This window comes from Emys orbicularis, chromosome 17 (genome assembly GCF_028017835.1).
Source record: "Emys orbicularis isolate rEmyOrb1 chromosome 17, rEmyOrb1.hap1, whole genome shotgun sequence".
Lineage (NCBI taxonomy): Eukaryota > Metazoa > Chordata > Testudines > Emydidae > Emys > Emys orbicularis.
This window is the reverse complement of record NC_088699.1, coordinates 23,770,283-23,914,461: the sequence shown is the minus strand read 5'-3', so window position 1 is coordinate 23,914,461 and position 144,179 is coordinate 23,770,283. Positions and strand designations below refer to the sequence as shown.

Genomic DNA, 144,179 nt, shown 5'->3' with positions numbered 1-144,179 from the left:
TGAGAGACTGGGGGGCTGCCGTGCTTCCAGCAGGGAGCACAGAGCTGGGGGGGGGGGCAGTCAGGCTCCCAGTGGGGAGCAGGGAGAAGAGAGTGAGCAGGCAGCCTGCAGGAAGTGGGGAGCCCAGGAGGCAGCCAGGCTCCCAGCAGGGAGGTACGTGGAGCTGGGAGCCTGGGCTTTCAGCCCCCCACTCTGCCTTTCTTAGGTCAGTGGAAGCACTCCTGGTGAGGATGCTCACCATGGACGGAAGGGCAGTGTGGACATGAACCACCTCAGTAATTACTGCCACGGCTGTAAGTCAACCTAACATAGGTCAACTTAAGTTTCTAGTATAGACACACCCTGACCTTTGCAGAGGAACTACTGCTGAGACCCAGACCGAGCACTTCCCTAGAGATCCCCTTAACCTGCAAGCAGCACCAGGAAAAGAATGTGACGTGATAGCTTGTCATTTTAACCCAATGGTTTAATACACGCCGCCATAGGTTGTAGCTTCCCATTGAGACCCATGGCACAAAGGTCAGAGACTTCACTCAAGAGTGAGCTCCTGCTCTGTGGAGGGTGCAGACCATCACCACAGGTAAGAAGGACGTACAGGAGAGCTTAAGAGGCCAGACTCTGTCAGTGCCCAGACTGAAATTCCAACAGGTCTAGGAGGATTCACAGGAGGGTGAGATCTGACACTGGGAGACCCAGGACTTCTGTTGTTTTCAAAGAGCTGTAACTCTCAAGTGATTTACGAGCAAAGCCACCATGATTAAGAAATTCCTGTGCTCAGCTAGTGTTCCTTGCCTTTCTGCCATGTCATCTCTGATGGGGTTAAACTAGAAGCCAGGTGTGCCCACACAGCTGAGAGGAACGCGTGAAAGCGACTAATGGGAGAGACTGTGCAGGAGGTCTGAGGTTTCAGGGTCCAGGGTGGCTGGGTAATTTCCCCCCACATTTCCCAAGGAAGGCTCAGACCTCTTGGCTGATTCCCTAGGAGCGTGCCCTAGATCCTACAGTCAGAATCAGTGACCAGACTCTGCGCCAGTAGCGTAGCTAGGTCCGGAGCACAGGGGGAGCGGCGCTATAAAAAGGCGCCTCCCCGCTCCCCCTGGGGAGCAGCGCCGTCTCCTGGGGTCTGGTATGGTGTACCGGCAAGAGCCAGCGCCGTGCCGGACCGTACCAGCGATGTTTTTAAAGGCCCGTGGATCCCCGCAGTGGCAGGAGCCCCGCTGCCGGTGCCAGGCTCGGGCGGGGATTTAAAAGGCCCGCGGCTCCTGCAGCCGCGGGGAGCAGCGGGCCTTTTAAATCCCCGCCCGAGCCCGGCTCCGGCAGCGGGGCTTGGGCGGCGCCGCTTCGCTCACAGGGGGAGCAGCCACTCCTCCTATTCCCCCCCTGGCTATGCTACTGCTCTGCGCAGACCCAGATTGCATGGAGCAAATGGGATGCTGTGATTGGGTCCACTCGTAACAGACTGGTGACCATAGAGTGGGGTACTGGGACTGACTGTAACAAAGCTTATCTTTAAAAGCATCTCTACCTTTTCAGTTGGTCTCTTCAGCTTCTTATGGTCCGTGTCTCGTGCCCTCTCTGGAAGGTGCTTCCCCTCCTTGCCCTCCAGCAGGTGCAGTTTCTCATTGGCAGACTGAAGTTGGTCCGTGAGTTCTGCTATTTTTTCCTATAGTAACAAATGTTTTTTTACAATTCTTATGAGAAGGGATCACTCTTTGTAATTCTTATTTCTGTTCTGAAGCGGAGAATATTACAAATGTGTCACCCTGGAACCTTTGCCATGGATTTTAATAGGAGCAAAATCAGGCCCTGTAATAACCCTACTGTGATGGGGTGGACTAGGCCCTGAACCCCCTGCTGGAGGCCTTGTGGCCCTGCCACATCCTGCCCCAGAAAAGGGTCATATAGAGGTCCCCCAAGCTGCCTAGAGTGGTTGTGTGGGACCCAGCCAATCAGGGCCCAGCAGGTCAGTATAAGAAGAGCTTCAGGGCAAGCACACGTTTAGTTCCTTGCAAGAGCTGGAGGAGCATGGATGCGGTGTGGCTGGCTGAGGTAGTGGCAGAGCCCCCGACAGGGCAATGCTGCTAGAAGGAGCCCTGAGCTGGTTGCAAGGACTCCATCAGGACAAGGCATGGTGACAGAGCTGTGGGGAAGTGGCCCAGGGAATTAGAGCAGCTGTGCAACTTAGATAAAGGGACACAGCAGACAGCTGCTATCTAAAGGGTCCCTGGGTTGGGACCTGGAGAAGTGGGTGGGCCTGGATCTTCCCCCCGCCCTAGCCACTGGGGGAAAGTGGCCTGGACATTGAGGCACCCCCAGAGGGGGTAACTGAACTGCAGCCAGCTGCCCAGCTAGAGAGTTGTGGCTGGAAAGGCCCTAAGAGGGTGAAGACTGTTAGCAGGGAGGGAGCCCTGGGGCACTGCTCTATCCCAGAGCAGGGACAACTGGTGGGAGACATTACAGGGGTCACTGGTGGAGGCCCCTGTTGTACGTGAACCCTAGAAGGGGATTTGCTTTGCTTTTATCCCACAGACAGTGTATGACTCGGTCGGGTGGAGGAGTCACCAAAGACACACCACAGAGAGTGCAGGCCCATGCACTCAGCCAAGGGGGGTGCTCGCAAGAGGTAAGTGCGCCCCGTTACACCTACAAATAAAAACTTCCTTAAAGGCCAGTTAAGGTTGATGAACACTGAATCCGGAAAAGCAAGGAATTGCCAAGAAGGGGAATATTCTTAACCACACACCTTGTGCAACATCCCTGATATGCTATGACCTCCACTCCTCCTCCAATGCGAAAAGAACCATGACCCTCTCTACCCTTATGCGGCAATGCAAAATCTTAACTTCTGATACACCTTTGTGCTGTTCCATGTGTAACATTTAACAAACTGTCTGATGAACAAATGCGCATCTTTACCTAACTCTTGCATGTGACCGTAAATTTCAGCGTATGGTTAACACACCCTGCCTTGAACAGCGACAGGGCTTTATTGTGGAGCTGCATGAAGGCTGGCAGCTGTTCCCCTTGGGGACACTTACCAGGCCGTTGTGTGTGGGTCCCTCACACTGGACCCATCTGCTTTTAAGGTCCCAGAGGCGGAGCAGAGTCCAGGCACTGCCTCTGGGTTTCTAGGCACTGCCTCTGGGTTTCTAGGCACAGTTTCAGGGTGCAAATTCTCTTTCTAGCACCCTGCTTGAAGAGATGAAACTCCACAGTCCAACTACCAAAGCCCTGAGTTTAGTGCTGGCTTCCCCAGGCTCCCAGTAGCTTAAGCACACTCCCAGAGCTCCAACCCTCTGGGCATTCTGGCATACAGTTCACCTCTTCAGGGACACGTGAGAGTTGACGCAAACAGCCATAGGCCTTGCAAAGATGTTTAAACCAATTACTCTCTACTTCACACAGTGCAGGAGATATAATGACCTAGGAAAAAACAATAAAATATCTGTACACCATTCCCTGTCAGTTACCTCACCTCTCTGAGATATGGTCCTCTGAGACAAGTCTCTATTACCAGATCTGCCACTGGCCCTTCTGGGTGATTCTGGGCAAGTCACTTTCCCTCCCTATGTCCCAGTGGTCTCCATCTGTAAAATGGGGATAATGATATTGACCTCCTTTGTAAAGTGCTTTGAGTGAACAGCTGGCAGCTAACAACAGAGTTTCTGTGGGAGTTTGACATACCAGGGTACAATCCAGACTAATGAGCAGCTGTGTGCAGTGTTCCCTGTAAACTGTGCACTTGCTCAGGAGAGATTCAAATGCTGCCCAGCGGATTAGCAGAGTGCCCACAGCTAGGTTTTTTGTTCCTACTGATGGTACACATTCGCACATGCCTCGGTGCACATAAAAAAACTTATTCCACACATGGATGGAAAAGATTAGAGAGAACATTGGTGTGTGACACCTGCCCTGCAGCCTTGGGTGCTTACTATGCTTTGCTGAAGTAGCTCCACCTGGGTTGCTCACACACAGCCTTCCAGCATGCAAGCCACACCCTGAGTGTGTGTGTGTAACTGCAGCCTGACAGCCACACTTGGGTTACTCTTTGCCTCTCACCAGCCTGGGTTATACTGCAGCGTGACCCCAACACACCTCCAGTCCCAGGTTTCCCCCCAGAAATGTACGTCTGTAACGGGGTGCACCAGGCCCTTTGAGCCCACCTGCTGGAGGCCTTATGGTCCTACCACACCTTAACCCAGAAAAAGAGCAGTGAAGGTGGGTCCTCCTGGCCTGCCTAGAAAGACTGCAGGAAAGCAGCCAATCAGAGCACAGCAGTCTCAGCTAAATGGAGCTGCAGGGCCTGGGAGAGATCCTGCTTAAATGGGGAACAGACAAAGAACCCAAGAAGGTGGCGGGACCGAGTGGGAAGTCACCCAGGGAAGGCAGCAGCAACTATCAAAGGGTAGCAGTATGTGGTTGCTGTTTGTAGGGTCCCTGAGTTGGGACCCAGAGTAGTGGGTGGGCCCGGTTCCCCCCACCAGCTGCTGGGGAAGTGACCTAAGCCCCAAGAAGGGGATAAGATTCAGTACCAGAAAGGGGCTAAAATTTAAACAGTCCCAAAGACAAGGCTAAAGACCACAGAGAGGGCTGACCATTTGTTTGACTTTGTTACCCCAGAAGAGGTTCTTTAGTGTGTTTTTACTGTGTGTGACTTGGCCAGAGGGCTGAGCCACTGAAGACCCGCCTGATATGGGCAACAGCCAACAGGGGGCACCAGGAAAAGTTAAAGAGTGCAGAATTGTACCCAGCCAACAGGAGGTGCTCACAAGAGATAAGTGTACCCTGTCACAACGTCCTGTGCTGCCCATCCCTCTCCCGAACAGTATAAGTTATATTAAGTCTGTTATTCATAGAATCATAGAATATCAGGGTTGGAAGGGACCTCAGGAGGTCATCTAGTCCAATCCCCTGCTCAAAGCAGGACCAATTCCCAACTAAATCATCCCAGGCAGGGCTTTGTCAAGCCAGGCCTTAAAAACCTCCAAGGAAGGAGACTCCACCACCTCCCTAGGTAACACATTCCAGTGCTTCACCACCCTCCTAGTGAAATAGTGTTTCCTAATATCCAACCTAGACCTCCCCCACTGCAACTTGAGACCATTGCTCCTTGTTCTGTCATCTGCCACCTTTGAGAACAGCCGAGTTCCATCCTCTTTGGAACCCCCCTTCAGGTAGTTGAAGGCTGCTATCAAATCCCCCCTCATTCTTCTCTTCTGCAGACTAAACAATCCCAGTTCCCTCAGCTTCTCCTCATAAGTCATGTGCTCCAGACCCCTAATCATTTTTGTTGCCCTCCGCTGGACTCTTTCCAATTTTTCCACATCCTTCTTGTAGTGTGGGGCCCAAAACTGGACACAGTACTCCAGATGAGGCCTCACCAATGTCGAATAAAGGGGAATGATCATGTCCCTCGATCTGCTGGCAAAGCCCCTACTTATACAGCCCAAAATGCCGTTAGCCTTCTTGGCAACAAGAGCACACTGTTGACTCATATCCAGCTTCTCGTCCACTGTGACCCCTAGGTCCTTTTCTGCAGAACTGCTACCTACCCATTCGGTCCCTAGTCTGTAACTGTACATGGGATTCTTCCGTCCTAAGTGCAGGACTCTGCACTTGTCCTTGTTGAACCTCATCAGGTTTCTTTTGGCCCAATCCTCTAATTTGTCTAGGTCCCTCTGTATCCGATCCCTACCCTCCAGCGTATCTACCACTCCTCCCAGTTTAGTGTCATCGGCAAACTTGCTGAGAGTGCAGTCCACACCATCCTCCAGATCATTAATAAAGATATTAAACAAAACCGGCCCCAGGACCGACCCTTGGGGCACTCCGCTTGAAACCGGCTGCCAACTAGACATGGAGCCATTGATCACTACCCATTGAGCCCGACGATCTAGCCAGCTTTCTATCCACCTTACAGTCCATTCATCCAGCCCATACTTCTTTAACTTGGCAGCAAGAATACTGTGGGAGACCGTATCAAAAGCTTTGCTATTCCTTTGCACACAACTTGTTACCCCAAAGGGAGTTTCCCAGACACTTCAATTTAAACACACTGGATTAGCTAAAACAATAGAACAAGTTTATTAACTACAAAGAGAGAGATTTTTAAGTGAGCACAAGCAATGAGGCAAAAAATCAGAAATAACTACAAGAAAAATAAAGATGAAATGGTTACTAACGCTTAACATGCTTCCTTTGCCTCTTCAGGTGCAGTGAATGTGATGGGCCAGGAGAGAGAGATGGGTGCCTTAGGGTATTTGTACCTCTTTTTATAATTTCAGTCCCCCTCTTGAAAAACATTTCCAGCGGGGCCCTAGGAACCAAAGAGTTGATGTGAAACTATGTTCCCTGCTGGCTGGTTCTCAGCTGTTTGACCTTTCCTTTGTTTCTCTCCCTGCTTGATGATTCTGTTTACTGTTTAAACGCAAATTCAGTAGAGCACACATTCCTTTGTTTAGGACAGACCTGTTTCAACCTCAGTTTGGGCAGGGCTGTGGGGTTTGGAACATGTGTTAATATTGTGACGGTGTACCCCATAAAGCTTTATGGGGAGAGGCTTATAAATGTATACATGATGTAACTGGAATATGTTTTATGCTACATGTGCCATGTAACATATCTCTGTGAAAGTTATGACCTACTGAATCTATTCCTCCTGTTTGTATGCATGTATCATTGTTGTAGTTGGAGTTATGAATATTGGTTTTATATTTGCTGGTTTTGTACATAGCCTTTGTAAGAGCCTGGAATCATGTCTTGAGAAAGGTATGTGCATGTAAAGAGACCAATCAAGAAACCCTTACACAGACAATAGGAGGTGCAGACCCCAATCCACATCTGGGCCTGGTCAGGAATGCAACTGGCTGGACTGGTTAGGGTGCATGGACAGGTGACTTGCTCATGTGATCCCAAAACTCCAGGGCAACATGATGCTACACAGGGAGTGGGGAAAAGCTATAAAAGCCCTTGGAAGACCCCTCCATTTTGTCTTCAGCTGGCTAAAGAGAGAGGCTCTCCACCCCCCAAGGACATACCTGAGAGAAACTGAACAGAGGACAAAGGGCTGGTCTACACTAACCCCCCCACTTCGGACTAAGGTACGCAAATTCAGCTACGTTAATAACGTAGCTGAATTCGAAGTACCTTAGTCCGAAGTTACCGCGGTCCAGACGCGGCAGGAAGGCTCCCCCGTCGATGCTGCGTACTCCGCTCGCCGAGCTGGAGTACCAGCGTCGAAGGCGAGCACTTCCGGGATCGATCCGGGGCACTTCCGGGATCGATCCGGGATCGATTTATCGCGTCTTAACCAGACGCGATAAATCGAACTCAGAAAATCGATTGCTTACATCCGGACCCGGATGTAAGTGAAGACGTACCCAAAGACACTAGGGGGTGTGAGCGATTGCTGGACCCAGGCTAGTTCTACAGCCCGTGAAAAGGAAAAGATTTAAATCTGGTGAGGCTTTTATCTGTGTTAAGTTTGAGTAGACATAGACATGCGGGTTTTGTTTTATTTTACTTAGTAATTCACTTTGTTCTGTATGTCACTACTTGGAATCACTTAAATCCTATTTTCTGTACTTATTAAAATCACTTTTTACTTGTTAAGTTACCTGGAGTGCGAGTTGGTACCTGGGGGGGCAAACAGCTGTGCATATCTTTCTATCTCTGACATAGAAGGCGAACTATTTATGAGTTTACCCTGTATAAGCTTTATACAGGGTAGAACGGATTTATTAAGGGTTTGAACCTCCTTGGGGGTTGGGCACCTGGGTGTCAAAGGCAAGAGCGCTTCCAGGAGCCTTACAGTTGTTAGGGGACTTGGTTCAGACCTGGGTCTGTGTTTGCAGCAGATCAGTGGATCTGGCTCAAAGCATACAGGATTCGGGAGTCCCAAGCAGGAAAAGGCTGGGAAGCAGGGGCAGAAGTAGCCTTGGCACACCAGGTGGCAGCACCAAGCTGGTTTCTGTGATCCCAACCCGTCACAAATATCATACAGGGAAATCTTATAACATCACATACAATGTTGCCACACATATTTTATCAGGACAATATTGACAAGCAACTTATGAGTTTTCCAATGATACCTTACAAGACATGCCTTGTACAAAAATGATTACAATCATGTGTGAACACAGGGGTATGTCCTGTTACAGAGGGTTGGGGGAGAGTTTTGTCCTTTCTTTTTTGCTCTGGGAGTAGGGGCTTGGAAAAGAAGACAATGATAACTACTGAGGCAGCAATACAAGTGAACTGCGGAGGAGAGGAAACACAAGATGTTCAGTTGTGGATGCTGCAGGATGTACATTCACCTTGAGTGGGTATTTGGTGGAAGCTACTTATGCATGAAATGTCACCCGATAGAGCTCATGGAAGAGAAGATTCACCTGGAGGACAGACTGTCAGAGGAGGAGGGTGATCCATGGAAAAGCATGATCACAAGGACAAGGCAGAGGAAGAGACTGGCTAGTGGTGATGAAATCAAGTTGAGTAACAGGTTTGCTGGAGGAGAAACAGCCAAAAAAAAAAAAAGGAAGAAAAGAAGGGAAGCCAGTCCCTGCAGAAGGAAGAGATGATGGAGATAGCCAGGGACTGGAGCCCAAGCAAAAATGGGGATGCTGTATAAGGGACAGTGAGAGAGCGCCTAAGACAGATTCATACCAGCAGGTCTCTGTGATCGGGGACTCCATACAGACAAGAATCGACAGGCCCGTCACCAGACTGGATCCAGAGAACAGAAGAGCGTGCTGTCTGCCAGGAGCAAGGATATGAGATGTGGATGTGAGGTTGACAAGGATCCTGATGGGAGTGGTAAAAATCCACTGATTGTGCTGCACATTGGGACGAATGACACTGCTAGATACCCACTGGATTGGATCAAGGATTACTGTGCTTGGCTGGGTAAGAGTCCTAATTGATCTTCAGCAGAATATTTCTGGTCCCTGGAGGTGGGAGAACCTGTTACAAGATAATGAAGATCGACAGATGGCTCAAGGATTGGTCCTATGAGGAAGTTTTTGGGGTGATCAACTATTGGGAGGCATTTGCAGAAAGGTTCTTTTGAACTGATGGACTCCATTTGACTACCTGGGGTATCTTCTGGGATCACAGCCAGCACAATTGATAAAAAGGGGTTTAAACTATGAGATGAGGAGAGAAGATTGGAAGAGTCTCATGAAATCTTCATGCCTGGCTTCCATACATAGGAGGAGGAAAATCAGCTAATTGAAGATACAGTAAGTGATAATGGCACGCCACAAGGTAAGAGCAAGGACAGCCAGGAGAAAGAAGAAACAAACATTGATTGGAGTAGCAGTCAGGTAAGTGCTGAGTGAGTTCAGTGGGAAAGAGCGGAGATGCTTGTACACGAATGCAAGGAGTCTGGGCAATAAAATGGAGGGACTGAAACGATAAGCGATGACTGACAGAGTAAGTGTGCATACATGTGTGGTGATTTAACTGCACGGTGACGTGCTGAGTCAAGTGAGCGGCTCTAAACAGCCAAGTGGCTCAGGAATTAACTGTGGACATTTTGGGTTGGTAGGTTTGGGGTTTTTTTGTGGGGGTGGGGTTGTGTCTCCCCTTAAAGGGCTCATGGCCAAGGCAAAGATTACCAGGCTGGGAGCCAGAAGATTCCTGTTAAACCCTGGCACTGATTCCCTAACAAGACTTCACACTTACAATGCGCGTTACAAACATTACGTAGATAAACCACACAACACACATGACAGGTGTGTGTAAATCTCACTGCCTCCAGTGTATAGATGGGGAAAGAGAAGTGCAGTGCAAGTGCTCCATGATCAAACAAGCAAGTCACTAGCAGATCCAGGACAGGACAGAGGAGTCCTCAATCTTACCCTCATTCTGAATCCAGTAGCTCACAGGGCCATGCTGGTAAATCACGTAACTTTTCTGTGTGCACACAAGTTATATATGTGCCCAGCTAAATCACCATTTGTGCATGTGAATCTTGGTAATTGTAGAGGGAAATGAAGGCATGCACTAGAACAGGGGCCCTCAAACGGCATTGCACTGCAACCCCTTCTGTCAACAAAAATACAACACGACCCCAGGATGGGGGACCAAAGCCTGAGCCCGCCCAAGCCCCATTGCCCTGGGGCGGGGGGGGGGGGGGAGGGATGCAAAGCCTGACCCCCCTCCCCACACTGGGCAGGGAACAAAGCAGCAGCCCAAGCGCTTTAGCCCCAGGCAGGGGGCCTGTAATCTGAGGCCTGCCACCCCACACTGACGTTTTTGGCCTTGGGCTTCAGCCCTGGGCCCCAGCAAGTTTAAGCCAGCCCAAGTGACCCCATTAAAATGGAGTTGCAACCCACTTTGGGATCCCGGCCCACAGCTTGAGAACCATTGCATTAGCACATGCATTTGTGCACACGGACCTCAGGCCTCCCGTTTTGAAAAAGAAAATCAGAGCGGCCGGACTGGGTCAGATCAAGGGTCCATCCAGCCCAGTCTCCTGTCTTCCGACAGTGGCCAATGTCCAGTGCCCCAGAGGGAATGAACAGAACAAGGAATCATCAAGTGATCCATCCCCTGTCGCCCATTCCCAGCTTCTGACAAACAGAGGCTAGGGACGCCATCCCTACCCATCCTGGCTAATAGCCATTGATGGACCTATCCTCCAGGAATTTATCTAGTTCTTTTTTGAGAGTTCTTAAAGAGTCCCTTTATATTAGCAGGAAAGACATGTTTTCCCCGGCAGTTTAATTAATAAAGATAAATAATGTTACCTACCCTGTACTCCTGGGCAGCCTCCTCCCTGGGCACCACAGTGTGGCCTCGATGAACCAGAGATTTTTCACACACCACGCAGAGGAGAATTTCATCCTCTTTACAGTAGAGTTTCAAACGATCTCCATGTTTCTCACACTGGATTCCTCTGCCAGGTTTTTCTTTCATTTTTAATAATTGGGGTACGGATTCCACAGTATTCCTAAGTTCCCTGTTTGACCTTCAATGTTTCCCTTGGAACCTCGTTTTGCACTGAGGGCAGGCGATGTTGCTCTCTCCCTCGCAGTGCTGAGCGATACAGTCTTGGCAGAAGCTGTGTCCACGGTCACTAGGCACAGGGTCTTGAAACAAATCCAAACAGATGGGACAAGTAGTGTCACCTTTAATGGATTGTCCAGGATCTGCAGCTGCTTGCTGTGCTTCTTTTTGAGAGAGTAAGAGCCAGTTCCCCGTCACCAAAACATCCCTCTCAATGTGTTTGTCTCACAGCAGAAAGGTGCCTTGGTCCTCAGAAATCTTTTCAGTCCAAAAGTCCATGGAGCTCCTCCGCAGAGATTATAAAACATCTACCTTTGCTCTCTTAGGAACCTTGATAAGCTTTTCCCCAGGTCATTGACAGCGCCTCCTATCAGGACAATGGGAGGGACGTGGTAGCCCATATCGGTGCAAAGAAAATGACCCAATCTTGATAATAGTTCTCAACAAGAAATCAGAAAAGGGCTTGGTTGGCTATGTAGAGGTGGTTCATTTTCCAGATTTCAGAGAGCGTGAGGGATACACCTGCAGTAGGCAAGGGCACTGTTACAAAATCAAACAGGGCTGCTAAGCATCACCAGAACTGTTCTCTTCTACAGCCAGCCAGGCTAGTGGAAAAGCTCCACAGTGTGTGGTGCTGTATCCAGGCCCATAGCTAGCTCGACCGGAGTGGGGAAACTGTGGGGAGGCAAAAAACTCAAACACTACAAAGCTTAATGCCCCATCAGATGTACAGTTCACAGATTTCATGGACTCCAAAGCTAGAAGAGACCATTGTGATCACCTTGTCTGACCTCCTGTGTAACATAGGTGCTGACTGTGTGGATGCTCCAGGGCTTTGGCTTCCAGTCATTGGATCTTTTTATAACTTGCTCTGCTAGAGCATTAAATATTTGTTCCCTATGTAGATGTTTATAGACTGTGATCAAGTCACTCCTTAACCTTCTCTTTGTCAAGCTAAATTGATTGAGCTCCTGGAGTCTACCACACAATCCTTTCATCATTCTCATGGCTCTTCTTGGAACCCTCTCCAATTTATCAACATGCTTCTTGAATTGTGGGCCCCAGAACTGGACACAGGACTCCAGTAACAGTTGCACCAGTGCCAAATACAGAGGTAGAATAACCTCTCTGCTCCTACTCACAATCCACCTGTTTTTGCATTGCAGGATCTCATTAGCCCTTTTGGCCACAGGGTCGCACTGGGAGCTCATGTTCAGCTGAATATCCACCCCCCAACCCCCAGAAATCTTTTTCAGAGTCACTGCTTCCTAGGATAGCGGCATGGACATTCTTTCTTCCATTGATCAATTAGCGATATTAAAACACATTATCTGCTGAAGCCCAGATTACCAAGTGATTCAGGTTTGTTCTCTTCATTATTTACCACTCCTCCAGTTTTTGTATCATCTGGAAACTTTAGCAGTTATTTTATGTTTTCTAATAAGTCATTAATACAAATGTTAAATAGTGTAGGGCCAAGAACCAATCCCTGTAGAAACACACAGGACACTCACCTACAAAAAACTTTCTTAGGGTTGTCAGTGCACAGCAGGGGCTTCTGCTTCTCATAGCTTTGCAGAATGTGGGCATTCCAACCCTCAAACACAACTGCTAGAAAGCAAGGAAACGCACAGTTAAGGTCTCTCCATGTCTGACCAAAATGAATGTCAGTGTGATGAGCAAAAACAAACCACAGACTTCTGAACACCAGGAAATGCACAGTTACAGGTGCTGTTTCACACACAGCGCAACCCACACAAACACAGCTCTCGACAGCCCCTTTGCCTCTGGACACACTCTGTGCTCCTGCACCTGCTCCCTGGGAGAGCTGGGGTGGGGAGGATGCTTGTGGTGATTCTACACTCCCTCATTTTTATCCTGCCTCTCTTCCCATTCTCTTCAGCTCCTGCTCCACTCTTAACTGGTGTCATCCCTCCTCTTCCGTCACCACTCCCAGGTAGGCCCTATCTTCATGGTGTCCTTCTTACCTGGAGTCTCTCAAGCTGCTCTGGTGTCTCTACTAAACTGGAGGGACCTTTTCTTTCTTCCTTTGCTTTTTTCCCTGTCTTGGCCTCCTCATTAGAGCTGGTCAAAAATATTGGGGTTTTTCCCCCTCTATTGAAAGTTTCAATGAAAACATATCTAAATTATGTTTTTTGTCAACATTTTCAGTGGAAAATTGACTTTTAATGAAAAATTTGAACCCTCCCCCACCAAAGTTTTGACCGTTGACTATAGAAATTTTTGGCCTGGTCTCCTCACTTTCTTCCTGTGGTTTCTGTCCACCAGCTGAGAATTTCCCATCATTCCCTAGAACAGTGGTTCTCAACTGTGGTCCACCAGTTTTTCAGGGAAAGCCCCTGGCGTGCTGGACCGGTTTGTTTACCTGCCCGCGGCTCCCACTGGGGGCTGCGGGCCGCGGCGCAGGCCGGGGGATGTGCTGTCCACCGCGTCCTGCAGCCCCCATTGGCCTGGAGTGGCGAACTGTGGCCAGTGGGAGCCGCAACCGGCCGGACCTGCCGCCCTGGCAGGTAAACAAACCAACCCAGCGCGCCGGGGGCTTTCCCTGAAGAATTGGTGGACCACAGTTGAGAACCACTGGGCTAGAGTCTGTCTGTCCCTCACTGCTCTCCTCCTTGTGATCTTAGCCTTTTCCTTCCTGCCCCCTGCAGCCTCCTCATGACTCTGCTTCCAGCCCAATGACAACCCTCAGAACTCCATCCCAGCCCATCAGCTCTCGACAGCCCCTTTGCCTCTGGACACACTCTGTGCTCCTGCACCTGCTCCCTGGGAGAGCTGGGGTGGGGAGGATGCTTGTGGTGATTCTACACTCCCTCATTTTTATCCTGCCTCTCTTCCCATTCTCTTCAGCTCCTGCTCCATGGGGTTCTTCAAAGCGCTAATCACTCTAGGCCCCTTTATTATGTTTTTCTCTTCACATTTGTGTTTGCGGCTCCTTCCAATGTCGTTATCAGCTGTGAACTTCATTGGTGTGCAGTTTAGTCCCTCAGCTAGATCATTCCATTCATAATGAAGTCACAAAATAAGGACAGTCCCTAAAATGGAACCACATCGGGGTGAGGGGGGTGCCGAGGGCCATGTGCTACCACACGTGGCCATGCTTCCCGGCCTGCCGCCAGAGCTCGGGGTTCGGACCAGAGACAGCTCCCCCGCCCCAGGTAAGATGTAGTTAAACCGACCTAATAATCCCCGGTAGACAGTGGTAGGTTGACAGAAAAATTCTTCTGTCCCCCTTGGTAATGCCTTTTGGGGAGGTGGATTAACTACACCGATTGGTAATAAGTGTCTATCCTAAAGCACTACAACGGTGCATGGGCAGCTGTGTCCCCATAATGGTTTAAGTGTAGACATAGCGGTAAATAGAGATCCCTGGAGTAAAGCGAGTTCTGTGAGGGGCTTGTTACCCCATCTCTCTGGGGTGTGGATTTTAACATCCCTCAGAGACACAGCTGTGTCGATGTGACTCTTCAAGGTAGACCAGCCTTTTACTCTGCCTTTTGGGGCAATGAGGACCAGCTACAGTCCTGGTTAAGAGAGCACAGTCCTGGCTTTTACAGTTTATGATGCCCATAAAGTTTCATCCACATCTAAAGTACAAGGTTTAATGATAAAACTATATCGAATGCCCATTTGTTTGAAACTTTGCACTGAGCAAATGATCTACATCCAGAACGAAATGAAACTGGGCTCGTCTCAATGACCCAGCCCCACAGAGTCACCGATAAACAATGGGATGACAAAGCAATCATGGCACTAGAACACCGGCAGCCTAACTGACAGGGCTGTGATACCGAATTATTTCATGGACGTATGTTGTATTCATGTATTCGGCTTTATATAAAACAATGGAACAGAACACCTGTCCTCCCCATTTACTAGCGATGCAATATAAAAACAATCACACAACACAGCAGCATATCTTTTCATCCCCACACATATATTACAAATCAAAATCTCCCCATTTCCCCCCAAAACCCATCCCACTAGGCACTAGTCTTCACATGCCTGCTCAAACAGATGGGCTTTGCAGTGTGCCCAGAAGGTCAACAGATTCAGGCAATTTCAGACCAATGAACACCCTGCCAGTAGCCCTTTTATGCCAAGGGGGAAGGGAGCTCTAACTCAAGTGTCTCCACTCACCTCTAGCAGAGCAGTGTTATGCCTTGGGAAGTGAAATCTCTCTCAAGCAGGAAGGTCTCAGGGCATTTAGGGCTCTCAGTGACAAAACCAGCACCTAAAATTCCTCATGGAAGGCCGTGGGTGGCCAGTGCAGATCCCAAAGCACTGGTGTCAAAGGACCCAGGACTTCCGCACTGGTCTTTAGCAGCCAGACACGACGTGGAGCCAAATGAAAGCTTGTGGCAAGAAGTTCCCCCAACACACCCAGAACCTCCATAAGTAACACACTGAAACTGAAGTAGAGGAGTCTTAGGCCACGTCTACAGTTCAGGCCCTACAGCACCATAGCGATGGCTCTGTAGCACCATCATGTAGATATTTCCTGCAATGGCCGAAGGGTTTTTCTGTTGCAGCTAGGTGACAGCTAGGCCAGCATCCCCGCCTCTACACTAGGGTTAGGTCATCATAGCAACGTCATGCAGGCGTGTGAATTTTGCACACCCCTCAGCTCCACCGTGATGTCGACCTAGCTTGTAAGCATACGCCAGGCCCTGGAGTTGTTCACATCAGACACTGCCCTGCCTGAAAGCTCACAGACAAGCTGCTTGAACCTGACTGGTTTTGTCCCCAATGAAAGCAGCAGTTTCACGCACATCAGCAGCAAGGCAGCTGCGACCGACCAGGCCGTTCACCAGCTGGAACGAAGCTTTGCAGATGCTCTGGAGGAGCCACAAAAACGCTGCTTTGCCTCGGGCTCAGCTGCGGCATAAGATTTCAAAGCCTGGTTATGACAAAACCAGCCCGCTTCAGCCTGAGACGTGGGGCACTGGCACAGCCTGTTCGTGTTTCCTCGTGTTTTGTCTGTTGCAGGGCAGCTGTGAACTAAGTGGGGGGTGCGGGGGGGGGGGCGGCTGGAGGAGAGAGTCACAACCGGTGAGGGCAGCCGGCTTCAGCAGTGTTACTGAGCATGCTCAGTCCGTGTGAGCATGCTCAGTACAAGCCAAGCAGCAAATCTGGGGGAGGTGGGAGGCACATGACCCTGCATGCCCCCCCTCCCCCCCCGTCCCCTGGCTATCAACAGAGGGGTCCGTCAACAACAGCGTGTTCTCCCTCAGAGGCCTCCAGAAACCATCAGGTTCCACTAGCCCCCAAAGGGGGACTGACCAGCGATCTGCTCTTCTGTCTCCCAGCACCAGTCTCTGAGCACCTCCCAGGCATAGCGTGTTTATCCTCCCACATCCCAGTGAAGCAGGGCCCTGCTCTTCCCCGCATTGTACGGAGGGGAACTGGGACCCACAGAGACTCAGGGCCAGATTCGCAAAGGTACCGAGGCACCAAAAAGTGCACATATGCGCCTAGTGAAATCTGCCAAAGCCCCGAAACAGGCTAAAGTCCTAACTCCCATTAAACTGACAGTTAAGCACCTAAACCACTTGGACTGTTTTGAAAATTCCTTTGAGGCCCAGACCCACAAACATACCTCGTCACCGAATCCCCAGATTTAGGTACCTAAGTCCTGTCTTTAGACTCCACCGTGATCCACAGAACTCCCCCTCCGCTGCGGCCTGGCCCTGGGGGTGCCTGGATTGACTCAGCACCTCAGTTTTTACAGTACCAGTTCCCCAGGTGCCTGCCCCTGGGCACAGACGCTGCTGTCTCACTTTATTTCCCCAGACCCTTGTCTTCTGCCTAAGCCCCTGAACAAGCCACAGACTTGGGAGGCAGGAGCTGCTTCGCTGAAGTCGTGTGCAGGGCCTGATCTCGTAAGTGTGTGCAGAGGCCGCCTAACTCCACACAAAACATCTGGGGGTAGGGCAGGCCCACTGCCTTTAGCCCAGTGGTTAGCGTGCTCACCCAGGGTGTAGACAGGCCCCAGCTCACATCCTCCCTTTGCATGAAGGAGACGAAAGGATTTAAACAGGGATCTGCTACTGTCAGCTGAGTGCCCAGGCCACACAGTGATTCTCACTGTTACTCTGGCCTCACATCACAATATCCCACAGTCCAATGTTGTTTTTGTGGATACAGACTAACACGGCTACCCGCTGATACTTACCACAGTCCAATGTTATTCAATGCCTCTACCAACGAACTGCAAGCAAATATAACATCATGGCTGGTACAGATTGCAGATGGCATCAAATTGGCGGAGTGGTAAATAACGATTGGGGCAGGTTGCTACACGGGGGAATCTGGGTCCCTTGGTAACAGGGGCTCATTTGAACAACATGCATTTTAATACAGCCAAATGTAAGGTCACACACCTAGGCACACACAATGCAGGTTACACTTACACAATGCGGGACTGTACCCTGGAAAGCAGTGGGGTATGATCCTGAAGGGTAGAACAGCCCTTTTGGAGCTCTTAGCCACCTGCACAATTTAGCGTAGCCCAGAGCCTGTTGTAATTGGCAACCCCAGGACCAAGGAGATGAAAAGCCCACACATCTCACAGAGGATCCACTCCCAGCACCTGCCTTCCTCTCCTCTGTCACTTCTCCAGGCTGGGAATCGTTCTATCAGCTCCACTCACCCCCAGACATAACACACTCCCCTCCCCTGGGATCACAGCGCTGCACAGAGCCAGACAGAGGGAGCTGAGGGAGCAGGTGACACTCACACCTGCAGTCTGCTGCAGACCTCTCGGCCTGCCCAGCCCCAGTGCTGCATGCAACGGGTGCGAGTCACAAGGGGGATTTAGGCAGCTAATTGCCACCTTAGGTGCCTAAGTCCAACATTTAGACACCAGGCACAGCCACGAGACCCCTGCTCAGCTGCCCCCTAATCCTGGAGTCCCTTAGGTGGCTAAGTTACTGCCATTACGGTCACTAAGGCACCCAAATTTCAGCAACTGAGCATGGACTCACCCACTTCCATCCTGACAGCACCCAGCAGCTTGGTGTGTAACGAATGCCTAAGGCCCAGAGAGATTCACAGACTAGGTGTTCTCCTGCCTGTGTTCTCTGTGGAGCCCGATCCAGGAGATGTGCTCAGAGCACATTTAAACCCAACAACACACACACACACACACGCACGCACACACACACACACCCTCCACCAACCTGACTCCTGCATGTGAAACCCCTTGGGCCACATGATTCAGCTTCTACTCACGTTTTCCTGTGTGCCTGTGGCTTGGGTGCTACTGCTAGTGCTGAGGCCCCTTCTAAGCATTTACCCTGGATGTCAGGTGGCAGCTGTGCCCACCTCACAATAACAAGGTTTAACCCAGCCCCCAACAGTGTGTTACATCTCCATGGATACAGACTGGGGTGGGTATCAGGGTTTTGCATTATTGTGTGAAGTGAGCCTGGTGGATACACAGGTTTTGTACTGCTTAACTCTATTGGTTTAGATTTCCCATATTTACCAAAATACATTATGCAATATAAACACCTTTATATCAGTGTAACAACATCCACACTAAGGGGTTTGCACGGAGTTAACAATATTGGTTTCTAAGCCAGTGTATTTGAATCACTACAAAACCTGTCTGTTGACCAGTCCTTAGGGTACTTCACGCATACAGTTCGGTTTCTTTCCAGTGCAATGGGTTTCCTTGTGAAGGTGCGGTGTCTGTCAGCATGGTAGGTTAATGTGACGTGTGCTAGTTCAGGTATGTTAAAGACACCTCCCTTATGATTACACTCCTGCTTTGAGCAGGGGATTGGACTAGATCATAGAATCATAGAATATCAGGGTTGGAAGGGACCCAAGGAGGTCATCTAGTCCAACCCCCTGCTCAAAGCAGGACCAACCCCAACTAAATCATCCCAGCCAGGGCTTTGTCAAGCTGGGCCTTAAAAACCTCTAAGGAAGGAGATTCCACTGTCACACCCCAATGGTCCCCTCCCTCAAGTTCCCTGGGAAGGCAGATCAGCACTGTATACTGCTAATGCTGTTGCAAGCCTCACAAAGCATTTTGGGGAGGGTCAAAGATGTGCGAGTGGAGAGTGGAAGTTTCCTTTACAGGGTACGAGAGGCCAAGAGGGGGGGAAGAAGAAGAGAGCAGAGAGCAAGTTAATTCAACATTTCAGCTAGCTCAATTCGAAGATAAGATGCTGACTCCAGCCAGCTCAAGGCCGCAGCTCACAGCCAATGTTTGGCTGTGAGCCAAGAAAGATGGGGGCTTGAAAGTTGCCTGAGCAGCCATGAGAACAAAAATCCAATGGTATAGACCTGCACCTGCAAGACAGCAAGGCCAGCAAAGAAGAAAACAAAGCCCATTATTGCAAAGTCTGAAAACATAGACGAGACGACCATTGGGGGAGCTGAGCCAGGCGTCCCTGAAGCCGGGGTGTTTTGGGAAAGGGAAAGAGACCACAGAAAAGCGGTTTGGACTGGCACAAAGAGCACCAGAAGCAGGAGTACCTGAGTGAAACCCTCTCCCTCCCCCCCAAGGAGCCCACCCTCCTGAGAACTGGAGCAACTCGGAGATCACCGTGGAGCCTCGGACGACCTGGGCCCAGGACAGCACTCCCGTCCACTCTCCCCCCCCCCTTCTGACGATACACCTAAGATCTGGCCAGCCTGGGGTAGCTTGGGTGTGAGTATGAAGGTGGGTTAGGGTTTGTTGGGGCATTAATGCTTTCTTCCTTCCTTTGAGTGACGTGGAAGCATTTTCCAGCACTCTCCGCTGTGACTTAATCATTTCATCAATAAAGCTTTAAAATTCAGTCACATGGTGTGTGTTCCTGCATCTCCCCCCCTACGGTCCTGCGATCTCAGACTGTTCACCTGCATAGGCGCCAACTTTACCTGGTGCCCCCCCACCCCCGGCCTCGCCCCCACCACAACTCTGCCCCTTCCCCACCCCCATTCCAACCCCTTCCCCAAATCCCCGGCCCCGCCTCCTCCCCCGGGCGTGCCGCATTTCCCCTTCTCCTCCCCCCTTCCATGCTTGCTGCACGCAAGCCTGGGAGGGAAGGGGGAGAAGCGGAGCAGCGGCGTGCTCAGGGGAGGAGGCGGAGTAGGGTGACCAGACAGTAAGTGTGAAAAATCGGGACAGGGTGGGGGGTAATAGGAGCCTATATAAGAAAAAGACCCCAAAATCGGACTGTCCCTATAAAATCAGGACATCTGGTCACCCTAAGGCGGAGCAAAGGTGAGCTGGGGCGGAGGGGGGCATGGGGAGGACCGCAGCATGTAACCCTCAGAGGGGGGCAGAGGAACTGCTCCCCGCCCCAGCTCACCTCCGCTCCGCCTCCTCCTCTCCTGAGCACGCCGCCGCCACCTCTCCGCTTCTACCCCCTCCCTCCCAGGCTTGCCGTGGGAATCAGCTGTTTGACAGCAAGCCTGGGAGGGAGGGGAGAGAAGCAGGAGGTGGTGGCGCGCTCAGGGGAGGAGGAGGCGGAGCGGAGGTGAGCTGGGGCAGGGGGGACCAGCGGGGAGCTGCCGGTGGGTGCTCTGCACCCACCAATTTTCCCCCGTGGGTGCTCCAGCCCCGGAGCACCCATGGAGTTGGCGCCTATGATCACCTGATCACCAGGAGGGCGTTAAAAACTTTTAAGGATGGAGATTCCACCACCTCCCTAGGTAACCCATTCCAGTGCTTCACCACCCTCCTAGTGAAATAGTGTTTCCTAATATCCAACCTAAACCTCCCCCACTGCAACTTGAGACCATTACTCCTTGTTCTGTCATCTGCCACCACTGAGAACAGTCTAGATCCATCCTGTGACATTGCACTCTATATGATTTTATGAAAATATGCTAATGAGCGTGAATATAATGTAACTGGAATATGCTTCGTGCCAAAGTTCTCTTGTAAGGTATCATTTCAAAGCTTATAATCTACTGAAAGTGGTCATCCTATTTGTATAAATGTATCACTCTTGTATCTGAAACTAGAAATATGAAATATAACTCTGAGGGATTATTGTAGTTATGCAAAGTGTGGGCCATTAATTGTGGCTTGGAATTTTGATGCTTCCATTAACCAGGACAATTGACTGTAGATGGCTCTGTTTACTTGTAAGTCTTCCTGTATACTGTGTGCCCTTCGGACTTAGGTCTTCTGTTATTTGTCTGCATGACAAGAACTAGGGGAGAAGGTGAAGGGAAAGCCTTCTAACATACAAACTCTGTAAACGGGAGGGTCCATTTAAGGGAGGTGTTTTCAGCATGACAAAACACCCACACACCATATTAACCTAGCTCATTGACAGACTCCACACCTTCACCCACAGCTTCCTTGGACTCTCAATGTACCAATAATCACAGTGAACACATCAAATTCTTCTCACCCATCCTCTGACAGAAGTTGTAATTCTGACCTGAGCAACATTCCCAGGAATCTAATGCAGACACCCATGAGCTGGTGTGAAGTATATTGTTACCCCTTTTGACCAAAGCCCCTAGCCAAAAACTTGAGGTCTTGTGTAGGTTGCTACAGTTAGGTGGAGAAATTGGGGATTGTCAGGTATGTTTTTATGCAAGTTTATTTATTATTGTCCTGCTTCCCTGAACACAGGAGGAACCAAACAACAGGAGGTAGTGTCCTTCCTCTCAGCCCCAAGCTTCTGTCAGTCCACACCTCAGCCCAAAACCTCTCTCTAATCTCCTCCCAGCACCATACACTGTGCTTCCAGTCTGTCTCTGCTTGGCTTTCTGCTTCTTCCTCTCTTTGTCAAACATACACACAGCTCCACTAATCCAAGTCCTGACCTGCACTGCATGTGAAACCCTCTTGGGCCACACAATTCAGCTTCTACTCATGCTTTCCCACATGCCTGTGGCTTGGGTGCTACTGCTGTAGTTTAGGCCACTTCTACACATTTACCTGGGATGTCAGGTGGCAGCTGTGCCCACCTCACAACAACAAGGTTCAACCCAGCCCACAACAGTGTGTTACTCTCCATGGATAGAGTCTGGGATGGGCACCAGGGTTTGTATTATTGTGTGGTCTACAGAGGTTTTGAACTGATTTAACGCTATTTGTTTAGATTTCCCATATTTACCAAAATATGCTGTACAGTATAAACACCTTTATATCAGTGTAACAACATCCACGCTAAGGTGTATGCACTAAGTTAACAGTATTGGTTTCTAAGCCAGTGTAGTTGAATCAGTACAAAACCTCTGTCAACCATTTTTGTGCATAAATTGTGTTTCTTTGGTAGGTTAATGTGATGTGAAAGCTCAGGTATGTTAAAGACCTCTCCCTTAAACGGACATTCCCAGGCATTTCCGGAGTTGTATCAGAGACTGTTCCACCTAAGCAAACTTTATTGTAATCAACAAAACATTTTTTTAAAATATATTTTTAATCCTGGTTTCTTCTGACAAATGGAATCTCTGATCCCATGGAACCTGATGTCTCATACGCTAGGGCAATAAACATTTTACAGCTAAGCAGCCGCTCCCCTTCTACTGAACAAAGTCCCTTTGGAATCACAGCTGATTTCAGAGCGTCCAGCACGAGGCCGACAGAAACATGCATTTCCTCCCCCTGTGTACACACAAATCTGGTAGCAACTCAATTGTGTGTTGCTGGGGGAGGGGCTGATAATTTGTGTCTACGGGTGCCACCTTTGCACCATCATCTGCCTCTGAAGATTGGGCTGCAGTCATGGGAAAGCCCTATTAGGTCCCATCCCACCCATCGCCCAGCGGCTAGTGTGTGATTGTTCTCTCTACACTCCATTCTCCAGTGTTTTATACAGTTTAGACGTGCTCCGATCACAGCTACTGGATCGGGCTCTACAGGCAGGATAGGCCAGGGAACACCTACTCTGTGAATTCCGCTGGGCTTTAGGCATTAGTTAGGCAACAAGCAGACGGATGATGTCAGGAAGGAGGTGGCTGACATTTAGGTGCCCTAGGGACCTTTATGACAGTAACTTAGCCACATAGAGGACTTCAGGAACTGCAGTGTTGAGTGGCAGCTGAGCAGGCGTCTTGTGGATCCATACGATGCCTAAATGTTGGACTTAGGCCCCTAAAGTGGCAATTAGCTGCCTAAATCCCCCTTGTGACTCGCACCCATTGCATGCCGCACTGGGGCTGGGCAGGCCGAGAGGTCTGCAGCAGACTGCAGGTGTGAGTGTCACCTGCTCCCTCAGCTCCCTCTGTCTGGCTCTGTGCAGCGCTGTGATCCCAGGGGAGAGGAGCGTGTTATGTCTGGGGGGGTGAGTGGAGTTGATAGAACAATTCCCAGCCTCCTCCTTTCTCAGAGGAGAGGAAGGCAGGTGCTGGGAGTGGATCCTCTGTGAGATGTGGGCTTTTCATCTCCTTAATCCTGGGGCCAAACCAGCCCCACGTGCAGATTACAGCAGCCTTTGAGTTACTTTAACTTGGGTATGTGGTTAAGAGTGCCTAATGGGCTGTGCACCATTCAGGGTGACTTCACTGCTTTTTATTTCACCATTTTCTAAGTTATGGCCTGAGTTCTGTGGTCCTAGGTGTACGACCTTACTCTGCCCACATATCTATTCAAGTGACATCATCATAGGACCTAACCACATCAGCCACACCATCAGGGGCTCGTTCACCTGCACATCTACCAACGTGATATATGCCATCATGTGCCAGCAATGCCCCTCTGCCATGTACATTGGCCAAACTGGACAGTCTCGACGCAAAAGAATAAATGGACCCAAATCTGACATCAGGAATCATCACATTCAAAAGCCAGTAGGTGAACACTTCAACCTCTCTAATCACTCAGTGACAGACTTAAAGGTGGCAATTTTGCAACAGAAAAGCTTCAAAAACAGACTCCAACGAGAAGCTGCCAAACTTGAATTAATATGCAAACTAGACACCATTACCTTAGGGTTGAATATAGACTGGGAATGGCTCGGTCATTATGTTAATTGAATCTATTTCCCCCAGTTAAATACCCTTAACACCTTTGTGTCAACTGTCCGTAATGGGCCTTGTTGATTATCACTTCAAACGTTTCTTTCCCCTACTGATAACAGTTCCTTTCAATTAATTAGCCTTTTACAGTTGGTATGGTTACTTCCACCTTTTCATGTTTCTCTGAATGTATAAATATCGTCCCACTGTATGTTCCATTCTATGCATCCGACGAAGCGGACTGTAGTCCACGAAAGCTTATGCTGAAATAATTTGTTAGTCTCTAAGGTGCCTGTGACAATGCGGTTCTGGCAGAACCCAACTGAGAGTGCCAACTCAGGACAAATTGCTCAAATAGGGCAGTTACAGCCCAAGGCTGGGGGTTTTTCCACCTCTAAGGCAAACCAAACCAGCCAGACTAGGAGGACTTCAGTCTCACCCCACTGGCTAACCACAAGTCTCACAAGCAATCTCCTTAGACGCTCCAGTTTCCCAGTATTACCACCAGTGCCACTCGTTATGGGGACAAATGGTTATGAAAACCAATACCCCAGTAAAAGAAAAAGGTTCTCCTGATCCCAAAGGACCAAGCCCCAGACCCAGGTCAATATACAAATCAGATCTTACCCACAAATCACGCTGTTGCCAATTCTTTAGAACCTAAAATCTAAAGGTTTATTCATAAAAGGAAAAAGATAGAGATGAGAGTTAGAATTGGTTAAATGGAATCAATTACATACAGTAATGGCAAAGTTCTTGGTTCAGGCTTGCAGCAGCGATAGAATAAACTGCAGGTTCAAATCAAGTCTCTGGAATACATCCCCCGCTGGGATGGGTCCTCAGTCCTTTGTTCAAAGCTTCAGCTTGTAGCAAAGTTCCTCCAGAGGTATGAAGCAGGATTGAAGACCCAATGGAGATGAGGCATCAGCCTTATATAGTCTTTTCCAGGTGTAAGAACACCTCTTTGTTCTCACTGTGGAAAATTACAGCAAAATGGAGCCTGGAGTCACATGGGCCAGTCCCTGCATACTTTGCTGAGTCTGAAGGCATATTGGCCTTCTCTCAATGGGTCCATTGTATAGCTGATGGTCCTTAATGGGCCATCAAGCAGGCTAGGCAGAGGTAATCCCAGCTTGTCTGGGATGTCACCCAGAAGCATAGCATAAATTTGCCATACAGACAGTATAGAGCCAATATTCATAACTTCAACTACAAAACTGATACACACATATAGACAGCATAATCATAACCAGTAAACCATAACCTTGTCTTAGACACCCCATTTGACCCCCTTTATACAAGATTTGGGTGCCACTACAGGACCTTGGTTGCAACAATGATCTATATGGTCCCAGTTTATGTCAATAACGTCACAGTGCCACAAGTATTTCTTTCTTATTTTCTTTTTGTTGACCTTACATTTGGCTGTCTTAAAATGCACATTGTTCAAATGAGCTCATATTACCAAGAGACCCATCCCCATTGTTATTTACCACTATAAACGTGTGAACTCACCCCGGCGGCGCCTCCTGCTGGTCTTCTCATGGAATTAGCTCACCAGTTCTCTGGAGCACCCTCTGTCCGCTGATGAACCACTACCGCTGGCCCCTAAGTCCTTCCCAGACCCCAGTGCCCCTTTCCACTGGGGTGCTACCCCCCCCGGCAGTAACCCCTCAGTTTCAGGGTCTCCCCTCCCCAGGGAACCCCCACCCACTATCCCCACCTCAGTATAGGCTACTGCCAGTCACCACTTAGCTCCATGCACTGGGGCAGACTGCAGTGTATTAGCCACTCTTTACAGGCAAGGGGGGTTGGACCTGCTGCCTCTGAATCCCAGTACCTCTCTGGGCCCTATGCCAGGCCCTGCAGCCTGGGGCTTGCCAGCCTGGAGCCTCCCTACTCCCCTGGCCTTTCCCCAGCCCTGCTCCCAACTAGGTCATTGGTTTCCCCCTTGCAGCCAGGCCCTTCTCCCTCTGAAGGCAGAGAGAGTCTGCTTGAGTGTCTGGCTAGCAGCCCTTTTATAAGGGCCTGCTGCGGCCTGATTGGGGCATGGCCCAGCTGCGGCTACTTCCCCAATCAGCCTGCTCTCAGCCTCAGCCCTCTCCCAGGGCTGTTTCAAGCCCTTCAGGGCAGGAGTGGGGTAGCCACCCCTCTACAGTCAAAGCAGGGTCCTCCCTCTCTCGTGCAGGCGACCCGTGCTCGCCTTACTGCCAAAGAAGGGGGACCTCCATGACTTACGGAATTGACGTCCCATCTCGCTCCTCAGCACGGACTATAAGGTCGTAGCGAAGGCCATCTCGCTGCGGCTGGGGTCCATGCTGGCGGACGTGGTCCATTCCGACCAGACCTACACTGTCCTGGGCCGGAACATATTTGACAACTTGTATTTGGTCCGGGACCTCTTGGAGCTGGGGCATAGGGATGGTCTGTCATTTGCCCTCCTGTCCCTGGACCAGGAGAAGGCATTTGACAGGGTGGACCACGGGTATCTCCTGGGCACTCTGTGGGCGTTTGGCTTTGGGCCCCAGTTTGTGGGTTTTCTCCAGGTGCTGTACGCTGCCGCAGAGTGTCTGGTCAGGCTCAACTGGACCCTGAACGAGCCGGTCAGCTTCAGGCGGGGAGTACGGCAGGGGTGCCCCCTCTCGGGCCAGCTGTACACTCTGGCGATCGAGCCCTTCCTCCGTCTCCTCCGCCGGAGGTTGATGGGGTTGGTGCTTCGGGAGCCGGAGCTGTGGCTGGTCCTGTCAGCGTACGCCGACGATGTGCTCCTCGTGGTCCAGGACCCTGGCGACCTGGTGCGGGTGGAGGCTTGCCAGACCGTGTACTCGGCGGCCTCCTCCACTCGGGTCAACTGGGTCAAGAGTTCTGGCCTGGTTGTCGGGGATGGGTGGCAGGCGAGCTCCCTTCCACCCGCGCTTCAAGCCATTCGGTGGAGGGCGGGTCCACTGGTCTATCTTGGCATTTATCTATCTGCCACGCATCCTTCTCCCGCTGGAGAACTGGCAGGATTTGGAGGCCAGGGTGGGTGAGCGGCTGCGGAGATGGACAGGACTGTTCCGGTGTCTCTCCCTGCGAGGGAGGGCGCTGGTGCTGAACCAGCTAGTCCTGTCCATGCTCTGGCACCGGCTCAACACCCTGAGCCTGGCCCCGAGGATCCTGGCCAGACTCCAGAGGATAGCCCTGGAGTTTTTCTGGCCAGGGCTGCACTGGGTCTCTGCAGGGGTCCTGAGTCTTCCCCTGGAGGAGGGAGGACATGGCCTGGTTTGCCTGCACAGCCAGGTCCATGTCTTCCGCCTTCAGGCCCTGCAGAGACTCCTTTATGGTGCAGGTAGTCCGGCGTGGAGCACGTTGGCGCACGCCTTTCTCCGCCATGTCCGAGGGCTCCGATACGACCGGCAGCTCTTTTTTCTCCACCCGAGAAGTCTTCTGCGAGACCTCCCCGAGCTGCCAGTCTTCTACCAGGACCTCCTCTGAACCTGGGAGCTTTTTTCGGCAACCAGGTCCTTTGTGGCCACCGAGGGAGTGGACCGCCTCGCGGAGCCCTGCTACACAACCCCGATCTACATGTGCAGGTAGCGGAGTCTCCCTCGGTGCGCCGCAGGTTGGTCCTGGCAGAAACCACCAGAGTCGGAGACCTCCTGGACTACAGCATGGGGGACTGGGTGGATCCCCGTGTGCTCGGTCGGCGCATGGGGCTCTCCACCTTTCTGACCCCTTGGCGCATACTCTGGGAGGTGGAGGCCGCTTTGTAACCCGATTGTCTTGTCTTCCTGCGGCGAGCCCTGCGAGAGGGTGCTCCCCACCCACCCCTCACCCCGGACCCTCTGGACATTTTTCTACGGCCCCGTTCCGCGAGCCCCCCCGGCCTCCCCGCTCCCACACTCCGAGCCGGCTGCACACCCTGCAGCCTGTCCGGTTTTGAACCACGCCCAGGGACCACCTGTACACACTCATGCTCCACACATTGCATTTCCTCACCCTCGTGTCCTGCCTCGACACCAAATGGCGGGACTATCTTCCACCTAAGGAGGGTGAGGAGCCCCGGTGGGCCAGCCTGTATTCCACCCTGGATCCACGGCCCGCCGGGGACATTGGTTGGAGGCTCCTTCACGGAGCCGTGAGCACGGGCGTGTACCTGGCGCGGTTCACCCCCATTCCCAAGCCTGCCCCTTTTGCAGCGTGAGGGAGAACCTGGCGCACGCCTACCCTGAGTGTGCCAGGTTGCAGCCCCTATTCCAGCTCCTCCAGAACCTCTTGCTGAGGTTCTGGCTGCACTCTTCCCCACACTTGTTCCTTTTTGCACATCCCGTCCGTGGCCCCACGAAGTCGCGAGACCTCCTCGTCAACCTCCTCCTGGCTCTAGCCAAAGTGTCCATCTATAATACCAGGAGGAGGATGTTGGATGAGGGGGTGCTCTGTGACTGTGGGACCTATTTCCGCTCCTCCCTAGTGTCACGCATCCGGGCAGAGTTCCACTGGGCAGCGTCCGCTGGCTCCCTCGACAGCTTTGAGGAGCAGTGGGCGCTGTCCGGGGTTCTCTGCTCGGTGTCCCCATCCGGTATCCTCGTTTTGAACCTTTGACCTTCACTCCGATCCCTGTTTTTCATTAGTTGTCCCCCGTATTCACTTGGTCCCTGGGTCCAGTGGTCCCTCCCGCTAGGCTGTGGGAGGGGCCTTTAGAAGTGGGTGGGTGCGGGTTTCCAATACGCACCCCGCTACAACAACTCATCTAATTTTGATTTTATCTGCAATCTTTATCAGTCATGATTTAATATTTTCTTGAAGCTCACTGATAAAGATATTGAATCACATTGGACTGTGGGATAGTTTGATGTGGGTCTCCCTCACTCTGTTCTATTGAAGTTTTTATTTTTTCTTTAAATAATTGAATATTAATTGGGCCAGAGTAAGAATCACGCTGTACGCAGTGATAGATCACACAGCTGAGAGGTAGCAGATCCCTGTTCACAATACCTTCTCACCTTCAGATAGGGAGGGATGTGAAAACTGGGGTTGCCTACATCCTTGGTGAGTACCCTAAAGGCAAAGGTCCTGCCCTCCCTCCCGTCAACTGTCAGATTAATGGGAGTTAGGAATTTAACCTCTTTCGGGGCTTTTGCAAATTCCACTAGGCACCTATCTCCACTTTTGGTGCCTACATATCTTTGCATATCTGGGCCTAAGTCCCAGTTCCCCCTCTGTACAATGAAGAGAATAGCACTGCCCTGCTTCACAGGGATGTGGAAGGATACAATAATGATTGTGAGGTGCTTAGAAACTCTGGAGATGGGAGCCATAAAAGTAGATAGCTAGATAGATAGTCAGCTCAGTCTCTTTTTGGAGGCTAGTGGAATCTGAGGGTTTCCAGAGGACTGATGGAGAACACTGTTGCTGACCGACCCCTCTGTTGATGGTCTGGTAGGATTTTATGATGGTCTTGTCATCAGCCATCAGTACAGTGACTTCTAACAACCCTTTACTTTCCTGGCTCTTTCCTCCAGCCCCCCCCCCCCCCCCCCCCATGGTTCTCAGCTGCCTTGCAACAGATGAAGCAAGAACAAAGATGGAAGGGGTACTAGTGCCCCACGGCTCATGCTGAACCCGACTGACTTTGTCTTAGGCAGTTTTTGAAATCTTACACCACAGCTGTGCCGGAGGCAAAGAAGCATTTCTGTGGCTCCACCAGAGCATCTGCAAAGCCCCAGTCAGTGGCTTCATTCCAGGCAGCTAACTGCCTGATCCAGGGCCGGTGCAAGGAAGTTTCGCGCCTGTTGTCCTAGCTATCAGTGCTTGGGGAGATGGATTACGTACAGTGACAGGAAAAAACCCTCTGTCATCATAGGAGGCATCTACACTATGGCACTACACAGGCACAGCTGGAGTGCCCAAAGTGTAAACATTGCTTAGGTCTTTTCTATCTCAGTTTCAACATCTTGCTCATGAAGATTGCAGATGTGCTGGAGGAACATCATGCCACAAGCTTTCATTTGGATCCATGTCTTCTCCGGCTGGTGAAGGCCTGCATGGTGAAGGCCAGTACTGGGTTCTTTGACACCAGTGCCCTGGGTTCTGCACTGTCTGCTTGTTGGCTTCCAGGTGCAATTTAAGGTGTTGGTTTTAACATAGCCCTAAATGGCCTGAGATCTTCCTACTTGAGAGACACCTCACTTTGTATGCCATAATACTCCTGCACGAGAGGGGAGTGCTCCTTGGCATAAAAGAGGGGCTATTGGCAGGGTGTTTCTTAGTCTGAAATTGCCTGAAACTTCTGGGCACTTTGCAAAGCTCTTCTGTTTGAGCAGTTTGCTGTCTGTAGCCCTGTCAGAGTTCAAACAGCCAAAAAGATGAAAAATCTTCACATCAACTCTTTTTATTTCCCTTATCCAGTATTCTAAATGATGTGACAAGGCCTTTTGCATGTACTCTTCTGTAAGTGTGATAGGGTGTGACAAAGTGGGAATTTTTCACAGTATTTTAAATGAATATTGTGTGTGCCTCAGTTTCTCCTATGCGCTGCATAGTTAACTACATGAGGGGAAAAGGTCGCTTACTCTTTGTAGAGATCCAGGTATGACTGTTGCCTGGCTATCTGGGGCCTGGGCCCCATGCCAGTGCAAGGTCTCAGAAGGCAATGGCTGCTCCAATTGCCTGGACATCTGGCACCTAATAGCTAATGACCAGGGACTGCCGACCCCCCTCTGCAGGAAGCCAGCCAGTTTTGACCATCTGGAGAACAAAGAGATAAGGTGGATAGCCAGGTGATGAGAGGTTTGCCTGGGAAGAAGAACAAAGGACAGAGGAGGGGCAAATGGGACTGTATAGTGTGGGCTGCTGGAAGAAGAGACACTTCTAGACTGGGCCTAGGAGAGAATTCTTGGCTCTGGATGAGCCCATATGGGCTTTGCTGTAACTTTTCTATTCTCTGTACTAACCAAGGACTTTCTACACTGTGTTTCAGACATCTAACAAACCCTTCTGTTTGTACAGCGCTGGCTGACAGTTACTGCAGATTAAGGAAGTCAGGGAGAGCTGCGTGCATTGCTCCCTTTGGGTGTGCAAGTCTTCCTCGGGTGTCCAATTCAGGTGGACTCACTGCAGGAAGGAATGAAGTAGGGGAGATGAAGGCCCCAGAGTTCAGTCCCAGGAGGCAGTGAAGCCAAGGGGCTTACCTCAGAGAGTGAGTGTAACCCTAAGTGGGTTGACACACTAAAAGTCACTGGAGGACCCCATTTCTAAAAGAGTTGGGCAGTGTCAATGCTGTAAAGCAGTTGGGCACTAAATGTCGGGCAGGGTAAATTATGTTTGTCAGCACTTTTGACGACAAAATACTTCCACCCCCTATGAGCGGGTTTCCCGTTGTCAACGGGAGAGAGCTCCTGCCGACAACCCGCTGTTTATACTGCCACTTCCCAGGGCAAAACTTTTGTCTTTTGGGGGTGGGGTTTAAGCACCCCTGTGAACGACGAAAGTTCCCCTCTTGGTGCTTCAGTTTTCTCATGTGTAAAACTGGGATAATTTAGTATCATCTGTGAGGAGCAGCAAACAATAGTGAGAACAGAAAACAAACAAATAAATAAATAAAGAGGCCAAGAGAGACTAGAGACATGGGCAAAAAAGTACAACATGAGAGTCAACCTGAGAAAATGCGGCTAATGTAACTGGAGAAAAATAACTCAAAGCCCACAGGTGCAATGGGAAGGAGAGACATGGGAAGCCAGAAAGGCTCAGGCTAGGTCTACACTACGGGGCGCGGGGGGGAGGGGTCGACCTAAGATACGCAACTTCAGCTACGCTATTCACGTAGCTGAAGTTGCGTATTTTAGGTCGACTTACCTGGCTGTGAGGACGGCGGCGAGTCGACCGCGGCTGCGCCGCCGTCGACTCCACTTCCACCTCTTGCCGCGGTGGAGTTCCGGAGTCGACAGCAGAGCCATCGGGGATCGATTTTATTGCATCTTCACTAGACGCGATAAGTCGATCCCCAATAGATCGATTGCTACCCGCCGATCCGGCGGGTAGTGAAGCCGTGCCCTCAGAGAGATGTAGGGGCAGGGTTGGAGCAAGTTAGATGTGAGTTCACAGTATGATATGGCTGCAAAAAAGGATGCCATTATATGGGTTGTACACAGAGGCACCTAAGTCACAATGAAGGGACAGAACAGTCCCTTGCTTGGGAGACTCCACCTTAAACACTCAGTTCCATAGGCACCGTGGGTGCTCTGGGGCTCAGGCACTCATGGAAAAAAATAGGGGCTGCTCATCACCCACTGGCTCCGTGGCCCCCGGGCTGGCTATGGACCAGCTGTTTGGCAGCCCCATCCATCAGCAGTTCTGCAGCCCTGAGGCTTGCCGCAGTTGCTGCTCCTGTGGCAGGGGCCGCTCCTCCAGCAGCGTCTTCTGCGCCTCTCCCCGCCCTGCTCTGCCTCTTCCCCCGAGAGCCCCGCCACTCACTCCTCTCCACCCCTTCCCCTGTCACTCACCCATAAGACAGGAGGGGCAGAAAGGAGTGAGTGGTGAGAGGGAATGGAGAGGAGCGAGCGGCAGGCGGGGAGGCCTCAGGAGAGCGGGTGCACAGGAGTGGGCAGGGGGAGCCTGGGGGAAGGGGGCAGAGTGGGGGTGGGGGCTCAGGGGAGGGGTGGCCACCAGCAAAAACAAAAGTCAATGCCTGTTCTCAGTTCAGCCCAAGGCACATGACAAACAGTTATGAGTTCAGAGAGAAGTCCCCAAAATACTCAGAGAACGAGGGATGGGGTGTACGTGAGGAATGACTGAAAGAGCAAAATCAGTCTGATGTCTCAGTGGTGTCTTGCTCCCCCAGGGTTTATTTTGAGCAGCTGAGTACACATCAAAGGTAATGGGCCAGATTTTCAAAGGTATAGGAAGAGATCAAAGTATTTAGAGGAGACATCAGAGTATTTGGGAGATCGCAGATAATAAAGACATTATGGAGGTGGGGCACACTTGGGGGTGGTGAGGAGAGAGAAAGGATGCTCTTAGATACCAGCTAAATGTATGTGGTTATGCTGGGTGTGAAGCAACACGTGTAATTGAGTATTTCTTGGTGTTCTGGTGAGTCTGTGGTTTGTATTTTCTTGTTACACTAACACTAACATTCATTGGGGTGAGTTGTGGAGTGACCGCTATCTGAGCATTTCCTGCTTTCTAAGGGTATGTCTACACTACCTGCCGGATCAGCGGATTGCGATTGACCTATCAGGGGTCAATTTATCGTGTCTAAATCTATCCCCGAGCGCTGTCCCGTCGACTCCTGTACTCCACCGCTGCGAGAGGCGCAGGTGGAGTCGACAGGGGAGCGGCAGCAATCGACTCACCGCCGTGAAGGCGCCGCGGTAAGTCGATCTAAGATACGCCGACTTCAGCTACGCTATTCCCGTAGTTGAAGTTGCGTATTTTAGATTGACCCCCCCCCCATTGTAGACCAAGGCATAGGGTTGTGTCTGAGATACTGAATCCCACATGCCACACACATACAGGGAGCAGAAGCCCCCGCTGTGCAGCAGCTACCTTAGCTCCAGCTTGACAGAGATTTTTGCAGATGAACATTCTGTGTTTCTATGAGCATCTATTGGAGCATTTAGGACACTGGGTTTGACTTGTGCAAGCTTTTTGCCTTTGCCCAGCTTCACAGACCTTCTCTCCGCCAGCTTAGTTAGCTGGGGGCCTGGGTAGAGCCCTGCATGCACTGCAGATGCTCACACTGACCAGCCCCCTCAGTGTGGACCTGCTGAAGCATTGTAGAGAAAACCACTTCTGGTGAAACTTGGCAGCCCTGTTTGACCTTGAAGCAGAGCCCTTGTCTAGTGTGGACTTTCTGGAGTGTTACTGAAAAGGGTTTGAACCATGTCTACCTGGGCAGCCAGGCCATTTTCAACCCTAGTCTAAGGACGAAATGGATCTTTCATTGACAACTATTATCAAAAATGCGTGATTTTCCTAGCACAGACGGGACCACTGTGTCCCTCCCATTTTCCCTGCAGGGAGGTTCTCTCAGTGATATGAAGATAAGCTTATCAATGTTCCTCAGAGCACAAAGGTGTTTGTTCAGTCTCCAGGGAGTAGCTCCATGGAACTGGACCAATAAAAACGCAGTGAGGACCTTTGGATTGACCTGATTTCCGGGGAGTAAGGCACCTTTCTGCTGTGAGATGAACAAACCTCAGGGTAAGTGGTGGTGACAAGGAACTTGTTCGTTCTCTCATATAAAGGACCATGGCAGCTGCAGATCCTTTAAAAGCCATTAAAGATGAAGTTACTTGTTCCATCTGTTCGGATTTATTTAAAGACCCGGTGATTATTAAGTGTGGACACAGCTTCTGCAGAGAATGTATCGCTCAGCTCTGCGAGGAAAAGGAGATTGACATTGTCTGTCCGCAGTGCAGGCAGACGTTCCAAAAGAGAAACTTAAGGCCAAACAGGGAGCTGAAGAATGTTGTGGACTCAATATCCCAGTTATTAAGTTTACAAAGAGTGGAAAAACCTGTAGGAGGAAATATGTGTGAGACACACCAAGAGCCTTTGAAGCTCTACTGCAAAGAGGATCAGATCCCCATCTGCGTGGTGTGTGAGAGATCCCAGGCTCACCGAGCTCACACGGTGGTTCCCATGGAGGAGGCAGTACAGGGTAAGGAACCTTATTTATCTTTGTTCATTAAAATTCAGAGGAATATAGTATGGTGTGGTAAAGCTTGTTCAGGAAGGAAGGCAGGGTAAACCTGTGGAACTCATTGCCAGGGGATGTGGTAAAGGCCAGAAGTAAAGCTGGATTAAAAAAAGTTCATGGAAGATAGACCCATCAATGGCTATTAGCCAGATGGTTAAGCCTCAGACTACCAGAAGCTGGGACTGGACAACAAGGGATGGATCACTTGATAGTTGCCCTATTCTGTTCATTCTCTTGGAAACATCTGGCATTGGTCACTGTCAGAAGACAGGATAGTGGGCTCGATGGACCATTGGGCTGACCCGGTATGGCCATTCTTATGTTCTTATTTCAGGTAGACATCACTACCACAACATTAACTCTGTCCTTTGCAGGGCAATAGACACTGGAAATGGTACAGTTAAGATGATGCCACAATAAGCAGACATGAAGAAAGAGTAAGAGAATGTGCCATTGGTTGTCTGTATTCCTTGGATTTGAATTCCAGCACGTGCCTGCATGCACAGTGCCTGAATGAGTTTTAGGTGCAGCTGTACTGAGCAGTGGAGGGATTAGCTGGAGCAGCTTGGCAGAGCTGTCACTGTTATATGAAAAAAGGGGCCGGTGTAATTTGAGGGATCAATTATGCCACATTTCAGCCTGATCTCTGTAGGATGTCTCTCCAGAGGTGCACTAGGTTTTTTCTTGCCTTGGGATTGTCTGCAGTCTGGTGTCAGACATGCCAGTGGTCTCCAGGGATTACTGAGGGGTTCATGAAGGCAATGGCTCAGAAGGAGTGCTCAGGGCCAGGGTGGTAACTTTTTCAGGTCTGGGGTGGTTTGTGTGTAGCACACTCCGTGTTTGAGTGTAGGACAGATGCAGGTTTCTTCTGTTTGCTACACTGGACCTAAACCCAAGTTTTCCTCCCCCTCCTGGCTGTTCTTCCTACTGGATGGAACCAGGAAAAGGGTGGCAGAGAGGAGCAGATGGTGGGAGCAGCAGTAAGAGCAATCAGATGCAGCAGCAGGGTCAGAATGTGAGGGGCTCTGCCCCACAATGCAGCATGTACCATCTAACCCAGCCAGAGCTACCAAGTCTTCTGTGACTCCTTGTCCTACCTCAGCAACGGCGCGGAGCAAGGTGTTAACCACAAAGAGAAGTGTATGGAAATATGCAAACTGTATGCAGATATGCAAATTAGCACATTACATAATTTACATAAATATCACACATGGAGCAGCACAAAACTTGGCCACCGTGGTCAAAGTTAAGATTCTGCATTGCCATGTGAGGGAGATTGTGTGTTGTGTGTTGCTTTCTCCATTTGAAGAAGGAAGGGACACTGGCCAATGTGATAAGAGTGCATGAAGGTGTATGGTGGAGAGTATTCCCTTCCTTGGCAATTCCTTGCTTTTATGGGCTTAGATCAGTGGGTTTAGGCCTTAGGCCACTTTTACTGGTCTTTAACATCACTTATATTTGTAGGATATTATTATAGGGCCTAGAGGAAGGTTCCCTAGTGACACAGATGTAATATTTCCTGCTTCAGAATCTAAATAGGAAATATAAAGTGTGACTCCATCTGATAACATTGTTGCAGTTAGCTGGTATTTGGGGCTCACTGGGTTGCTTCCATTCAGAGGAGAAATGGATGATACAAATCAGGAGTTTCTTTGGGGCAGTCCTGTTTATTTAACGGACACAAAGTCCTGTTTCCCTGAACACAATGGGAAGAAGCAACATCCCGCTGTTCCCTTGCTCACTGTGCCCCAATGAGCTCTGTCTGGCCAGGGGGCCTCTGTCCTTCCGACGCTGTGTCCCCCTCCCCCGCATGTTTCTGGCTCACTCGGCCCCTCTCCCCAGCAACTGGGCCTGGGTGGAGAGCAGAGGGAGCGGCATGGATCAACTGTTGTCCTGACGGCTCAGGGTAGCTGCTCTAGGTCACTACCTCTGCAGCTGGACACCTCCTCCTGGGTCCTAGTGTCCACCTGTTCCTGTAGAATGATGAGTGCCTGTGGGGGAACAGGGCAATGGGGTTAGGGGAAAGAGACTGTGGAGAAGGGGGGGTGGGATAGGGCAGGGGGAAGAGAAGGGGAGGAGGGAGTGGGGAGGAGGAAGAGAAGGGGCTACAGAAATGGGCGGTGGGAAGCAGGAGCCAGGCATGTGGTGTCCCCTTGGCAGGAGCAGGGAGGTGGCCACAGCAGTACCAGGAGCATCATTGCAGCAGCCTCAGCTCCCGCGCTCAGGTCACCACAGCAAACCACAGCAGCTGAGGCTCCCCCATTAAGCCAGCGCATCCCTTTCCACACTGGCAGCCCAGGTACTAATCCAGGTGTGGGGAGAGAGCCAGTGAGCCAAAGGAACTGGCTTCAACGTGCGTGTGTGTGTACATGCATCCACGTGCATGCTTTAAACCCCCGCCCCCCCCACCAAATATAGCAGTCAAACTACACCTATGCTTGCACATTGCAGGCTACAGAAGCTCACCCACTCCTTCAATAGTCCCATAACCTCTAGATCGGTTACTGAAGTCCTCAAATCTTGATTTAAAGACTTCAAGTGACAAAGTATCCATCATTTACACTTGTTCAAACCAGTCTGGAACCTGTGCCCCATACTGCAGAGGAAGGCGAACCCCCCCCCCTCCCCAGATTTGCTGCCTCTCTCATGCACAGAGCTCATTGAATAATCCCGTTGCCCCAGCCTTTGCATTCAGAGAACCCCTTGGCCCACATGGCTTAGCTTCTGATTAGGCCTTGACATGAAGGCCATTGCCTTGGATGGTGGCCTCTTTCTTTTCAGCTATCACACTCCATGAAGGGGCTTTATTGTTCCTTTTGTTTAACCTGAAAGGAGCACATCAATCATCTTTAATCAGGCTGTGAATGTTTATCGATTCAAGACCCACTTGATGGCAGCTATTAACCCCTTCCAGCATAACTATGTATTTTTTTCTCTTGTAACTTTTGTTACTAAAGGAAACAATAACGAAGCATCTGGAGGTAATTGAGTCTACCTATGAGAAACTGCTCCTGCTCCCTGTGAAGAAGGACTGGAAGTACTTTCCTCAGAATGCACAACAGGAGAAGGAGCATCAGAGATTGAAGAAACTAAGTGACAAAGTAGTGATACTTTTAAAGGTAAACTCCTCTGTGGAAAACTGCTATTAAAGGGGAAGTCTCAGGTGGTCAGTGATGAGCAGCTGACAATCAGTTCTGTTTCTGCCACACAAACAGCAGCATATCTATTCATCCTGAATGACAATTTTCCATTAAAAGAACAAAGCAAGAAAGAACAAAAGGTCTCCAGCAGAGAGCGCACCATGTGTGTGTTTGTCCTCTGTAATAGCCTGCAGATGCACACACATCTATAGACCTTGCAAATAGACCTCTACCTTTAATGCCTGGGCCCTACAGAGGAGGAGACGCCCAGCTGGAGGTGCAATACATGGGCTGTTATTTTTACACCAGGGGACAGATTTTCAAAAGAGCTCACACTGAGCAGCTCCCTACTGTTGTATCAATCAGGCAAGGTACTAACAACTTCAACAGGTCTTTATTTTTAAAGTCGAAACCTCTTCACCAAGCTACTGCTGCACCCTCTGTAGCTCTCCCAGCCTCTCAACTTCCTCCCCCTTCCTTCCTGTTTCCTGTCCTTTCAGACTCCCAACAGCCAGTGCTCCCGGTTCTAATAATTACAAGCAGCATCTAAACACCACATTCCCTCCTCTCTTAAGAAACTCTCCCAATTAAAATAAACATTGCTGTTCTAACCACAGGAACAAATATAAAACAAGACACTATACTGTTGGCAGAAATATTACACTGAAAACACTGTAGATACTACATAACATAGTCTCTAGTCCAGACAGGTGGTCGTCTGGGTCTGACAGGCCGCCTCTCAAGCCCCGGTTCCAATGCAATGTCTTGTTGTGTTGGTGCTATGGTGAAGTCATCCGATTCAGACTGGGTGTTGGCATAATCTCCTCTTGGTGCATAGGCAGGTGCAAGATAAGAAGCATTCCATACCTGCCCATCAAAAGTCGATAGGTGTAAGGTCCCTTCTTCTCTATGATTTTAAGAGGAGCTGTGAATTTATGCTCCCCGTTGCATAAAATTCCTGGTTTTCGTATTCTAACGGAGGAACCACACTCAAACTTTGGTTCCTTAGCACCCCGCCGCTTGTCTGTGAAAGCCTTAGACTTTGCTTGGTTCTGTTCAACTGTTTTTCTCACTAACAGAAGTATTGGGAGCATAAGCTTTCATGGGTAAGAACCTCACTTCTTCAGATGCAAGTCTTGCATCTGAAGAAGTGAGGTTCTTACCCATGAAAGCTTATGCTCCCAATACTTCTGTTAGTCTTAAAGGTGCCACAGGACCCTCTGTTGCTTTTTACAGATTCAGACTAACACGGCTACCCCTCTGATGTTTTTCTCACATCATCCTCGTTTGGGGCATCAGGTCATGCTTTTAACAATCCAGCAATGTTCAGTTTAGTATTCATCTGTTTCCCATGAAGTAACTCTGCAGGTGATCTTTGCGTTGTGGCATGTCGTGTAGCCTGGTATGCTTGCAAGAAATCAGTAGTGAAGGGTATCCACAATCGCCCTTCCAGTTTAGCCATTTGCAAACTCTCTTTCAAACTTCTGTTAAACCGTTCAATTTCCCTATTGGCTTGAGGGTAATATAGGGATGACCTCCTGTGTAAAATGTTCCTCTGTGCTAGAAAAGTTTCAAACTCCAGGGAAGTAAATTGACTACCATTATCTGAAACCAGTTCTTTGGGGTTACCTTCCCTGCTAAAAACTGAAGAGAGGAACTTAATTACTGTAGCAGAAGAGATTTGTGATGTAAACGCTACCTCAGGCCATTTACTGAAATAGTCTATTAAAGTGATGGCATACCGGCAGTCAATTGGAACAGTATCAAAGGGTCCTACAATGTCAATTGCCACTTTTTCCCATTCAGATTCAGGAAGAGGAACAGGTTGTAATGGAGGGGTACATGTCACTGCTATCTTATCATGCATTTGGCAAGTGACACAGGATTTTATGAGTGCTTCAGTTTGAGAGTCCATCCCTGGCCACCAATACAGATCCCATAGTCGTTGTTTGGTTCGGACAATTCCTTGATGAGTATCGTGTGCCAGGTGTATGAGTTTTGATTGTAATTCTTCTGGCACAAGGAGCCGGTGTGTACCTCGTAGCACACAGCCATCAAGCAAAGAAAGTTCATCCCGAACTCTAAAATAAGGCAGCAAAACTGGGTCAAGGTTTTTAGGGTTACTGGGCCATCTCTTTGTCAGAAATTCCCGTAGTTTTTGTTGGACAAGCAGCTTGAAATTGTTCTCTTGTAACTGCAGTAAGAGTGCCTGTAATAAGCGCAACTACTACCTCCTCATCCTCCGGTGGACCATCTGGTGAAGGTGAAGGCAAAGGCAAGCGAGAAAGGCAATCAGCTACCACATTTTGGTTTCCAGGCTTATATTCTAGTTCATAATTGAAAGAGAGTACTCTCGCAGACCATCTAGCAATACGATATCCTGCTCTTCTCAGTCCTTTCGTGGTGAGCAACGTCGTCAAAGGGCTGTGGTCTGTGCGCAACTTGAACGTGCGGCCCCACAAGTAAGTTCTCCATTTTTCAGTAGCCCAGACACAAGCAAGTGCTTCTTTTTCGACTGTAGAATATTTTCTCTCAGCATTACTTAATGTCCGTGAAGCAAATGCAACAGTCCTCTCTGTGTTGTCCTCGTGAAGTTGTGAGAGGACAGCCCCAAGTCCATAATCAGAAGCATCAGTAGTTACAATTGTGGGCAATGCAGGACTGAATAGTGCAAGTACTGGACTATGTACAATCAAGTCTTTCACGGTTTCGAAACTAGCTTGTGCATCTGTTGTCCACACTAAGGTTGAACTTCTCCGTAGTAATTCTCGTAACGGTTCAATGACAGAAGCATAATTGGGAATGAATTTTGCATACCAGGAGGTAAGACCCAAGAAGGAACGTAAGGTTTGCAAATCTGTTGGAGGAGGAGCATTTGAAATTGCCAGGATATGATCTGGATCAGGTTTTAGTCCAGCCTGTGAAATTGTATGCCCCAGAAAGGAGAGTTCGGTTTGTCTAAATTTGCATTTGAATCTATTGAGCTTGAGGCCTGCTTTGCTGATGCAGTCTAGTACAGACTGCAGGTTATTGTCATGCTCCTCAGAAGTATTTCCAAACACGATAATATCATCCAGATAGCACTCAACTCCATGTTGATTCTTCAGAATCAATGACATCATTTTTGGAAGGCACTTGGGGCTGATGCGAGACAGTATGGAACACGTTTAAAACAAAATAGTCCCTCATGTGTAATAAATGCTGTGAGGTCTCTGCTATTTTCATGCAACATAACCTGGTAGTATGAAGTCTGCAAATCAAGAGTAGAAAACATCTTTGTGCCACGGAGTTCTGCAAATACTACTTCTATGTGAGGGAGAGGATGGCTGTCAATCACAATAGCTTTATTTGGCTCCCTTAAGTCCACACAAAGGCGAATGCTTCCACACTTCTTCTGCGTCACTACTATAGGTGAAATTCATTCCGAGGAGTCAATCTCTTCAATAATGTCCTTTTGAACAAGTTTTCTAAGTTCCTCTGAGACCGCGTCCCTGACTGAAAATGGTAAGTGCCGTAACTTCTGTCGTACTGGCATCACATTATTCTGCATTTTAACTTTATGCAGAAACCCATAAGCACAGCCGAGTTTCTCCTCAACCTGGTGTTGGGTCCCAGCTGAAACTGGTGTGTGTACCGCAAGAGTGCTTTGCTGAGGAAGATCAATTCGTCCATTAACTACCCTGAGATTTAAAGCAGCCAATAAATCTCTGCCAAGGATAGGGGTGCCTTTGTGGACAATGTAGAACTCTGCAGTTACATAGCGATCACCAAAAGTAACTATTGCTGGAAGGCAGCCATGTACTGGAATATGTTTTTTCAAATAGCACACCAAGTGAAGATTGGGTTCAGTAAGAGGCACATCTTTAAAGTAATGCAAATAGATGGAAACAGGTAGTATAGATACTGCTGAGCCAGTGTCCAACATTAGCTGAATAGAGTGTGATATGCCCAGGGCTGGTGCAACCACTAGGCAAACTAGGCGGTCGCCTAGGGCGCCAAGTGGTTGGGGGCGGCAAAAAGTGGTGCCCTGGCTCGGCAGGGAGGAGCTGCCTTCCGGAGGCACCGGAGAGCCAGAGCATCGGCTTGCGGGGGAGGCGAGCCCCAGCCATGGAGGAGCTGGCATGGCGCAGGGGGGGCAGCAGCTCTGCAAAGGCAGCAGCGCCGCTAATGGGGAGCAGCTGCGCCCCCCGCCCCTACTGCCCGGGCTGCGGCCCAGCACACCCCCCCGGGAGGCTCCTGCAGCAGAGGCATGCGGGCACCGGCCCCCCTGACTCCCCCCTCGCCATGCTCAGGTTCTGCGGCTCCCGGGAGCGTGAGCCACCGCTGCCCCTCCCGGAGCAGGCTCAGGGCCCCGCGCCCCGGCGGAGGCTCACACTCCTGGGAGCCGCAGAGCCCAAGCGTGGCGACGGGGGAGCCGGGGGGCGCATGGGGGCTGGCGCCCGCATGCATCTGCTGCAGCCTGCAGGAGACAGAGCCCCTCCCCCGCCCCCCTCCCGCTGCCTCAGCACTCTGCGGGGGAGGGGCTGTGCACACGGCAGCATGTTTTGCCTCCACGTGAAGCCAGAGTCTGACCAGCATGGGCATGGTAAGGGGAGTCCCGGGGGGCAGTCAGGGAGCAGGGGGAGGGTTGGATGGGTCGGGAGTTCTGGGGGGGCTGTCAGCGGGCGGGCGTGTGGATAAGGATTGGGGCAGTCAGGGGACAAGGAACAGGGAGGCTTAGGGAGGGGGTGGGGTTCTGGGGGGCAGTTAAGGGCAGGGGTCTCAGGAGGGGGCAGTCAGGGGACAAGGAGCGGGGAGGGATTTGGGGTTCTGAGGGGGGCAGTCAGGGGGTGGGGAGTGGGAGGGAGTGGATGGGGCCAGGGAGGGGCTCTCTCCCCCCACCACTCTTTTTTGATTGCTGAAATATGGTAACCCTATCGGGGGGGGGGGGTGAGCACCGGGCCGCAGCCTGGCAGGAGGGGCGGGTGGTGCGGCTGCTGCCCGCTAGCGCCGCCACCGCCTTTGCAGGGCTGCTGACCCCCTGCGCCGTGCCTGCTCCTCCATGGCTGGGGCTCACTGCCGCCGCAAGCGGGACGCTCTGGCTCTCCGGTGTCTCCAGAAGGCGGCTCCTCCCTGCCAAGCTCCTGCAGCGGTCCAAGCCCGGCGAAGCCAGTGAGCGGACTCAGGATGGGGGCCGCCGGGGTAGGGTGGGGAGGGCTCGCGGGGGGGCTGTGCACACTCCAGGGGAGTTCAGGGGGCAGGCAGGGGGGAACCTGGTCTGGGGAGCAGCCCCTGGGCACAGCTGGCCCCTGGGGTCTATAAAGGCTCGTTGGGATTTGCTCCTCAATGAACCGATGTGCAAGGGGCGGGGGGTGCAAGGTGGAAGTTTCTCCTAGGGCGCAAAATATCCTTGCACCGGCCCTGGATATGCCTGCAGGTTTGGTAGAAATGTTTACAGTGCACTTTATTTGTTCTGGAATATGTGCAGTAGTGATTTTGTCCACACTCAGCACAGTAACATCTGGTATTGTAACTGCATGCACCTGTTGGTTGAACTGGCTGCTGCAACATACTTTAGCAAAATGCCCAATCTTTCTGCAATGATTGCACTGAGCTACTTTTGCAGGACATCCTGTGTAGCTTGCAAGGTGTTGTGAGGATCCACAGCGAAAGCATGCTTTTACTGTATTTTGCATTTGCTGATTCGGTGGTTTTTTATTAGTTTTCCTCTTGTAATCTTTTGTCTGCAGCGATAGTGGATTTTTCTGCAAAGGAGTCACAGCCTCTACTGTGCCTCCTGTATCCATGCTCATTATTTTGGCTTCAGCTGTAGCTGACTCAATCTGAGTAGCAATGGTTATTGCTTTTTCTAGTGTAAGTTCTGGTTCTAGAAGTAAGCGTTCTCTTACACAAAGCACGGTTGTTTTCTCAATGAGCTGGTCTCTAATCATCTCATCTGCCATATTCCCAAAGTCACAAGTTACAATCAGACTCCTCAGGGAAGCCATATACTGCATTATAGTCTCCCCTGGTTTCTGCTCACGCTGGCGAAATCTGTAGCGATTAGCTACTACATTCACTTTTGGCACAAAAAAATTCTTTAATGCAGTGAGTGCAGTCTCATATTTATCATCTGCAAAGGGAAAAGTGTAAAATATACGCTGCCCTTCTGCTCCAAAGCAGTGGATTAGCAGAGCACGCTTTCTTACTTCAGAAATCTCTGTAGCACTCATTGCAAGCAGATAAGTCTCAAACATATGGATCCAGACAGTAAAAGCAATTGGAGGCTCACCTGGGCTTTGCAGAAAGGGTGCAGGTGGGTTCAGAGGCAGAAGATCCATCCTTGTCGCCAAAATGTTGTATCAGTCAAGCAAGGTACTAACAACTTCAATAGGTCTTTATTTTTAAAGTCAAAACCTCTTCACCAAGCTGCTGTTGCACCCTCTGTAGCTCTCCCAGCCTCTCAACTTCCTCTCCCTCTTTCCTGTTTCCTGTCCTTTCAGACTCCCAACAGCCAGTGCTCCCAGTTCTCATAATTACAAGCAACATCTAAACACCACACCTACCCCGCATTGAGCACAGATGGGAGCTGAGCTCTGTGACAAACTAACCATTAAGGGCCAAATAGCAGCAAGGGAAGAAGATGCAGAGAGCCCCTCCCACACCACATGCAAGCAGGTGGCAGCCATGGTTTGGCTGGCTGTGCTCAGGCAAATCAGATTGTAAAACAAACTCCAGAGTGTCAGGTTTAAACCATATTGCAGAATGGCCTCTGAATGTTGTTGTTTTTCTCTTCCCTTCTAGATGGATATAGAGAGCCGCAGGCAAAGGTGACTGTATGAAATTCATAGGGCTGTGGGTCCATACACACAACAGTGTAAAGGGACCTTGACAATGTGGACAGAACTAGATGCTAGATCCCAATTTCAACTCTATTCCTCTGAGTCATCTTGCTTTTTTACTGCAGTAATTTAATTTCAGCAGGAAGGTGTGTAAGGCTATGTCTACACTACACCGCTTACAGCGTTGTCTGCTGCACCGATGCAGCTGCGCTGCTGTAGCACTGCTAGTGCAATAGGAGAGAGTTCACCTGTCAAATTCATAACTTCAGTTCCCGCGAGCGGCAGTAGCTATGTCAGTGGAAGAAGCTCTCCCACCAACGTAGCACTGACCCCAGCAATGCTTAGGTTGGTGTAACGTATTGTCACTCAGGTCAGGTGGATGGCTTATTCACACACACACACACACCCGCGTGACATAACTTATACCAACCTAAGCTGGGCATGTACTTAGCCTAAGTTATAGAAAGGAAAGAAAATAATTAAAGAAATATTTCCCCCCCCCCTTCTCCTTTCCCCCCTTATGACTGGCGAGGTCTTAACTGGCCACTTCCCCCTTGAAATCTGTGCTAACTACTCTTGCTAAACGATCTGTTCCACCTTGTATTTAGCTGTGACACTCTAATTATCACCTTTTCTAGACCTGAAGAAGAGCTCTGTGTAAACTCGAAAGCTTGTCCGTCTCACCAATAGAAGCTGATTTAATAAAAGATATTACCTCCGACACCTTGTCTCTCAAGAGATTTTAGAATTTTTCTGTGATTTGGCCAGTCCATATCTGCTAAATCTTATGTCGCTATGTTAATCATTTGTAGGATATTTTAAAGGTCTTTCTTCCCTTCCTTCCTTCTACCCCTGCCCCTACCTTCAGTAAATTGAGTTTATGGATAAAGACTGGGGTTAATGATTAGAGTAATTATTGTGTTTAGGTTTGGAGATCTCACTTCTCAGACTGAACCACCTGAATCTGAATTGAAAGGCTTCTCCCCTGAAAGGAAAATTGCCATGGACACAGAGTTACAGGGACACAAAGGTATCACAATGGGTCTGGTATCTGTGCATAAGGATTTGGGAGTTTATGGAGTTACCAGGATTGATAAGCACCTGGGAGCAACATAGCAGTGTCGGTGTAATGGAACCTGAGACCACAGACCATTCAGCTCAGCTCAGCTCCATACTGCCCATGGTGGTCACCATTTGTCCAGGAAAACGTTACTCTTGTCCCTGTGACTGAGTCCTGAAAGGAGTCCCTTCACTCCTGACTTAGGGCATGTCTACACTAACTAGGGATCGACACTAGTGTGATCGATGCACCCGGGGTCGATTTAGCAGGTCTAGTGAAGACCCGCCAAATCGACGGCAGAGTGTTCTCCCGTTGACTGCGGTACTCCACCGGAACAAGAAGCGTAAGGTAAGTCAACAGGAATTGGGTATCTTAGGGCAACTTACCCCCGTAGTGTAGACAAGTCCTCAGCCTCTTGGTTCTCTCCAGCAGGCAGATGGCCTGTCCCTGTGACCCTAATGGGATTGGGGGCCTCGACAGTCTCAGGAAATGTTCATTCTTAGACACAATCCCTTTTCCTTTATAGACTGTTTTTCGTTTTCACATTCCCAGTTAGCACTTTGAATTTGCATCACCCTGGCCAAACACAGGTGTGAAATCCAGGTAATCAGGTCATGTTTTTTTGTCCTTCCAAATGTATATTCATCACACAACTCCTCCCACAGCTAATAAGCTCCTTTAGCTCCTTCCTTTTCTGCCTTAAGGACATTACATCTTAAGTTTCAAAAGTGCCCCTGATTCTGGGTGCCCAACTGAGATTCCAAAGACGTGATTACAGTGCTGTCGAAGAACAACACTTCTCATTTAAGTCAAAAGAGGCTGTAAGTGCTGAGCACCTCTTAAAATGGGGGGGGGTTGGGTGTCATTACCCCAAAATATTAATTTTGGAAGGTCCTTTAAAGTAAGTCTTCAGCAGATTTCACTCACTTACTGTTGCCAATAAAGTAGTGCTGCAGGAGACATGAAGAAGTCACACTATCAGCAACACAAGAGCCGATGCTGAGCACAAGGTACAAAATAACAATTTAGTGTAAATGTTTCCACTACTGGAAATACACTATTTCTACTCCAAGAGCCAACTGTCAGTGCCTGGCTGGGGTGCTTGATTCATTGGGTAGAGCCAGCACTTATCTCTCGGGATTTCAGCTAGCCTAGTACCCAATGGGCAGCCTGCTTTTGTCAGTTTTGAATTGCACTGAATATGACCTTGTTCTTGTGCTGTAAGACTGTGGGTACAGAAGCTTCCAATCTACCTTCTCGAGGTTATTCATTATTTTATATAGTTCATCATGTTTCCTCTTATTTGTCTCCTTTTTAAGGTAACAATCCCAATCTTTTCACTCTCTCTTTTTACAATGGTTTTTGAGGCCTTGCTCATTCTCATCACTTTTGTCTGATCTCCCTCTAGTTCTAAATGATCCCTGTTGATGGGGTGACCTGTCCTGCCCAGAGTATCCAGATGAGGCAGCACCATTGATTTATATAAAGACTTTATAATATATTCCATATTATTCTCCATCCTGTTCCTTATGCATCCTAGCATCTTGTTAGCTGTTTTGACTTCAACTGCCCATTGAGCAGAGGTTTTCCTTGATCTGTCCACAGTGACGCACACCCAGGTCTCTTGCCTGAGTGACTACAGTTAATTTAGAACCCCACAAGATATAACAGTAGCGGAAATATTTCTCTCCAATGTGTGGAGAATGGATTTTATTTATCATCATGTTGTCCATTCCCCAGGCCTCTTTAGATCTCTCTGAAGCTCCTCACAGTTCTTTCTGGTCCTGAATAGCCTAAAGAACTATGTGCCATCTGCAAATGTTGCTACCTCACAGCTCTTCCCATTTTACATTATTTATATTAAATAATTTGGGACCTTGTATGGAACCTTGAGTTTCCTGCTGTTAACCTTTGGCCATGATGAAAGCTAACTATTTCATCCTACTCTTTGTTTTCTGTCACAGACAGTTTTTGATCCATGACAATAGTCTGTCTCTCACCCCATGACCACTTAGCTTCTTTAGTGGCTGCTTGTGTGGGATGTTCTGGTCAAAGGCCTTTTGGAAGGCTCAATAAATTATGTCAACTCATTCATCTTTATCATGCACTTTATTGACACATTGAAACAATTCTGAGAGATCAGTGAGACACAATTTTCCTTTGCAGATTCTGTGCTGATTAGTCCCTATCACATCATGGTCTTCTGGATGTTTTGTTTTTCTGCTTTTAATTGTCATTTCAACCAATTTGCTGGGTACAGATGTAAGGCGTAATGTATGTGCAACATTCAGTACCCTCCAACCCTCTGGAGCAGTGGCTGTGCTTAATGACAGATTACATAGTTTTGTTAGCTGTTCATGGAACCCACACACCTCCTGGTCTGGTGTTCTTTCCCATCTAGTGTTGGGGAGGGGGAGGGAAGAGAGGTAGATAGAGATAGAGGGATAGATATATTAATGAGTTTGCTTTACAGCCTTAGCTAGTAGCCAGTTGGCTTTTAGCTCATGTGGTAGAGGCTCATGCACTGAGCTTCAGAGATCACCGGTTCAATCCTGCCCATCAACAACCACAAACTGTTTCATACTTCAGCCACTTCATACTTAATCCCCTTCAGAAACCTGCAGGCTCCTTGCGAATGGTGAATGCTCTCACTTTTGAGGAATTTCAGTGCCCCGTAAATGCACCACCAGTGCCACTGCCCCCCCCCCCTCCTTGGTTGGTCAGCAGTGCTGTGTTGGGGATAGGAAGCCCAGATAGTGGTGTGGGGCTGGAATTCTATGGGAGGTACCAGCTGTCAAACTGAAAATGGCACCTGAGAGGCCAGTGCATGAGCACCAGCCAGGAGGAATCAGGGCTCTGCTGGGACAGGCTCACTGAGCTGTTGCAGGCCAGCACTAGGCATGACAGATCGGGTCTGTGCTGAGAACTGGGAACAAGCATGCTTGGTGTGTACACAATGTGTGTGATGCTGAACCCAGGGTGAGGAGCTGGGAACAGGCATGCTCAGTGCATATCATGGTGCTGGCACCCAAGCACTGAGATGGGGGAAGAGGAATGTGGACACCTGGTGAGATGAAATGGAGCCGTTCTCACCTCTCTGAGCATCCCATGCTGCAGATGGATGTGCAGAGCCCCTTCCCCATACACTAGACTGAGATTTGGGGTAGGCACTCAATCTCCATTCTCCCACCCCTTCTTCTGTCCAGCTGGTACGGGCACTGCTCACAGGCCCATCAACTCCCCACCTCTCCATGGCCCCTCCCAGCTTACTAGAGTCACAGAATGGTAAGGGAGTAGTGGGAGCTTGTAGCTGCGTGGTGGAGAGGTATACTCAGGAACCTCCTGTGTCTCTCCCCGCAATTATGCCCATCTCACTGTCATCACTGCTTCAAAAAACAAGGGAAATTCCTTGCTAAAAGGTTTGTTAACAGAGTTAAAGTTGCCCAGTGCTGCCTTGGGCATTGCAGAATGTCTGCTGCCTCCACCCTTAAACCTCTAACATTCAACTGCCTTAACTCTGGGTCCACCTTAATTAATTAATTAATAATATTATAACACTCCAGATAATTCTGAGCACAGCGGGGCCAGAGCACACAAATACCATAGGATAAGCTGTAGTACACTGCTATGTAGACCACCACACGGCTACAAATTCCCATGGCAAGAATAGACCATTATAACTTACAAAAGTAGACTTGGCATACTCCATTTTTTAAAATAATTTTGACGGCTAACTCTAACGCCTATTTTTAAGCATTTTATTCAATTTTTATCTATTAAATTTTCATAATTGCATGAAATTATGGGGCTGGGAGGAGGTCAAAAAATGATGATATCAAAACATACAAAGTAAATATCTTTAAATTGAACTCTAATAAGTTCTCAAGCAGCATTTTTCTTACCTTTTCTATCTGTTAATTTTTATTATCAATGGAAATATATTTTCATTCATTTGTGTGTGTGCAGTGCAATGCCATATATGGAGGTAAAACCACCTCCATGCTTGATATTTCCCTCCTTCATACATCCAAGGATCCCACTGATCCTCTTAGCTCCAGCATTATGCTAGGAGCTCACTTTAAATTTAGATGTTCACCACAACTACAAGTCCTTTTCAGTGTCATTGCTTTTTAGGATACAGTCCCCCATTCTGTAAATGTGACCTGCATTCTTTGGTTTTTGACCTTGCAATTACCTGTATTTAAACAAATGTTGTTCATATGAGCCCACCTTATCATGTGATCTACATCAGTCTGTATAACGTCATTATTTACCACTTCTTCAGTTTTTGTGTCATCTGCAAATGTTATCATCAATGATCGTATGTTTTCTTCCAGGTCATCAATAAAGATACCCAGTAGTATTGGTCCAAGTACAGATCCCCGTGGCACATCACTAGAAACACCCTATTAGTGCTGATTATGTATTAATTGATAAAGTCAGAGATGTATCACTTAGCGCCAGTTTTTAATCCATTTAATATGTAGACTATTGTTTGTCTAATCAGAATGATTTCCAAGACACATTATAAAGGATGACTTGCAAGAGAGGACTCAGGATGAAAGCAGAAAGTGATTTCTGTTGTTTTGCTTGTCAAACACTCCCCAATACAGAACAGAATCTGATTTTTCTTTTGTTTCTCTTTCTTCTAGGTGGATGTAAAGGGCAGCAGGGAAAGGTGGGTTTGTGTATTTTACTGTGATGTGCTGGGAAGCGCCAGCAAAGCTCCCTGTTGCTCCCTGTTTTTAAGCGCTGAAGAATGTTGTTACTGCTGCCAAGTTGTTACGGCTGCTCAGTGCTGCTGTTCTTGGAGCTTCTATACATTGATACAAACCAGTTACATACCATACTCCTGACATTGTTGAAAGACTCTGGGTAAGGATCAAAGAGCTAAAAATCAAGGGTGCTATCATGGTAGGGGTCTACTACAGACCACCTAACCAGAGAAAGTAGGGTAATTGGCTACTTATCTTAGGTGCATGTACACAAACACAAAGAAGCCTGGGAAACAAGCAGGGAGAACTGGAAGTCGTGGTTGAGTCAAAGAACTATGAAGTGATTGGAATAACAGAGACTTGGTGGCAGGGCCGGTGTAACCACTAGGCAAACTAGGCGGTCGCCTAGGGCGCCAAGTGGTTGGGGGTGGCAAAAAGTGGTGCCCTGGCTCGGCAGGGAGGAGCTGCCTTCCGGAGGCACTGGAGAGCCAGAGCGTCGGCTTGCGGGGGCAGCGAGCCCCAGCCATGGAGGAGCTGGCACGGCGCAGGGGGGGCAGCAGCTCTGCAAAGGCGGCAGCGCCGCTAGCGGGAAGCAGCCACGTCCCCCGCCCCTCCTGCCTGGGCTGCGGCCTGGCGCACCCCCCGGGGAGGCTCCTGCAGCAGATGTATGCGGGCACCAGCCCCCATGCGCCCCCCGGTTCCCCCCTCACTGCGCTCGGGTCTGCGGCTCCTGGGAGCGTGAGCCGCTGCTGCCCCTCCCGGAGCAGAATCAGGGCCCCGCGCCCCGGCGGAGGCTCACACTCCTGGGAGCCGCAGAGCCCAAGCGTGGCGAGAGGGGAGCCGGGGGGCGCATGGGGGCCAGCGCCCGCATGCATCTGCTGCAGCCTGCAGGAGACAGAGCCCCTCCCCCGCCCCCTCCCGCTGCCTCAGCACTCTGCGGGGGAGGGGCTGTGCACACGGCAGCATGTTTTGCCTCCACGTGGAGCCAGAGTCTGACCAGCATGGGCATGGTAAGGGGAGTCCCGGGGGGCAGTCAGGGGGCAGGGGAGGTTGGAAGGGTCGGGAGTTCTGGGGGGGGGCCTGTCAGGGGGCGGGCGTGTGGAGAGGGATCGGAGCAGTCAGGGGACAGGGAGCAGGGGGGGTTGGAAGGGTCGGGAGTTCTGGGGGGGGGCCTGTCAGGGGGCGGGCGTGTGGAGAGGGATCGGAGCAGTCAGGGGACAGGGAGCAGGGGGGGTTGGAAGGGTCGGGAGTTCTGGGGGGGGGCCTGTCAGGGGGCGGGCGTGTGGAGAGGGATCGGAGCAGTCAGGGGACAGGGAGCAGGGGGGGTTGGATGGGTCAGGGGTTCTGGGGGGGGCTGTCAGGGGGTGGGGAGTGGTTGGAGGGGGCGTGGGAGTCCCAGGGGTCTGTCTGGGGGTGGGGGTGTGGATAAGGGTTGGGGCAGTCAGGGGACAGGTAGGGGGTAGGGTCCTAGGGGGCAGTTAGGGTGGGGGGGTCTCAGGAGGGAGCAGTCAGGGGACGAGGAACAGGGAGGCTTAGGTAGGGGGTGGGGTTCTGGGGGCAATTAAGGGCAGGGGTCCCAGGAGGGGGCAGTCAGGGGACAAGGAGTGGGGAGGGGTTGGGGGTTCTGCGTGGGGCAGTCAGGGGGTGGGAAGTGGGAGGGAGTGGATGGGGGCAGGGAGGGGCTCTCTCCCCCCCTACTCTTTTTTGATTGTTGAAATATGGTAACCCTAGGGGCGCGGGGGCGCAGCCTGGGCAGGAGGGGTGGGGGGCATGGCTGCTCCCCGCTAGCGGCGCCGCTGCCTTTGCACAGCTGCTGCCCCCCTGCGCCGCACCGGCTCCTCCATGGCTGGGGTTCACCGCTGCCGCAAGCAGCACATTCTGGCTCTCCGGTGTCTCCAGAAGGCGGCTCCTCCCTGCCGAGCTGCTGCAGCAGCCCAAGCCTGGCAAAGCCAGTGAGTGGACTCGGGGCAGGGGCCACAGGGGTGGGGTGGGCTCACGGGGGGACTGTGCACCCTCCAGGGGAGTTCAGGGGGCGGGGAGTGGGGAACCTGGTCTGGGGAGCAGCCCCTGGGCACGGCTGGCCCCTGGGGTCTATAAAGGCTCGTTGGGCTTTGCCCCCAATTAACTGATGTGCAAGGGGCGGGGGGGCGGAGGGGGGCGCAAGGTGGAAGTTTCGCCTAGGGCGCAAAATATCCTTGCACTGTCCCTGCTTGGTGGGACAGTTCACATGACTGGAGCACTGTCATGGATGGATATAAACTGTTCCTGAAGGACAGGCAGGGCAGAAAAGGTGGGGGAGTTGCACTGTATGTAAGAGAGCAGTATGACTGCTCAGAGCTCCAGTATGAAACTGGAGAAAAACCTGTTTAGAGTCTTTGGGTTAAGCTTAGAGGCAAGAGCAAAAAGGGTGATGTAGTGGTGGGCAGATGAGGTAGGGGGATGAGGTAGACGAGGCTTGCTTTGGACAACTAACTGAAGTTTCCAGATCACAGGCCCTGGTTCTCATGGGGGACTTAAATCAGTCTGACATCTGCTGGGAGAGCAATACAGCAGTGCACAGACAATCCAGGAAGTTTGGGACAACTTCCTGGGTGCAAGTGCTGAAGGAACCAACTGAGGGTCGTGCTCCTCTTGACCTGCTGCTCACAAACTGGGAAGAATTGGTAGGGGAAGTAGAAGTGAGTGGCAACCTGGGCAGCAGTGACCATGAGATGGTTGAGTTCAGGATCCTGACAAAAGGAAGAAAGGAGAATACGGACCATAGGCACTGACTCCGTGGGTGCTCCGGGGCTGGAGCACCCACGGGGAAAAATTGGTGGGTGCTCGGAAGCTCCCTGCCCACCCAGTCCCAGCTCACGTCCGCCTCCCGAGGCACCACCGCCAATCCGCTTTTCCTCCCTCCCAGGCTTGCCACGCGCCAGCTGTTTGGTGTGTGCCAAGCCTGGGGGGGGGGGAAGCAGAGTGGCGGCGCCTTGGGGGAGGGGGAGGAGGCAGAGGCGGGGCCGCCCAGCTCAACTCCGGCCCCTCCCCCTTCCCCGAGGTGCCGCCGCTCCGTTTCCCCCTCTCCCTCCCAGGCTTGCCACGTGTCAAACAGCTGGTGCGCGGCAAGCCTGGGAGGGAGGAAAAGCGTAGTGGTGGCGGTGGCACCTCGGGAGATGGAGGTGAGCTGGGGCTGGGGGCGGGGAGCTGCCGGTGGGTGCTCTGCTGCTTCTCCCCCCTCCTTCCCAGGCTTGCAAGCCTGGGATGGGGGGCGGGTGGAGGGGAAATGCAGCATGCCTGGGGGAGGAGGCGGGGGTGGGGATTTGGGGAAGGGCTGGAATGGGAGTGGGGCCGGGGGTGGAGTTGGGGCGGGGCCGGGGTCGCGAGCACCCACCGGCGCCGTCTAAAGTTGGCGCCTATGATACAGACCCTGGACTTTAGCAAAGCAGACTTTGACTCTCTTAGGGAACTGATGGGCAGGATCCCCTGGGAGGCTAATATGAGGGGGAAAGGAGTCCAGGAGAGCTAGCTGTATTTTAAAGAATCTTTATTGAGGGAGCAGGGACAAACCATCCCAATTTGCAGAAAGAATAGCAAATATGACAAGTGACCAGCTTGGCTTAACAGTGAAACCTTCGGTGAGCTTTAACACAAAAAGGAAGCTTACAAGAAGTGGAAACTTGGACAGATGACTAGGGAGGAGTATAAAAATATTGCTTGAGCATGCAGGGGTGTAATCAGGAAGGCCAAAGCACGATTGGAGTTGCAGCTAGCAAGGGATGTGAAGGGTAACAAGAAGGGTTTCTACAGGTCTATTAGCAAAAAGAAGAAGGTCAGAGAAAGTGTGGGCCCCTTACTGAATGGGGGAGGCAACCTAGTGACAGATGATGTGGAAAAAGCTGAAGTACGCAATGCTTTATTTTGCCTCGGTCTTCCCAGACAAGGTGAGCTCCCAGACTGCTGCACTGGGCAACACAGTATGGGGAGGAGGTGAGCAGCCCTCAGTGGTGAAAGAACAGGTTAAGGACTATTTAGAAAAGCTGGACATGCACAAGTCCATGGGTCCAGATCTAATGCATCTGAGGATGCTGAGGGAGTTGGCTGATGTGATTGTAGAGCCATTGGCCGTTATCTTTGAAAACTTGTGGGGATCAGGAGAGGTCCCAGATGATTGGAAAAAGGCAAATATAGTGTCCATCTTTAAAAAAGGGAAGAAAGAGAACCCAGGGAACTACAAACCGGTCAGTCTCACTTCAGTCCCCAGCAAAATCATGGAGCAGGTCCTCACGGAATCCATTTTGAAGCACTTGGAGGAGAGGAAGGTGATCAGGAACAGTTTACATGGATTCACCAAGGGCAAGTCATGCCTGACCAACCTGATTGCCTTCTATGATGAGATAACTGGAGCTGTGGATATGGGGAAAACAGTGGACATGATATATCTTGACTTTAGCAAAGTTTTTGATATGGTCTCCCATAGTATTCTTGCCAGCAAATTAAAAAAGTATGGATTGGATGAATGGACTATAAGGTGGATAGAAAGTGGCTAGATCATCGGGCTCAATGGGTAGTGATCAATGCCTTGATGTCTAGTTGGCAGCCGGTATCAAGAACAGTGCCCCAGGTCCTGGGGCCAGTTTTGTTCAACATCTTCATGAATGATCTGGATGATGGGATGGATTGGGCCCTCAGCTATTTCACATAAGACACTAAGCTGAGGGGAGAGGTAGATTCTCTGGAGGGTAGGGATAGGGTCTAGAGTCTAGAGGACCTAGATAAATTGGAGGATTGGGCCAAAAGAAGTCTGATGGGGTTCAACAAGGACAAGTGCAGAGTTCTGCACTTAGGACGGAAGAATCCCACGCACTGCTACAGGCTGGGAACTGACTGACTAAGCAGCAGTTCTGCAGAAAAGGACCTGGGGATTACAGTGGATGAGAAGCTGGATATGAGTCAACAGTGTGCCTTTGTTTCCCCTCTATTCGGCACTGCTGAGGCCACATCTGGAGTATTGCGTCCAGTTTTGGGCCCCCCAGTACAGAAAGGATGTGGATAAATTGGAGAGAGTCCAGTGGAGGGCAATAAAAATGATTAGGGGGCTGGGGTACATGACTTATGAGAAGAAGTTGAGGGAACTGGGGTTATTTAGTCTGCAGAAGAGAAGAGTGAGGGGGGATTTGATAGCAGCCTTCAACTACCTGAGGGGGGGTTCCAAAGAGGATGGAGCTCGGCTGTTCTCAGTGGTGGCAGATGACAGAACAAGGAGCAATGGTCTCAAGTGGCAGTGGGGGAGGTCTAGGTTGGATATTAGGAAACACTATTTCACTAGGAGGGTGGTGAAGCACTGGAATGGGTTACCTAGGGAGGTGGTGGAATCTCCTTCCTTAGAGGTTTTTAAGGCCCGGCTTGACAAAGCCTTGGCTGGGATGATTTAGTTGGGGTTGGTCCTGCTTTGAGCAGGGGGTTGGACTAGATACCTCCTGAGGTCCCTTCCAACCCTGATATTCTATGATTCTACGACTGGGCACTAAGTCAGCGTGTTCTGGTCAGATCCCCGCTGACCCGTTGGTGAATACACTTGTCACTGACAGGGCCCTGGGCTGGGACCTGGGGGAGTAAAGAGGGTCTGGGACTCCCTACCCCAGCCATCACCCCCCTTTGGTGGTGGCCCATCCCCCCACCCCCCTGACCATTAGGCCCTAATGCCCTGCGAGAGAGGGCAGCTGTATTGACCCTGGCCATTAGGCTGTACGGCCTGAGGCTAAGGGTGCTCAGGTGGACTTAGCCGTACGGCTATAACGCCCTTTTCCCCGCCCCAAAGGGGAATGGGGTGTACTTGCCCCATGAGAGTTTCTCACGGCCTTCTGAGCTCAGCACCTGCATGAAGAGCAGCTGGCTGAAGCTGAAGCAGGATCAGACTGATGTGATCCGTGCGGGAAAGGAAAAGCACTCGTCCTCTGTCACAATCCCAGCCACCTGCCCTCACGCTGCCACTCTGCTCCACAGCCCGGGGTCCTCTTAGATTGATGTAGCAACAGCAACAAAGAAAAAAGCTCCCTGCTGTCTGTGGCTGGCCCGATTGTGCCCGGTGTTAGAAAAGGCAGAGCTGGTCCCAGTGAGCTGCGCACTGAGACACTTAAGCGGGGCATTGCAGTTCCTTTTATCTAGGAGGGTAGCACAAGCCCTGAGGAAAAAACAGCTTGTTCAAAACACAGCAACCTGGTCGCTCAGCAACACAGGACCCTGGGAACACATCACCCCAACATGCCGTTCTCTGCACTGGCTCCCCAATCCATTCAGAGCCCAGTTCCACGGGGTGCTGATTTTTCAAGACCCTGCATGCCACTGGTCCTGGCTCCCTGAGAGATCAGTCACCCTGCTGCACCCAGGGCTCCCCTGACACCTGAATTCCACTGGCACACTAGGGCTGGCCAGAAACAGCAATTCCAGTTTGGGGGGAAATGACGTCTCTAATTTGTTTGGTTCCAATTCAAAACAAAACTGAGGCCTTTCAAAATGCCCCACACCCAAATATGAGTGCAAGCACCTGCCCACCCCAGGATAGCCAGTAGCCTGGTGGTTAGGGCACTCACGTGGGATGAAAACACCCCAGGTTCACGTTCCTGATTTGCAGTAGGCGCTTGGATCTTGCACATCCCAGGTGAGTACCCTGACCACCAGGCAATAGAATCAGCCTCTCTGGAGCAATGAACATGTAATTTTTTCAATATAAAATAGAACAGCTCCAACAGGAGTCATTGAAAGAGAGTGACTCTATAGCCTAGTGGTTACAGCACTTCCCTGGGATGTGGAAGACCCAAGCCCTTGCTCCTGAGCAAGCTGTTCTGGGGTAGGGCTGGGTCATAGAATCATAGAATCTCAGGGTTGGAAGGGACCTCAGGAGGTATCTAGTCCAACCCCCTGCTCAAAGCAGGACCAATTCCCAACTAAATCATCCCAGCCAGGGCTTTGTCAAGCCGGGCCTCAAAAACCTCTAAGGAAGGAGATTCCACCACCTCCCTAGGGAACCCATTCCAGTGCTTCACTACCCTCCTAGTGAAAAAGTTTTTCCTCATATCCAACCTAAACCTCCCCCACTGCAACTTGAGACCATTGCTCCTTGTTCTGTCATCTGCCACCACTGAGAACAGCCGAGCTCCATCCTCTTTGGAACCCCCTTTCAGGTAGTTGACGGCTGCTATCAAATCCCCCCTCATTCTTCTCTTCTGGAGACTAAACAATCCCAGTTCCCTCAGCCTCTCCTCATAAGTCATGCGCTCCAGACCCCTAATCATTTTTGTTGCCCTCCGGTCTCTCTCTCCAGAAAGCCAATCCTGGACCTGAGAAACTTTCCTAATGAAAAGTTAGTCAAACCTGTACGTTTCCATGAAGTGGAATGAGTGGATGAGTCTGTGCCTCTTAGGAAGATAACTGTACGAGTACAGAGCTATGTACAGAGCTGTCAGAATATGATCCACAGCCATCCCAAGCTAGGGATCTAGGGTTCCCAGTCCAACTCCCACTGGAGTAAATGGAAAGCCTCCCACTGTCTTGAGTGCAGCTGGATCCAGCCTACGGTCTGTGAGCAGGGTGGGTGCAGGCCGGATCATTGGTAGCAGGGCCAGGCAGTGACAGAGCCTTAGGGACAAGAGAGTCAATGGGCTTGTGTTCACTAGAAAATCAGGGTGCGACAGAACATGGCCCTGAACTAGTTGTGTTAACTAACATGGCATTAAAACCAACTTTGCAGTGGGTGTATTCGCCAGTGTGTTGGTTAACACAAGTCCGCCAAGCAGTGCTAACATGCCCTCATGTCATAGTGAAGACAAGCGGGAGTCTCTGGGGCAGAGGGGAAGATCAAGGTGGGAGGAAGGATCTGTTGGAGGAAGGGTGGCTGGAAGAGTGAGTTTGTTTGGGGATTGGGGTTGATCTGGGGAGGAAAGGCCAGGGAATGCTGGGGAGGAGAAGCCTCCACATGGGCCCAGTTGTGTGTGTTTCTCTGGGCACGGGGTCCATTCTGTACCTTCCACTCCCTAGTTACTGCGTTGTCTCCAAGGTGACAAGTCAAGACTGTCAATCACTCTGCAGTTCACAAAGTCCTCAGGATAGCGGTTGACCTTGAACACGTCCCTGGGCACCTCTCTAATGCGAGTGTTATCACAGAGAACCCGTGGCAATGAACTGCTGCTCAGGGCACGGCGCTGCTGTGGAGTGAAAACCCCGGGATTCTCCCACCAGAATCTACAAAGAAGCAGAAAAGCAGCAGTGTTACAGCCCGTGTTTATCCTTCTTGGGAATGAATTTAGTCCTGGCGGGACATGATTTTGTTTTGTCTCCATTGATATGAAAAGTAGCCTTGCCTCTGTGAAAAGGAAATACAAGTGGTGGTGTGGGAAATCGGGGACTCGTTGTAGGCAGCGGCAAAACTCCCACCAGCTGCAGTGGGGCCACAATTTCACCCGGTAGTTTAAAAAAAAAAGTGTTTTTCTAATGTTAATAAATCTCCTATAGCCAAAATGCCTTCAAGCTTTCTAGAGAAAAGTTCTACTGAAAATGAAAAGAACTTTCGATTGCAAAGTCACGGGCTAAAAAGCTTCTGTGGGAATCCCAGATGGTCTCTGGCCTGGGCTGTGCAGGAGCTCAGACTAGATCAAGGGTTCTCAAACTGGGGGTTGGGACCCCTCAGGGGGCCACAAGGTCATTACAGGGGGGGGTCGCGAGCTGTCAGCCTCCACCCCAAACCCTGCATTTCCTCCAGCATTTATAACGGTGTTAAATATATAAAAAAGTGTTTTTAATTTATAAGGGGGGGGGGGGTCGCGCTCAGAGTCTTGCCATGTGAAAGGGGTCACCAGTACAAATGTTTGAGAGTCACTGGACTAGATGATCACCATGGTCCCTTCTGGCCTTAACATCTATGAATTGATGCAAAAGTTAGGAAAACCCTGAGTTAAGGCTGCCTGCGCAATCTTAACTCTGCCCTCTTGTGCGTATGGGCTGTTAGAGACCTTAATTGAATGATCACATACTGTTTAGTCCACAAACGACCCCTGGCTCACTCAATGCACGGTGCTGTATGAATGAGGCAGCTGCCCAGTTCTTTGTTGTAAGAAGGGGGCTTGGGGGGCCAGTCGACCTAGTGGTTGGAGGACCTGACTTCCTGCTCCCTGCTTGGGTAGTCGAGGTGCTTCAGACTTTAAGGCAGGATGGACGGGGCATGCAGTGGAGTGGGAAAACCTGGGTAAAAGGATCTGTAATGGTTGAGAACCCTGGAGTAAATTGGCTAGAATAGTGAGCTGGCTACCACGGCCACCTCCTCAAAGGTTTCAAAGAAGGCCTCAGGATCATCATCAGGTCCCACCTTGGCGAGTCTGACAGCAGGGGCAATCACAGCTGGGCCGGGGTTCACTGGTTCTGCTGGAGTACATGGCCATCGTACTGTCGCCACCTGCTGGACCAGCTGCTGCTGTTAGGCCACTAACTCATGGATCCACTGGTGCTGCTGTTTGGCCATCTGCTGAAGTAGTTGTTGCTGCTAGTGTGTGTTTTGTTCAGCCATCCTTTCTAGCAGCTCTTTCATCTCCATTCAGCAAGGGGGGAGGTGGGGATTACTTGAGGGTTGTTTGTTTGTTTCTATTCTCTTTGGCAGGGAGTAGAGCATCTGCCCGCACTCTCCACCAAAACTGCAGAGGGGGTTTGGGAGGCCAGTTGGCATAATGGTTGGAGGACTTGACTTCCTGCTCCCTGCTTCTGTGATCGAGGTGCCGCAGTCTTTAAGGTGGGAAGATAGGGGGACCGGGACCCTCCCACTCCACCAAGTCCCAGCCCAGGGCCCTGTGTAAGTCAATCCCTCAGTAGGGGACCTCCCAGCAGGGAGTCTACATTGACTGCCCTGGGATACTTCCTACTGCTGCCCCTTCAGTTTGGGGCTTGGCCCCTACGGTCCAGGTTCCTGTGATGGCTTCTCACCAGTAATGGCCCCTTGTGGACCCTAGCGGCATCCTGCTGCAGTCCCAGGTTCCTCCAGGTGGAGCAGTTGTAAGTTTGCCAGGGTCGGAACCCCCACAAGGTCTCTGCACTTCGGTCACCCGGGTTCCTCTCAGGCCGGGTGCACCTAGGCCTCTTTCTCCATTTCCTTTGGCCAGGAAAACAGTGCTGGGTTCCTGGTGGCTGCCTCGGCTGGCAGGGTAGTGCTCCTTCCCTCAGGTAGGGAGCAGCTAGCGCCTGCCTTTTCGCCAAACTGAGCCAGGCTCCCTCCTTTTCTCTCCCCTCCAGGCCTGGCATTGGCTGCAGGTATAACAGGGCAGGGCTAGGCTCTCTTTAACCCCTTTCGTGCTGGTGGGCAGTGTCTCTGCTTGTCCACATTTGTATCTTTTCCAACTCATTGTGCAGCCCTGCCTAGCCCATGGCACACCATCCAAGCACTGGGCGGAAGACAGAAGAGTGTATTCCAGGAACTCGCCCTGTTTCAGGGAGGCATTAGCCCATTTTCCTGACAGGCCCAGAGGAGCTGGGGCCATGATCTGACTGGGCTGGTGAGCACCTGCAGGCAGTGCTACAGCTAGTGAAGGGCACAGTCCAGGGGGCTGGAGTGCTGCACTCGAGGAGCTGCCTCTCCTCCTTGCTCTGTGAGGCTGGTGTACGGGGGAGCAGATTCTCAGGGTTGCTGCTGCCTAAGCACTCCCCACGCTCCATGAGGGAGGGGGGATCCTTGCCATGCTGTTAGCGCGGCTCCTGCGACTGGAGAGGGGGTGGGAATGTGTAGGGGGGTACGCTGGCTTGAACTGCGTGATACTGGGGGCCTTTCTGGGACCCCGTCTCTCTGCAGTGCTAGACGTGCTAGTATAAGGGTCATCTGAGGGGAGGGGGAAATGGGACACTTCCCCCCCCCCCAACTCTCAGGCAAGGAGACAATAACTTATCCCCCCACCATCAAGCCTGTGGCAGAGGGGACGAGGGAGGAAGGGGAGGAAGCTGTCCCAGCTCAGGTCCCTCCGGTTTATCACTTGTTACTTTGCCAGAACTGAACCCTGCAGGCTGAGATTCACCAGGCTTGGTCTCTGCCTCAAGCTGGATTTTTCTGCTGTTTCAGCAAAAATGGTTTGGCCCCCTTGAGAACAGGGTGAGGGAAAGAGGTAGTTTTGCCCACATTAGCCAATTTTTCCTGCCATTTCTTTGAAGGGCTCTAGTGCTCCCAAGGGTTTGTGGCATGGATGTGAAATTTAGCAGGAGGAACAAACGCCTGTAAGTTATGGAGTTACTAGCTCTGCGCCCATCTGTCAAATGGGGCCCATAAGTGCCCTGGAACTGCCCATGAAGAAATGACTAATTCTGTATTCAGTGCAAGGTTTGGATGATGTGAGGTGAACACGGCAGGAGCCACCCGCTGAACAATAGGGATAAAACGAAATATTGAACAGCTGCCTCATTCCTGGAGCACTGTCCGTCCTGTGTTGTTTTTCCCAGAACCCTGACAACACACAATCGTGTCATTAAAAAGACTGTGTCAAAATGCACACACACAAGGGTGCCGAATTAAGATCGCAGGCAGCCTTATTTCTGGCATTTCTGAGTGCTTCTGAGTGCTCGACTTTGCAAACTGCATAACTTTTCTTAATGTAGTGTTTTTGCATGGCATAAATTATGGAAGAATGGTGGTAACATCATTGTTAAAAGGAAAACTCCGTTGCAACGTTAACAGTCAAATTAAACCTGCGTTTCTAAGAAATGTTTTAAAAGTGGCAATATATGAAAGAGAAATTAAAATTGACAGAGTGTTTGCATTTTTCATGTTGGTTTGAAGCAGGCCGGATTCATACACACAGGATAAATGACCCCAGAAATTACCACCTTTAAAAGAGATTTAAGGGGGCATTTCACCTTTCTTCAGAACCCTCTACAGACCATCCATGCACCAGTGAGTGGAGCTGTCTGGCCACATAGGGGTTAATCAACTGCCCTTCCCACAGGGACGCCCCTTTAATAACTGTGAATGAAACTCCGGTATTGGGCCATGGCGCTCGGAACACTAAGCAAGCCCAACGGTACATGACACCAACTGCCAGTTGTTCTTTTGTAAATAAAATGGAAGTGGAGATTCACTTTCCAGTCAGCCTACCTGTCCCCATCTCGCAATTTCCTGAACTGAGATCCAATGATGCAAGCCAGGAGAGGTCCCACTCTGCCATTGGGAACAAACGGCTCCGCCATAGCCCCAATCCAGATGTCGATATTGTCTGGTGTCCCGTACAGGTCCATGAACTTCCTGGCCAGCTCAGGATTTCTCAGCACTTCAGAGAGTTCAGCTAAGTTGCGAGGCTGTGAGAGCCCACAGAATTGCCTCCAGGCATTATACCCTGCAGAACCAGAGCAGAGCAGTCAATACCGCCATCTCCCTCCCATCTGTGCTGCATCTCCCCATTGTAGTCCATTCTCCACGTGCAGCCCGCTTTGCCGTTGCCCACTAGTAACATTTGCCTTGTCCAGGATTTTAAAAAATATTTCAGCAGATGTTGATGTATTATCTAGAATCAGACACTGAATTAACAAAGTTCTGTCTTCACAAATGGGAGTGGGAGTTAAAGCTGAGCTGGAAAGTTCAGTGTCCTACTAACTTGATAACTATGTGGCACTGGGAGTGAATGTATCCATGAGGAATGCAGCACAGGACCTATTGTCAATCCCTGTTTTCAGATGCTTGTAACTTTCTGAAGTGTCACCGGGGGAGGGGGGCTGGCTTTTCCATGAGCTAGACCGTGTCCATAAGACAAAGTCCTTGTTCAGGGCCAGCGTCTCGCTGGATGCCCCCAAGGCCAGTGCGGGAGGCAGTGACTCCTCCTGGTGTCCCAGCCCCGTTACTCTGAGGGCTGGGGGATGTAAGCAGATGTGTAGCACCCCTTGCTCCAGTGCACCAGAACCAAGCTCTGCAAGATGCAGGGGAGTAAAGGCTGGGTGCAAATCAAACCCTCCATTCAGGCCTGTAACCTGGACAACATCTTCAACTTGGTCCTCACAGCCCGGCTATGTCTAAATCTTGCTGAGTCTTTCTGTAAAACATCTCTAAGATACAGCCGTTCCTGTCCATCCACACAGCTACAGCTCTCGGCCAGGTGCTCCTCATTTTGCATCTCAATTACTGCAGCAGTCTCTTCTCGGGCCTTCACAAATGCAATCTTGCTCCACTCATAACAATCCAGAATACTTCTGCAAGGATAATTTTCCTAGCCCATTGCTTTAACCACGTCATTCCTCTTTAGATCCCTCCACTGTCTCCCACTCCTCTAATGCATCAAACACAAGCTGCTTGTATTCACTTTCAAGGCCATTTACGCCCATCATCAAGGCCTCACCCCGCCTATCATCTCTCATGCACCATCTAGGTGTCAGTTCCTACCTGACTGGCCAATGGCAGCCTCCATTGCCCACTTGTTAAATTTTCAAACAAGCACCTTCGAGCTTTCTCTCATGCTGTCCCTTGCACATGGGAGGAGCTCCCTGTCAACATTGTCAAAGCTACCTCATTATCCGCCTTCAAATTCTCCTGTGAGTGACACCTACAAAAGCTTGCCAACAGATAGGCTGCTGCTGTGCTGAGACCCACTGCCTGTCGTGCTGATCAATATTGTCTCGCTGTTTCCTTGTGCTTCCCCGGAGGTACGTCTGCAGCCATCTATTGTCTCATCTTATACTTAGATTCTTGTTCTGTCTTTTTGTTCTGTGTTTGTACAGGGCCTAGCACAGTGAGGTCCTGGTCCATTACTTGGGCTCCTAGGTTCTATGGTCAAACAAATAACAATAATAATCCGAGCTTCAGAATCTGCCAAAGGACATTGTTTTGTTTTTGAAAGTTTGAGCAATTTCTACCAAAAAGTGAAGTCCAGATACTATTCCTGCTGGGAAAAATCTAGTCGCCACAGTTTTCATGGACTCCAAGGCCAGAAGGGACCCCTGATCATCTAGTCTGACCTCTTGTAGAGCACAGGCCAGAAACTTCCCCAAAAGAATTTCTTTTGAAGTAGTGTATCGTTTAAAAAATCCCGCCTCTTGGTCTGGCTCTCAGACATCTCCCTTCGGGTGTCCTGCATCATCTTACCCTGAACACGGCCAAACCCAAACACCTTCCCTTCCCTCCCAACCTTCCCTCTTCTCCACCACGATCGATAGCTCCCAACCCCTGTTCCTCAGGCCTGCACCGCAGGGGCTATTTCTGACTCCGCCCTCTCCCTTGCTGCCCATCCCAGCCATTTCCAAACTCTGCTGCTTCCTCCTCAGCGTCTCCAAGATCCCTTCTTTTCTTTCCATTCCCACACCAGATCTCTAGTCCAGGTCCTGACTGCTGCACCTGCGTCCCTCTGGCCACCCGGACACACCCTTTCCCTCTGGCCTATCAGAATCTAACAATAGAGCCACCTTCCTTCTCCATCCATCTGATCACATCCCTTCCCTGGCTCCCATCAGCTCTGACATCAGATTTAAGCCTCTGGCCGCCACCTCCAAGTCCAGTTCTGCCCCTCTCTGGTTATCTTTCTTTTTCCGTGTTGCATTCCCCCCTTCTCCTCTACTCTGCCTCTACTTCCCATCTGCCCATTTGTCACGCTATCTGACAGCCTCTTCCCCCACATCCCTCCTCCCCATGCATGGACTCCCCACGCTCGTCCAAAAGGCCCCACACTATCCATACTTAAATCCCGCTTAAAAGCCTTTTGGTGAATGTTGATAATCAATACAGAATTGTTTTTCCTCCCTGACATCTGTCTGTCCCTAGGGCAGGAGCTGTCCTTCCTTGGCTGTCTGGAAAAAGCCTAGCACATTGTGGAAGTGACTGCAAACAACGCAGAAAGAACACTATTACTGCCTCTGGGATGCAGCCTTATGCTTACTTACCCGGAAGACCATGATCTCTTCCACGTTGCAGGTTTAAGGCTGCTAGATCCAGTCCAATTATTTCTACCTGTTCAAAAAGCCGCTCCTGGAGCTCCTCAACCACCATTTGATTCGGTTTCATTAGTTTTGCATGGTCAACCAGCAGACCACGGAGAAGCGGGTCAATGCCACCTGCAATGAAGGTCAAGTCCAGAAAGAAACAGAACAGTCTGTAATAGATTCTACCTAGTAGGCTACATTTTGTGCAACAGAAGGTTAGCCCCAATGCTCCCTTTGCTCCTCAGGCGTCACCTGAGATCCTTCCCGCTCTGATGGTTGGGGAGGTCATTCCTAGCTAACAGTATGCGCCATGTTCCCCCTAAAGAATCAGAGTAGTTTATAAGAATGTCTGCAGATGCAGTGGCCTGTTGTCCCATAACAACATGAGCTGCTCAAAGGAAGCCAAGCAGTTTTAGTAAACAAACTGCATAGGAAGAACTGGAAAGGCTTCTCCTTCGGGAAATATTGATCTTTGTGTTTTTACCTCACAGCAACAAAACAGGAGCTGGGAAAGGCCTCGCAGGTAGAGCTGGCTGGGCAATGTGTGTTTTGTTCCTGGGAAAAATTTAAGGGCTGTTGGTCATAAGCTGTTGTTTAATTTCTAAAAAGCTACACAGTTCTTATAATGCTGAGTCTATAGCGGTGACTCAGGCTAGAGCCACTAAGGGACTTAGGCCCCTAATTTCCAAGCCATAAGTCTGAATGCAACATTTAGGCAGCACTGAGATCCTTAAACCCCCTGCTCCACTGCTGCCTAACTCTGTAGACACCTCAATTCCATAGCTGCCGACATTTCCACCACTGGGCATGCACAGAGTCTCCGAAATCCTGATGCCACCGAGCCGCTCAGCACTCTAGCGCACACCTAAGTCCCAGCAGGATTTATCACCTAGGTGTTCCCCTACCAGGCTTGGTCCTATTTGGGTCCTGTGCAGAAGACAGTCAGCAATAAGGAGAGTGGGAACTAGACTGGCTGAAGTGCCTGCTCCCCAGTAGGCAGGCGAGGCAGCTGGAGTGGGGAAGAGCTGTTTCCAAATCCCCCCTCGGCTTGATTTGGCACCAGGACTTGACCTCAGCTCTCCTACATCCCAGGTAAGAGCCCTAGCTGCCAGGCTATTGGTTAATCTGAGGGTGGGGGTGTCCCAGTCACTCCTGTCGAAGCTGTTCCGTTTGGTATTAAACAATGCATTGGGCCAGAGACAGAGCTAGAGATGTTGACTCTATAGCCTGGTGGCTAGGACCTGTATCTATCACGTGAAAGAGCCATGTTCAAGCCCTTGCTCCAATGACTGTTTACTTCTTCACAAGTGGTGAGTTCACCCATGTCATACCTTGGCTAATTTGGTTTAATATTCAGTTCATAGTAAGTTGAGAGGTAGGGCAGTCAGTTCTAAAGTGGCTGCACTCTGTCCCATTGTATATATATCCAATTAGCATGAAATACATATAAAATGAAAGTGTCACCACTAAACGTGAGTGAAAGGAGCTATAGAATTATGTATTTTTAAAATATAGCAAAATGTTGTTGATAAAATCAGGCAGTCTTCTTGGGGGGGAGGGAATTGCCTGTTTGAGATATTTGTTCATAATCTAGACAAGGCACTTTGTTTTCAGTTTGTACTGATTTTTTTATTGAAAATTTCCTGGATTTTACAATTTTTGCTTTTTACTGATTGTCACCAAATTTTTTACCATCACTAGGAGCCAGATTCCTAAAGGTAGGTAGGTGCCATCTAAAGACACAGATAGGAGTCCAATGGGATTTTCTCAATGGGCACTTAGGTGCTTTGGGAAATCCTACTACGCACTAGCTGCATCTTTAGATACCTAAAGACCTTTGAAAATCTGGCCCTAGGCCTCTGCATCTCAGTCTCTGGAGCTGTAAAATGGAGATAACTCCCACCTCTGGAGGTCATGAGACTTACTTCATGTTTGGAAAGTGCTTTTGGGTCCCAGATTAAAGGCATATTTAATATGAAAACAGAACATTGAATAAGTTTTATAAACTAAGAGGGCTATCACCAAAAGCACCATTGAAAAACGGTGGCTTATTAGTATTCATAGAACAGTTATTAAAAGTTATGTTGAATTGTAACCGGGAATTATAGCTACACTGATGAGAGGCAGAACATTCAAAGTAGAAGATTAAACTACCCCTGTAGCAGGAGTGAGACACAATTCAGCCTCAGCTCAGGTTCCAGGTCTTTAAAGATACAATTATCAGCAAAGTTCGTGGCTGATGCCCACTGCTAGCTTTTGCAAGTAATTTCATAGTTTAAGTGGCATTGCAAGGTTTCATTTACTCAATACAGTGAAAGTTACTGGCAGCTTTTAAAATCTTTCCTAGAATCCCAGAGAGACAAGCTGGGTTAGGAAATATCTTTTATTGGACAAACTTCTGTTGGTGAGAGAGACAAGCTTTTGAGCTGCACAGAGCTCTTCTTCAGGTAGTGTACTCAAAACCTTGTCTCTCTCACCAACAGAAGTCGGTCCAATAAAAGATATTCCCTCACCTACTTTGTCTCGCTAATATCCTGGGACCGAAATGGCTATAACACCGCTGCATACTAGAGTCCTAGAGTGGTTTTGGTTGCTCTTTTTTAACGTCCTTCAGTGTGTTTGTTTTCTTCTGGTGCCCAGAGCTGAATGCAGCATTCCAAGTGTAGTCACTATCGAACAGGGCCTGTTACCCTCTTGTTCCATGAGCTGTTCCAGCTGCACATGCAGCTCAAACTTCCACTGGCTATTCGTGGTGCCATGTTTAGATTGAAGCTCATGGCTCACCTGCTGACCACTGCTTGTCCATTTTAGAGTTTTCTACCATTACCCATCACCATAGTAACTTAGTACCTTCCAGGTTAATTAGATTAGCATTGTGAGGTCCCTATTGGACTTCACAGAGTCATTGGCTCATCTCCCTTCCCTGGCTATGAGAAGCTCTAGCCAGGGAGGGAGATTGTAAATGTCATTCTGGAAAACCTCTATCAAAGAAGAAAGTCTTGCAGCCCCAAGTCTATAAGAGGGCTGTCATAAATATAGCCCTCTATAATAATAATAATAATCTCTAATAATAATTAGGGCTGTCAAACGATTAAAAAATTAATTGCGATTAATCATGAGATTAAAAAAAGTTGTGATTAATCACAGTTTTAATTGCACTGTTAAATAATAATAGAATACTATTTATTTAAATAGTTTGATGTTTTCTACATTTTCAAATATATTGATTTCCATTACAACACAAAATATGATCATTTTTATGAAAAATATTTGCACTGTAAAAATGATAAACAAAATAAATAGTATTTTTAATTCACCTCATACAAGTACAATCTCTTTATTGTGAAAGTGCAACTTACAAATGTAGAATTATTATTTTTTTACATAACTGCACTCAAAAATAAAACAATGTAAAACTTTAGAGCCTACAAATCCACTCAGTCCTACTTCGTGTTCAGCCAATCACTAAGACAAACAAGTTTGTTAACATTTATGGGAGATAACTTTTACTTACCATGTCACCTGAAAGTGAGAACAGGCATTCGCATGACACAGTTGTATCCAGCGTTGCAAGGTATTTACATGCCAGATATGCTAAACATTTGTATGCCCCTTCATGCTTCGACCACCATTCCAGAGGATGTGCTTCCAAGCTGATGACGGGTTCTGTTTGATAATGATCCAAAGCAGTGCAGACCGACGCATGTTAGAAGGTTGGTTTTCTCTTTTGGCGGTTCAGGTTCTGTAATCTCCACATTGAAGTGTTGCTCTTTTAAGACTTCTGAGCGCATATTCCATACTTCATCCCTCTCAGATTTTGGAAGGCACTTCAGATTCTTAAACCTTGGGTTGAGTGCTGTAACTATCTTTAGAAATCTCATATTGGTACCTTCTTTGCGCTTTGTCAAATCTGCAGTGAAAGTGTTCTTAAGCCGAACAACATATGCTGGGTCGTCATCCGAGAGTGCCATAACACAAAATATATAGCAGAATGTGAGTAAAACCACAGAGCAGGAGACATACAATTCTCCCACAAGGAGCTCAGTCACAAACCAGCAGGGCTCAAGTAGTGTTTCTAGCTTTTGCAGTGTTTTAAATCCTTACCTGTCGGCACTGATAGGTTGTGCTTTTGAAGAGCTAATGTGGCTGTGATAGTGACTTTATTTCAAAACTGATGTAACGCCGACGGACTCCGGTTGTCAGTGGGCAGGATCGAACTAGGGACTTAGTACATGAGCCTCTACCACATGAGCTAAAAGCCAACTGGCTGTTAGTTAAGGCTGTAGAGAAGACCCATTTTATCTCTCTCTCTCTAAGTGGTCTTGGTGCCACTAGATGGGACAGAACACCACACTCAGGAGGTGTGTGGGTTACATACTTCCCCTAGCTGAGGAAGCGCATCCCGAGCTTCAGAGTCTTCCCAGTTGAAATCCCGGATGAGCCCCCACTTGTAACGCCGACAGACCCCGGTCGTCGGTGGGCAGGATTGAACTAGGGACCTCTGGAGTGTAGTATATGAGCCTCTAAGGCATGAGCTAAAAGCCACCTGGCTATTAGCCAAGGCTGTAGAACAGACTCGTTTTATGTCTCTCTCTACGTGGTCTTGGTGCCACTAGATGGGACAGAATACTACACCCAGAAGGTGTATGGGTTACACAGACACTGAATCATACCCAATGTGGAGTTCCATCTGGTTGAAATATCTTGTACAAGAGGTTCTTGTTTCTGTCCATTTGCAGCTTGTTGTATTCCTAGCTCTGTACTGTTAGCTGGACTGTGTTTGAAATGGCCCACAAGTTTTCTACATTTTGCCAGCACATTTTCAAAACCACCATCACTGAGTGCTACTGTAATTGATTGCTGCAGACCAAGAGTGATGCATGTCATATGTTCAAAAGGCAAATGACTGTCTGCTGCTATCACATTACGTGCATTGTTAGTACAAAATTGTTGTAATATTTTCTTGAATATTTCATTTTTTCACAACATCCAAGAAGTGCTCTGCATATGCTTCAGCATAATGTCTCTCTTCAGTATGTGTTACTGTTAAAGCAAACGACTGCAGTGTCCATGCAGCATCAATCAGGTGTGCTGTGACTCCAAGATAGCTGTGATTGCACAGGGATGTCCAGTGATCACCAGTCAAAGCAACAGTTAGTGCATTTTTCAGAAGCTCCAACTTTGTAGTCTTCTCGTTGTGATAGAGGTCATGTATTTGTGATGCAGTAGTTCCTGCATCGTGTAGGGCAAGGTGTATGACTGATTGGAAGATGCAATTTGAATAGCATCTTTTAGCCTTCTGTCGTTTACAATGTTGAGCGGTCTGCAGTCCGTAGATATCCACTTTGCAATAGCATTGGTTAAGCTGTTGTACTTTGTTTGATCCAGGGGCTTGTCGTGATCCTGAAACTCTTTAAGCATACTCTGTCATGGCTGGCGGGATTCATTTGCTGTCAGTAGGTTATCTGTAGCACAAGAACTTGAGGTGAAAGCATGTTTAGTGTGCACGTGGTACTGAAGACTTGAAGTACTTCAACGGACATGCATCCGACGAAGTGGGTATTCACCCACGAAAGCTCATGCTCCAATACATCTGTTAGTCTATAAGGTGTCACAGGACTCTTTGCTGCTTTTACAGATCCAGACTAACACGGCTACCCCTCTGATACTTCAATGGTATTGGAACTCAGCCTTGCAATAACTACAGATGACCGTCTTTTTATCCAGAGAACCACCCAGAAGCTTTTTAAAAATAAAGACCCATTCAAAAACCTGAACTTTTGCTGCTTTGCGCCATTAATTTTTTCTGATATTTAATCACTCCAGATCAAGAGAACACAGTAGAACTGTGCCAATGTCGGCTAAGCGATGAAGTACAGCAAGTGAAGAGGGTCAAAAGAGAAGTGTGTGATTAACACTCATTAAAAATAATGTGTTAATTTATTTTACGTTAATTGCTTGCATTAACTGCGATTAATTGACAGCCCTAAAAAATAATAATTCTACATTTGTAAGTTGCACTTTCACAATAAAGAGATTGCACTACAGTACTTTTATAAGGTGAATTGAAAAACACTATTTCTTTTATCTTTTTTACAGTGCAAATATTTGTAATCAAAAATAATAATGTAAAGTGAGCACTGTACACTTTGTATTCTGTGTGGTAATTGAAATCAATATATCTGAAAATATAGAAAAACGTCAAATGTATTTATAATAAATTTAAATTGGTATTCTATAATTGTATAGCAGTGTGATTAAAACTGCAATTAATTGCGATTATTTTTTAATCTAATTTGTTTTGCGTTAAATGCTTGAGTCAACTGCGATTAATTGACAGCCCTAATAATAATCTATACAAATAATCTATAATAAATAATAGATAATACTTAGTCCTGCCAAAAGTGCAGGGGACTGGACTAGATGACCTCTCAAGATCCTTCCAGTCCTACGATTCTATGATTCTATCCATTTGCCCAGATAATTACACTTTGATGAAAATTGCTGGAATTGAGGAAATGATTTATTAACTGAAAACATGTCCTGATTCATAGAAACAAATGATCAGCTGTAATGAGCTTTAGGTTCTGATTCAGGAATGTACTTAAGCATGTGGTTAACTTGAAGCATGTGCTTAAGTCCCAGTGAACTCATCTGCTTAAGTAAATTGTTGAATCTCTACCTTGCTGGCAAAGCAGGACTGCAGGCAGGGCCTGGCAAAGCATGCTTACCTTCCATTACAACCCTCCAGGAAGCACAGAATGTGAGGTGAAGAGGCACCTGGGAATGTGGACCCAAAGGTTGGAAATGTTCATCTAAACGGTTCACAAAAGGCTGTATTGAACTATGACCAAACCGAAAAGCCAAGGAGAATACATTTGCCACGGTGGGATCCACAGACTCATCATAGCCCGCGTAGCATGGTATTTCCTTCTCAGTCTCATCTCCAAGCAGAAGTGGCAAGTAGTCTCTGTATGTTACTACCTGGAAGGGAATACAGACTGAGTTAGAAGCTCCTATACGCTCTTTCTAAAGGAAAAAATGATCACTTTCTAACATTATCAATAGGATTGGTCAAAAATTCTGTGTCAAAATGCAAGACATCAATGAAACAGCCAGGAAAGTTAAAGACAACAAGAAGGAAATTTTAAATATATGAGGCGCAAAAACAATTCTAGCAAATGGCTTTGTTCTGTTACTAGGTGTGGATGGCAAAATTGTCCATAATGATGTAGAAGAGACAGAAGTCTTCAATAAATATTTCTGTTCTGTGTTTTGGAAGGAGCAGGAGGATGTATTCATAGCTTACAGCAGGGGTAGGCAACCTATGGCACGTGTGCCGAAGGCGGCACGTGAGCTGATTTTCAGTGACACTCACACTGCTCGGGTCCTGGGCACCGGTCCGGGGGCTCTGCATTTTAATTTAATTTTAAATGAAGCTTCTTAAACATTTTAAAAACCTTATTTACTTTACATACAACAGTAGTTTAGTTATATATTATAGACTTAGAGAAAGAGACTGTCTACAAACGTTAAAATGTATTACTGGCACGCGAAATCTTAAATTAGAGTGAATAAATGAAGACTTGGCACACCACTTCTGAAAGGTTGCCGACCCCTGGCTTACAGTGATAATTAAATACTTTCTATTCCAATAGTAAGTAGGGAGTACACTAAACAGCAACTGCTGAAGTTAAACATTTTAAATCTGCAGGACTGGAAAACTTTCCCCCAAGAGAATTAAAAGAATTGGCCGTGGAGCTCTCTGAGCCACTGAGGTTGATGTTCCAGAGGACCAGAGAAAAGACAATGTGCTGTCTGTGAGTGAAGTTCAGCCCTGTGCAGAGGCCAACACAAGGTACAGGCACTATCCAAGCCCCTCAGTTAGCTGGGCCTTCCTAGTCACCCTTTTGAATATCAGCACATTGGCTTTTCTCTGAAATAAGGCGTCTTTAAAATAAATGAGAGCTGATGAAAAGAGAGACCAGGACAGTGCAATAACAGGGACTGTTGATACGGACATCTGATTATGATGAGGAAGGGACTTGTGGATCTGAGATACTGAAGGGAGAGCCCTAGATATGGTGGTTCCAGGCACATTCCATGCAGCTCTTGCAGCTTCTAAGATCTGTGAGTCTGATGCAGGAGCCTTAGAAGATGGATATGGCTCTAGACAAGGCATGGTGTCCAGTGTCAGAGTCCTGCAAGGGCAGACAGTTCTGCCTTTGTGACACAGATGACTCTGTTGTTAATTCACAATACTCAGTACCAGCACAGGATGATGGATTTCAGAATTCTGCCTGCTTCTTTGAAGGTGGATTGGACATCTCCCAGCTCCTGGGCACCAAAGGCTGAGCAGAGAACAACTTCTGCAGGGGCACGATGACCATAAGTCATCACCTTGCTGGCTTTTTGCATGGGGCAAGATGAGCTGGGGGGCGCAGTTCATAGATTCCAAGGGCAGAAAGAATCATTGTGATAATCTCGTCTGACCTTCTGTATAGCACAGGCTATAGAACTTCTCCAAAATAATTCCTAGAGCAGATATTTTAGAAAAACATCCAATCTTGATTTTAAAATTGCCAGTGCTGGAGAATCCACCATGACCCTTGGAAAGTTGTTCCAATGGTTAATTCCTCTCATCATTAACATTTTACGCCTTATTTCCAGGCTGAATTTGTCTAACTTCAACTTCCAGCCATTGCTCCGTTACACGTTTCTCTGCTAGATTGAAGAGCCCATTAGTAAGTATTTAATCCCCATGCAGATACTTATAGACTGTGATTAAGTCACCCCTTAACCTAGAGTTTTGGAGTAGGCACTTCACCAGCAGGTTATATGCTGAGACATTGCAGACATTTTGTTATTGCATGAGGTGCTGTGTTTGCAGATATGTCTCCCTGCAATGGCCATGTTAGGGACAAAAATTAACTCCTTAGGTCTCCTTTTGTTATTGTCACAGTTTCAGGGTCACTGCACCTGTATTCCCCCCTCCTATGTAAAGTTTCAGGCTCCCAGTTGTCATGTTTCTTGGAGAGAGACCCGCATCTCTGGGGTTTTAAAGCTACACAGCCTCCTGCCACCCACCATGATATCCTCATCAAGCCAGTCAGCCTGGGCTGTGCTTTCTCTCTAAGGGCAATAACTGGCATGAGCCAGTAGTTACCAACTGCCACACAGCTCTTTCTCAGCAGAGTACATTTATTCTTAGGATAAAAGCATCACAGAGACAACATATAAAAACAATAAAAGTTCTTTCACACAAACTAAACATGTCAGAAATCACCCAGCTTCCACATGGGGAGTCTGGTAGGCTAACATCTCTTCCAACCCTTCAGCCGGCGGTGGGGTCCTCTTAGGACCAAAGGTCCTGTCTGTTTGCGGAATCAAAATGAGGACCCCGAGCGTGTTTAAACTCAACCATTCTATAGCCCAAGTTCTTTCCCTGTCTCTGGAAAACCCAGTCTGAGCCAAGAAATGCAATCCACCCCACGGAGTTGTCTTAGCAACTCACGTTAATCATCCCTCACTGTTTTTAATTCCTGGAGGCGCTGTGGTAACCACCACCATGGAGTAGAACACAATCACACTGAAACTATTCATGGATTGATCGCATTGGTCCCCAAAGATACCGCATGCGGGGGCAATATCTGACACAGTAATTATTTCCATTTGTACAACACTAAGCCACTAAAACTGAGCTGTGAATGATAAGGCAGAGGGCACCTGCAGCACAGAGGGTGCCTAAGACATTTAGATCTGCAGGCTGCTGCACGCATAGCCCCAGTGGCGACAGGGCTGAGCAAGCTTGGTGTGTAGGAACCTGCACAGGCAATTCTGGAGGGGAAAAATCATGTCTAAATCTGCGCAAGAAATGTTTAATCAACAAGTGAATGGCAGCAAAAACGATATTGCAGCTAATACCTGGGTCATGGCACCTATGATTTTTCGGGCCTCCTGGTAGAGCTTCTCTCCATCCCAGTGTGGATTTAATTTTTTCAACTTGGTAGCCAAGCGATTGTGCTCCCGCACAAAGAGTGTGTGTATAGCTGTAAGTCCCAGATTTTCAGTTACTCGTGCATCACCTAAAATATAAAAACACAGTATAATTGTATATTTTATTCAGCTGAGGAACTGTTTTTAATTTGCCATATTAGACTCCTGCATTGTAAGGTGAGCTGCTAGCAATTCCAAGAACAGGGCTAGGGAATTAATATTATTTTGACCATGTTAAAATATTCTTACAACTGTTTTGTTGAGGATCTCTAGCACCTCCATGCTGTGGAGCAGGGACTGGAAATTCGGCCCTAGTGCAGGAGTTCTCGCAACAAATGTTTTGGTGGCCTCAGAGTATGGCCACCAACTCTTGCTTAAGTTATTTCAGCATCGCCCTTTTAACCCACTTACCTGAGCAGCTTCCTGCCTGCTCGCTCCACATGGCTGCTGGCCCCTCCCTGTAGCCCCTGGGCAGGGTGGGTCTGTGTCCCGCCCCAAGTGCCCCTGCAGCCAATAGGAAGCTGCGGGGGCAGTGCCTGGGGGTAGCAGCACACGGAGGCCCCCCAGCCCACCCTGCCTAGGAGCCCCAGGTAAACGCCCTGCCCCCTCCCAGAGCCTGCACCCCCTCCCCACACCCCCCTCCTGCCCCCAAACTCCTTCCCAGAGCCTGCACCCCCACCCCTTTCCCACACACCCCCTCCCACCCCCAAACTCCTTCCCAGATCCTGCATCCCCTCCCCATACCCCCTCCTGCCCCCAAACTCCCTCCCAGAGCCTGCACTCCCTCCCTCCACACCCCCTCCTGCCCCCAAACTCCCTCCCAGAGCCTGCACCCCCTCCCTCCACACCCCCTCCTGCCCCCAAACCCCTTCCCAGAGCCTGCACCCCCTCCCCCGTAGCCCCTCCTGCCCCCAAACTCCCTCCCAGAGCCTGCACCCCTCACCCCCTCCTGCACCCCCACCCCCTGCCCCAGCCTGGAGGCTGCATCCAGCACCCAAACTCCATCCCAGAGCCTGCACCCCAGACTCCCTCCCCCACCCAAACTCCCTTCCAGAGCCCAACCTCTCACCCGTCCTGCACCCCAATCGCCTGCCCCAGCCCAGGGCCTGCACCCCAGACTCCCTCCCCCACCCAAACTCCCTTCCAGAGCCCAACCTCTCACCCGTCCTGCACCCCAATCGCCTGCCCCAGCCCAGGGCCTGCACCCCAGACTCCCTCCCCCACCCAAACTCCCTTCCAGAGCCCAACCTCTCACCCGTCCTGCACCCCAATCGCCTGCCCCAGCCCAGGGCCTGCACCCCAGACCTCCTCCCCCCACCTAAACTCTCTCCCAGAGCCTTGGGCAGGTGGGGGGTGGAGTTGGGGGGGCAGGCTCTGGGTGTTCTGGGCACCACCAACATTTCTACAAACCTGCCGCCCGTGTACAGCCATAGGTTCTAACCTCACTTCTCCTATTAACTGGCATTAATTATTTTATGGCACTTCATAATTCTTACTACTAAGCAAAGACTCAGGTGTCAGACCTCCCCTTTTACAGAAAAAGGAACAGACATTTCATAACATCATCCTCACAGAGCTGGGAACAGAACCCAGGTTTCTCATCCAGTCGAGTCTCATCCTCTTAGCCACATTACTTCTTAGAAAGAATTTGACAAATCTATGAGCGTGAGTGAAGTGGGGTGTTTCTGCATATCTAGTCCATTGTTTTAGAGAAAAATGGCTTACTCCTGCTTCCACATACTGCAGTCACTGTTCCATGTCACTGGTACTGCTCTGTGCTGAAGTACAAAAGGTTCCAGACCCTGGAACAAACCCTGCTGTTGATCATGTGAGAGAAGGGGTGTTACAGTTGTTTTGTTTGTCTGTTTATTAAAGCAAACTAGGAAATTACAAAAACTGATTGAAAAGCCAAAAAAATGTCATGGTAAATTCCATGAGGAAAATGACCATTTGAAATTTTTTCACCAAAAAATGATGGCTTTTCTGTGGGAAGTTTTCTTTTGACTAGAACTTTTCATTTAGTTTTGTAATGACATTTTAAAATGAAAAAAATATTTTGGGCTTAAAACATTTCACTTTCCATTTTCAGTGTGATTTTCATGTTCCCCCTATTTTTTCTTACACAACACTTTTACACAATAGTTGCTGATGTCTCATTATATTTGTCTCAGGCACTGCTAAGTTTCTCTGCCGCTCACTTCAGAAAATTAATTGTGCTCCAGGCACGTGACTTACCTGCTTTAAAACAGGGGATATTCATGGTCTTGTTTGTGAATAAACAGAGGCTTTGGGATTTGTTCTCAAAGGGCAGTAATCCCAGCCCTGCATCAGTAAAGTTCTGGTTCAGCGCCATCAAACCCAGCTGGTTTGTCTGATTCCTAATACTCTTAGCTAGAGGTACTTCACTGCCGTACACCATGCTGGCATCCAAGAATGAGGTGATCGCATTGATCTGCTCTCGCATAAATGTTCTGGCATTGCACACTGGAGCTGTACGGACGAATGGCATACAAGTATTTGGGTCCTTAATTCGTGGATCATCAGGGGGAATCTGTAGAAAACAAAAGAGAATTACTCCCAATTTAAAGTGTCGATGTGTTGATAAAGATTGGATTTTTTAAAAAGATATTCCCTAGTTCAAACGGAATTATTCTAGGGAAGATCTGTGGCCTATGCTACATAGGAGGTCAGACTAGATGCTCACAATACCCCCTGGCCTTAGAATCTATGAATCTAGGAATGTTCCAAACGCATTATCTATTCTTATTATGTATTAAAATAGCGACGGGAATTCACCGATTGGATCAGACCCATGGTACATCTAGTCTAATGTCCTGTCTCTGACAGCGTTCAGTGGCAGATGATTCAGAGCAAGGTGCCATGAACCCTGCAGTAGGCAGTCATGAGATAATCTGCCCCCAAGAAGGTCTCATTCTAATCCCAATAGTAAAGGATCTGGTTTAAAATGGTTTAAATAGGTTTAAAATCTGAAGTAGGATTTTTAGAACCCTGTCAAAAATTGTATTAGCATTAGCTATTCTAACTCTGGATGCTCTTGTTATGCGTATCCCTCTTTGTATCTTGCTACATTCGTCATCTAGTATCAGTGAGTTCCACAGTCTATTGATATATACAAGGCCCTTATGTTTTTTCTCTCATATTCTCCATCCCATTCTTTATGCATTGTACCAGCACGTTGGCTTTTTTGACCACAGCTGCATATGGAGCAGAGATTTTTATTGAAATGGCCACTGTGATACCCAGGTTCTTTTCCTGATTTATAAAAATATTACCTACACCCCCACCCTCAAACCACCCAATTAAACCAAACAAAAAGCCCAACTGTGCTAAAAGAAAATGATTTAGATCACAAAGTCAAGCACTCAAAAGTTAGGAAATGACAAATGTTATGACTGCTCTTAAGTCTGCCTTTTGTGTGTCCATTCTGTGCACTAAACCAATCCTAGAAAAAATAGTATATAATCACATAGTAAAAGACTGTAGCATGATCCATATGTGCCAGGGGACAGAATAAAGGTTGATTGGACAACCTGAATTCTGGCATTTTTAAACTTTGGAATGCTTGACTTTGCAATCTAAATAGTGTTCCTTTAATGGAGTTTTTGTGCGTGTAATTCCCTGTCTTCTTTTGCTTGGGGAAAGTGCTGGGTGCAGCATCCCAGTCTGTCTCTCCCCACAATACCCTGTTACAGCTGATAGACATTCCCAGTACGGTGGCTACCATTTCTTTGGCAGCAGTGTGGGCCCAGCCTTAGAATGTGGTGTTCAGTTAGTTTTTCACCAGGCTACCAACATTTTCCTGCAGAATGAAAGTGACAGAGGGGAAATGGCCATTTTTTCAACTACTTATTGTATCTCAGCAAACCGTGAACAGAATTCCACAGGGCAATGAACAGGCACTTCTCTGGCTCCAGGGCTTTCTCTGTGCCAAATTTCAAAAACCAACTGCAAACAATGGAGCTAGTAGAGCTTCTCACAAAAGATTGCAAGAGTATTTTATGATGGAATTGTGATGGGGTGTACAAGCCCCACACTGGGGAACCAAGGGTTAAGGAGTAGCTCTGGGCCCAGAAGGCCCAGCCCAGCTGCACCTGCAGGGCCTGCTCACAATGAAGGCCAAGCTCAAAAGGGAGCATCCCAGTTGTGTCAGGGTGGATAAAGCAAGGGAACAATCCTACATGGTTAGCTCCTACAGAGAGGCTACAGGAGCACCCACTACTTGGACCAGACCCGTCTGCTGAGCCACTGGGGGCCCTGGGGAGCAGTGGGCTGCAATTGATGGAGAAGAGTCTTCGGATCACTGCCAGGGAGAATCGCCAATCAGTGAGTCCATAAGCAGACTCTGCTGTGACTTTGGAGGGGCAGAGGCTGGGGTAGGAAGTGACCCAGGGAGCAGGGTTGGGGGATGTCTGCCCCAGGCTGTGTATCTGACCTGGCAGTCACAGGGCCCCCGATGGAGCAGGGAGGGCCCGGGTTCCCCTACCACACACCCCGCAGACTCTCGCCATTGGCCTGTCATGACTGCAGACACCAATCCCCATGGACAAGAATGTGCTAGGCAACCTAAATATAGAGGTTACTACCATAGGTATTGGAACTAGGGGTGCTGCCGCATGAACTGACTCGAAGTGGATTCCATTATATACAGGGTTTATAGTTTGGTTCAATGGCTTTCAGCACCCCCACTATAAAAAATGTTCCAGCCCCCCTGGTTACTACCAGCTCCCCCTGTAATATACAGTGTCCTAGGTGCTTGAGGCTCTTTGAAGAATTCACAACTTTGATCTTTCTATTTTTTCAACATAAAGTTTTTCTGGGTCTAACCTTATACACTATTCTCAGTCTTAGAGCCCAGGGACTGCTCCTGCAAGGGAGGAAAAGACTCAGGGTTGTAGTTTTACCTGAATTGGGAAGCAAGGTGGCTCAAAGGTGCAACTGGTCTCGCAATGAACTTCTTTATTGTTGATTTTTGTAGTAGTGAAAGGGGCTAAGTCCAAATCGTGGTCAACCCACTGACCCCACTGCATGAAGATGAGAGAGCGCTCCTGGTCTTGGGTGACATTCTCATTGGCTGTATGAATTATTTCATTTGACACTTTTCGAACCTGCACAGAATCAGAACAAAAACATTTATGATTGAGACATGGTGAACGTGTTTAGCTCCATAGGGGAAGTGCTGTAACTTTAGGGTAGCCTGCTACAGACCTCAGGAAAGTATCAGACACAACTCTTTATATGCTGAAAGTCAATTTCTGAACATCAGTGATGAAGTTCAATGAACTGCCAATGATGCAGCCTTCATCGCCCACTTGACTCTTTAAAGAAGCAGCTTTGTGCTTTCTCCCTTGCTGCAATTCAGCGACTGGGGCGAGCTCCCTCTAAACACCTGCAAAGCCCCTTCACTGTCCTCCTTCAAAACCCCTCTTCAAACTCTCCTTTGCCAGCATGTCTACAAAAAGCTAGGTAGTATTTAGGCAGCTGGTGAGCTGAGACCCTATCCATCATGCTGCCCTGTGTTGTTGCATTGTGCTCCCCCATCTAGTCTGTCTGTGTCCACCTTTTTTGCCTCATCTTATATTTAGATTGGAAGATTTTTGTTCTGTTTGCACAGGGCCTAGCACAATGGGGTCCTGACTGATGACTGGGGTCCTAGGCACAACCACAGCACACAATGATAGTAATGATGGTGATGGGGAAAGCATTAGTGTGGCTTTACTCTGAACAGTGACTCTTAAAATGGAACTTCCTTACTCAGCCAATCTGCTCCCTGCGTGTATTCAGTCATGTGTGTTGATGCCAGACTGAGATCATCACCCCCCCTCTGCACATGAAAGACGCACTTTGTGAACAGATCTCTCCCCTCCGTGAGGAAGGGAAGCTCTGCCATTGTGGTACTGTGGATCCTCTCCTCTTGACTTCTCCACGGAGCTGAGGGTCAGAGCAGGGGGAGGGAGTGCAACCTGGATGACCCAGAAGGAGTGGGAGAGCTGGGTTCATTCTCGCCATAGGCGCCGACTCCGTGGGTGCTCCAATCAGCTCCCCCCACTTCCCCTCAGAGCCTCCCAGCCACCGGCAGCCCGGATCGACTCCTCCCCCTCCCTCCCAGCACCTCCCGCACTGCACGATCAGCTATTTCATGGCTTGCAGGAGGCCTGGGGGGGAGGGGGAGGAGCGGGGACAGGGCGTGCTCTGGGGAGGGGGCGGAACTGGGCGGGAAGAGGTGGGGCAGGAGTGGAGCAGGGGCGGGAAGAGGTGGGGTGGGGTGGGGGTTTGCACACCACAGGGGCCTGGCGGAAGCTGGCGCCTGTGATTCTGGCATTTCCTCACTTTTGAGGGCTCAACTTTGCAAGCTTCTTTTAACAATATTTTTTGGTATAGAATTTCCTAGAATTTAAAGAACCTGAAGAAACACAATTCCATCATATGCAGCTGTAGTAACCCAGGAGCTTGGGTTAGCAGCAGGGTTTGAACATAGACCTTATTCTTCAGCTAAAGGAGTCACTCCAGTAGCTTAGAGCAGTAGTAGGCTGTTGTTCTCTATGTGTATGCAGTGTTGTTGTAGCCGTGTCAGTCCCAGGCTATGAGAGATAAGGTGGGGGAGGTAATATCTTTTATTAGACCAATGTCTGTTGGTGAGTGAGACAAGCTTTCGAGCTACACCGAGTCCTTCTTCAGGTCCCCTATGTGGGCTGACTTCTGGACTGGGCATGACACACAGTATAATGTCAGGGAGTCTGAAGGGTTTGAACTCAGGATCTCTGAGTATGAAAGCAAGAACTTAAACTGTTGGAATGAGAGAATGAGAATGCTTGCTAGTGATGCAATGCATTGACACCGTCTCAGGCCTCAGTGGGTCTCAAAGCACTTTGGGAAGGTGGAGATGCAGGAGTAATCCCACCTTACAGACATCAATGCCCAGGGCACAGATCTGACGTATCCATTTTGGGTGAAATTCACCCCATGCAGCGTGTAAGCCGCAGGCACCGACTCCATGGATGTACCCTCAGGAAAAAAATAGTGGGTGCTCAGCACTCATCCGTGGCCGCTCCTCACCCTCCCCCCAGCCCCTTCCAGCCCCCACAATCAGCTCTTTAACGGCGTGTAGGAGGTGCTGGGGGGAGGGAGCGGAGTGAGAGTGGAGCACTCGGGGGAGGGGCGGAAGGGACAGGAAGAGGCGGGGAGGGGTAGGGCAGGAAGAGGCAGGGTGGGGCCTTGGGGGAAGGGGTGGACTTGGGATGGGGCCTGGAGCAGAGCTGGGGTCGAGCACCTCTAGAAAATGTTGATCCAATGAGCACTTTCTTCTCCACAGGAGGGTAACAGAAATGCTGTTTGGTGTGAATGTATTCCCTGCACATGCAGCACCTGCCAAGGGATGAAGGTGTGTGGAGTGCTCCAAGCAATACAGCCCAGCGCAAGTCATATGTACGGCTTAAGCCTCACATGTGCCCTCAGAACAGACTAAACGGTGCATCAGCCTGGCCTGGGCCTCTGCCCAGAGAGCACTTCCCCCCAGTCATGGAGAGGTCTGAAATATGGGAGTCATTGATTAAACAAGAAACCAAATGATCTCACAGTCTCGTACCAGTGGGAGCGGAAATCCATTGTAAAGTTTTCCTTCAGTTAATCCTTTGGGAAGAGACACTCCATCCTCATACTCTGCCGGGAGCCATCGGGCATATCCATGATTGGAAGCTCCCAAATAAGAATGTTTCCTGGAACATTGGGAAGAAAACAAACAACTAAACTATTTCAGAAAGGACACACCCTGCAGAGAAGCAGAATTTCTTTTTCTCCCTGGAACCTAAGTTGAATTGCGATAACGATAGACAGGAATCGTTTTGAGGTTCAGAGGCCACAGCTATATTCTGGACAGACAACCCTCCGAGGCAAAGACTCAAAGTCTCTTAGCGCAGGCTATGGTTAATACTGAGGTAAAAGGATGAATCCTCATGTTGTTGTCATACTCACATTTGTAATTCAGAATTTAAATCTATGCTACTTATATGGTCTCCATCACTGCAGTATGAGTGCCTCACAATCCTCAATAGACCTATGCTCCCAACTAGAGCTGACCGAAAAATGGGAATCCATTCCCATGAAAAAATGTGGTTTTAGAACCGTTTTCATCCCAACCCAAGACAAAATATCAAAAACATGAATTTTTTCATGGGAAGGGATTTAAAGAAACATTCTCTTTTGGGAGAGCGGAAAGGCAATTTTTTGTCTTCCTGGCTGCCTGTGAAATTGACAAGAGCCTTCCAGCCTGGCTGCAGGTGAGGCAAAGAGCCCCTATGCCAGTGGTGGGCAACCTGTGGCCCGCAGGCCCCACGTGGGCCATCAGGGTAATCTGCTGGCGGGCCGCCAGTTTGTTTACATTTGCATGGCTGCCCACTGCTCCCAGTGGCTGCGGTTCGCCGTTCCTGGCCAATGGGAGCTGTGGAAAGCGGCAGCCAGCACATCCCTGCAGTCCGCACCGCTTCCCGCAGCTCCCATTGGCCGGGAACAGCAAACTGCAGCCACTGGGAGCTGTGGGTGGCCACGCAAATGTAAACACACTGTCTGGTGGCCCGCCAGTGGATTACCCTGACAGGCCGCATGCGGCCCACGGGGCCGCAGGTTGCCCACCACTGCCCTATGCTCTTCCTACTCACCTCCCCCACAGCTCTTGGAGCCAGAGGTTTAGAGCACCCAACAGGATTTAGGTGCCTAAACGCCTTTGAAAATCCCACTGGGCACCTATCTGCATCCGTTTGATGCTTTATGCAGGGAAAGCTTAAGTCGTAAGACTGAGATCTCCAATCCCACCTGGATCACCTTGGATATGAACATTGGAGTGAATCTATGGACTAATTCTAAGAACTCTTTGCAACTCCAAAGCTCCCCATCTCTACTATGAAACTGATCTCAGAACTGTGCTCGTGTCTGTATGGATACTGATCTTGTAACCATACTCTCTCTCTCTTTTCTTTTTTAATAAATTTTAGTTTAGTTAATAAGAATTGGCTATAGCATGTATTTGCGTAAGAGCTGAAATAGTCATTAACCTGACAGGTAATGTGTCCGATCCTTTGGGACTGGTAGAACCTTCTTATATGATGAATAAAATTTTCAGTGATCCTCAGCATATTTGACTTGGATGTCTGGGTGGAGGCCTAAGGCTGAGTTGCTTTAAGGGAACTGTGTTTTGGCTTCTGGGTAACCAGTCAGGTATTAGAGAAGTTGTTTTGAAGCTATCTTGATGGATCTAATACTGGAATGACCACCACCTTCGGGGATTGTCTGCCCCATTCTTCGCAGTTTGCCCTAATTAAGTAACCTCAGTCTGGCTCCCCTTGGACCCCAGTCACACGGAGTCAGGTGCGTAACTGGTTTAGGTGCTTTGGAAAATTCCATCGACTTACTACTGCCTCTTGAGGTGGAGGATTTACTACAGCGATGGAAAAAACACCCTCCATTGCTGTAGTAAGTGTCTACACTATAGTGCTGGGGTGGCACTGCTGCAGCTGTGTCGCTGTAGTGCTTGTAGTGTAGTCAGACCCCTGGAAATATCTAATACAGCCTAGGATCGCCTTTCTCTTTTTCTACAACTGCATCACATTGGTGGCTCAGATTTCTTGTGACTGAGTAAAACATCCAGGTCTTTCTCCTCCTCTGTCATGTCCAACTGACCAACCCACAACTTACAGCAGAAATTCTTGTTGTTAGTCCCTGAGTGCATGACCTTGCCCTTTGTACCATTACATTTCATCCCACTTCAGTCCTCCAGATCATCCAGTGCTTCCTGTACAATATTCCGATCCTCCTCTGTTAGAAGATGCCACCCAACTTTGTGTCATCCACAAATGTCATTCAGACACTTCTACTTTTTTGTGTCAAGGTCATTAATGAAAATATTGAATAAGCTCATTCCCAAGACTGATCCTTGAGGAACTCCACTGGCAACCTCCCTCCAGACTGATAGTTTCCCTTTCAGCACAACCCATTGTCCTCTCCCTTTAGCCAGTTCCTTACCCACCTTTCAATTCCTGTACCAACCCCCATCTTCTCCATGTTAATAGTTTCCTATGTGGTACTGTGTCTAATATTTTACTGAAGTCCAAATAAATTAGACCTACTGCATTTTCCTTGTGTAAGAAATTAGCCATTTTATCAACAAGAAATTTCAGGTTAGTCTGACATAGTCTACTTTTGTTTGCAGTGTTGTAGCCATATGGGTCCAATAAAATATATCACCTCACCCACCTTGTCTCTCTCACAATTTACCATTGGTAAACCTATGTTCCATTCACCTTCATGTATTTAATTGTTCCCTCCTTCAAAATTTGTTCCAAAGACTTGCATACTATTGAGATCAGACTAATGTGTTTCTAGTTGCTCAGGTTACTCTCTCCCCCCCTTATTAAATATAAGTACTATGTTTGCTATTCTTCCATCACATGGTACCACCCCAATTTGATAGCTATAGTAAAAATCCTTACTACTGGATTGGCACTTCCATGTGCCAGTTCCTTTGGTATTCTGAGCTGGAGATTTTCTGGTTCCCCTGATTTGAGCATATTGAGCTCTTTGAGCTTTATTTCCACCTCAGATGTGATCATATCCATTTCTATTCACACATTTCCATCATTAATCCCACATGTTCTACATTATCATCCTTATTGAAGACGGGCAAAGCATTAGTGTTGGGGCCATACCTAGATTATCTTTCATTTCTACCATATCCGTTTCCATAGCAGCCCCACTTCCTCTTTTCTTGTTCTCTTTTTCATTATATGACTAAAGAACCTCTTACTATTTGCTTTAATTTCCTTTGCAAGGACTAACTCAGCTTCACTTTTAGCAAGTCTCTCTGTAAGCCTATATTTCTGACCACCAAGATGTAGCTTTCTCGGCTGAGCAATCCCTTCTTTCATACTTTCAAGCTGGGAGAGGTTGCAAGCAGTTTGGAGGACAGGATTCAAATTCAAAATGACCGTAATAAATTGGAAAATGGTCAGAAATCAGTAAGATAAAACTAAATAAAGACAAGTGCAAAGGACTACACTTTGGAAGGAAAAATCAAATGCCCAAATACAAAATGGGGAATTAACCTACTAGGCAGTAATACCGCAGAAAATTATACCGGAGTTCCATTGGATCACAAATTGAATATGGACCAATTATGTGATGCAGTTGCAAAAAAGGCTAATATTCTGGTTTGTATTGCTAGGAGTGTTAAATGTAAAGCACAGGAGGCAATTGTTCTGTTCTACTCAGCACTGGGGAGGCCTCAGTCGCAGTCTTGTGTCCAGTTCTATGCCACACTGTAGGAAAGAGGGGGACAAATTGGAGAGAGGCTGGGAAGAACATGACAATGAATAAAGGTTTTGAAAACTGACCTATGAGGAAAAGTTTAATACAACTGGGCATGTTTAGTCTGGAGAAGAAGACTGAGGGGAACCTTCATTTATGTTAAGGTCTGTTATAAACAAGTATGGTGATCAATCGTTCTTCATAGCCACTAAGGTTAGGATAACAAGCAATGAGGTTAATCTGCAGCAAGAGAGATTTAGGTTAGCTATAAGGAAAAACTTTCTGTCAGGATAGTTAAGCACTGGAGTGGATTACCAATGGAGATTGTGGAACCCCTGTCATTTAAGAACAGGTTGGACAAACCCCTGTCAGGGATGGTCTAGGTTTATTTGGTCCTTCCCCAGCACAGAGGGGATGAACTTAATGATCTTTTGAGGTTCCTTCCAGTCCTACATTTCTATGATTCCTGGTACACTGTCATCTTAGTTCTAGTATCACTTTGAGGTGGTTATTCATCTAACTACGTGTGGAGCTCTTCCCTACTTTGCTTGGAATGCAAATTCCAGATCATTTTTGCCCCTTTGACTTAAAGAAATTCCAAACCTCCTTGTGATGGGGTTTACAGAGCTCACACGATGGTGGAACAGTACTGGGCCAAGAAGGCCCTGCTCCTCAGCAGCTGCCGGGCATGCTTGCTATGGAAGACCTGCTTAAAGGGGAGCTCTGGCAGTCTGGCAGAGGGGTGCACGGAGGAGACACTGGCTGCAAGAAGGCAGACAGGCTGCAGCCTCTGAGGCAGAGTAATCTACAGGGGAAGGACAGGGGCTGGCTGGGATCCCCTTTCCCCTGACTAAGAGGGGACAATTGGATTCCAAGGGGAGCTGGGAAGCATCGCTGCCCACCCCCAGCTGAAGCCCTGAATTACCAACACTGTGTAAGCAGAAGGCTGGGCCATGCCCCAAACTGAAGGGAAACAATGAAGGTAGGAAGTGATACGGGGGAGCCTGATCTGGAATGGCAGTCAGAAGGGACTGAGCCATCCCTTGCCTCTCTCCATTAGGCCCTTCACTGGGATTTGATGGAGAGGGAGGGCCCGGGTCCCCCATCCATCCCTCTTTCCCCAGCCTCCTGAGAGATACTAGAGGACTCCGGGGGGCGATGAATGGTGGCTTGGCTGCTGGGCCCCAGGACTGCCAGGAAGACCAGCCTCAAGTCTTGGAGAGACTGTTTGTCCACAGTTTGACCAATAGGCCCCTGAGTGAAGCCTGCTACACTCCTCCAGGTTAAAGTCTCTTTGTTATGTGTTTGTACAGCACCTCTCTTGGGCCCCTCAGTGTTAACACAATACAAGTAACTACGAATACAAATTTTTCTGCTTGGTGGAATGGTATTGTACCGACAACTTTAAGGACATTATGTAGGCTGGAGGCCCTCTATTATACATGAAAAATCAATGCTTTACCTGTTGTTGCATTCTCCAGTAATGGTCCGGTAAATGCTACTCTTCGGGCACTTAATGGAACGAATCTGATAGTCACAACCAGTTGCCTTGGAAATAATTTCCTTCTGCTTCCTACTTAGTACATCTGCAAGAGAAGCCAATCAGAGTGAAACCATTTCTGTCATTATGAGACTGTTTCAGAAATTGATTCATAGATTCATAGATTCTAGGACTGGAAGGGACCTCGAGAGGCAATCGAGTCCAGTCCCCTGCCCGCATGGCAGGACCAAATACTGTCTAGACCATCCCTGATAGACATTTATCTAACCTACTCTTAAATATCTCCAGAGATGGAGATTCCACAACCTCCCTAGGCAATTTATTCCAGTGTTTAACCACCCTGACAGTTAGGAACTTTTTCCTAATGTCCAACCTAGACCTCCCTTGCTGCAGTTTAAGCCCATTGCTTCTTGTTCTATCCTTAGAGGCTAAGGTGAACAAGTTTTCTCCCTCCTCCTTATGACACCCTTTTAGATACCTGAAAACTGCTATCATGTCCCCTCTCAGTCTTCTCTTTTCCAAACTAAACAAACCCAATTCTTTCAGTCTTCCTTCATAGGTCATGTTCTCAAGACCTTTAATCATTCTTGTTGCTCTTCTCTGGACCCGCTCCAATTTCTCCACATCTTTCTTGAAATGCGGTGCCCAAAACTGGACACAATACTCCAGCTGAGGCCTAACCAGAGCAGAGTAGAGCGGAAGAATGACTTCTCGTGTCTTGCTCACAACACACCTGTTAATACATCCCAGAATCATGTTTGCTTTTTTTGCAACAGCATCACACTGTTGACTCCTATTTAGCTTGTGGTCCACTATAGCCCCTAGATCTCTTTCTGCCGTACTCCTTCCTAGACAGTCTCTTCCCATTCTGTATGTGTGAAACTGATTTTTTCTTCCTAAGTGGAGCACTTTGCATTTGTCTTTGTTAAACTTCATCCTGTTTAACTCAGACCATTTCTCCAATTTGTCCAGATCATTTTGAATTATGACCCTGTCCTCCAAAGCAGTTGCAATCCCTCCCAGTTTGGTATCATCCACAAACTTAATAAGCGTACTTTCTATGCCAATATCTAAGTCGTTAATGAAGATATTGAACAGAGCCGGTCCCAAAACAGACCCCTGCGGAACCCCACTCGTTATGCCTTTCCAGCAGGATTGGGAACCATTAATAACAACTCTCTGAGTACGGTTATCCAGCCAGTTATGCACCCACCTTATAGTAGCCCCATCTAAATTGTATTTGCCTAGTTTATCGATAAGAATATCATGCGAGACCGTATCAAATGCCTTACTAAATGTCTCCAATAGTTCCATTTCATGGCTCCCCCAGCAGGAAAGCTCTACAGACAAATAGCATCTCATTTAAAAACTCTTTCTAGTTAGGAACACACTCAGTACTTCGTGTTCTAGGAATCATATTGTTTGCAGCCTTCATCTCTCAGCAGTTTTGGAGCATCTGAAGTGGAGGACAGGTATTGGGACTGATTCAGAAGTGCTAATGACAAAATCCCTACATTTAGTATGCCTGCCTGATTCAAATACTGATGAGATAAAGTTCCTTTTGGGGGGGTTAAAATGTATGGTGTTTTCAATAACTATGGTGACATAATTTGAGGATAGGTCAAGGGGACTAGGTAGGGACAAAGCAATGAGAGGATTAAAGGATAGGGCAGGAGGAGTAGGGGAGGCTGGTGTGATGGGTTATCCCCCCCATCCCAGGTGCCACCTGATGTACTGGGGTACCACTGAACCCGCCAGTTCCACCAGCCTGGGCTCCCTTACACTGTCCTGCTGAGCCAGGCCCTCAACATCCTCCAGCCCACACAGGTAGGGACACGCCCAGCTGCAGAGAGACACAGACACTGAGATCAGCTCTGCCTCGGAAGACTCAGCTCGGGAATTCCCCAGCACTCAAATGCACACCCCCTCTGGGGTGCAAACCCAAAATTGTGCTGTCTTGCACTGCACAGAGACCTGTACAGCGTAAGCTCATGAAATCCGCCCCCTCCCTCAATGTAGAGGGAGATAGGCACAGCTTTTTGCCCCCCAGTTATGGATTGCACAAACTGGTTTAAAGAAAACAAAACCAGTTTATCAACTACAAAGGATAGATTTTAAGTGATTGCTTTGATCGGTTTGCTATCCCTTATAGATTACTGAGCAAATAAAGCCAATATACAAACTAAACTTAATCCACTAAAGAAACTGGCTTGCATCTGAAGAAGTGAGGTTCTTACCCACGAAAGCTTATGCTCCCAATACTTCTGTTAGTCTTAAAGGTGCCACAGGACCCTCTGTTGCTGGCTACAAGTAGTAATTTCTCACCCTAAATGTTGTTTTAAGCAGGTTGCAGAGATTCTTGAAGACAAACTGCTCTTGTTTGGCAGCTTAGAATGCCAGATATTACTTTCACAGGCCAGACACCTTCTAGCATGGGTCCAGTCCTTTCTTTTCCAATTCAATCTTAGGTGTTTTCAGCAGTCATCTTGGACAGGGATTCAGTGAAGAACCGACCCTGATTAACTCACTTCCCTGCCTTAAATAGGATTTACATATGGCTGGAATCCTTTGTTTCCCAGTTTGATCCCCACCCTCTTTGTGGAAAAATACTAGCAGTCCAAGATGGAGTCCAGTACCAGGTGACATGATCACATGACCCTGCCATGTCAAAGCAGCCCTAAATCCACCAGAAGACTTCCCTGGAAGGTGGGAGATTAGCATCCTTAAAGTCCTATTGTTCCCCCTAATGGTCCATTGGCTAACCAGCCAGACTGATTGCATTTTGTTTGGTGGGCAGTCCCCAGGTGAAAACACTTTTGTATTTGATACATAGTCCCTATTCCTAACTTCAGATATAGACATAATACAGGCATACAAATAGGATAATCATATTCAGTAAATCATAACCTTTCCAATGATACCTCACATGACCCATCTTGCATAGAACATGTTTTAGTTATGTCATATTCATATCATAATAATATCTCTATGAAGAATATGGGGCACCTTCCCCCTCCCACCCCCGAGGTTGGTCACTGACTAATGCGAAGGCAGTGTGCCTAAAATCCTCTTTAGGTCTTGGTTATCTAACTTCCCAGTGTTACCAAAAATTGTAGTGTTATTCACAGATGTTTTTACAAAGTCCAAGGTTTCTTTTTCCAAGTTGCCTGAAAGCCTTTTAGTGTACAGCGTTGTTAACACAATGTAGATATTCATATCTTTTAGAGTGTAGGTGTCTTGGCATTTAGCCACCAATGCCATGAGGTGGTGTGCCTCAGTTTCCCCTTCCACACAGCAGTCTAAGTTTGTTATGCCTTTTCTGCTGTGCCAAGCTCTAACCTTGTTTACAGGTACTAGCTGAGAAGCAGTATTCTTATAGGACTTCCTTGTTACTACTTCTAGCTTGTTCAAAAGTGTCTACCAAAAGTCATGCATGCTACACATTGACAGGTTTCCTGCTAATTAGCCATGTGCACAGTACCTGTGATATTAAACTTTCCTTTCACGAGCCGACACAACTTCTTCTTCAGGAGGCTCAGGGTGGTTTCCATGTAATCGGCAGCTCGGATTGCAGACCTGGTTCCTGCCACTGGATCCTTTAAATGTTTCAGGAAATCTGAGGGGCTGACGTCCTTTTCCTCTATGGCCTCTTTTGCTCTGGAAAAAAGGGATCCTGAAGTGGTGCACCGGCCACTGCTGTCCACAACAGCTGAGGAGCGGAGCTGCAGCACCCAGCTCTACACTGACCTTTCCTACCCGCTGACCAGCAGCCTCAGGGTTCCCAGGTCACCGCTGTAGGGGACACCCCGTTCCGGTCTGTAACCCCTGCTTGGCAAACATTTGCTATTTTCTGTAAACAATTCAACTTTGTGTTATGCTTCTTCTTATACAGAATCATACTAATTTATATGACGTTATAGGTGCTTGGGTTTGTGAATTGCCTGCTAGGTGTGAAGCTAGTGGAGCTCATGAGACCTCTAGATAGCCTTATAGTTAGTGCTGGGGAGAAGCCAGTGGTCGTGGTACGTGTAGGTACCAATGAGATAGGGAAAGGTAGGACAGAGGTCCTGGAGGCCAAATTTAAGCTGCTAGGGAAGAGACTAAAGCACAGCACCTCCATGGGAGCATTCTCTGAAATGCTTCCAGTTCCACACACAGGGCCATTGAAGCAGGGAGAACTGCAAGGTCTCAATCTGTGGATGAGACGATGGTGTAGGGAAGAGGGATTAGGTTTATTAAGAACTGGGGAACCTTTGGGGAAAGGAGGAGCCTATACAGGAGGGATGGGCTTAACCATAACCAAAATGGAACCAGACACCGGGCACATAACATTCAAAAGGTTGTAGAGGATTTTTTTAAACTAAGGTCTGGGGCAAAGCTGACAGGTGTGGAGCAGCACGTGGTTCGGATGGAGACATCCCTTAGGGATAAATTGATTAAAGAGGGAACTCTAGATCCTACTATGGAGGATAGGAAAGAAGTTGGTAAAGCACAGGTGGGAGCCAGTGAGGAACAGTCACACGTAAAATAATCCCATTGAAACATAACACATGAAGGCAAGCAACTGAATATTGACAAAATGCACAAGTGCTTATAACCAAATGTGAGGTGTCTCAATACTAAGATGGGTGAACTAGAGTGTCATTAAATGAGGATAGTGATATAACAGGCATCATAGAAACTTTGTGGGATGAGGATAATCAACGGGACATGGCAATATTGGGGAACAAAATGTACAGGAATGACAGAGTAGGTTCGCCTTGGTGAGCGAGTGGCAATACATGTTAAATAAAGCAGAGTCAAATAAGGTGAAAATCTTAAATGAATCATACTGTACAACAGAGTCTCTATGGAAAGAAATTCCATGCTTATACTGCCAGCCACCTGACCCAGATGGTGACAGTGATTGTGAAATGCTATGGGAGGTGGGATGGGGTGGACTAGGTCTGGAGGTCCCTCCTAGAGTGCTCACGGCCTTGCCACACCGCACCCCAGAAAAGGGAAGCAGAGAGGTTCTCTAAGCTGCCTTGAGCAGCTGTGTGGGAAGCAGCTAATCAGGGCCCAGCAGGCCAGCATAAAATGCTGCGGGGCCAGAGTGAGATGAGTTTCTTGCTGGAGCTGGAGGAGTGTGGCTGATGAGCCTGGCTGGCTAAGGGAGTTAAAGGACCCGGACAGAGCAGTGCTGACAGAAGCTGGGGGGATGTGAAGGAATTCCAGGCTGTCTGCTGGGACTATCAAGACGAGGCCCTGAGGTAAGGGCGAAGAATGAATTGTGGCTGCGGGGAAGTGGCACAGGGAACTGTAGCAGCGACACAGTTTATTTAAAGGGACACGGTGGACGGATTCTATCTATAGCGGCTGAGACCCGTAGTAGAAGGTGGGTCAGGTCCCTCCCACCAGCCACTGGGAAACTGCCCTGGACTTTGATACACCCCAGAAGGGGAACTGAACTCTATTAGTGGCCTAGCTGAAGATCTGGGGCCAGAAAAGCCCAGAGAGGCAAAGAGTCTCCAGGGAGGGAGCCATGGGGGACATGGACCCACACCAGGGTCAAGACTGCTCGAAGAGCAGGGACAATTTGAGAGAGCCCAGAAGGGACTGAGACAGCTCGAACCAGGGTACTGTGATAGGCCTGCTGGACTGATTGGGGAGCGAACCCAAAGGTTGGGCTGCAGATCAAGGGACCTTATAGAGGGCACTGAGATATACATCCAACAGGGGGCCTATCCCGGAAGGGGGCTGATTTTTGTCTCACATACAGACTGTGTGACTCAACTGGAGGGCTGAGTCACCAAAGATCCACCACAAACAGAGAAAGAGAGAGCAGGCACATGCCCTGTGACGGGGCGCTCATGAGAAGTGGAATTACCCCATTACATATGGTACCAGCAGTGGGATATCTGAACCAGCCTCTGCAAGCAAGGGGAGCATGGAGCTCTTCCAATAAGAGTTCTAGGCCAGCAGCAGCAGGCTGCAGGAGCTACAAAGCTCCAGCAAACTGCCCAGCAGCAGCAACTCCAGGATCACCCATCTCAGGCTTGGCAGGGAGCCTGTCAGCCATGACAGTGTCCACTCAGGACCAGCCATCACAGAGGCCATAAAGGAAAGAGCCATAAGACTCCACCATGGCGCTGCAGGTACTATGGGCAAGTGGGTCAGGCAAAATGGTTTCACCCTGATCCAAGCCATGGTTGTACGGCCAGCCAAGTTGTCTTGAAGGCCACCTAGACCAGTGAAGGCCAGGCTGACCAAGACGCCTGGCCAGGAATGGGGGAGGCCCAGGCTATACTGAAGGTAGAACACAGGGACCATCACAACTTAGTGTAGTGCTTGGAAGGCTGCCCCAGGGGCAATTTGTTCCCGTTGTGGGGAAATGGGCCACAGAAGAAGGTATTGCCCTGAGAAAAACGAACTCTGAAACGCAGTATTAGTACCTCCCCGTAACTGGCAAAACTGGGTTAGACAAGGAAGCAGGACTGGGTCCACGCAGTAGAAATGGGAAAGCAGTCTGGGGGCGGGTTGAACAACCCTTCCGCTGAAGACAAGACTCAGCCTCCAGTCTCCATCCTGAGGAAAGAGAACCTGGGGAATGTACCTAATGTGTCACAGGACCAGGGCCTGAAATAACTCTGGTGGAGAAGAGCCCAATGAGAGGCCCTGAGGGACAGCAGGGTACCCAGATGGAGACAGAAGGAAACCAGTTTCACAAGGCCTGGGAGCTCAGAGAATGACTGATAGCCAGGACTCTTGGATGGGCACCAGGCACCCCTAAAACCTGCAGAACCAGATGAATGCTGTCTGGCATGCACTAAATATCAGGATGAAGTCTTATGGGACCTAGATGCAGGGAATGGAATGGACATGTTTTCAAGTGGTGAAAGAGCTGGCCAAGCAGCTGGGACAGACCAATCAGGAGATGGTCGACCTTGAGAAGGCGAAGCTGGCACTGGCGCCTGAATGTACAGTTGGCCAAGGAAAGTAAAATGTGTCTGCCTAGGGGACAAAACACTGGGTACACAGGGGGTGATGGGCAGGAGCCCTGTGAAGGAGGTGAGCTGAACTGAGACCTGGAGGAAGAAGTCTCCAGCCTAAAAGACAGACAGAAGGTGTTGGGCATCTGCTTGTTCTGCAGAGGTAATGCTCTGCGTACTATAGAGACCAATGGGAACGTACGGAAATGGCGGTACAGGAGCAGGAGAGAGAAACCCTCTCCTTGAGCAGAACACCGAAGGAAAACCAGCAACAGAAGCTGGATCTAGACAAAACCCGGCAAGCCTTCGAGGAGCAGCTTACCATGCTGAGAAAGGAGCTAGAGACTAAGACCAGAGAAGTGATCCCCACCTCTGTAGGTGTGCAGGTCTGAGGCACTGATGTGTGTCTGGAAACCCATGATAAGATAGTGAGCACAGAAAGAGAGTACCAGGAGGCTTGTGTGGATACGAGTGGGTTGGCTGATGGGTCAGGCACCCAGAAAGGCCGCCTAAAAGGAATGGGTAGCAGTCTAATAAAGAAGCGGGTGCCCTGTGGCATGAACACTAAGATCTCATGCACAACAGAGGCTGCAATAATGTCAGTAGCCCCCTCAGCTACACAGCAGAGCTCTACAACAAGGGACTGGGGTGAGCTAGAAGAGAGGACTGCTACTGCTGATCAGAACCAGGCTGAAATCCTGGAACTACGGACACAGGTCATTCAATACCCGCAGGAAATGGAAGAGATCTGCTCTTCACGGGACAGGATCGTAAAGCAAGCAGTAAAATGGGAGGAAGAGCTGACCTGCTTCAGAGTGGAGAAGAAGACAGGGAACAGCAGGGCTTTCTGCTGCAAAAGGAGCTGACTAAGCTCCAGAGCCTGATCAAGGTCCAGCCAGGGTCAAAATCCCACTTGGCTAAGGAGAAAGCTGAGATTGTGTGGACTGAGGCCGCTACAGAAGGAAGTTGGCTTGGACAAGGACATGCATCTGCCTGCTGAAGCAGAGAGCTGCCTGACTGTGGCTCTTAAACCCCAGAATCTTGGTCTGGAGGCAGAGCAAAGCCCAAACTGGAACTCTGCTAAAAAGAAGGGCTCTTCCTAGAGGAAAAAGGAAGCTTAAAATGGTCCTAACCTGTTGAACGTCATCCACACAATAGTGTGGGTAGGGAAATAACAAAAACGGGTGTTGCTAAGCTAGGTATTGAAAGCAGTAGGCAAAACAGTACAGTCCCTGGTCTTTGGAAATCCGGGAAGGGATCTGAACCTGGATAGAGAAGTCCTTAACTCCAAAGGGTGTCTATGCAGATGCATACAGAGGGACTCCTCTCCAGATCAGGAAGCCACAGTAAAAGACTTTCTTTCTGGGGAAATCCCGGTTCTGTTAACCACCCTAGAGCTGGTAAAGGGCTTCAACAATCTGAACATCCAGCATGTGGTAAATTATGACATGCAACTGACTATGGAGGGTTATGTGCACCGTATGGGCTACCTACAAAAAGGAGGACCCTGGATTGTGGTCACTTCATATTTCTCTGAGGAAGATAAGGGGTACTGCCAAGGACCTGGTTAACTTCCTAGTGTCAGCCAAACAAGAAGTTCTCCCTTGGCTGAAGAACATGGCTGAAGGATAACTTTGGTTGAGCCCACCTTTGAGGTATGTGATACAGGAGGGCCAGGGAGCAGTGGGAAGTGGTAGAAGGGAAGTATATAAACCCGAGGTTAATTAAGGCGTGGTTCCCTGTAGACTAGGGAGGGTTGCTACAGGTTAATTGGAGCACCTGTAATCAATTAAGGCCCTGTTAGAAACCTAATAAAACCCCCTGCTTCAGGCAGTCAGGGGGAAGGAGAGAGGACTGGAGCTTGGAGGTGTGCTGTGAGACTTGGAGGAACAGAAAACCGGAGTAAGGGAGACCCTGCCCCAGTGTTTAAGGACTGAAGGTACCCCACCCAAGGGGGAAGAGGGTAAGAACCTGCCAGGGTTGAGAGGGGCTGGGACTCAGAGTGAGGAGCAAACCCAGACCCCTCCCCCGCTTCCCTCCTTTACCACCTTCCTGGGCCACTAGTGGGGCCCTCGGTGTCCCAAGAGCAGGGGTAAGGGGTGGTATTTTAGCCCCCCCACCCCACTAAGAAAAGCGCAGGACCCACCATACTATATTGACCATCTTGTCACAGGTATGTTGGCTCTGTCCAAGGGGACAGTTAAAAAGCTCTCCAGGTAGAGAGACCTGGGAGAAAGACTCTGCGGTGGGGGGAAAGGACAGAAATTACCTGTGACACTAAGCCCCATATGCTTCATAGTAAAATTATTGTGATATGAGTATGGCATAATTATGATATATTTTGTGCAAGATAAGGCATGTGAGATGTCAATGAAAAGGCTATGATGTACTGAAGATGATTATTCTACTTGTATGCATGAATTATTTTGGTATCTGAAGTTAGGAATATTGTGTATGTATCTATTACAAATGTGTTTACACCTGGGGAACGCCCATTAGGTAAAAGACTCTCAGTCTAGATGGCTGGCTGGGAAGGACCCATTCAAGTCAAATGGACCATTGGGGAGAACAATAGGTTTTAGAAAAAGCTAATCTCCCCCACCGGGAAGCCTTCCTGGGGAGCCTTTCTGAGGACGCTACAAACAACCTCCGAGTCATGGCTGCTATAGCACTTCGGGGCATGTGACCAGATCACTTGGTACTGGACTCCATCTTGGAATACCAGTGTTTTTCCACTGAAAGGCGTGGGAACCAAGCTTGGAGACAAAGGGTTTCCGCCATATGCAAAAGCTATTTAAGGCAGGGGAGTGACATCATCAGGGTTCTTCACTGATTCCCCACCCAAAGGAGACTCTTGGAAACACCTGAGGAACAAGGACTGGATTTGGGCGAAGTGCTAGACCCAGGCTAGAGGGATTTCTAGCCTGTGAAAGGAACACCTGGGGTTTTAAGCTGCAAGCAAGTGCAACCCACTTAAATCATCATTTAGGGTGAGAATTTGCTACTTATATCCAATCTCTTTAGTATATTAAGCTTATTTTTATTATTTGCTAGGTAACCTGCTTTGATCTGTTTGTTATCCTTTATAGTCACTTAAAATCTATCTTTTGTAGTTAATAAATTTATTTTTGCTTTGTCTAAAACCAGTGTGTGTGAGAGTCGTAACTTGGGGCAGAAATCTGTTGTATATTCCTCCCCACATAGAGGGAGGGGGCGAATTTCATGAGCTTACACTGTACAGTTCCTGTGCAGCACAAGATGGCATAATTTTGGGGTTACCCTCCATGGGGGGGTGCAATTGAGTAGCTGGGCAGTTCCTTAGCTGAAGCCTTCCCATGCAGAGCTTAAGGGCCTGTCACAGCAGTACAGTGTAAAGGGAGTTCAGGCTGGTGAGTCAGGTGGGCTAGGAGTACCCCAGTTCCAGGTGGCACCCTGGGGAGAACCTGTCACATTACCATAAATAGCTCTTCAGGTAGATAGGCTTGGGAGAGAAGAGCTTGAGCAACCAGGGCAGAAAGTAAATAGCTCTCCAGGTAGACAGGCCTGAGGGAGAAGACCCTGATCCACTGGGACGAAAGACTCCAAAATCTCTCCAGGCAGAGAGGCCCAGAAGAGAAACCCTGAGAAACCAGAGCAAGGACTACTAGAGCTCCCTGGGAAAGAGAGGCCAAGGGGGGAGAGCTCTGACTAGAGGGGACAAAAGCAAAGAAAATCTTCAAACAGAAATGTCTGGCCGGGAGAAGACCCTGCTGAATTGGGGCAATGAACTGGGTAAGCAGAGACATTACCCGCAAGAGCATCACCTCAATCTTGTCTGGGGGGGGAGGCATGTGACCGGGTGGACTAGGTCCGGAGGCCTTGTGGCCCTGCCACACCCCGCCCCAGAAAAGGACAGTAGAGAGGTCCTCCAAGCTGCCTAGAGCAGCTGTGTGGGAAGCAGCCATTCAGGGCCCAGCAGGCTAGTATAAGAAGAGCTGCATGGCCAGTGTGAGATCAGTTCCTAGCTGGAGCTGGAGTGTGGATGGTGAGCCTGGCTGGCTGGACCCCGGACAGAGCAGTGCTGACCGAGGCCAGTGGGATGTGAAGGAATTCCGGGCTGGCTGTTGGGACTCAGTCAGGACAAGGACCTGACGTAAGGGTGAAGAATGAACTGGGGCTTCAGGGAAGTGGCCCAGGGAATTGTAGAAGTGATGCAGTTTATTTAAAGGGATGTGGCAGATGGCTGCTATTATAGGGCCCTTGGGCTGGGACCCGGAGTAGAGGGTGGGCCCAGGTCCCCCACCAGCCCCTGCGAAAGTGGCCTGGACTTTGATACATCCCAGAAGGGGAACTGAACTCTTTTAGTGGCCCAGCTGAAGAGCTGGGGCCAGAAAGGCCCAGAGAGGCAAAGAGTCTCCAGGGAAGGAGCCCTGGGGGATATGGCCCCACACCGGGAGCAATTTGAGAGCCCAGAAGGGGCTGAGAGACAGTTCAAACCCGTGCACTGTGATAGGCCCTGTTGCACTGATTGAGGCGGGAGCCCAAAGATAGGACTGCAGATCAAGGGACCTTACAGAGGGCACTGTGGACAGGCCCCCTGTTGGGCATATGTCCCAGAAGGGGGGTTAATTTTTGTCTCCCATACAGACTATGTGACTTGGCCGGAGGGCTGGGTCACCACAGATCCATCACAAACACAGAGAGAGAGAGAGAGCGTGCAGGCACACGCACTGAGACGGGGCACTCACAAGAGGTGATGGGAGCAGGACCAGGATCAGGGGCAGAACTGGAGTCAGTGATGGGGGCAGAGCTGGGATCAGGGACCCTGGCAGCCAAGCTGTCGGGGTGTGGAACCTCTTGACCAGGCTCTGGGGTTGAGGGAACAGGAATAGGAGGGAGTCCTTGGCGATGCAGGGCTCGGGTGCCATAGCAGACACAGCGCCGGCAGCCATGGCATTGGGGAAGATGTTTGCAGTTGGCCCCTAGCCATAGGGAAGGCAGCTGCCCCACATCGGGGGAGGGTGCACCCAGCGGCTGAACACCGGCCATTGCATCAATGAACCCGGCAGCCATGAGCAAGGTGCCTTCTGTGGCCAGGCAGGCAGACGAACCCAGGGGCACCCCAGAAGTAAGAGTGGGGACAGCGGTCAGGGGAAGGGGAGAGTGGGAAGGAGGGGCCGGCTCTTACAGTTTTCCAGCCTGACTTTAGTCACAACACCAACAAGTTACGTATTACATTCCATATGCTTTTCATTGTTATCCTGTACCAGCTAGTTCAAACAAAACATCCTCTTCCATTATCCTGTCATTACCCGCCCCCCCATCTGAGGCAGGGGTCTGTGTGTCCCTGTACCATCTCCTAGGTATGTGTTTACGCACTCACCTGAGAACTCTGGGTGCTTCTGCACCCTCCTCTCTGGTTGAATTGCCACCCAGTGAGTATTAAAAGCAATCTGGGAGATTTTAATAAGCCAAAAGTCCGGTCTGCAGCACAGCGGGGCTAAGGCAGGCTCGCTGGGCGGCTCCCGGAAGCGGCCAGCATGTCTGGCTTGTAGGCACAGGGGCAGCCAGGGACTCCACGCGCTGGAAGGACTATAATGTCAGTGGGGAGTGCAGTGAATGCTAGGGTTCAACCGAAAAGGGGGAGGGGCACAAACATGTAGGGGGGCACATGGGCGCGGGGAGCAAGGGGCTAGCCAGGGCAGGGGCACTACAGTGGGAGAGGGGAGAAACAGGCTGTGGGCAGGGCAGGCAATCCAACAATCACCCAGGGACTGGGGCGGGGCAGGAAAACAAACTGAAGCTACTAAGGGTCCAGGGCAGAAAGGGTAGCAAGGGGCAGGCGGCAGCAGGAAGGCAGGTGGGCAAGGCAGAGGGTGGGAGAGTCCACCAGCCAAAGGCTGCAGGGGAGAGGAAGCAGTGCAAGGGGCTGCGGGGGGGACACGTGCACCCACGTGCGCTTGTAACTCAGTCCGAACACGCTGCTGCAGGTCCAGGTGGTGGAAAAAGGGGCGAGGCAGGCAGCTGAGTCCCGGAGGGAGGAGTGGAGGCTCCCAAGAGGCAGCAGCAACAGTCAGTCTGGCAACCAGGCGGGAGGGACCCCTCAGGTGGTGGCAGCAGAAGCAGGGGCAGGGTCCCTCACTCCCCCTCCGGGGAGAAGGCCAGGAGGGCCCCCCCACCCCCGAGGAGGAGCAGCAGCAGCAACCTGGTAGCCCACCAGCCGGCAAGGTAGCGGGGGCGGGGAGGGGGGTCTGGCCCAGCAGCTCCACACCGGCAAGAAAGGGGTGGAAGGCCAGAAGATTAGCCCTAGCATGATAAAGGGCCTTTTCCTTCTAAGCTGAGACGGGGTTACCTCCGGTCAATTAGGGACACCTGAGTCCAGCTAAGGCAGGAGTCAGCAACATATGGCACGTGTGCCGAAGGTGGCATGCGAGATTTTGAGTGGCACTCACACTGCCTGGGTCCCGGCCACCAATCCCAGGGGCTCTGCTGCCAGTCTGGGGTCCTACCACCGGCCCCCTGCCACCCAGGGTCCCGTCCACCAGCCTCACTCAGCCCACTGCCGGCCCTGGGTCCCGGCCACCGGTCCCAGGGGCTCTGCTGCCATCCTGGGATCCAGGCTGCCAGCCCGGGGCTCTGCTCCTGTCCTCGGCCCGGGGCTCTGCAGCCGCCCCCAGCTGTGGCCCACTGGCGCCAGCCTGGGGGAGTGAGGGGTGCAGACAGGGGCAAGAGGGGGCACAGCTCAGCACCCCCACCTTAAAAATTGTTCCAGCACCACTGTACTGGGATATTTTTAAGTCCTGATTTGCTGCTTACATCACTATCATGTCATGTGGAACAGCGCATTGTGTTTGATGTTGTGCGTGCCATCTGTCGCGATTTTTTTCCCCCCACTGTGAGTTGAGGGGTACATTTGACAAAATGTCAGCTCCTAAGAAAGCAAAGTTAGATGTCCGTTCATGTCAGCCTTCTTGGACAGACACATTTGGATTTATTCAAAAGAAGGACCGTGCTGTTTGTGCTTTCTGTTGTGAAAGTGGTGTTTCTCACACATCAAGTGGTCGATGACATTTTCAAACGAAGCACGAGAAAACCTTTCTTGACGAAGCAGACAAGACTGAATCAATCAAAAAGGCAATGGCAGGATATGAGAAGCAAAGCAGTGCTTTTAAATGCTTAAGTGTTAGTAAAAATCAAGCCACAGAAGGAAGTTACAAGATTGCACAGTGCATTGCAAAAAAAGGAAAGCCATTTACAGATGGGGAATATATAAAAAGTTTTTCTCAGCAGTTCGGTGGTTTTGTTCAATGATTTGCCAAATGAAGATGCGTATCTAGAATAAAAGAACTGCCTGTCTCTGTCAGAATAGTTGAGAGACGTGTAAGTGAAATGGCAGAAAACATTAACGAAAAGCAGACGACTGCATTAAAAGACACAGCAGTGTTTAGCGTTGCAGTTGATGAGAGCTTGGATATAAACGACTTTCCACGTTCGGCAGTTGTTGCAAGATATTGTGCTGCCGATGAAATCCAAGAGGAACTTTGGTGCCTAAAACCCCTGCATGGCAAAACAAAGGGGGAAGATACAGCAGAAACCATTTTGAAGAACAAGGAGTTGATATCAGAAAAATATTTTGTGTGACAACAGATGGTGCTCCTGCCATGGGATTTGTAAAGTTACTTCAAGATCAAATTGGCCGCCTGACAGTCAAATTTCACTGTTTCATCCATCAAGAAAACCTGTGTGCTAAAATTTCTAATTCAGAGTTTAATAATGTGATGAATACAGTGGTGCAAATTGTGAATGTCCTTGTTGCTCGATCTGCTTTGACTCACAGACAGTTTCAAGCACTGCTAGAAGAGATGGACAGTGCTTTTAACGACATTCCACTTCACAGCAACATTCGGTGGCTAAGTCGTGGCAAGATTTTGGTACACTTTGTAAACTGTTTTGATGCAATCAAGGCCTTTTTGTCGGAAAAAGGACAAAACTACCTCGAACTGGATGATGACAAATGGCTGTGTAAGCTCATGTTTCTAACTGACATCACTGCTCACCTAAACGAACTCAACCTCCATCTCCAGGGTGCAGGGCGAACGGTTCTGGATCTTTATGAAACTTGGAAGGCATTTGTTGTAAAACTAGCAGTTTTTTCTCGGGATATTCAAACTTTGACTTTCCACTACTTCCAACATATAAAAGAGCTATCGACACATTGCACTGTCAATGTTGATGAGATTGGAATGTACCTGCAAGAACTGGAATCAGAATTTTCTGACAGATTTTAAGATTTCCAGCTATTTGGCCCAATGTTTTCTTTTCTAATTAAAGCTGAAAAGTTCAACGAAAGCGACTTGGATTTGTCTGTATTTCAGTGGATGGGTGTTGAAGATTTCGAAATGCAGCTCATTCCGTTGAAAAGCTCAGAATTGTGGGCATCAAAGTTTGGAGATCTGCGGAGGGCACTTAAAGCTACTGAGAGAGATCATGGGGCCTCTATTCTGACTTGTGGCCAGTGAAATTTAACTGAAGAAAATTGCGTTTGCAATGCTTCCAGCATTTGGATCCACATACCTGTGTGAACAGGTATTTTCACACATGAAATCTGTCCTCTGTCCCTCTCAGAGGCGGTTAACAAGGGTACGTCTATACTTACTTCCTGCTCCGGATGTAAGCGATCGATCTTCTGGGATCGATTTATCGCGTCTTGTCTAGATCCCGGAAGTGCTTGCTGTCGACGCCGGTACTCCAGCTCAGCGAGAGGAGTACGCAGCATCGACGGGGGAGCCTTCCTGCCGCGTCTGGACCGCGGTAACTTCGGACTAAGGTACTTCGAATTCAGCTACGTTATTAACGTAGCTGAATTTGCGTACCTTAGTCCGAAGTGGGGGGTTAGTGTGGACCAGGCCCAAGTGATCACTCAGAAGCCTGTGTGCAGCTTAAAGTATCCAAATCCATGCCAGACATTGGAAAACTCAGCAAGGAAAAGCAAGGGCGAGGATCACACTAAACTGATCAGATCTGCATTTTAATTTAATTTTAAATGAAGCTTCTTAAACATTTTAAAAACCTTATTTACTTTACATACAACAATAGTTTAGTTCTATATTACAGACAGAGACCACCTAAAAATGTTAAAATGTATGACTGGCACGCAAAACCTTAAATTAGAGTGAATAAATGAAGACTCGCACACCACTTTTGAAAGGTTGCCGACCCCTGAACTAAGGGCTGCCTGAGATCAGAGGTGGGTTAGGGTGTTTTGGGGCCCTGGGCCAGAGTAAGTGGGGGCCCCTCCCTGCCTATTCCACCTGCAATTCCCCCCCCCCCGCCTGCCCCGCACACCTGCCAGGGAGTGGAGTTGGGACTCAGGGGCTTCCCCCCACTCCCCGGCAGGAGCGCTGAGTGGGGCAAGCCCTTGTGCCCCGACAGGAGCACCAGGTGGGCGGAGCAGTGCAAGCCCTCAACTCTGTTCCCCAGCAGGAGTGCCAGGGGAGCAGGGTAGGGCTCAGGGTGCCCATTTTCCCAGGGGCCCCCCAATTGGCCGGGGCCCCTGGGCGTGGGTCCCTTTCGCCCAGTAGCTAATCCGCTACTGCCTGAGGTGTTTAAAACCCTCCTCCAGTGAGAGAAGGGAGGGGAGCTGAGCTGCTGCAGGGCTAGTGGCAGCAGAAGAAAAGCTGCTCCAGGGTGGAGGGCTGTTCTCTTCCCTACAGGGGAAGCTACGTAACAGATTGCCTGTTTACGGGAAGGACTGGCACCCTGGGGCCAATTACTAGGCCAACCACCCTCAGAGTGAGGGTAGGGAGAGGTATTCCCTTTTGTTTTGTGTGGAAATTGGGGTCTTTATTTTCTTTGTTTGAGGAGGGATGCTCCTTGGACCTGCCCCAAGGCCTGCCTGGAAAATATTGGGGAATAAGCCTCCAAGTGGGAGAGTAAACCCCATCCAGAGTGCAGCTGACTTACTCCAGGCCCCCACCACCAGAGGGGGAAGCACTGAGCCTGCTGAGATATAGGAGGTGTTCTGCGACACTTGGTGTTAGCAATGGGATCTTGGCACAGCAGACTATTCTGGGGACAAGGTAAATCACCTTCAAAATGGACAACATAGTGAGGCGCTGGTGCAGGCCACAGCAGTGCAACAAGAGGCTACCAGTGTCCAGATGGCCGCCCAATAGGAGTCGGTACGGCAACAGCAGGAGACAAATCAACTGCTGATGAGCCAGGCAGCCCAGGACCAAGCCACCAGGAGATGGTGAACCAGCTGAAGGCCCTGGCTGCTCTGACACGTGACCACAACAGGACATGATCCCTAAGAACCAGCATTTACCTACAAAAGATAGTGATGATGGAGGATGACATGGAGGCATACCTTCTTGCATTTGAAAGTTCAGCCCTATGTGAGGCCTGGCCCTGAGACCAGTGGACCAGTATCCTCACCTCTTTCCTGTGTGGGGAGGCCCAGAAGGCCTACTATGACATGGCAGCAGAAGCTGCTACAGACTACCCTCAGTTGAAAGCTGAAATCCTGGCAAGATCCAAGGTGATGACAGCTATAAGGGCTCAGAGGTTATACGAGTGGAGATACTGGGAGAGCAAAGCACCAAGGTCACAATTGTTTGACCTGATCCATCTCATGCAGAAGTGGCTGCATCCTGATAACTACAGCACAGAGAAGATTATAGAATTTTTAGTGTTGGACAGGTTCATGAGAGGACTTCCATCAGACCTATGAGGGTGGGTTGGCAAAAATGACCCCTCCTCTTACGATGATTTGATTGCACTCGTAGAGAGGTAGTTGATGGCCAGAGAACTTTCTTGGACTGCCTAGAAAGAGATGTGTTGGACCAAGAGACTAGTCCCATCCCTGAAGGCCTGGACCTCTGAGAGTTCACGTAGGATTATGTTGGAGAGGAAGAACACCAAAGAGTGGCTTGAGGCCACAAAAGGACTTGGGGAACTGGGGAGAGAAGGTTGAGGGTTAAGGCCCAATAGTCCAAAGAATAGGGGGACGCCCCAAGCTATGTATGGGTGTTATGCTTGTGCAATCAAAGACCCGTGGCATGGCTGCAGCTGGCCCAGGTCAGGTGCCTCAGTCTCACAGGGCTCGGTCTGTGGAGCTAAAAATAGCAGTGTAGAGGATTAGGCCTGGGCTCTGAGATCCTGTGGGGGGGGAGGGTCTCAGAGGCTGGGCTCCAGCCTGAGCCCCAACATTTACACTGCTATTTTTGACCCTGCTGCGGTGCCCCTTGATCCCGAGTGAGCTGACCCAGGCTCTGAGTCTTGGTGCCGCAGGATTTTTATCCCAGCATAGACCTATTCCTAGAGCTTATCAAGTCAAAGCCAACTTGCTGAATTTCTCCTGGATGAATGGGGAGCTAGTGCAGACTCAGAAGCACAGATGTCATGTGTGCCCCTGGGGAAACACCACTGAGTCAACGGGCAGCTGGATTCTGTGTCTGCTGGAGTTTGGAGTGGTCTTTGGCAATAGTTGTACGTAGAGTGTATCTCAGTGCTCCGTTCCAGAGGTGAGAACGGCCTGGAAAGCCATGGCGAGATCCATGACCGAAAGACAGGGCCACAGCCCAGCAGCGGAAATAAGGAGACACATTTCATAGCGATCATCTGGGGCTGTCAAAGTATAATTCACTTTTGAAGAAGGCTTCTAACTTTTTTGTTTCAAAATGCCCTGGTTTAACATCCTGCTGCTGGCTGGGACTGGACATACATGGAATCGTACAAAAGGCAGGTGTTGTAGAAGTTGGAGTTTCTGTGACACTTTCACCTGCAGTCCCAGATAGAGGAAGCTACAATAGTCTAATCTGGTGATGGTGGTAGCAAGTCTCACAGTGGGAGAGGAATGAAGAGTCTCCTTGCCAGCCATAGGTGGACTAAAGCAACAGTAGCAAGCAATGCAATCTGTGAGCCCAGGAGCAAGGAAGATCCAGGAGGAACTCTATTCTGCACATTATCTTTCTGTTTGGACATGGTGCTTACATCACGAAACCAACACCTGTTTAAATGTGTGGCACTATCCACCTTATTCCATCCTTGCACATAAATGGAATGTCCAGCTAGAGCAGATAAATCTATCAACTGGATATTTCTGCAAAAATTAATAGTATTGGAATACCCAGATTGATATTCAAATGGTCATTATTAGGCATTAGAGTTAATACCATCTTGGGATGAATAGCATAGTCAATGGGCAACAAATGTTAATTTAGTCACCAAAAATGCAGTTTCAGACAACAAAAATCTATTTTTGAATTTGTGTTGTTTATCAAATAAAGTTGATACAAAATAAATGTTTCAGAAATGTCGAAACAAAATGTTTTATTTTGACCCAACTTGAAATTTTTCATCTTGATTTTAAGGCATTTTAACAAAAGCAAAGCAGGACAAGCCTCACAAAATGGCTGGGTGGGGGAGCAGAAGGCGGAAGCCTCCTTTTGAACCATTAGCCCTGTGGTGACAGCGCTCAGCTACACTGTGGGAAACCCAGTTCAATTCTCCCTTAACCCCAAAGCATTTTTAAATAGGTCTTCACAAAAAAGGTAGAGTTTCCAAAAGGGAATTACACCTAATTTTGGACACTCCAATATGATCTCTGAGAAGTGCTTTGTCCAGTAACCTCAGGCTTTCCTCCAAAATTCTCCCCTGCTACAGGCCAAATATGCCATACTTCCCATATCAGAGAGAGGGGCTGGTATTTTCCAGAATGGTTCAACAGAGTTGATATTGAGACTAGAAGCAGCTAAACTCTCCCTACAGAATCACTGTAGTGACAGTGATGAGCGATGATGATCCCTGGCTGCTGCTGGTCCTTGCAGAGCTGGTTGGTCATGTGGTGCTGGCATGAGCTACATTAAAAGAAGCTAAAATATGTGTACTTTCCTAATATCCCTTTGCATTGTAAGCAATTGCTGTAGTTGCCATAGCAGTACTGTGTGATCACAAATGAGAGAGGAGGTGGTCCATGCCATTGTGGAGGGAAGAGATGAGTGCATGTGGTGTGATCCATGCTAGAAAAAATTTCAGAACCCTGAACTATGATGTCACCATAATAAATACATATTTGTACAAAAGAAAAACTCCCCAAATAATGGTATCATGTTCCCATGTTTTTTGTAAAATGGTACCCCTAGTATGGATAACATAAGGTGAACTGACCTGTCCCGTTCGTACTTGTATGCAGCGTCCACCAGCTTCTTGGCTTCATTAGTGCTGCTCAGAAAGAATGGATCTGGCAGCGTCTCCAAGATATCTAGTCCAAAGAGAGGAAAGAGCAGGACATGAGGACAACTCCTTCCCACCAGCTCACTGCACAGACCCAAAGTGAAAGGAGCTCATTTCTTCTCCTTCGTGCTGTGAACTTGCTGGATTAACCTTTAGGCACTTAAAGCCAATACTGAGTTTTGATTGAGAAAGTTGTTCATATATAATTGAACCTTTTTTATGCTATGGATCTAAGAGCTAAAGAAAGGGAGACATGAAGCAAAGTTAAACTTAGGGATAACTGGGTGAAATTGAATAGCCTGCTCATATAGGTGAGAGGTTTCAGAGTGGTAGCCGTGTTAGTCTGTATCAGCAAAAACAACAAGGAGTCCTTGTGGCACCTTGGAGACTAACAAATGTATTTGGGCATAAGCTTTCGTGGGCTAGAACCCACTTCATCAGATGCATGGCGTGGAAAATATAGTAGCAGGTATATACACATATTACGTGAAAAGATGGGAGTTGCCTTATCAAGTGGGGGGTCAGTCTAACGAGACAATTCAATGAACAGTAGAATACCAAGGGAGGAAAAATCACTTTTGTAGTGGTAATGAGGGTGGCCCATTTCAAACAGTTGACAAGAAGGTATGAGTAACAGTAGGAGCAAATTAGTATGGTAAAGTGGCAATTTAAGTCTGTCACTCAATAACAGACTTAAAAGTGGCAATTCTTCAACAAAATACTTCAAAAACAGACTCCAACGTGAAACTGCAGAACTGGAATTAAATTTGCAAACTGGACACCATCAAATTAGTCCTGAATAAAGACTGGGAGTGGATAGTTCATTACAAAAACTAATTTTACCATACTAATTTCCCCCTACTGTTACTCACACCTTCTCGTCAACTGTTTGAAATGGGCCATCCTCATTATCACTACAAAAGTGATTTTTCCTCCCTTGGTATGTATTAGTCTCTAAGGTGCCACAGGGACTCCTCGTTGTTTTTGCATATAGATGAGATCACACTAAATGATCTAATGGTCCCTTCTGGCCTTCTACTCTATGAATCGTAGAGCTCTTGGTTCTCCAGTTCCTCAAGAGGACCAGGATTTATTCCAGGAAGGAACTTAATAGGTAGAAATTTTTGGATAGCCAGCCATTCTTCAGCTCTCAGCTGAAGCTGACCGTGTCTGCATCTGCTTTCTCAATTCTCTCTGCTCCCCCAACAAGACCTATGGCCAGTGGCCTGATCACTTTCCTCTCCTCCAAGTGCTTCAAAATGGATTCCTTGAGAACCTGCTCCATGATTTTGCCAGGGACAAAGGTGAGACTGACCGGTCTGTAGTTCCCCGGATTCTTCTTCTTCCCTTTTTTAAAGATGGGCACTATATTGCCTTTTTCTAATCGTCTGGGACCTCCCCTGATCGCCATGAGTTTTCAAAGATAATGGCCAATGGCTCTGCAATCATATCAGCCAACTCCCTCAGCACCCTCGGATGCAGCGCATCCGGCCCCATGGACTTGTGCTCATCCAGCTTTTCTAAATAGTCCTTAACCTGTTCTTTCACCACTGAGGGCTGCTCATCTCCTCCCCATACTGTGCTGCCCAGTGCAGCAGTCTGGGAGCTGAACTTGTCTGTTAAGAACAAGGCAAAAAAAGCATAGAGAACTTCAGCTTTTTCCACATCATCTGTCACTAGGTTGCCTCCCTCATTCAGTAAGGGTCCCACACTTTCCCTGATCTTCTTGTTGCTAACATACCTGTAGAAACCCTTCTTGTTACCCTTCACATCCCTTGCTAGCTGCAACTCCAACTGTGCTTTGGCCTTCCTGATTACACCCCTGCATGCTCAAGCAATATTTTTATACTCCTCCCTAGTCATCTATTCAAGTTTCCACTTCTTGTAAGTTTCCTTCTTGGGTTTAAGCTCATGGAAGATTGCTCTGTTAAGCCAAGCTGGCAATAGAGTCCTGTTTGAAATGCGATTACATGAACCCACTAGAGAACTACTAGTGCGCACCAGCAGCATCCACAGAAGCCACTTAGTGTGCAACACACTAATGTGCACTAGAATTCATATCCCTCTGGTGCAGTCTATGACACCATGTAGACTTGAAATCGGTATCCAAGTAGCTCTTCACATGAGCTATTCTAATATTTCCGGATGGTGGCACTACCGCATCAGCAACTTCTAGTTTGCCTGGTCTGGCTTTCCTCTGCTTGGGCAATTCTGTCTACAAAGGCCTTTGCCTCCACATCACCTGCAAATGTCTTCTGGCCTGGGAGTCCCTTGGGAAACTGTCTCTCCTCTGACCTAAAGGACACCTGTGAATAGCTTGCACCGGGGCCTTCTCCAATGTTGTAGCCACTTCCCTAGCAATCTACTTGAAGAGCTGCATCTGGTATACAGGAGTCACCTGGGGGCTGGGAATTAATAGTTGAGAGCTTAAAGAAACCTACGTTTCTGCTTCCACATTTATAGTTCTGCATCTAGTCTGATCCACGGATTTATCCAGTATGTTATCCTCCTTCCCCAGCAGGTTAGGACGTTCCCTTGTTAAACCATTTCTAAACTGACTTGTCACAGAGTATTCTCATGGCTCACCAGTGAGCATAAGCCCCTCTCTGAGTTGCCAACTCTGCAGGCAGTCCAGCCGGTTCTGCCTCATTCGAGCCATATAGCACAGACGCTGACACAGCGAAAGCCCTACCAAGCAGTCTCCTCAATACACCCCAATAATTAGGCAGGGGTCCCCCGCCACCTCCTGGCTTGCCATGCCTTCTGGCAGGTCAGTGTTTGCGTAACAGGCTGTAAGATCCATGATCCACACTGGAAGCTGCTGGTAAAATGCTTTGGCGTCACCATCCAGAAACACTGCCAGGTCTACACTGCTTGCTCAGCAGGCCACTCATTCACAGAGTGCAACAGCTCAAAGTTTGTCAAATGCTCACAGGTTCCAGTCTCCTCTTTGTCACCAGTACCTTTGTTCTGAAGCAAAAGTGCTTTTGCCTTCTTAAAGCTGCTGCCACCAGCTGTGATACTGTCTTACATGAATCAAAGAATTTATTGGAACACTGCAAGTACCAACTCCAGCATACACAGGCAGGATTTCACTTCCTACTAGTCACCCCCCTCCCACCGCTGATCAGATACAGCAACATATCAAAACATCCACACCTCAGCACTGAGCTAGAGATACAGCACTATTTATGTTCAGAGGTGCTACCTGCACTGACCATTAGACAGTCCCTCTCCAGTCACCATCTAGTCTCCCTCCCTCCCGCCCCACTTACAGTCTCCTTTCATGCTCCCCCAGGTGCCTTTCCCCAGTGCACCCCCCAAAATCTATCTGCTCCCATATTTTCTCACTGCTTATGTATCCCTCTCTCCCTTTCTTTCCCTGCTCTTTGTCAGTCTTCTGTTGCAACCTCCCTCCTGTGTGTCATGTTCCCATCTCCTCATAGGTTCCAGTCCAGCCCTCTGCTATAGAGAGGTAGTGGCCTTCCCTGCAGACAGCCTAGCTGCAGTCCCACTGAAAACTGGGAAATGATGGTCATTGTTACTAAGGTCAGTCTCTCTTCCACAGGCAAAGCCTGTGTGACTGAACGGCTGCCATCTTGTCTGAGACCCATTGCCAGGAACAGGAGGTTGTGGCCATTTAGAACAAAGGAAAAGTTTGAAGCTAGAAATTAAGAGATCATTTGTAACCTGGGACAGATGTAGTCTCCCAATTCAATAGGAGCACAGGAACCTATCCAGCCCTGCTCCCCTCCCTCTCTGCCCCATGTCCAGCCCTGCTACCCCGGGATCTCTTGGCCAAGTGGGAGTTGCCATCACAGCCCAGAGCGGGCAGGAGCACGTGGAGCGAACACCCTTGCCCCAGTGGCGGTGGCACAGACTCCCCCACCCTGCAGACCTCAGCCCTCCCCCTGTGCTGCAGCTCCCATCCAAAGCAGGCAACGAGAATAGATCATTCCCCACCCCCATGACCCTGCGACTGCACTGCCTAAATCCTTACCCCTCCCTGCAGCTCCCCGGCACCCAGTGGAGCTGTTGATGGGTTCCACTAAGAGGGCCCAGCTGGCAGACCCAGACTTAGGGGCTGGCTGTGCTCCCTTGCAGCAGCAGCTCTCTGAGTTCTGTATCTAAGGGCGGGTACAGAACTCGGGCACTCTGCAGATTCAGGACAGATAGTGTTTCTAAGATCAGTTTTGGTCGGCGCTAGGGCTAGGACTGCTGAGGAGTGTAGACCCAACTGCCCAACCCTTCCAACAGAGCCTGCAGTGACTCAGCCCTCAGGCATGGGGCAGCAGCCCATCCCTGAGCAGAGCCTGGGTCAGATGACCCCCACACTCAGGTATTTCCCCAACCCCATCAGAGCTGCAAGTTAGTCTGTGCAACAGCACTAGCTGGGCAGTGACCCTCCTGCTGCCTTGCCATGTAACAGACTCTAGATTCCCAGCCTGCCTCTGATCCAGTGCTGGTTCCTGCCCCAGCCTTGCCCATGCCCTACTCTGACCTTGCCCATGCCCTGACTCCGGCTACGGTACAGTTTGGGTTGTCTACAGACCCTGACCACCTGGCTTCAACCTCCACTCCGACTGTTTGTTATTTGGTGTCCCCTCTCTAACAAACAATCCCAGTCTTTTCCGTCTCTCTTCAGAGGAGAGTGTTGCCATTCCCTAATCATTCTCATTACCCTTCTCTGAAGGCCCTGTAAGTATACATTGTCCTCTTTTGAGATGGGATGGACAACACTGAACACACTATTTCAGCTGAGGGAACTGATTGATATAACAGCCATGTTTTCCTTATCCCTCTTCATCCCATTCCTTACGTATCAGAACATCCTGTCTGCTTTTTTCACCACCGCTGTATATTGGGCAAAGGGTTTTATTCAGCTGTTTATAATGAAGCTCAGGTCACTTTCCTGAGTTGATACCATTAATTTAGAGCCTTGTACGGTTTGAGTATTATTCATTAACACTGAATTTCATCTGCCATTCTGTTGCCCATTCACTTAGCTTGGATAGATCTGTCTGAAGTATCTCACAGTCTTCCAGGGCTTGACTAACCTGAATAACTTTGTGTCATCTGCATATATATTTCTGTCCACAATGTGCAATTGCTGCTGGAATAGTGTGTCCAGTCCTGGGGTCCACAATTCAAGAAGAATGTTGATAAATTGAAGAGAGGGTCAGAGAAGAGTCATGAGAATGACAAAAGGATGAGAAAATCTGCCTTAGCTTGAACTTCTTGAGTCTCTCATTATATTTAATTTAACAAATAGAAGGTTCAGAGGTGACTTGATTACATCTGAAAGTATCTACATGGGGAACAAATAATTAATACTGGGCTCTTCAATCTAGCAGAGAACGGTATAACATGATCCAATTGCTGGAAGCTGAAGCTAGATACATTCAGACTGTATATAAGGCATAAATTCTGAACAGTTAGAGTAAGTAACAATTTAGCAAGGGTCACTGTGGATTCTCCTTCACTGACAATTTTTAAAGCAAGAGCTGATGATTCTCTAAAAATATGCTCTAGGAATTATTTGGGGAAGTTTTGTGGCCTGTGTAACATGGGAGGTCAGACTAGATGATCACAATGGTTCCTTCTGGCCTTGGAATAAATGAATATACAAGGCTGATGAAAGAAATCATTTAGTTTTTCAACAATGTCCTTCTCAATTTTAACTGCTCTATTTACCCCCCTGGTAAGTCAGCGGACCCACTGATTCTTTAGTGGGCTTCCTGCTTCTTCTAGATAGGGTGACCAGATGTCCTGATTTTATAGGGACAGTCTCGATATTTGGGGCTTTGTCTTATATAGGCACCAATTACCCCCCACCCCCTGTCCTGATTTTTCACACTTGCTATCTGGTCACCCTACTTCTAGAGAATTTCTCGTTGTGTTTATACTTTCAACTATTTACTGTACAAAATCCATCCTAGCCCTCCTCCTTTCCCTCTTACATATTGGCTGCAGTAGTGTATGTTCTTGTTAATTGGCTTGGCTGGGGCTGGATTTCCAAATCCCAAAGAATTTCTCTCTGGCTCAGATAACCTCTTGAAGACTTGAATGTTGCCATTTACTTTTCTCTTCCTGCTCAGCAGTTTGCATAAGACTACTACTGTTTTCTTAGGTGGACAAATCTAAGGGTGTTGCTTCCTTTACTCTTGACATTAGGCCTTTTCTGAAGAGCTTCCTTATTGTATTGAAATCCCCTTTTCTATATTTAGTGTCACTGTGATAGTTTTTTGTACCTTATTTCCCTTCGCTATTAAGCACAATTATGTTGTGGTCGTTATTACTTGCTGGCTTATTGGAGGAAGACATGAGTTGGGGCCTTTCAATTCATTATATGCTGAAGTAATTTGAATCAAAACTGTATGCAGAGTCTGTACATCCCCCAAGCGTTACTGAGCGAGTTTTAGTCATAACCATTTCTACAGAGCTTTTAATCCTAGCAGGAGTCCATGAATTTTTTCAGTGCATAAACACTTGTGCACATAAATCTTTACAGCTGAGGTCTAATTATAGGGGACATTGGTGGTGACCCTTATTATTGAAGTTGCCCAGGACTTCCCATTATAACACCCTGTTTTCCGTTGTTATAACTTGGCCAATCTTTCATCTTTCAGGGGCTGGAACGTTCCAGGAGTGCTTTCTGCCTCAGGCTGAATATTTTTGGCAAGTTTAAGCAAAACAGTTCAGCTGTTTCTATGAATGAACTTTTGCCAACTTTTTTTCCAGCCATTTCCTTGAAGAACTCTAGTGCCTCCATGAGTTGAGAACTGAAATTTTGCAAGAGAATAAGCCTGGAATCAGTGATTGATTTATTTATTGTCAAAATGAGCTGCCCTGTTTTTGCCAAAACTTTCCCAAACGAATGCCAAAAAGAAAAACCTGAGGGAGGGGTGTGAGATATTCTGTGGATGCAAAAGCAACCCCTTTAGGATGCGGGGCCTTTTTTGATTATATTGCCAATCCATTTTGTTTTACTACAAAGGACACTAGTGAGTCAGCATGTCCCTGGACTCGGACACTAGTGGACTGTGCATTAGGAGATCTGGGTTCTGTTCTTGCCTCTACTGTATGTGACTCTTTATGTCCTGGAGGCAGGCATCTACCCTCTCTGTGCCTCAGTTTTCCCATCTGTAAAAAGGGGATAATGATCAGGTTCTCTGAAGTCCTTGGATATTCATAGTGAATATATACGTCCCAGGCATATGTTTTAATTTGGGTGGGAGAGGGAACACTTCAAACCTATATAGACTGGGTGGGGGCCCACAGTGAGTTTTGACTTTGGATCCCATCACAAAGCATTATACCCCCAATGCAGAGCATCAGCAGCAGAAGAAAGGGGACAGTACCGTTTATGGAAGATCCAGATGCCTGGCATAGGCTCAGGGTCACCAAGAATCCGAAGAGGAGGATCCCTGGCTTCATCCCTGGAGAGAAACACAAATACACCTTGGTTATTAGCAATAATTAAAGGAGGTAAAGGGCCCACGGATGTCATGCACCCACTGAAAGAGATCAACTTCCACAGCTCTGTTTACTGAATATTTGTATCAGTGTTCTGGAAGGAAACATGGATTTGCTGCTGATAAAGTTTGCAGGTGAGACTAAGATTGGTGGGGTAAAGGATTTTGCCCCCAGATCAGATTGGCAGTAACTTTTGTTTTTTTTCCCTTCCTCTGCAGCATGGGGGTTTGCTAAGGTCAGACTCGATCGGGTGGTCCCTTCTATGACTCAGAGAAAAGCTTGACAATGAGGAGTGTACCATAGAATCATAGAATATTATGATTGGAAGAGAACTCAGGAAGTCATCTAGTCCAATCCCCTGCTCAAAGCAGGACCAACCCCAACTAAATCATCCCAGCCAGGGCTTTGTCAAGCCGGGCCTTGAAAACCTCTAAGGAAGGAGATTCCACCACCCATTCCAGTGCTTCACCACCCTCCTAGTGAAATAGTTTTTCCTAATATCCAACCTAGACCTCCCCCACTGCAACTTGAGACCATTGCTCCTTGTTCTGTCATCAGGTACCACTGAGAACAGTCTAGATCCATCCTCTTTGGAATCCCCTTTCAGGTAGTTGAAAGCAGCTATCAAATCCCCCCTCATTCTTCTCTTCTGCAGACTAAACAATCCCAGTTCCCTCAGCCTCTCCTCAGAAGTCATGTGCTCCAGCCCCCTAATCATTTTCGTTGCCCTCTGCTGGACTCTCTCCAATTTGTCCACATCCCTTCTGTAGTGAGGGGACCATAAATGCTCAGAAACCAGAAAACAAATAAAACCTACACTTTTTAAACTGTTTTTATCCTGATCTCAAAGGGTTTTTTGGAGCCTGTCTCATGATTTTTGACTGCTTGAGGTTGGCCTGGGAGGGGGATTTCTGACTTGGGAGCTTGGAGGTCAGCTGGAGGGGCAAGAGTTCAGTGCTCTGGGGATGGACGTTTGGTAGGAAACGAGTTTTTAGAGCTGGGGGTCAGGTGGGAGGAGTTCTGAGCAGGGGAGGGGTTCTGAGCCTGAGGCAGTTATGGGGAGTGTGCGTCTGGGGGTCAGGTGGGAAGGGGGGCTTGTCAGCCTGGAGGGAGGCCAGGACAGGAGGGAGGGTGCTGACTTGGGGAGGCTAGATAGGAGAAGTTCTCAGTCAGGGGGGATTTCAGCAGAAGGCACTGGGTTGCAGTAGCGGATTTTCCATGGAGCCAGGCCCACACTCCAGCGGGGGCTCGACCAGGCCCACTCTTCTCCGCCCCCGGCTCTCTCCTGAGGGTGGCAGAAGCTTGGTGCTCCTGGCACTGAGGCTCCTGCTGCAGTAGGGCAGCCAAGTTCCCCCTCCCCTGCCTCTTTTCACAGCTTGCTCCCTTCCCGCCCTCCCCCTCCCTGCTGCCGATCAGCTGTTTGCTGATCAGCTGTTTGCCGGCAGGAGGGTGGGGGATGAGCACAGCTGCAGCATGCTCACCTGGGGAGAGGAGGCAGAGAAGAGGGAGGGGTGGGGCCTTGGGGAGGGGGGTGGAACGAGCGTACCTACTCTGTGACTGCAGAGCTGCGCAGCCAGGCTGAAAAAAGAAGGTGCTGCTCAGCTCCCCGGACTTTGCATCTGGACACCACCTTCTGGGTCCTAGTGCTGGTTGAGCTCCCTTCTGTGTGCTGGGAGCCATCCTTCATCTTGTACAACAGTGAGTGCCCATGGTGTGGCAGGCAGGGCAGGGGGACAGAGGCAGTGGGGAAGGAAGGGGCATGGGAGGGCGAAGAGAAGGGGATAGGGCAGGGATCGGCAACCTTCGGCCCGCGGCCCACCAGGGTAAGCCCCCTGGTGGGCCGGTCCAGTTTGTTTACCTGCCGTGTCCGCAGGTTCGGCCAATCGCGGCTCCAGGCAAATGGGGGGCTGCAGGATGAGGGATGTGCTGGCCGCAGCTTCTCGCAGCCCCCATTGGCCTGGAGCGGCAAACCACAGCCAGTGGGAGCCGCAATCGGCCGAACCTGTGGACGCGGCAAGTAAACAAACCAGCCCGCCCGCCAGGGGGCTTACCCTGGTGGGCCACATGCCGAAGGTTACCGATCCCTGGGATAGGGGAAACGGGGGCCCAGCATGCGGATCCCCTTGGCAGCAGCTGGGGCTCCCCTGTTAAGCAGGCCCATTGAACCCTCACCCCACCTCCCCTGCATCTGTACCACCCCGATGAGCCCCTCCAGACACCCTCCCCACTGAGCCCCAACTACCTACACCTAGACCCCCACCCAAATGAACCCTGTAGATAAATCTCTGTATTAAGCATCTTCACATAACTTTCATACGACTTTGTATTATGCCTCTCTATATAACGTTGTATTAAGCCTATCCATATATAACCTCTAACTTTCATATGACTTTGTATTATGCCTCTTCATATAACCCTGTATTAAGCTATTTTCATACAACTTTTTATCAAGTCCTTTGATATAGGAACTTTGTATCAGATCCCTATGTAGAAAAACTTATAGAAAACTTTGTGTTAAGCCTTGGTATAATGTTATAGCTCCTAAGGATAGTTAAAGTAGAAGAAAAATGTCTTTTTGCTAGGAGTAGAATTAGGCTTTGTCTTCACTACCCGCCGATCCGGCGGGTAGCAATCGGTCTATCGTGGATCGACTTACCGCGTCTAGTGAAGACGCGGTAAAATCGATCCCTGATCGCTCTGCCGTCGACTCCGGAAATCCACCTCGGCAGGAGGCGGCAGCGGAGTCGGCGGCAGCGGAGTCGGCGGCAGCGTGGCAGCGGTCGACTTTCCCGCGTCCTCACCGCTAGGTAAGCCGACCTAAAATACGCAACTTCAGCTACGGTATTCACGTAGCTGAAGTTGCGTATCTTAGGTCGGACCCCCGCTGTAGTGTAGACCTAGCCTAAGATTCCCCCTCCCCACACTCCCTTAATCAATTGGCATGTTGAATGAATGAGGTGTGAATGAGCAAGGCGTGGAAGGCAAGCACCTCCAGACAGCTAGTTGAAGAGGGGATGGAAGCCAGACCCAAGGACAATCAAACTTGTCAAGTGGGCTCACTAAAGAAGAGCAGACATATTGGCGGCCTCGGGGTGGGGGTTCGAATCAAGTACCTTCTTTTAGAAACAACCTCTTTGAACAGTATTGGGACAACACCCAGAAGGAAGCAGCACAAAGGACCAACGGACACAGATTTTGAATCTGGTACAGATTTGCATGAGAGGGAAGCTGCTATAAATGTGAGGTGTCTTGCAGAGGACCCTGGGTCTTGTCAACATTGGAGCATTGATCCAGATCGGCAGAAGCCCGGCTCCACCCCTCCCCTATCTAACTCACCTGGCAAGTGAAGTTAAGGGGAGCAACTAGTTGGTAACAACACCAAGACGGAGTGTGCTTGTGTGTGTGTATGTGAGTGCATGAGTGTAATATAGATCATATGCATATGATACAGTGTTGATTGATGCATGTATTACCAATGAAAGTGGCATTTGCCTTATTCCCCCTGAAAAGATCCTGTGCAGTACTTTAAGTACAATAACCGCACCTCCCCTGCACCCAGACTCCCCACCCCCCACTGAGCTCCAACCACTTTCACTTGGTCCCCCCTGCAGACTCCCATTGCCTCTGCACCTAGCACCTCCCTGTGCATCCAGATCCCCCACTGAGCTGCCTGCATCCAGACTGCCCCCCACAGAACCCTCTTACCCCCCCACAGAACCCTCTTGCCCCCATCTGGATCCCCCCACACTAAGTCCCTCTGCACTTGGATCCTGCTGCCGGGCTGAGCCTCCCTGCCTACACCTGGTGAGCCTGGCACAAAAGGGGCAGGGTCCCAGGGTGTTTCTGTGGCAGGCCTGGCCCTTGTGCTGTGTCAGAGTCAGGTTCAGTCTCACTGCCAAGTCCCTGTCCCAGGGGGGTGGGGAAGGCTGCAGCGATCTCCCACCTCCATGCAGCCAGTGGCCTGTGCTCACCACTGCCATGGTGGAGCTTCCACATGTATTTATTATTAAAAAAAAAAAATCAGAATTTTAAAATATTATGCACAGAATTTGATGCAGAATTCCCTCAGGAATATGGGGCGCTGTGCAGCTGTGATGGTGGGACTGTGAAGGGGGTGCTGGACAGTAGGGGATCTGTGGGCGGGGGGGATCTGGGCAGGGGGTATGGTGGGCAGGGTGCTGTGTAGTTGTGGTGGGATGTCAGCGGGAGGGGTCTCTAGGCAGGGGGTGCTGGGCATAGGGATCTGTGGGGGAAGTCTCTGGGTGAGGGGGCGCTGGCATAAGGGCAGGGCACTGGGCTCGGGGGCAGTGTGGAAGGGGCACGCTGGCAGCGCAGGGCTGGGCGGGCCAGTGTGCGTCCAGCAGTTTGGGGTTTGTAAATAGTGCCCTTGTGCTGGGCTGAGTGGGGCCAGTCCCGCTGCTCTGCGTCTCATTGCCCCCAACCGGCCCCTCGCTCTGCGGACCGCCCCCCATCACATGCCCTATTTCCCCAATGGGGGCCCACAAATACGTTTGGCGCCGGGCCCACAAAAAGTTAATCCGGCCCTGCTGGGTTGGAGAGGGTTGAGGAGAGTTGGCGAGGATGCTGAGCTGGGTGGAGGACAGGTTGGGATGAGTGGAGGTAAACTGGGGGTGGACATACATGAAGGTGTTTAAGAGACAGTAAAGATTATAGGAAGGGACAAGCCTGACTGGAAAGGGGGAGAGAAGGATGAAATGAATAACAGGGGAGGTGACGATAATATTTACAATTCCATACACAATCTCCATTAAAAGATCACTGTTCACTGAAGTCAACTGTTCAAAAGTTAGGAAATACCAGAATTAAGATTGCTCGTACAACCTTGGGTCCTCTTCTGCATATGCATTGTAATAGTTTGTTTTTTGCTACAGGACCCCTGCCTTATTCCTTGCCCAGGATGGACAGTGTTCACTGCAAACACTTACTCAATATTTTGTCTTACTCTCGCTGTCCGGTGTGTGGCCCCAGGCCTTATTTACTGCACTCTATTCAAAATCTGCTCTGAAAACACAATTATTAATTTCCTCCTGAGATTTTATATGCTGCTTGTTGCTAGAGTTTCTGAGCACTTCACAATTAACGGCTCTACTTTCACAACACCCTGTGATCTGAGGGGGTGTTATTATTCCCATTTTACAGATGGAGAACTGAAGCACAGAGAAGGTAAATCAAAAGAATCCACTAATTTTAGGTGCCCAATTTTGTGATACGTAGGACCCGGTTTTTCAGAGAACATAGCATTAAAGCATGGAGGTGCTGGAACTTCTCAATTAAACTATTGTAAGAATTTTTTTTAATGGAGCTAATTTTATTTTTCCCTAATTTCATTCTGAGAAATGGATAAACCATTTTTCTGAAACTTACAAACACTCATCAAGGAAAATTTCAGCCAAAAAGTTAAAGTTTGGCAAGGTTGTAAGTCACTAAAACTGGGTCTTATAATGGGACTTGTTGGGCAGACTTAAATGTAGGTGGCACTACTAGTTCCATATATAATAAAGATCTGCCTAGAGACGGGAGATCAGGGTTTCTATTCTGCCTGACTCACGATACGAGAAAAAAGGGGCCATTCGAGGAAATTAAAAAGTGGAAAATTCCAAACTGGCGTAAAAAGAAATGCTTTTTCACATAGTGGGTAATTAGCCTGGGGAACTCACTGCTACAGGATGTCACTGAGATAATTTAGTGAGATTGAAAAAGGGACTGAAGATTTGTATGGATAAAAGAATATCCACAGTTAGTGCTAACATCCATTTTAGAAGAGTTATTGAACCTCGTGTTTCAAGGTTTAAATCAATCTCCAAATAAAAGAAATTATGAGGATCCATAATGCTGGGGGTTGGGAGGGGCAGGTTAGCCCCCATTTGTTTAATGGAAAGATTCTTGCACTTTCCTCTCAACAACTAGTGTTTTCTATTCCCCACAGTCCTTTACTGTAAAGTATCCCAATGTTTCCTCCTGAAAAGGATGGGGTTGGAACAGGGGAAGGGGTGGGAGAAGGGACTCCTTTTCTTCCCATTTCTTTATCAATTTCCCTCACCCAAAAGCAATGAAGGAGGGCCAGGGCTCCTACAGCCCCATTCCTGCTCATTTCTGTCTCTTCCTTATCACACATGGCTTTTCATGCCCTCCCTCAGAAACACACTGCCTATTTTATTACAAATGTCAAAGCCATAAAAAAGAGAGTAAAAAGTAACAGCAACTCACCTGCCATCTCTGCTCAGCTGGTGAGGGTAGCTCAGTGACTTGGTCTTTTATAGCAGCTGCACTGATCTCAGGGCGGGCACTCACAGAGTTTGAGCTGGGCTTTGTCAAGAGGAAACAGCTCTAGGGATAGGCTGGGCCAAGAGGAAATATTTATTGCTTCTTCCCTAGATTAAGTTGAGAAATGCACACTTCTTCATTCTTCCCAGGCAACAGATCGTTTTCTTTGTGATGCATCCATAGAACAGGGGAAGAGAGCGATATTTTACTATGCAGTTCCTTAACTTCTAGGGAACTGAATGGTGAAAGAGTCTAATTGTCAGTTAATGCATTTTTCACTCTTTCAATCAACACACTTTCAATATGTGTAGAAAAAAACTAAAAATAAGTAAGACATATCTAAAAGAAAAACTGAGATTCTCTGGGCCATAATTTCACCTTGGCTTTAGTTGGGCATAATCAGGTGCTTAAATGGATCTCTGGATTTGATGCACCTGCAAAAAACTATGGTGGGGAATAATTGCAGGGAAATTCCAGAAGACTGGAAGAGTGCTCTTATTGTGCCAATATTTAAAACAAGGCAAGTTGGATGACCTGGGTAACTACAGGCCAGTTATCCTGACATCAATCCCAGGCAAAATAATCCCAGGAAAAGCTGAGATGGGATTCAACTGATAAAAAATTAGATGATTAATAGATTCCAAGGCCAGAAGGGACCATTTGGATCATTTAGGCAGTTCTATATAACACAGGCCAGAAAATAGCCCCAAAATAATTCCCGGAGCAGATCTTTTAGAAAAACATTAAATCTTGATTTAAAAACTGCCAGTGATGAAGAATCCACAATGACCCCTGGTAACTTACTCCAATGGTTAACTACTCTCAAAATTAAAAATTCATGCTTTGTTTCCAGTCTGAATTTGTCTGTCTTCAACTTCCAGTCATTAGATCTTTCTATGCCTCTGTCTGCTAGTTTAAAGAGCCCGTATCAGATTTCTATTTCCCCATGTGGTACTGACAGACTGACCAAGTCACCCATTAACCTTCTCAGTGTCAAGCTAAATGGATTGAGCTCTTTGAGTCTCTCACCATAATGCACGTTTACTAAACTTTTCATCATTCTCATGGCTCTTCTCTGAACCATCTCCAATTTATCAACACGATTTGTGAATTGTGGGCACCAGAACTGGACACAGTATTCCACCAGTGCCAAATACAGAGGAAAAATAACTACTCTAATCCTCCTCAAGATTCTCCTTTTCCTGCATTGTAGGATCACATTAGATCAGGGGTCAGCAACCTGCCAGAAATGGTGTGCTGAGTCTTCATTTATTCACTCTAATTTAAGGTTTCGCGTGCCAGTAATACATTTTAACGTTTTTAGAAGGTCTCTTTCTATAAGTCTATACTATATAACTAAACTATTGTTGTATGTAAAGTTAATAAGGTTTTTATAATGTTTAAGAGGCTTCATTTAAAATTACATTAAAATGCAGAGCCCCCCGGACCGGTGGCCAGGACCCGGGCAGTGTGAGTGCCACTGAAAATCAGCTCGTGTGCTGCCTTTGGCACGCATGTCATAGGTTGCCTACCCCTGCATTAGATCCTTACTGAAGGGGGAGGCAACCTAGTGACAGATGATGTGGAAAAAGCTGAAGTACCCAATGCTTTTTTTGCCTCAGTCTTCACAGACAAGTTCAGCTCCCAGACTGCTGTACTGGGCAGCACAGTATGGGGAGAAGGTGAGCATCCCTCCGTGGTGAAAAAACACGTTAAGGACTATTTAGAAAAGCTGGACATGCACAAGTCCATGGGGCTGGATGCAATGCATCCGAGGGTACTGAGGGAGTTGGCTGATGTGATTGCAGAGCCATTGGCCATTATCTTTGAAAACTCATGGCGATCGCGGGAGGTCCCGGACAATTGGAAAAAGGCAAATATAGTGCCCATCTTTAAAAAAGGGAAGAAGGAGAATCCAGGGAACTACAGATCAGTCAGCCTCACCTCTGTCCCTGGAAAAATCATGGAGCAGGTCATCAAGGAATCCATTTTGAAGCACTTGGAGGAGAGGAAGGTGATCAGGAACAGTCAACATGGATTCACCAAGGGCAAGTCATGCCTGACCAACCTGATTGCCTTCTATGATGAAATAACTAGCTCTGTGGATATGAGGAAAGCGGTGGACCTGATATACCTTTACTTTAGCAAAGCTTTTGATATGGTCTCCCACAGTATTCTTGCCAGCAAGTTAAAAAAGTATGGATTGGATGAATAGACTAAAGGTGGATAGAAAGCTGGCTAGATCATCGGGCTCAATGGATAGTGATCAACGGATCGATGTCTAGTTGGCAGCCAGTATCAAGCAGAGTGCCCCACACGTCAGTCCTGGGACCGGTTTTGTTCAACATCTTCATTAATGATCTGGATGATGGGATGGATTGCACCCTCAGCAAGTTCGCGGATGACACTAAGCTGGGGGGAGAGGTAGATACGCTGGAGGTTAGGGATAGGGTCCAGAGTGACGTAGACAAATTGGAGGATTGGGCCAAAAGAAATCTGATGAGGTTCAACAAGGACAAGTGCAGAGTCCTGCACTTAAAACGGAAGACTCCTATGCACTGCTACAGGCTGGGGACTGACTGGCTAAGCAGCAGTTCTGCAGAAAAGGACCTGGGGATTACAATGGACGAGAAGCTGGATATGAGTCAACAGTGTGCCCTTGTTGCCAATAAGGCTAACTGCATATTGGGCTGCATTAGAAGGAACATTACCAGGAGATATTGAGGGAAGTACTCCATCTGGAGTACTGCATTCAGTTTTGGGCCCCCCACTACAGAAAGGATGTGGACAAATTGGAGAGAGTCCAGCAGAGGGCAACGAAAATTATTACGGGGCTGGGGCATATGAGGAGAGAATGAGGGAACTGGGCATATTTAAGTATCAGTGAGGTAGCTGTGTTAGTCTGTACCCACAAAAACAATGAGGAGTCCGGTAGCACCTTAAAGACTAACAGATTTATTTGGGCAAAAGCTTTCGTGGATAAAAAACCACTTCTGTTAGTCTTTAAGGTGCCCCCAGACTCCTCGTTGTTTTTTTGGGCTTATTTAGTCTGCAGAAGAGAAGAGTGAGGGGGGATTTGATAGCAGCCTTCAACTACCTGAAGTGAGGTTCCAAAGAGGATGAAGCTCGGCTGTTCTCAGTGGTGGCAGATGACAGAACAAGGAGCAATGGTCTCAAGTTGCAGTGGGGGAGGTTTAGGTTGGATATTAGGAAACACTATTTCACTAGGAGGGTGGTGAAGCACTGGAGTGGGTTACCTAGGGAGGTGGTGGAATCTCCATCCTTAGAGGTTTTTAACGCCTGGCTTGACAAAGCCCTGGCTGGGATGATTTAGTTGGGGATTGGTTCTGCTTTGAGCAGGGGGTTGGACTAGATGACCTCCTGAGGTCTCTTCCAACCCTAATCTATGATTCTATCCGCAGTTAGTAGGCCCTGAAAATAGTCTTTCACCTCCTGGCACAGGGGATGGTGGACTGCTAAATAACCCTTCTATACTGATTGGGAGTCATGGAGCTTTATGTGCATTTTTAAACTCTCAGCCTGGCCTATGTCCTGACATCCTTTGCAAAAGCCCTTGACTCCTCTCATAGCATGGATTACATTCACTCTTTTACCCTGTCCTGGTTCAGGGCTAGGCCTGGTACCAACAGTGGAATTACTTATTGAATCATTGTAAACATTCCAGACTGTGTGCAGGTGAAGTTTAATATCATGTTGCCTTAAACTATTGATGGGATTGCTGACTTAATGTGGTGACTGGAATTCTGAGTAAGGTCTCCGTAACATTTCTGGCCACTGACTCTGAATCCCGGGTTCAAAAATGGCTGGTATCATGGTTCTGCCTCATTCGAGTCATATCGCACAGACGCTGACACAGCGAAAGCCCTACCAAGCAGTCTCCGCAATACACCCCAATAACTAGGCAGGGGTCCCCCGCCACCTCCTGGCTTGCCATGCCTTCTGGCAGGTCAGTGTTTGCGTAACAGGCTGTAAGATCCATGATCCACACTGGAAGCTGCTGGTAAAATGCTTTGGCGTCGCCATCCAGAAACACTGCCAGGTCTGTGCTGCTTGCTCAGCAGGCCACTCATTCACAGAGTGCAACAGCTCAAAGTTTGTCAAATGCTCACAGGTTCCAGTCTCCTCTTTGTGACCAGTACCTTTGTTCTGAAGCAAAAGTGCTTTTGTCTTCTTAAAGCTGCTGCCATTAGTTGTGATACTCTCTTACATGAATCAAAGGCTTTATTGGAACACTGCAAGTACCAACTCCAGCATACACAGGCAGGATTTCACTTCCTACTAGTCACCCCCCTCCCACCGCTGATCAGATACAGCAACATAACATCAGAACATCCACACCTCAGCACTGAGCTAGAGATACAGCACTACTTATGTTCAGAGGTGCTACCTGCACTGACCATTAGACAGTCCCTCTCCAGTCACCATCTAGTCTCCCTCCCTCCCTCCCCACTTACAGTCTCCTTTCATGCTCCCCCAGGCTCCTTTCCCCAATGCACCCCCCCCCAAATCTATCTGCTCCCATATTTTCTTACTACTTATGTATCCCTCTCTCCCTTTCTTTCCCTGCTCTTTGTCAGTCTTCTGTTGCAACCTCCCTCCTGTGTGTCATGTTCCCATCTCCTCATAGGTTCCAGTCCAGCTCTCTGCTATAGAGAGGTAGTGGCCTTCCCTGCCAACAGCCTAGCTGCAGTCCCACTGAAAACTGGGAATTGATGGTCATTGTTACTAAGGTCAGTCTCTCTTCCACAGGCAAAGCCTGTGTGACTGTGAACGGCTGCCATCTTGTCTGAGACCCATTGCCAGGAACAGGAGGTTGTGGCCATTTTGAATAAAGGCAAATTTGCAAGTTTGAAGCTAGAAATTAAGAGATGTTGTCTCCCAATTCAATAGGCGCACAGGAACCTATCCAGCCCTGCTCCCCTCCCTCTCTGCCCCATGTCCAGCCCTGCTCCCCTCCCTCTCTGCCCCATGTCCAGCTCTGCTACCCCGGGATCTCTTGGCCAAGTGGGAGTTGCCATCACAGCCCAGAGCGGGCAGGAGCACGTGGAGCGAACACCCCTGCCCCAGTGGCGGTGGCACAGACTCCCCCACCCTGCAGACCTCAGCCCTCCCCCTGTGCTGCAGCTCCCATCCAGAGCAGGCAAAGAGAATAGATCATTCCCCACCCCCATGACCCTGCAGCTGCACTGCCTAAATCCTTACCCCTCCCTGCAGCTCCCCGGCACCCAGTGGAGCTGTGGAGGGTTCCACTAAGAGGGCCCAGCTGGCAGACCCAGACTTAGGGGCTGGCTGTGCTCCCTTCCAGCAGGAGCTCTCCCTGCCTGCCACTACCCTCCCTGCTGTCACTACTGGTTCCTGGTGCTGAGAGGAGCTGCTGCTGCTTCTGGCAGGCAGAGTGGACCTGGCTGCCAGTGGAGATACGGCAGATGCCTGCATGGTAGTGCACACCCAGGCCTGATTTCGGTGCGTGCGGGGGAACCCCTGGACCATGGGTAGAGACAAGTTTTAAAGAACACCAACGGCTAGATCCCCAAAGGGATTTAGGCAACTAACTGCCGTTGTAGGCACCTAATTCCAAATGGTAGCTCCTCAAATCCCCCACCTACTCTTAGAACTATGAGAACGAGAAAATCTGCCTTATAATGAGACTCCGGAGGTTCAATTGTGGGGCTGATGAAAGAAATAATTTAGTTTTTCAGCAATGTCCGTCTCTATTTTAACTGCTCTATTTAACCCCCTGGTGAGTCAATGGACCCACTGATTCTTTAGCGCAGGGGTTTTCAAACTTTTTTTCTGGCGACCCAGTTGAAAAAAACTGGGGATGAGGGGTCTGTGGTGTGGGAGGGGCTCAGGGCTGGGGCAGAAGCTTGGGGTGCAGGGGTGATGGTTGTGGGGTGTGGCTGGGGGTGAGGGGTTTGGGGTACAGGAGGGGGCTCCAGGTGCAAGAGGGGACTCAGGGCTGGGGTGCGGGAGGGGGTCAGGGCTCTGAGCTGGGGGTGCAGGCTCTGGGGTGGGGCCAGGGATGAGGGGTTTGGGGTGCAGGAAGGGACTCCAGGTTTGGGGAGGACTCAGGGCTGGGGCAGGGGATTGGGGCGCAGGCTTATGTTGGGTGGCTCCCAGTCAGCGGTGCAGCGGGGGTGCAGAGGCAGGCTTCTGCCTGTTCTGGCACCGCGGACTGCGTTGTGCCCTGGAAGTGGCCAGCAGCAGGTTTGACTCCTAGGCGGAGGCGTGCAAGCGGCTCCCTGTGGCTCTCGCCCGTAGGAACTGCCCCCCAGCTCCTATTGGCTGATTCCCGGCCAATGGGATTGTGGAGCCGGTGCTCGGGGTGGAGGCAGCGCGTGGAGCCCTGTGACACCACGCTCCCGCGTAGGAACTGGACCTGCTGCTGGCCGCTTCCGAGGCGCAGCGCGGTGTCAGAACAGGTAGGGACCAGCCTACCTTAGCCGGGCAGCACCGCCGACGGGACTTTTAACAGCTCGGTCGGCAGTGCTGACCACAGCCGCCACGACCCAGTAATGGGTCGTGACCCGCAGTTTGAAAACCACTGCTTTAGTGGGCTGGATTTCCAAATCCCAAAGAATTTCCCTCTGGCTCAGATAACCTCTTGAAGACCTTGATATTTACTTTTCTCTTCCTGGTTCCCTTTTTGCTCAGCAGTTTGCATAAGCCTACTACTGTTTTCTTAGGTAGCCAAATCTAAGGGTGTGGCTTTCTTTACTCTTGACATTAGGCCTTTTCTGAAGAGCTTCCTCATTATATTGAAATCCCCTTTTCTATATTTAGTATCCCTCTGATAGGTTTTTGTACCTTATTTCCCTTTGGCTATTAAACCCAGTTATGTTGTGGTTGTTATTACTTGCTGGCTTATTGGAGGAAGAAGTGAGTTGGGGCCTTTTTATTCATAATATTGTATGTGCTTAATTAATTTGAATCAAAACTAGTGTCCGCACATCCTCCCAGGAGTCTACTGAGCAATTTTTAGTCATACGGGTTCAGAAATGGCTGGTGTGCCAAAAGAATGGCTATTTATGAGAGTCCGACATATCATGTCCTCTTTTTTAATTGAGACCCCACATTTTCCTATCTGTACCATACCAAGGTCCCCAGACTTTGTGGCCCTGAGCAAGTGTACCAACATTTTCTTCTTTTTTTCTGCTGGACACAGGGAAAAGCCATTGAGAAATTATGGAGAGTTGGATGTTCTGTGTCATCTGGCCATTCCGGATAACAACCTGTTTGATAACGTTATACCCAATGACAGGACTCTCCATCTCAGGAGTTGTGATGAGTGTCACAGTTCAGGGCACCTGTATTTCCCCTTGTATGGTCCAATAAGGGCACCCACTCTAGTCTCTAGGCTCCGCAACTGCCACCTCTCTTGGAGGGATACCCACGTCTCTCTCCCTTCTGACTGGGTTATTTCCATGCTGAACAGTTCCCCACAACAGCAATGTTTGCTATTCCCCAAAGACAGACTGCCTAAGCAGGCCTGCTTCACTTCTCTCCTCAGAGACAGTAGACAGTGTAACTGCCAACAGTGATAAGTTACGACATAGTTCTTTCTAAGCAAGCACTTTTATTATTAAGGTAAAAGCATAACAGAGAAAACCTATGTGCATGCTAATATGCTTACCAGAGATCACCCTCTAACTCCAACATGGGCGCTGGCTGCTAATTAGTCTTTCAAACCCCACACCAGGGTTTTTCCGGTGGTCACTGGTTCATAACAGCTTTTGCTCAGAATTAGCCCCCAAGTCTTAAGGGGCCTCAGTGGGCCAAAGACCTTCTGACCCTTCCCTAAGGCTTGGGGCCCCCCTTTGGACCAGAGGGCCTGTCTCTTTGCTGGATTAGAAAGAAGGCCCTGAGTCACTTTTAACTCCGGCTTTTTAACCAAAATTCCTAGCTTTGTGTGTTGGTCCCTGGAGAATCCAGTCTGAACCAGTATGTGTGAGCCTCTCTCTCTGGAGTTGTTACAACCTGAGTGAATTTGCCTAACTGCCTCCCACTAGGGAGGTAGTTCCTGGAGGACTATGGTCCCCCTCCACCATGGAAATACTCACAATTCCTCAATAGTGCATAAACACTGGCATTTTTAATACAAGTTGTTGACCTATGACCCTGTTTCATGTATTCTCTAGCTTGTTGTAAGTAGAATGATGCTATTGTGATATAATATTGACAGATAATATATACTATCATATTGGGATATAATATTGATCCCCTTCTCTACAATGTTGCTTCTCTTGGCCTGCAAGTTACTGGGCTTCCAAGCACAGTTTGTCTTTCTCCAGCTGCAGCTTCTCCTTCTCTACCTGTTCGCTTTTTCACAACTGGGGCTGAAAAAATATATTCTGTTTGGGTGAAGGCTGGTTGTTGCCTCTGTCCAGTTCTTCCCTGCTTCCCTCTCAGGAACCATCTCCAAGGTTTCCCCCCACTCTGGGTATCCCTTACAGTCCTAGACAATCATTTCTTTCCTGGTCCTTAGAGTATAGCAGGTTATCCAGCTATGCCTTGGTCAACTTCTGACAAAGGGGTAGCTCTCCGGTTATGAGATACAGGGCAGGTGAATTAATATCTTTGATTGTCCTAGAATCAACACAGCCACAACAACACTGTCTCTATATCCCAAGCAGCTGACTTTTCTTCAGCTGCTTATATCTTATCTTTCCTGTCTGTCTCTCTTCGCTATTCTTTTTCCCAAAAAGATTGAGACAGTTTCTCTTTGCTTTTTACTTCTACAACACTTGCTTTCGCTACTATTGACACTTACTGGAAATTCACTACTGTCATTAGATCCCATGCTTGCTGCAACCATATATATCTCATTTTGGGGATTAACTGCACCTCTGCCCCATTTGAAGCCAACCCCAGATTTAACCTACCAATTCTGAAACCAATATTCCTTTGTGAATTTTAGAGGACGGGCAAAAGCAGGCTTGTCCTGGAAACCCAACTGCAGAGTCATAGAGAAAATTCAAGAATTAAATAATTAACAGTAGATGAGTCATTCAGTAATACTGACCATAACCCCAGTTCAATAAATAGGTTCAACATCCCAAAACTGTCAGTTTCACTAAACTTTACAACGGGATATTTGAATAAAATGAGGAAGCTACTCAGAAAGGGCCTACAGTCAAAAAGTAAAGGAAATCACAGCCTTACATTTTAAAGAAACAATAAAAGAGTCTCATGCAAACAAAAAAGAAACGAGGAAGGCAAAGATAACCTCTTGAACCAAACTTGCTATTTATTGGTTATCTAAGCCAATCAAAAATCCTTTGGAATTTGGAAATCTATCCCCAGTGAAGCCAATAAACAGCAGTTAATATGTAAGAGGGAAATTGGGAGGTGTAAGCTGGATTCTGAAGAGCAGTTAGCTAAAAGCTAAAAAACAACTAACGAGATTCTTTAAGTATATCAGAAACAGGAGGACTGTGAATCAATCTGTGGATTGCCAGGGGCTAAAAGGAGCAATTAAGAAAAAGGTAAGGACATAGCTAAGAAGCTAAAGCGCAGTTATTCAAAGATGTTTAGGTGCAGCGCCTAACTCCCATTGAAATCAATGGAATTAGGGCACCTTAATACTTTTTAGGATCTGGACCTAAATGCTTTCTTTGCATCAGTCTTCACTTCAGAGGATGTTGGGGAGATATCTACCACTGACCTGCTCTCTTCTTTATATTCTCACTATAAAAATGGACGGCCATCAGAAACTGAGGCGTCAGAAGAGGGCACTGAATAAATTAATAATTTAAAAAGAAATAAATCCCAAGGAGGTTTAGGAGGGAAGTGGTTGAGCTGCTAAAAAATTATTTAATCTTGCATTGAAAACATGCACTATACAGGAGGGTAGAAAGGTAGCAAATGTCCCTATATTTAAAAAACACTGTACAAGTGACCTGGGGCATTACAGACCAGTGTAGCCTTATTAATGTCTGGAGTAATTAGGGTGACCAGACAGCAAATGTTAAAAATCGGGACAGGGTGTGTGTGTGGGGGTGGGGTGGGAGGGGGTAATAGAAGCCCATATAAGAAAAAGACCCAAAGATCGGGACTGTCCCTATAAAATCGGGACATCTGGTCACCCTAGGAGTAATATAACATTGGTTTTACATTAGATCCCAGTCACCTGGGCTAAGAGACACGACAGCATCAGGATTAGCAGGGTGAGAATCATCACTGGGAATACCATTAGTTTGGAGACTGTGACGAAGTGGGATTGTTCTTAATGTTTCCTCTGAATACTGTGTGGGTGCCTCAGTTTCCCCTATGCATTTCTTAAGTCTCCAGTGTGCATAAATGGCCGACACTCTGTATCCTGGCAACAAATGGCTAGGGCCCTTCCCCCCTGCAAGGGAATAGCTAAAGGTGAACAAAGAGATCAGGTGACCTCCTGGCCCGGGAAAGAGACAAAGGCCAGAAAGGAGGGGCTGGAGGGGGTTGCAGTTTGGAGCTGGCTGGGGACGGGAAGTGAGGGCAGACAGGGTTGTCTGGCTCGCTGGGCCCCAGAATGGACCTGGCTGAGGGATCCCGTTCTCTGTACCTACAAGCTCTGTTTTAGACCGTGTTCCTGTCATCTAATAAACCTCTGTTTTACTGGCTGGCTAAGAGTCGCGTCTAACTGCGAAGTGGGGGTGCAGGACCCTGTGGCTTCCCCAGGACCCCGCCTGGGTGGACTCGCTGTGGGAAGCACACGGAGGGGCATATGCTGAATGCTCCAAGGAGAGACCCAGGAAGGTGAAGCTGTGTGAGCTTCTTGCTCTGAAGACAGTCTGCTCCGAGGGAGAGGAGGCTCCCCAAAGTCCTGACTGGCTTTGTGGGGAGCAGTTCCAGAGCATCGCCCAGGGACTCCGTCACAGAGACTCTATGGGCACTCGAGGAACAATGACTACAACTGAAGTACTTAAAGTTCTCAACCCTCCTTTTATTAAGAATCTTACTAAGCAGATAAACAATATCAAACCCAATACAATATAGCAGGAAAGAAAGGGGTTTCACAGCATGTCTAATACTAATACTGGCATCACTTACATTTCTGGGTAGGGACCCTGAGGTGTCAGCTGTTATTCTCATTATCATGATCATTGTCATCCTCATCACCAGTGGTTACCATCTTAGCTTCTCTTTCCCCCACAACATGCAGGCCGGGATACAGCCTGTATAGTGTGTTACACTGACACCCCCGTACCTTATAAATAATGATTTCAGCCCTTTTCCTTATCTGTACTTCCACATGCCGCAAATTTCAGGGTGCCTTGCTTTTCATAGGCTAACTCCTTAGTTCCTCTTACTTTCATTAGCATTTATGTCAGTGAGTTACTATGGTGACTTGCGGTTGTGACCGAATGCACCTTGTATTCATACCCTACACACCACTGAAATAATCTTTGTACTAAATATACCTTTTGTGGTATCATTTGAAAACTAATAACTTGCTGCTCAATCATATCATGGTGAAATGTGTGTAGCAACGTTATATGTAAAGTGATGAAAGTAAACTGAAATTATGACTGAAATGTGTTTACCAGTCAAGTCTCAGGAGGGGTGAACCTGTTTCTCAAAGACAAGCTGATGCCTCTAGGCAGCTGTCATCAAAGCCGAGTGGCAATCGACTCTCCCGCATGGGGCTCTGCCCAGGAGGAGCCAAAGCCACCCAGAGCCCCGCACAGCACCAGGTGGACACTACACCAGCACAGGGGAGCCTCTCAGCTAAGCACTGGAGTAGGGAGGGGAAGCGATTTCCAGCCCAATATGCAGGCTCCACAGCAGCCCTCTGGGCAGGGGCTTAGTCCTGGCCCCAGGGAGCATGGAGCTGCTCTATCCCATAGGCGCCCTCCCCTGCTGAGCCACCTCTGGGCCAGGCTCCATGGCTGCTGAAGCCCTTGCAGGCAGGTTTCCTGGGAATCTGGTGCACAATGCCTCCTGAGGGCTTCATCCCTTTCTGCCCTCACTGCAGCTGGGGCACAAGAGGCGGCTGGGTCATGTCGGTGGCCAGCAGCGGCCTGGAGGCGTTAGCTGCCTTTTGCACTGTATGGGCAGGATGGGATGGGAGCTGCTTCCAGCCACTGGGGGGAGGGGAGTAAGGGATGAGTTTTGCAAAGACACGGGATCCCTTCCCTCTCCTCCCCCCTGTGGCTGGCAGCAGCTCCCATCCCTTCCTGCCTGTACAGTGCCAAAAGGCTGCTGGTGGTCACATTCTGGTGTGAACCCTCCCTGGTAGAAATTGGGGGTGGGGCATGTGGACCCCCCTGTGTTGCCTCTGCATTGACCCCTTACAGGGGCAATGGACCTCTAATATCTGAACTGTCCAGGAGAGGGCTGGTCAGTGCAGAACACGTTTGTGGGGGAAATCTGGTACTGGGAGTGTGTTGGGCTCACTCTACAGGTAGTGACCAAGGCTGGTGGAAGCCGGAGTGGCGCTGGTTTGTAGCTGACAGGCTGCTGGGCCAGGGCTGCAGCTATACACAGTGTGAGCAGAATGTTTGTGAGACGCCCAGGTTGGGCACTCCATCAGCAAGCCGTTGGTGCAGGGCAGTGGGTGAGACAACTGCTCACTGGTCTGGATTGCACCCCAGAATGTGAGAGCAGTCGTAGTATTGCTCAAGACATAATTACTTGTCATCTTGAGATATTCATTGATAAATTGTGACATATTCCACAAGTTATTGCTGCATAACTTCTAGAACATGAGAACCTTAACACGTCTTTTGCTATATGTGACAGAATACACCCCAGGATTCACACCCTACACGCTATTGTCATCATCTTTGTACAACATCTGCCTATTAAGCTATAATTTGAAAACTCACAATTTGCTGGTCAGTATTGTCCTGATAAAATATGCGACAACATTGTATGTGAAGTTATAAGATTCCCCTGTAGGATGTTATTAACGTATGTTCCAAACCCCACAGCCTGCCCAAACAGAAGTGAGCAAAGAGGTCTGTCCTAAACAAAGGAATGGGTGCTAGCCTTAACTGGCATGTAAGCAGTAAACAGAGTCATCAAGTAGGGAGGGAAAACAAAGGACGTTCAAACAGGTGAAAAAAAACAGCAGGGAACATCCTTCCACATAGGCTCTTTGTCTCCTGGGTCTCAGCTGGAAATGTTTTTCGAGAGGGTGACTGAAAATATAAAAAAGAGGGACAAACACCTCAAGGCACCCCTTCTCTCTCCTTGTCTTCCTCATTGTCAGTACCTGAGAAGACAAAAGGAAACAGCCATTGGACACTAGGGCAGGGGTCCTGGCCTGAAGAGTTTGGTCAGTAATCTGCTGGAGCATGTGGTGAGACAGTTTGCTTTGCAGCTAAGATAGTTGCTTAAGCAGATACTAGTAACCATTTTATCTTTATTTTTCTTGTAAGCATTTCTGACTTTTATGCCTCATTACTTATATTCACTTAAAATCTCTCTTTATAGGTAATAAACTTGTTTTACTATTTTTTCCAATACAGTATGTTTAAATTGGAGTGTCTGGGTGCTCTATTTAAAATGGCAAACTGGCATATTATTCCCTTAAAAGAACAATTGAATTAATATATTTGTACTGTCAAGGAGAGGGCTGGACAGTACACAAAATATATTTCTGGGGGAAGATCCAGGACTATTTTATTTAATATAGATTAGAGTTAATATTTTATATTATAATGTTTTGACATTATCTAAATGAAACAATTCAAAATTATGAAAAAAAGTTTTGGTATTTCCAAATAGAATTTTTTCCGAATTTCTGTTTTTGCTGGCACATCAGCACTCTGCACCGATTTCTGGCTCAAGTACTCTTGTAGATTACCTATGTGTGTGACTACAGCTTAGGTACATATACCCATGCTAGCTTTACTACGGTGAAAAATGGCATTGTATATATGGTGGCACAGGCTTCAGTGCAGGCGGGGGTGGTACCGTTGGACTGGAAAATAGCTAATGTGGTTCCTATTTTCAAGAAAGGGGAAAAAAGTGACCCGGGTAACTACAGGCCTGTTAGTTTAACATCTGTAGTATGCAAGGTCTTGGAAAAATTTTTGAAGGAGAAAGTAGTTAAGGACCTCGAGGTGAATGGCAATTGGGGCAAATTACAACATGGGTTTACGAAAGGCAGATCGTGCCAAACCAACCTGATCTCCTTCTTTGAGAAAGTAACAGACTTTCTAGATAAAGGAAATGCGGTGGATCTAATATACCTCGATTTTAGTAAAGCGTTTGATACGGTACCACATGAGGAATTATTGGTTAAATTGGAAAAGATGGGGATCGATATGAAAATCCAGAGGTGGATAAAGAACTGGTTAAAGGGGAGACTGCAGCGGGTAGTACTGAAAGGTGAACTGTCAGGTTGGAGGGAGGTCACCAGTGGGGTTCCTCAAGGTTCAGTTTTGGGACCGATTTTATTTAATCTATTTATTACTGACCTCGGAACCGAATGTAGGAGTGGGCTGATAAAGTTTGCGGATGACACAAAGTTGGGAGGTATTGCCAATTCGGAGAAGGATCGGGATATCCTGCAGGGAGACTTGGATGACCTTGTAAATTGGAGTAATAGTAATAGGATGAAATTTAATAGTGAGAAGTGTAAGGTGATGCATTTAGGGATGACTAACAAGAATTTTAGTTATAAGCTGGGGACGCATCGGTTGGAAGTGACGGAGGAGGAGAAGGACCTCGGAGTCCTGGTTGACCGCAGGATGACTATGAGTCGGCAATGTGACGTGGCCGTGAAAAAAGCTAATGCGATCTTGGGATGCATTAGGCGAGGTATTTCTAGTAGGGACAAGGAGGTGTTGCTTCCGTTATACAAGGCGCTGGTGAGACCTCATTTGGAGTACTGTGTGCAGTTCTGGTCTCCTATGTTTAAAAAGGATGAACTCAAACTGGAACGGGTACAGAAAAGGGCCACTAGGATGATCCGAGGAATGGAAAACCTTTCCTATGAAAGGAGACTCGAGGAGCTCGGTTTGTTTAGCCTAACCAAAAGAAGGCTGAGGGGGGATATGATTGCTCTCTTTAAATATATCAGAGGGATAAATACCAGGGAGGGAGAGGAATTATTTCAGCTCAGTACTAATGTGGACACGAGAACAAATGGATATAAACTGGCCGTGGGGAAGTTTAGGCTTGAAATTAGATGAAGGTTTCTAACATCAGAGGGGTGAAATTTTGGAACAGCCTTCCGAGGGAAACAGTGGGGGCAAAAGACCTCTCTGGCTTCAAGATTAGGCTAGATAAGTTTATGGAGGGAATGGTTTGATGGGATAACGTGATTTTAGTCAATTAGGCAATAACGTGCCATCGCTGGTAAAATGAGGGTCCGGCTGGAGAATCTTGCCTGTATGCTCGGGGTTCTATTGATCGCCATATTTGGGGTCGGGAAGGAATTTTCCTCCAGGGTAGATTGGCAGAGGCCCTGGAGGTTTTTCGCCTTCCTCCGCAGCATGGGGCAGGGGTTGCAAGCTGGAGGATTCTCTGCGACTTGAAGTCTTTAAATCACGATCTGGAGACTTCAACAGCTGAGTTAAGGGAAAGTGGGTGGGTCAGCTTTTGTGGCCTGCATCATGCGGGAGGTCAGACTAGATGACCATAATGGTCCCTTCTGACCTTAAAGTCTATGAGTCTATGAGTCTATGAGGCTGTATAAGCACACTGGGGACCCACTCATATTGTTGGTCGGTCACACAGCAGATTGCAGTATAGACATACCCCAAAAGTTGCTGGCAGACCAGGTTCCAGCTCTTGCCAAGGCTTTAGGCCTCAGCCGAGAACTGACAAATTCATTGCTGGAAACCAGACCAGCTCACCTTTGTGTTAGTATGGTTCCGATGGGTATTGGACTTATAACAGTGTATTCAGTGGTGAGCTCGAGCCGGTTGCTAACAATAGAGGCAGGTAGAGAACCGGTTGTTAAAGGGCCGGGGGATGGGCAAAGAATTCCTGTCCCCGGGCCTCCTGTTGCTCCCAGGAGTCCCAGCTGGGGAGGCTCCCCCGCCCCTCTCCAGCTTCGCCACCCCCCAGAGCTGCAGCGTGGCCAGCCACAGGTGGTCACATACCTGCAGCAGCTGGACAGCTGAGGGGGGTATGGGGCAATTTGCCCGGGCCCCCGGGCCGGCCCCATGAGGATGTCTGTCCCCGGGCCCCCAGCCCCTCCCCCGCTTCCCCCACCCCACAGAGCTGCAGCATGGCCAGCTCAGCTGAGCTCAGGGCTGCGGGCAACGCAAGGTAAGGGGGGGGGGCTGCTGCTGCAAGCTCCAGGGCTGCCCAGAGGGAAGGTGTGTGCAAACAGAGTTGTGTCTTGTGGGGCAGCTGTGTAGCAGGGGAGTTGTGTGCCTGGGAGAGGGTCTGCACAGTGGTGGGTATGGGGCTGGGGTTGTGCGCTGGGGAGGGAGGGATGTATAATGCTTGGGGTTGTGCAGTTCAGGTCACTTATGGTGTGTATGGGAGGAGGAGGGCTGGCTGTGTACAGTGTGTTGTGGTGTGTTGCTGGGGGTGCTGTATGCTCTGCTGGGCCTGCATAGGGTTCTTGCAGCACAGCAGAGTGTCTGTTGAGTAGTGTGGTGTAGATGGGGGCTGTTGTGCAGTAGGGGTTGTGTAGCTGTTGTTGTGCCTTGGGTTGGGTTGGCTGCCTAGGGCTCCTGGCAGCCAGCAGCTTGTTTGGTGAGCTGGGGGGGTAGGGGTGGGTGGATCGGGGTTGGGGCGGTCAAAGGGCAGGGAACAGGGGGATTGAATGGGGGCAAGAGTCCTGGGGGGGGGCAGTCAGGAAGGAGCAGGGGTTGGATGGGGCGCTGGGGGGCAGTCAGGGGCAGGGGTTCCTGGTGCAGTCAGGGACAGAGAGAAGGGGTGGTTGGATGGGGCAGGGGTCCTGGGGGGGGCATCAGGAATGAGAGGAGGGGTTGGATGGGGCGACAGGGGGCAGTCAGGGGACAGGGAAGGGGGGTGGATGGGGCAGGGGTCCCAGGGGGGGCATCAAGGAACGTGGGGGGTTGGATGGGGCAGGAGTCCCAGGGGGTGGGGGGGGCATGATCCCCTTGTGGGGTGGGGAGGAGGGAACCGGTTGTTAATTTTTTGGCAGCTCATCACTGAGTGTATTTAGTGTTAGCCTATGAAATGCTTGTGCGTTGCTACGTGTATTAATCCTACTTGTAATGTCTGTATCCCAGTTACACACCTGCCCTACTCAACACAAAATAATCAGTGGAGGAGGTGTTTGTGGTGCCCGTCTTCTAACTTTTAGCCCAGTAGCTAGAGCACTTGCCTGGGATGTGGGAGACCCCAGTCCAGGTCTCTACTCTACCTGGTGGGGAGAAAGGATTTGAAGAGAGGTCTCCCACCTCTCAGAAGAGTGCTCAAACCATTGACCTATGGGATAGTCTGATGTAGGGCTGCCTCAGTCTCTCCCATTGAAACTGTTCCTTTGTGGATAAAAACTTAGAGTCATTGGGCCAGTGAGAGTAAAAGTATGAAAATGGCTATATAGGTTGGTGGCTAGGGCACCTACCTAGTATATGGGAGACCCAGGATCCAGTCCCTCTGCTCCAATCACTCTATATACTTATACCACGTGGAACCTTAATTTGCCCCAGTATGCGTTATTGTACAGTCTGTAATTACATAATCACATAGTAGTTTTTCCATAGGACCACTCCCTCGTAGAAAACACACTGAAGAGGACAGCTACCAGATTGGACCCTGCGGGCAAGATAGCTGGAGGAATGCCTAGGATGTAAATCTCATAGGGCTTCGTTGTCAGCTATGGTGCTGAGTAGTTCAGTGGTATCGGGACTCAGGGTACGTCTACACTACGAAATTAGGTCGAATTTATAGAAGCCAGTTTTATAGAAATCGGTTTTATATTGTCGATTGTGTATGTCCCCACATAAAATGCTCTAAGTGCATTAAGTCGGCGGACCGCGTCCACAGTACCGAGGCTAGCGTCGACTTCCGGAGCGTTGCACTGTGGGTAGTTATCCCACAGTTCCCGCAGTCTCCGCCGCCCATTGGAATTCTGGGTTGAGATCCCAATGCCTGATGATGCAAAAACAGTGTCGCGGGGGGTTATGGGTACATGTCGTCAGGCCCCTCCCCCTCTGTCAGAGCAACGGCAGACAATCGATTCGCGCCTTTTTACCTGGGTTACCTGTGCAGACAACATACCACGGCAAGCATGGAGCCGGCTCAGCTCACCGTCACCATATGCCATCTGGGTGCCGGCAGACGTGGTACTGCATTGCTACACAGCAGCAGCTAATTGCCTTTTGGCAGTGGATCTGGTATCTGTCATCGTCGTATTCCTCAGTGAGTTCAATCAGAGGCACCTGGGCAGACATGTTTTGTCTCCTGGCCTATTGAACCGTCTTGACGATGATGGCTAGCAGTCATAGTACATCATTTTCTGCCAAGCACCCAGAAAATGCCGATGGCTATCAGTCATGCTGCACCGTCTGCTGCCAGCTTAAGATGTAAAAAATAGATGGACCAGATTTGTTCTGTATTCATTTGCTTCCCCCTCCCTCCGTGAAATCAATGGCCTGCTAAACCCAGGGTTTTGAGTTCAATCTTTGGGGGGGCCATTCTGTGTGACAGTTGTTTGTGTTTCTCCCTGATGCACAGCCACCTTTGTTGATTTTAATTCCCTGTACCTGTAAACCATGTCGTCACTCGCCCCTCCCTCCCTCCATCAGACAATAGTTTCGCGCCTTTTTTCAGCCCAGACGCCATAGCACTGGGATCATGGAGCCCACTCAGATCACCGCAGCAATTATGAGCACTATGAACACCACACGCATTGTCCTGGAGTATATGCAGAGCCAGAACATGCCAAAGCAAAACCAGGTGAGGAGGCGATTGCAGCGATTGCATCGCGGCGACGAGAGTGATGAGGAAATTGACATGGACATAAACCTCTCACAAGGCACAGGCCCCAGCTATGTGCAAATCATGGTGTTACTGGGGGAGGTTCATGGCATGGAACGCCGATTCTGGGCCCGGGAAACAAGCACAGACTGGTGGGACCGCATCGTGTTGCAGGTGTGGGACGATTCCCAGTGGCTGCGAAACTTTCGCATGCGTAAGGGCAATTTCATGGAAGTTTGTGACTTGCTTTCCCCTGCCCTGAAGCACCAGAATACCAGGATGAGAGCAGCCCTCACAGTTGAGAAGCGAGTGGCGATAGCCCTGTGGAAGCTTGCAACGGCAGACAGCTACCGGTCAGTCGGGAATCAATTTGGAGTGGGCAAATCTACTGTGGGGGCTGCTGTGATCCAAGTTGCCAGGGCAATGAGAGACCTGGTGATATCAAGGGTAGTGACTCTGGGAAACGTGCAGGCCAGAGTGGATGGCTTTGCTGCAATGGGATTCCCAAACTGTGGTGGGGAGATAGACAGAACCCATATCCCTATCTTGTCACCGGAGCACCAAGCCACCGAGTACATAAACCGCAAGGGGTACTTTTCAATGCTGCTGCAAGCCCTGGTGGATCACAAGGGACGTTTCACTAACATCAACGTGGGATGGCCGGGAAAGGTACATGATGCTTGCGTCTTCAGGAACTCTGGACTGTTTCAAAAGCTGGAGGAAGGGACTTTCTTCCCGGACCAGAAAATAACCGTTGGGGATGTTGAAATGCCTATCGTTATCCTTGGGGACCCAGCCTACCCCTTAATGCCATGGCTCATGAAGCCGTACTCAGGCAGCCTGGACAGGAGTCAGGACCTGTTCAACTATAGGCTGAGCAAGTGCCGAATGGTGGTGGAATATGCATTTGGATGTTTAAAAGCGCACTGGCGCAGTTTACTGACTCGGATAGACCTCAGCGAAGCCAATATTCCAATTGTTATTGCTGCTTGTTGTGCGCTCCACAATATCTGTGAGAGTAAGGGGGAGACATTTATGGCGGGTGGGAGGTTGAGGCAAATCACCTGGCCGCTGATTACGCGCAGCCAGACACCAGGGCGGTTAGAAGAGTACAGCAGGGCGCGGTGCGCATCAGAGAAGCTTTGAAAACCAGTTTTGTGACTGGCCAGGCTACGGTGTGAAACTTCTGTTTGTTTCTCCTTGATGAACCCTCCCCCTCCCCCCCCCCGGTTCACTCTACTTCCCTGTAAACCAACCACCCCACCCTCCCCTCCCCCCTTCGAGCACCGCTTGCAGAGGCAATAAAGTCATTGTTACTTCACATTCATGCATTCTTTATTAATTCATCACACAACTAGGGGGATAACTGCCAAGGTAGCCCAGGAGGGGTGCGGGAGGAGGGAAGGACAAGGACACACTGCAGTTTAAAACTTTAAAACTTTAACTCTTATTGAAGCATCTTACTGATGCTTGGGCAATCATCTGGGGTGGAGTGGCTGGGTGGCCAGAGGCCCCCCCACCGTGTTCTTGGGCATCTGGGTGAGGAGGCTATGGAACTTGGGGAGGAGGGCTGTTGGTTACACAGGGGCTTTAGCGTCGGTCTCTGCTCCTGTTGCCTTTCCTGCAGCTCAGCCATACGCTGGAGCATTTCAGTTTGATGGTCCAACAGCCGGAGCATTGACTCTTGCCTTCTGTCAGCAAGCTGATGCCACCTATCATCTTCAGCCCGCAACTTGCTCTCTTCAGCCTGCAATTCAGCCCGCCACCTCACCTCTCGTTCATATTGTGCTTTTCTGTAGTCTGACATTGACTGCCTCCACGCATTCTGCTGTGCTCTATCAGCGTGGGAGGACATCTGGAGCTCCGAGAACATATCATCCCGAGTCTGCCGTTTTCTCCTTCTAATCTTCACTAGCCTCTGTGAAGGAGAAACATTTGCAGCTGGTGGAGGAGAAGGGAGAGGTGGTTAAAAAAGACACATTTTAGAGAACAATGGGTACACTCTTTCACGTTAAATTTTGCTGTTCACATTACACAGCACATGTGCTTTCGTTACAAGGTCGCATTTTTCCTCTTATATTGAGGGCCTGCCAGTTTGGTGTGAGAGATCACTCACGCAGTGCCAGGCAACAGATTTCGGCTTGCAGGCAGCCATGGTAAGCCACAGTCTTTTGGCTTTTTTAACCTTCTTAACATGTGGGAATGGTTTCAAACAGCAGCACCCTCATTTCCCATATCAAGGACCCATTGGGTTGGCCATTTAAAATGGGTTTGCAATGTAAAAGGAGGGGCTGCGGTTTCCGGGTTAACATGCAGCACAAACCCAACTACTCCCCCCACACCCAATTCTCTGGGATGATCACTTCACCCCTCCCCCCTACCGCGTGGCTAACAGCGGGGAACATTTCTGTTCAGCCGAGCAGGAACGGGCACCTCTGAATGTCCCCTTAATAAAATCACCCCATTTCAACCAGGTGACCGTGAATGATATCACTCTCCTGAGGATAACAAAGGGAGATAAGGAATGGATGTTGTCTGCATGCCAGCAAACACCGGGACCATACGCTGCCATGCTTTGTTATGCAATGATTCCAGACTATGTGCTACTGGCCTGGCGTGGTAAAGTGTCCTACCATGGCGGACGGGATAAGGCAGCCCTCCCCAGAAACCTTTTGCAAAGGCTTTGGGAGTACATGAAGGAGAGCTTTCTGGAGATGTCCCTGGAGGATTTCCGCTCCATCCCCATACACATTAACAGACTTTTCCAGTAGCTGTACTGGCCGCGATTGCCAGGGGAAATTAATCATTAATTATTAAACACGCTTGCTTTTAAACCATGTGTAATATTTACAAAGGTATTTACCAGAGGTCCCTTGTGTGCCCTCAGGGTCTGGGAGCACGCCTTGGGTGAGTTCGGGGGTTACTGGTTCCAGGTCCAGGGTGATAAACATATCCTGGCTGTTGGGGAAACCGGTTTCTCCGCTTCCTTGCTGTGAGCTATCTTCATTGTCTTCATCATCATCATCTTCCGCGTACCCCGAACCCGCTTCCCTGTTGCATGATTCTCCATTGATGGAGTCAAAGCACATGGTTGGGGTAGTGGTGGCTGCACCCCCTAGAATGGCATGCAGCTCCGCGTAGAAGCGGCATGTTTGCGGCTCTGCCCCAGACCTTCCGTTTGCCTCTCTGGCTTTGTGGTACGCTTGCCTTAGCTCCTTAATTTTCACGCGGCACTGCTGTGCGTCCCTGTTATGGCCTCTGTCCTTCATGGCCTTTGAGACTTTTTCTAAT

At 48.9% G+C, this 144,179-nt stretch overlaps 1 protein-coding gene across 1 annotated transcript; it reads right to left on the bottom strand.

Moving 5' to 3' along the window:
- Nucleotides 1-36,371: 36,371 nt before the first annotated feature.
- On the bottom strand, nt 36,372-121,977 carry LOC135891053 (myeloperoxidase-like). The gene is given in 14 exon segments (XM_065418542.1): nt 36,372-36,484; nt 58,372-58,589; nt 62,467-62,704; nt 65,232-65,402; nt 72,002-72,254; nt 75,195-75,355; nt 77,502-77,817; nt 80,189-80,392; nt 82,870-82,999; nt 88,042-88,165; nt 91,562-91,737; nt 108,201-108,294; nt 115,628-115,705; nt 121,971-121,977. Coding segments are annotated over 14 exon segments (2,283 nt in total).
- Between the last annotated feature and the right edge of the window lie 22,202 nt (nt 121,978-144,179).